Genomic DNA, 144,179 nt, shown 5'->3' with positions numbered 1-144,179 from the left:
TGAGCAGTTTGTCAGCTTTTGGACACCTTTGAAGGTGTTTTCTATGTGTTTCTATGTGTTTTTGTTTGCCTGCCATTGGTTTTAACGGTGTTCGACGAACAGTTCCACGAACATCCCGGTGTTCGACGAACCGATCCCGAACACTACGGGGGTGGCTCAACACTAATAAGGACATCTTCCTTTCCAAGTGCCCCTTAAGAGAAACTTCATTATGTAGCAGATCCCACTGTAAAACCCTGGAATGGTATTGTGCTCACAGAACCCACGATATCAGGGTACCCAACAGGTACATTGCACCTCCAAGGGACATGACCGAATTTGCTATGGCTTTCTTCACCGGGCCCCTCATTTATCGTATTTTAGCTTCCGGGAGGTAGCATTCTTGAGATTCGCAATCCCCAAAAACTGCTGAACTGTTGAGTAATCTGGATCGTGTGCTCGCGATTCCGGACGAAATCCGTGACACAGTGACGGCAGGGTGAGATATTGCGTGATCTCCCCGGTGTCGTCTCTGAGGAATCCCTGACGCTGCGCATTAAAAAGAATATTGCACAGTGACAAGATCCTGCTGAGCAACTGAGAGTTAGAATTGACAACCGACACATGCGCAGAGTAGCAGGGACTAGCCCATCCCCTGAAACAGGCATCACTGATGACGCTTCATTCAGGGTGGGGAAAGAGGCAGCAGCAGGGACCGCAGCCTCTGCTCCTGATCACGTCCGTCTTCATATCCCAGGATGCACTGGGGATTTTCAAACTAAATGTTATCAAACAGGAAGTTGGTAAAAAAAACAAATGTATACACACATGCAAACACACCCCAGTTAGATAAATTTAGATTAACTTTTAATTAAAGTATATTAGAAAAGCAATTACCATATTTTTCGGACTATAAGACGCACCGGACCATAAGACGCACCTAGGTTTTAGAGGAGGAAAATAAAAAAAAAATTAAGCAAAAAATTGTTCATGATGCACTTTTAAGGGGGAGGGGGGTCTTCTGCTGACACTGGTATAGGAGTAATACCCAATTCTGATAAAATCCCCCATCCCGGTACTCACGGCACCCCTCATCCCCCATACCGGTACGCACGGCACCCCTCATCCCCCATCCCGGTACGCAAGGCACCCCTCATCCCCCATCCCCGTACGCACGGCACCCCTCATCCCCCATCCCCGTATGCACGGCACCCCCCATCCCCGGTATGCACGGCACCCCTCATCCCCCATCCCCGGTATGCACGGCACCCCTCATCCCCCATCCACGGTATGCACGGCACCCCTCATCCCCCATCCCGGTACGCACGGCACCCCTCATCCCCCATCCCCGTACGCACGGCACCCCTCATGCCCCCATCCCCGGTATGCACGGCACCCCTCATCCCCCATCCACGGTATGCACGGCACCCCTCATCCCCCATCCACGGTATGCACGGCACCCCTCATCCCCCATCCACTGTATGCACGGCACCCCTCATCCCCCATCCACGGTATGCACGGCACCCCTCATCCCCCATCCACGGTATGCACGGCACCCCTCATCCCCCATCCCGGTATGCACGGCACCCCTCATCCCCCATCCCGGTATGCACGGCACCCCTCATCCCCCATCCCGGTATGCACGGCACCCCTCATCCTCCATCCTAGTATGCATGCCACTCCTCATCCCCGTCCCGTTATGCAAGGCACCCCCCCTCATCCCCGTCCCGGTATGCATGGCACCCCTCATCCCTGTCCCGGTATGCATGGCACCCCTCATCCCCCATCCTGATATGCATGGCACCCCTCATCCCCCATCCTGGTATGCATGGCACCCCTCATCCCCCATCCTGGTATGCATGGCACCCCTCATCCCCCATCCTGGTATGCATAGCACCCCTCATCCCGTCCTGGTATGCATGGCACCCCTCATCCCCGTCCTGGTATGCATGGCACCCCTCATCCCCGTCCTGGTATGCATGACACCCCTCATCCCAGTCCTGGTATGCATGGCACCCCTAATCCCTATCCTGGAATGCATGGCACCCCTAATCCCAGTCCTGGTATGCATGGCACCCCTAATCCCTATCCTAGTATGCATGGCACCCCTAATCCCTATCCTAGTATGCATGGCACCCCTAATCCCTATCCTAATATGCATGGCACCCCTAATCCCCATCCTAGTATGCATGGCACCCCTAATCCCCATCCTAGTATGCATGGCACCCCTAATCCCTATCCTAGTATGCATGGCCCCCCTAATCCCTATCCTGTTATGTATGGCCCCCTTATCTTTATCCTGTTATGTAAGGCCCCCCTCAGCCTTACCCTGGTATGTATGGTCCCCTCATCCTTACCCTGGTATCTATGGCCCCCTCATCCTTACCCTGGTATGCATGGCCCCCCTAATCCCCATCAAGCTGCACATAAAAAAAAATAAACACTCATACTCACCTTTCTTCTCTCTCCTCCAGCGCTGCATCCTGTCTGCCCGCACTAATCTCTAAATTGTGAGCCGCGCATGACGTCACTGCCATGCGCGGCTCACATGGAGAGATCAGCTGCCGGAAGTCACTGCTCCCCATGCCGGGTCTGTGTGCGCAGGGAGCAGTGACTTCACTCTCCTTCATAGCCGGCACACAGCTTAGCCGCGCTGCGGCTCCTGCTGCTGTCGGGCTATAGCGTGTGCCCGCTTATTAAAGGGCATGAATATTCACCCCCTCCCCACGCCCATGGGCGTGGAGAGAGGTTGAATATTCATGCCCTTTAACAGCGGGCACAGGCGATTCCGGCAGCAGCAGGAGTCGCAGCGCAGTGAATATTCATTTTCTTTAGCAGCGGGGACAGTGTCGGCTGCAGCGGGCGGCCGCTGCCTCCTGTGCCCCGCTACCCCACACATATATATATATACACCCCCCCCCAACATTCGGACTATAAGACGCACCCCCCATTTTCCTCCAAAATTTTGTAAGAAAAAAGTGCGTCTTATAGTCCGAAAAATACGGTAGATTATTAAATTAAATAGAGATTTAGGATTAAATCAGTGTAGGGTACGGACAACCCCTTTAAATTGTTAATTGAAATCAAAACAGTTCCCCGTTGTATTAATAAGGCAGTGAATCCAACTGTATTACCACTGGGAGACCCCCAACTCACACTCCTATTTCCCGAGAGCCTTCCATGCCAAGCTTGGTTATGGAGGCTTTAGATTACCATCCATACTGTTCAGCACAGATCATGCTTCTTATGTCTTCATCGATCCCCCAGAACACAGCCCTGCATTACAGCGTCCTTCAGGCTTTGTCCAATTATTTTCTCCAAATTTGTTTGCCGATCAGTGGCAAGAGGCTGTTGAGCTACTCAATCTCCTTGTTCCTTTGGAAAATTGGCACACTCTTGCATATAACAGTAGAGAATGGCCAAATCTTACGGAGACACTGGTAGATCGCAACGAAACATGGAGAGAGCAGATGTTCAGCAGTGAACTTGGAGTCTCCCTCCTCTATGAAGCTTTGCCGTACACATCTGACTTACTCCTGAGGACTTCTCGTAATTCACATGTGCAAAAATAGTTCAATCCACAACTAAAATGCTTGAACCAACTCGTGGAAAACTGCATAAAGATAGATAAAAGGCACATTACCTGTGGGTAGCCCAAGTGTGAAGTAATGGTCGGGTCCAGGATTGAACTGGGCGATGCGATTACTTATGTATTTTGCTGCCCATTCGCTGGCCAGGGCATAGTCATCAAGAATCACCAGCCGCATGATTGTGCCCACAAGCTCTCGCCTGGCAGCATGTGGCTAACAAACTGAAAAGAGAAGCGATACACAAGATAAGAGGTGACACAATAATATACAAAAGAGGTAACACAATAATACACAGTCGTCAAGTTTGGAGACTGAAACACATTCTGGCTTTCATAAAGTTTGCTGCTTCAGTTTTTATAGCGTCAATTTGCATTAACTGTAGATTGTTATGAAGAATGATCAGATGAATTGTTAAAAAAAAAATGCATATTAATTTTTTCCCAAAGAAATTGCTTAACAACAAAACCCCCATTTCCACAGTCATACTTACTGAATTCCAAGAGCAGGCTGGTGCTTCAAATCATTGTCTTCTGATTACCTTCAAGAAAACATGTGCAGTCATCATTGCTTTGCAGGCAAGGCCATTGCTGCTTGTAAGATTGCCCCTAGATCAATCATTTATCGGATCATTAAGAATTTAGTCTGCGGTGCATCATATACGTGCTGTGACGGATCAGCTCTTGGGTAGGCGCAGGTTCACACAGGAATGCAGTCCGCAGGTTCCAAAACAAACTGGTGGTTTATTAAATGTCCATAAACCAAGCAGGAAAACAAGACATAACAGCTCTTTCAGCTGCTCATAAAACTCGGCCCTTTAATAAGGGCCCACTAACTCCCTACACTATGTGTGCTGGAGCCTGCTTCTCCGGGTCCTACATCACCAAAGCTTGGCACTTCGGGGACACATACCTCCCGTCCACGACCTGTCCGGCAGCAACCTTACATACCCCCCCCCCTCTGCCCAAAGCAGGGGGGGCTTGGCACCTTTTGCCACCATACAACAGATACACAAAAGGTATAACGCAGTGTTTCCCAAACCCCATCCTCACAGACCCCACAGGTCATATTTTCAGGATCTCCTTAGTATTACACAGGTGATTGAAGTATCATCAAGGCATCAGGAATTCTCCCACCTGTGCAATACTAAGGAGATTCTGAAAACATGGCCTGTGGGGTCCCCCGCTTCCCCAATCCCACTAACAGGAGCTCTATGGAACGCTCTCTCCGTCTGCAACAAACTTTCCTACATCCATGACCTTTTCATTACTAACAAACTTTCCTTCCTTGGCATCAATGGTACCTGACTCACCCCCTCTGACATGGCGTCTCCAGCTGCACTTTCATACGTTGGATTCCACCTTTCCCACACCCCTCGCCTCATCGGCAAGCATGGCAAAGGAGTTTGTTTTCTCCTGTCAGATAACTGTACTCTGCTGCCCGACTAATCCAGCTGTCCCCCCCGCTATTCCCTGGCCTCTCCCCTCTGTCAATCCCTTCACTGGCTCCCCATTATCCAGAGACTCCAGTTGAAAACCCTAACCATGACACACCAAGCCATCCAGAACCTGTCTCCTCCATATACAGTTATATGAAAAAGTTTGGGCACCCCTATTAATCTTAAGCTTATTGTTTTATAAAAATTGGTGTTTTTGCAACAGCTATTTCAGTTTGATATATGTAATAACTGTTGGACACAGTAATGTTTCTGCCTTGAAATGAGGTTTATTGTACTAACAGAAAATGTGCAATCTGCATTCAAACAAAATTTGACAGGTGCATAAGTATGGGCACCTCACCAGAAAAGTGACATTAATATTTAGTAGATCCTCCTTTTGCAAAAATAACAGCCTCTAGTGACGTCCTGTAGCTTTTAATGAGTTCCTGGATCCTGGATGAAGGTATTTTTGACCATTCCTCTTTACAAAACAATTCCAGTTCAGTTAAGTTTGATGGTCGCCGAGCATGGACAGCCCTCTTCAAATGATCCCACAGATGTTCAATGATATTCAGGTCTGGGGACTGGGATGGCCATTCCAGAACATTGTAATTGTTCCTCTGCATGAATGCCTGAGTAGATTTGGAGCGGTGTTTAGGATCATTGTCTTGCTGAAAGATCCATCCCCTGCGTAACTTCAACTTTATCACTGATTCTTGAACATTATTGTCAAGAATCTGCTGATACTGAGTGGAATCCATGCGTCCCTCAACTTTAACAAGATTCCCGGTGCTGGCATTGGCCACACAGCCCCAAAGCATGATGGAACCTCCACCAAATTTTACTGTGGGTAGCAAGTGTTTTTCTTGGAATGCTGTGTTTTTTTGCCGCCATGCATAACGCCTTTTTGTATGACCAAACAACTCAATCTTGGTTTCATCAGTCCACAGGACCTTCTTCTAAAAAGAAATTGACTTCTCCAAATGTGCTTTTGCATACCTCAGCCGACTCTGTTTGTGGCGTGCTTCTTTCGCATCACTCTCCCATACAGCTTCTCCTTGTGCAAAGTGCGTTGTATAGTTGACCGATGCACAGTGACACCATCTGCAGCAAGTTGATGCTGCAGCTCTCTGGAGGTGGTCTGAGGATTGTCCTTGACTGATCTCACCATTCTTCTTCTCTGCCTTTCTGATGTTTTTCTTGGCCTGCCACTTCTGGCCTTAACAAGAACTGTCCCTGTGTTCTTCCATTTCCTTACTATGTTCCTCACAGTGGAAACTGACAGGTTAAATCTCTGAGACAGCTTTTTGTATCCTTCCCCTGAACAACTATGTTGAATAATCTTTGTTTTCAGATCATTTGACAGTTGTTTTGAGGAGCCCATGATGCCACTCTTCAGAGGAGATTCAAACAGGAGAACAACTTGCAAGTGGCCACTTTAAGTAGCTTTTCTCATGATTGCATATACCTGGCTATGAAGTTCAAAGCTCAATGAGGTTACAAAACCAAAAAACTCAGTAAAAAGTAGGTAGGAGTGTTTAAAACAAGAAAATGATAAGGGTGCCCATACTTATGCACCTGTCAAATTTTGTTTGAATGCAGATTGCACATTTTCTGTTAGTACAATAAACCTCATTTCAAGGCAGAAACATTACTGTGTCCAACAGTTATTACATATATCAAACTGAAATAGCTGTTGCAAAAACACCAATTTTTATAAAACATTAAGCTTAAGATTAATAGGGGTGCCCAAACTTTTTCATATAACTGTAACTGTGACTTAGTGTCCCGGTACTTACCTGCACGCAACCTCCAATCCTCACAAGATCTCCTTCTCTACTCCCCTCTTATCTCCTCTTCCCACAATCGCACGCAAGATTTCTCCAATGCATCCCCCTACTCTAGAACTCGCTACGCCAATATATCAGACTGTTGCCAACCGTGGAAACCTTCAAAAGGAAGCTGAAGATCCACCTCTTCTGACAAGCCTACAATCTGCAGTAACCATCGCTCCATCAAACCACTGCACGACCAGCTCTACCCTCACTTACTGTATCCTCACCCATTCATTGTAGACTGTAAGCCCTCGCGGGCAGGGTCCTCGCTCCTCCTGTACCAGTCGGTGATTCGTTTTTGTTCAAGATTATTGTACTTGTTTTTTGCTATGTATATCCCTTTTCACATGTAAAGCTCCATGTAATAAATGGCACTATAAAAAATAATAACTTAATAGGGGGAGGTTAATTTGCTGTGAAGACTTCAGGACTCCGAAGAAAGTCCAGCAAGTTCCTGTATCACTTCCTACATAGGATTCAGCTATGGAATTGGTTCAACATCAGTGCAGAGCTTGCTCAAGAATGGCAGCAGGCAGGCGTCAGTGCATCTGTACACACCGTGAGGAGAAGGATTTTGGAGGCTGTGCTGGTGTCAAGTAGGGCAGCAAAGAAACCACTTTTCTCCATGAAAAAGATTAAGAACAGGATTATAAAATGCAGTAAACTACAGTGATTGGATTACAGAGGACTGGGGTAAAGTTATTTCCCTGATGAAGGCCCCCTTCAAACTGTTAGGGACATATGGAAGAATGAATGTCCGGAGAAGAAAAGCTGAGCGCTACTTTGAGTCCTGTGTTATGCCAACAGTAAAGCACCCCGAGACGAGTCATGTGTGGAGTTATCCATCATCAAAAGGGAGTGGGCTCACTCACAATTATACCTAAGAACACTGCAGGAGCATTTTTGGTGATTAACAATGCATATATGAGCATGACGGAGAATATGTCACAAGGCAAAAGTGACAACTAAGTGTCTGGGTAACATTAACATTTTGGGTTCATGGCCAGTAAACTCTCCAGATCTCAATTAGATTGTGGTCATTCCTCAAAAAGCGGGTGGACAAACAGAAATGTATGTAGTGAGCTCCTAGCACTGATTAGACAAAAATTGTCCATCGTCAGTCAGGATTTGGCCCAGCAGCCGATATCCAGCTGCCAAGGCGAAGGGAACGAGTCTTGAAAAATAAGGGTCAACACTGAATATTGAATCTTTCCATAAACTTGATGTATTTGTCAATAAAAGTGTAAAACTTATAAAATGCTGATAATTGTACTACAGTAACCACAGAAACATCTGACTAAAAGATCTAAAAACACTGAAGTGAACACCAAAATTTCTATCAGTCACAAGACTTTGGCCAGAACTGTACATAAAGTGACACAAAACAAGATACAAGACATAGGTCAAAAAAAATTCTCCATCTTCTCCGTTACGTCAATCCGTGAAAAATGGGACTGCACTCAGATGCGCGCGTGTGATTGATGATGATGATGACGACGAGCGTGCGTGATGATGATGCACGCGTGTGGGGGCTCTGGGAGCTCTGTGGGAATGCTGCGGACTGGTGGTGGCTCTGGAGGGATGCTGGGGGCATGCTGCGGGCTGTGGTGGCATGTCTATTGCTCTGGTGGGGGCTGTGTGGGCATGCTGCGGGCTGGTGATGGCTCTGGAGGGATGCTGCGGGCTTGTGGGGACGCTTGGGGCATGCTGCGGGCTGTTGGGGGCTATGTGGGGGGGTGATGCATGCGTGTGGGGGGGGCTGATGATGCACGCGTGTGGGGCTCTGGGGATACTGCAGGCTGTGGTGGCATGTCTATGCCTCTGGTGGGGGCTTTGTGGGCATGCTACGGGCTGGTGGTGGCTCTGGAGGGATGCTGCGGGCTTGTGGGGGCTTCATGGGGATGCTGGTGGGGGCTCTGGAGGGATGCTGCGGGTCTGTGGGGGCATGCTGCGGGCTCGTGGTGGCTCTGGGGGGCTGGTGCGGGTTGTGTGGGAGCATGCTGCTGGCTCTGGAGGTAATATGGGGGGGGGTGATGCACCCGTGTGGGGGCTCTGGTGGGGGGGGTCGGATGATGCACGCGTGTGGGGGCTCTGTGGGGATGCTGCTGGCTGTGGTGGTATGTCTATGGCTCTGGTGGGGGCATGCTGCAGGCTGGTGGTTGCTCTGGAGGGATGCTGCAGGCTTGTGGGGGCTCTGGGTGCATGCTGCGGGCTCTGGGTGCTCTGTGGGGATGCTGGGGGCATGCTGCGGGCTCTGGAAGTATTCTGGGGGGGATGCTGCGGGCTTGTGGGGGCTCTGGGGGGGATGCTGCGGGCTTGATGATGCACGCTTGTGGGGGGGCAGATGATGCACGCTTGTGGTGGGGGGGGGCGGATGATGCACGCTTGTGGTGGGGGGGCGGCGGATGATGCACGCTTGTGGTGGGGGGGCGGCGGATGATGCACGCTTGTGGTGGGGGGGGCGGCGGATGATGCACGCTTGTGGTGGGGGGCGGCGGATGATGCACGCTTGTGGTGGGGGGGCGGCGGATGATGCACGCTTGTGGTGGGGGGGGCGGCGGATGATGCACGCTTGTGGTGGGGGGGCGGCGGATGATGCACGCTTGTGGTGGGGGGGCGGCGGATGATGCACGCTTGTGGTGGGGGGGCGGCGAAGGATGCACGCTTGTGGTGGGGGGGTGGCGGAGGATGCACGCTTGTGGTGGGGGCGCGTCCCAGCAGACGGCCCCCTGCAAACATTATATCCCCCCAGAGACCCCATAAGGAGAGTGTTCCCGCCCCCCTGCAGCCACCTATTCAGCCCTGGCAGCCGGCAACATCACCATCCCCATGGCCTCATAGCTGAAATCATGGAACGTAGATTCAGCTTCCAAAAAGTCCACCAGCCTCACCTTCCAGGGCTCCCGCCTTTTCGAAGAGCTAGATAAGATGATCTCGAATGCCATGGCGGGTAAGAGTATTTTGCTTCCACAACAGAGAGCCAAATGCCCTCCTCCCAATAGACGCACAGTCCAGTTATGGTCCTTTCGGAAATTTTCAGTGTAGAAAAGCAACCAAAAGGACAACTCTCCAGCCCACCAGGAAAAGAAGAGACCTTCCTTTAAGCTAGCCCCCTCCTGGCATCAACGAACCCACCAGCGCTGGTCTGCCAGGCCCGGATCTAGAAGATTCCCACCTGGGATGTTTCTCGGGGTGGGCGGCCGTCTCCTTTGGTTCCAGGATGAGTGGCTCTCGGTAGTCAACAACTCTTGGGTCTGAGACGTCGCCTACAGCCACAAAATAGATTTTTCCATGCTGCCTTGTTTTCGAGACCAATTTCCCTAAAGACCCCCTTCCCTTATTCCTGGGTTTTCCAAGGCTATTGATTTGCTATCCAAAGCAGGCATCATGATCTCAGTTCCAGGACGCTGAGACATCAGACACCGGAGGCAGGCCGGGGGGTCGGGGCAAAGCCAAAGACCTTACCCACAATCCTCCCATAAATGCACTTTTATAAAATTAGAATTATTTCTATACATAATGGTAAAATGTTATTTCTATAATATTTCTACAATTAAACGTTTGAGATTTCTGTGGTAATGGTTATTTTGTTTCTTTTAAACTTGTTCTGAATGTAAATAAAACATTTCTCTGATTAAGTTTCCACATTGTATTTTAGCCTTTCATTTTACTCATAGGGCAGGAAAAGCCCATGATGCACCTGTGTAAACCATATAAAAGGTACTATAATAACATGGCTTAGACAGGTAACCCACTTTTCAAACAATGAAGTTCACTTGTACAAGCTGCATAGATGAAAACCTGCTTTAGGCTGTGTGCCCACGATGCAGAAATGCTCAGGATTTTTTCCTGAGCGTTTCTGCAACTCCCTGGCAGAAAAAAACGCATGCGGATTGTGCATGCGGATTATACATGCGTTTTCCTGCTAGGGACTTGCTGATGTAAGGCTATGTGCCCACGATGCAGAAATGAAGCAGAAAATTTCTGCAGCATTTCTGCATCTCCCTGGCAGATTGTGCATGCGTTTTTCCTGCAGAATACATGCGGATTCACATGCGTTTCCGCATGCAGATTGACAAGCGCTTTCCAGGCGATAGCATCACTTGGAAAGTGCTCGACAACTAGGTCACACTATATAAATCCATGCAAACAGCATGGATTTATACAGTGTGAACCGTAGAAATGAAAACAAATAAAGCTATACTCACCCCCGATGCCCGGCGTGGCTGCAACGCTGCTTCCTGGCTGGTTCCCGGCTGCCGGCATATCGCGAGACAGAGCGGTGAAGGGCCTGCGGTCACATGACTGTGACGTCACCGCAGGTCCTTCAGCGATGTCGGCATTCAGAGAGAAGCCGCCGGACAGGTGAATATAACTTTATTTGTTATTTTATTCTTTTTTTCACAGGTACAATGGTACCCAGGTCTGGATGAGAGTCTCCTCTCCTCCAGAACTGGGTACCATCCGCACATAGAGACGCATAGAAGCCGCTTGTACAAATGTACAGTCACGGTTTCTATGCGTCTCAATGCAAGTCAATGGCGGGAGTTCCGCTGCGCTTCCGCAAAATTAAATGACATGCTGCGGATTTTTTTACGCAGCATAAACGCTGTGGAAAAATCCGCAGCATGTGCATAGAACATGCGGAATCCCCTTGGGGACCATGGGGTGCGGATTACCTAGAGTTTCACAAGCGTTTCCGCTGCGGAAATTCCGCAGCATAAACGCTTGAAAAACGCTACGTGGGCACACAGCCTTAAGCATTCTTCACTTGCATTTCTGCATGTGGGTTGTCAAGCGCTTTCCAAGCGATTTTAGCATCACTTGGAAAGTGCTTGTCAACTTGGTCACACTATATAAATCCATGCAAACGGCATGGATTTATATACTGTGACCCTAGAGAATGTCAAAAAATAAATATATACTTACCCTCTGATGGCCCCCGGTGTCCTGCTTTCCCTCCGTTCTCCCTTGCCAGCAGCGATACACTGAAGGACCTGCCGACGTCAGCGTCGCGTGACCTGTCACATGACTATGACGTCAGCGCAGGTCCTTCAGTACATGGCGAACTGCCGGCATGAGAGGAGGAGTGCAGCGGGGGCCGCCAGAAGGTAAATATATATTTATTTTTTATTTTATTCTTTTTTTTTTTTACAGTTTTCTATGGTACCCTGGTCCGGAGGACGGTCTCCTCTCCTCTCCTCTATACCTGGGAACCATCCACACACTAGAACGCATGGAATGCGCATCTACATATACAGTGATGCGTAATCCATGCGATCTAATGCAAGTCAATGGCGGCGAAAATGCAGCACTTCCGCAAAATAATTGGTAGTGCTATGGTTTTTTCCGCAATGATAATCCGCAGCGGAAATTTCCGCAGCATGTGCACAGCACATGCGGATTATCATTGGGGAACATGGCAGGCCTTCTACCATGCATTTTTTAAGCGTTTCTGCAGCGTTTTTGCTTAAAAAATGCATCGTGGGCACACAGCCTTAAGGGAACCTGTCACCTGTTTTTCCCCATATAAAGTACGACCACCACCTGTATGCCCTAGAGTGCTGTAAAGAAGTCGGACGGTACTAGATAGTGCCTGCCGTGCCTCAGACCACACGGGAGGACGGTACTAGATTGTGCCTGCCGTGCCTCAGACCACACGAGAGGACGGTACTAGATTGTGCCTGCCGTGCCTCAGACCACACGAGAGGACGGTACTAGATAGTGCCTGCCGTGCTTCAGACCACACGGGAGGACTGTACTAGATAGTGCCTGCCGTGCCTCAGAGCACACGGGAGGACGGTACTAGATAGTGTCTGCCGCTCTTCAGACCACACGGGAGGACGGTACTAGATTGTGCCTGCCGCTCTTCAGACCGCACGGGAGGACTGTACTAGATAGTGCCTGCCGTGCCTCAGACCGCACGGGAGGACGGTACTAGATAGTGCCTGCCGTGCCTCAGACCACACGAGAGGACGGTACTAGATAGTGCCTGCCGTGCCTCAGAGCACACGGGAGGACGGTACTAGATAGTGTCTGCCGTGCTTCAGACCACACGGGAGGACGGTACTAGATAGTGCCTGCCGTGCCTCAGACCACACGAGAGGACGGTACTAGATAGTGCCTGCCGTGCCTCAGAGCACACGGAAGGACGGTACTAGATAGTGCCTCAGACCGCACGGGAGGACGGTACTAGATAGTGCCTGCCGTGCCTCAGACCACACGGGAGGACGGTACTAGATAGTGCCTGCCGTGCTTCAGACCGCACGGGAGGACGGTACTAGATTGTGCCTGCCGTGCCTCAGACCACACGAGAGGACGGTACTAGATAGTGCCTGCCGTGCCTCAGACCGCACGGGAGGACGGTACTAGATAGTGCCTGCCATGCCTCAGACCACACGAGAGGACGGTACTAGATAGTGCCTGCCGTGCCTCAGACCACACGAGAGGACGGTACTAGATAGTGCCTGCCGTGCTTCAGACCACACGGGAGGACGGTACTAGATAGTGCCTGCCGTGCCTCAGACCGCACGAGAGGACGGTACTAGATTGTGCCTGCTGTGCCTCAGACCACACGGGAGGACGGTACTAGATAGAGCCTGCCGTGCCTCAGACCACACGGGAGGACGGTACTAGATTGTGCCTGCCGCTCTTCAGACCACACGGGAGGACGGTACTAGATAGTGCCTGCCGCTCTTCTGACCACATGCTGCAGATAAAAAAAATAAATCAAAATATGACTGAAAGAGCACCACAGCAACAAAATATAGTACATTGATAAACAGTGTTATAATTATATCTATAATATAATCAGCTAAGCGTCCCTCTGTCTGAAGCCTCGATAGACTGCGCATGTGTGACGCGCAGTCTGGCTCTAGACAGAAGAACGCATGGAGCTGTTACAGGTAAGAGGAGTGTATGGCGCCGGAGATCGCGGTATGCCGAGACACTGAACACATACCGCGTTCTCCGGCGCCATACTTATATACTTACTTGACCGGGAGGAGCGTTGCAGCGGCGCTTCTCTTCTCGCCGGAGACCGGGGCAGGAGTGAGGCGTCGGATCAGTTCATGTGCATAGCGCTATCCGGCGCCATTTTACTGAAGACACATTTGCAGTGTGTCTTCAGCAAAGTGGCACCGGACAGCGCAGTATGAGCACGCACGTACTCCGGCGCCGCACTCCTCCCCCGGCAGAACAGGACACAGCAGCGCTGGAGCACAGGGAAGAAAGGTGAGTATAAGTGTTTATTTTTTTGTATGTGTGTGCAGCGTGAAAGGGATGAGGGGGACACACATACCAGGATTGGGGGGTGAGGGACGCCATGCATACCAGGATTGGGGGGTGAGGGACGCCATGCATACCAGGATTGGGGGGTGAGGGACGCCATGCATACCAGGATTGGGGGGTGAGGGACGCCATGCATACCAGGATTGGGGGGTGAGGGACGCCATGCATACCAGGATTGGGGGGTGAGGGACGCCATGCATACCAGGATTGGGGGGTGAGGGGCACCATGCATACAAGGATTGGAGGGTGAGGGGCCCTATGCATACCAGGATTGGGGGGTGAGGGACGCCATGCATACCAGGATTGGGTGGTGAGGAACGCCATGCATACCAGGATTGGGGGGTGAGGGACGCCATGCATACCAGAATTGGGGGGGTGAGGGGCGCCATGCATACCAGGATTGGGTGGTGAGGAACGCCATGCATACCAGGATTGGGGGGTGAGGGACGCCATGCATACCAGAATTGGGGGGGTGAGGGGCGCCATGCATACCAGGATTGGGGGGGTGAGGGACGCCATGCATACCAGGATTGGGGGGTGAGGGGCCCCATGCATACCAGGATTGGGGGGTGAGGGGCCCAATGCATACCAGGATTGGGGGGTGAGGGGCCCCATGCATACCAGGATTGGTGGGTGAGGGGCCCCATGCATACCAGGATTGGGGGGTGAGGGACGCCATGCATACCAGGATTGGGGGGTGAGGGACGCCATACATACCAGGATTGGGGGATACGGGGCCCCTACATACCAGGATTGGGGGATGAGGGGCCCCATGCATACCAGGATTGGGGGATGAGGGGCCCCATGCATACCAGGATTGGGGGATGAGGGGCCCCATGCATACCAGGATTGGGGGATGAGGGACGCCATGCATACCAGGATTGGGCGATGAGGGGGGCCACGCATACCAGCATTGGGCGATGAGGGGGGCCACGCATACCAGGATTGGGGAATGAGGGGTACCACGCATACCAGGATTGGGGGATGAGGGGTACCACGCATACCAGGATTGCGGGGTGAGGGGCCTATACATACCAGGATTGGGGGATGAGGGGCCCCATGCATACCAGGATTGGGGGATGAGGGGGCCCCATGCATACCAGGATTGGGGGATGAGGGACGCCATACATACCAGGATTGGGGGATGAGGGGCTCCATACATACCAGAATAGGGATGAGGGGTGCCACGCATACTAGGATTGGAGGGAGAGGGGTGCCAAGCATACCAGCAATGGGGATGAGGGGTGCCACGCATACCAGGATTGGGGAATGAGGGGGGCCACGCATACCAGGATTGGGGAATGAGGGGTACCACGCATACCAGGATTGGGGGATGAGGGGTACCACGCATACCAGGATTGCGGGGTGAGGGGCCTATACATACCAGGATTGGGGGATGAGGGGCCCCATGCATACCAGGATTGGGGGATGAGGGGGCCCCATGCATACCAGGATTGGGGGATGAGGGACGCCATACATACCAGGATTGGGGGATGAGGGGCTCCATACATACCAGAATAGGGATGAGGGGTGCCACGCATACTAGGATTGGAGGGTGAGGGGTGCCAAGCATACCAGCAATGGGGATGAGGGGGGCCACGCATACCAGCAATGGGGATGAGGGGTGCCATGCATCCCAGTATAGGATGATGGGGGCAGCACAAATACCAGGAGGGGGGCAGCACATACCAGCATGGGAGACCATATACCAATAAAGATGCTCGCCACCCGGGTGTAGAACGGATTCAGTAGTGTGAGAGAAAAGAATCCATCTTGTTTGTCTGTGGTATCCATTTTGTTTTCACTCTTATGTAATGGTCATCAGGTAACACTGATGGGCAGTGAGGTTTCACATTACTATTCACTCCCTTAAGGTTACTATTGGTTCATAGGTCAGAGGGAACTCTTCCTTTGTCTCTGACCCTATTTAAAGTGCCACATGTGCTAATAAAGCAGAAGTCTTTTCTAGTACACCATACAAGGCTGTGCTGTATTGATTTCCCGAGCGCTCGTAAAACAAATCTTATTAATTTGGAGTTCGGAAGGCGTAGAAGAGAGCGTATTTCGCTCACAGTAGCTAGTTTATTTATACGGGGCTGTTCACCGTATCCGGGACAGTTGGAACTAGAGCTGAGAGGATCAATTCTTGGGACGCTGGACAGGAGGCCACGAATCTCTTACCTATAGTGTTGCACGAGCATGCTCGGTTTACCCTTTCACCGAGCACGCTCAGGTGCTGCCCGAGTATTTTCGGCGTGCTCGGTATCTATGCTCGGGCCGCTGGGGCTGTTAGACAGCTGTGACACATGCAGGGATTGCCTAACAAACATGCAATCCCTGCATGTGTCACAGCTGTCTAACAGCCGCGACACATGCAGCCGCGGCGGCTCAAGCATAGATGCCGAAAATACTCAGGCAGCACCTGAGCGTGCTCTGTGAGAGGGTTAAGAGAACACGCTCATGCGTCACTACTAACCTTACCTCATCCGGCGTGACTTTTGATGAGGCTGGCATGGTGTCATCTGTGCGTCGTGCTTCTTTCACTTGGGATCTATGGATTTATTTTCTGTCCATTCCACTTTCTCATCTTTTTGTAGCTTCACTATTTGACATTGGCTTTTTTGTGTCTGCAAGGCCGTGTTCACATGTTGAATAAATACTGTATTTTTTTTTGTTTTCTGCAGATGTCCACACCAAACTACACAATAACAATCTTCTCTGATTATTGCGTACTTGCTGCATTTTTTTATGCCTTTTCCCCCTTATTTGATGTTTTTTGGTGCAGATGTGAAGCCGCATTGTTCATTTTTTGTTATAATACAGAATGGCTTTGATTCTGCACTTAAGGTAACTGCAGTCTTTTTACCTGCGTTTTCTCTCTTTTTAGGCTCCACATAGAAGCCTCTAGACGTAAAATAAACCATAACCGTACAGATCAGCAGCGTCTTTAGACCACAGAGCCGTTTTCATGAAATCACATTCACTTTTCTTGGCCATTTAAATGCTGCAAAATGACTGTTCCAAAAAAGCAGCTGAAAAAACACAGCACTTATGCTACATCTGAACACGGCCTAAATGTGCAAGTGCAGTGGATGTGATTTAATGAAATCTACGCCTGCAGTGAGTCTAAAGACGCTGCTGAATTGTGCGGATTTCATGCATTTTTTTATATATATATATATAAGCCTCTGTGGAGCCTGTAAAAAAAAACAACATTTTTAAGCTCAAAAATCTAAGTTTTTCTGTAGTATTAAAAATGTAGATTCACAGCTTCACCAAAACACATTTTAAGGGGGAAAACTCAAAAGAAACTCAGCAAACACACAATAATAAGATTGTTATTTTGTAGTATGGTGCGGACACCTGCATAAAAAAATGCAGTCTTCATGTTGTGTGAACTTGGCTTTAGTGTTACATTTTATTCAACTTTTTATTTAATTTTTATGGCTTTAATAGAGACTAGCACACCTTTTCATTTTGTGGGATTGAAATTCAGCTGTTATACAGAGCTGAGTGCAGAACACAAAAATATATTTTTATAATTTGCCAGTGTGATAGCGCAAGCTATAGTAGCCCACCTTATCAGTTTTTGGGGGTGAAATTGATTTGTATGCACAGTAAAAAAAATATAATTTTTTTTCTGTTGCTAGCCAGAGTCCACCTAGTCCTTTTGTGGTGGTAAAATTCAGCTGTATGCAGAGACACCTCGTACACGTGCGGCTCTGCTCCACACACCTCGAACACGCGCGGCTCCGCTCTGCACACCTCGTACACGCACTGCTCCGCTCCATACACTTTTTACACGCGCAGCTCCGCTCTGCACACCTCGTACACGCACGGCTCCACTCTGTACAGCTCGTACGCGCACGGCTCCGCTCCATACACTTTGTACACGCGCAGCTCCGCTCTGCACACCTCGTACACGCACGGCTCCGCTCCGTACAGCTCTTACACGCAGGCTCCATTCCGTACAACTCGTACACGCGCGGCTCCGTTCCGTACAGCTTGTACACGCACGGCTCCGCTCCGTACACCTTGTACACGCATGGATCCGCTCCGCACACCTCATACACGCGTGTCTCTGCTCCATACACCTCGTACACGTGCGGCTACGCTCCGTACATGAGCGGCTCCACTCCGCACACTTGTACACGTGCGGCTCTGCTCCGCACAGCTCATACACGCGTGGCTCCGCTCCGCACACTCGTACATGCGCAGCTCTGCTCCGCACACCTCGTACACGTACGGTTCCGCTCCATACACTTTGTACACGCGCAGCTCCGCTCTGCATACCTCGTACATGCACGGCTCTGCTCCGTACAGCTTGTACACGCGCGGCTCCACTCCATACAGCTCGTACACGCGCGGCTCCGCTCTGTACTGCTCGTACACGCGCGGCTCCGCTCCGTACACTTTGTACACATGCGGATCCACTCCGCACACCTCGTACACGCGCAGCTCCGCTCCGTACACCTCGTACACGCGTGTTTCCGCTCCACATGCCTCGTAACGCACAACTACGCTCTGCACACCTCGTATACGCGCGGCTCTGCTCCGTACACCTCGTCCACGCGTGGCTCCGCTCCGCACACCTCATACACGCGCGGCTCCGCTCCGTACACCTTGTACACGCGTGGATCCGCTCCGCACACCTCGTACACGCATGGCTCCGTTCCATACACCTCGTACACGCGCGGCTTCGCTCCTTACACGTCGTACACGCACGGCTCCGCTCCTCACACCTCGTACACACGCGGCTCTGCACACTCGTACTCGCGCGGCTCTGCTCCGTACACTTCGTACGCGCGTGGCTCCGCACACCTTGTACACGCGCGGTTCCCCTCCTTATACCTCGTACACGTGCAACTCCGCTCTGCACACTCGTACACGCGCTGCTCTGCTCTGTACACCTCGTACACATGCGGCTCTCCTCCGCACACCTTGTACACGCGTGGCTCCGCTCCGTACATCTCGTACACGCGCGGCTCCGCTCCAGCTCCGCACACTCGTACACGCGCTGCTCTGCTCAGTACACTTCGTACACCCGCGGCTCCGCTCTGCACATCTTGTACACGCGTGGCTCTGCTCTGCACACATTGTACACGCGCGACTCAGCTCCATACAACTCGTACATGTGCGGCTCCACTCTGTACACCTAGTACACATGCGGCTGCGCTCCGTACACCTCGTACACGCGTGGCTCAGCTCCGTACACCTCGTACACGTGCGACTCCGCTCCGCACACTTGTACATGCACTGCTCTGCTTTGTACACCTCGTACACGCGCAGCTTCGCTCCGCAGACTCGTAATTGCGCGGCTCTGCTCCATACACCTCGTACACGCGCGACTCCGCTCCGCACACATCATTCATGCGCGACTCCGCTCCGTACAACTCGTGCAAACTACTCTGTACACCTCGTACACACGCGGCTCCGCTTCGCACACTCGTACACGCGCGACTCCGCTCCATACACCTCGTACACGCTCGGCTCCGCTCCGTACAGCTCGTACACGTGCGGCTCCTCTCCTTACAGCTCGTACACGGGGGCTCCTCTCCTTACAGCTCGTCCACGCGCGGCTCCGCTCCGTACACCTTGTACACGTGCGGATCCGCTCCGCACACTCGTACACGCGCTGCTCTGCTCTGTACACCTCGTACACGCGCGGCTCCGCTCCGAACACCTCGTACACGCTCGGCTCTGCTCCGTACACCTCGTACACATGTGGCTCCGCTCTGTACAACTCATACACGCGTGCCTTCGCTCCGTACATCTTGTACACGCTCGGCTCCGCTCCAGCTCCGCACACATCGTACAAGCGCTGCTCTGCTCCGCACACATCGTACACGCGTGACGCCGCTCCGTACACCTTGTACACATGATGATCCGCTCCGCACACTCGTACATTCGCGGCTCTGCTCCGTACACCTCGTACACGCGTGGCTTCGCTCCGTACACCTTGTACACATGCGAATCCGCTTCGTACTCCTTGTACACAAGCGGATCCGCTCCGCACACTCGTACACCCGCGGCTCTGCTCCGTACACCTCGTACACATGTGGCTTCACTCTGTACATTTCGTACACGCCGCGCTCCACTCCAGCTCTGCACACTTGTACACGCTCTGCTCTGTACACCTCGAACACGGGCGGCTCCGCACACCTCGTACTTGTGCGGTCTCGCTCCGTACACCTTGTACACGTGCGGCTCCTCTCCAGCTCGGCACACTCGTACACGTGCTGCTCTGCTCTGTACACCTCGAACACGCGCGGCTCCGCTCTGCACATCTCGTACACGGGCGGCTCTGCTCCGCACACATCGTACACGTACGACGCCGCTCCGCACGCCTTGTACACGCGCGGCTCAGCTCCGTACAATTCGTACATGTGTGGCTCCGCTCCGTACACCTTGTAAACGTGCGGCTCCGCTCGACACACTCGTACACGCGCGGCTCTGCTTCGTACACCTCGTACACGTGCAGCTCTGCTTTGTACACGCGTGACTCTGCTCCGTACACCTCGTACACGCGCGGCTCTGCTCTTACATCTCGTACACACGCGGCTCCGCTCCGCACACTCGTACACGCGCGGCTCCGCTCTGTACACCTCGAACACGCGCGGCTCTGCTCCGTAAACGCGTGGCTACGGTCCGTACTCCTCATACAAGCGTGGCTCCGCTCCGTACACCTCGTACATGCGCGGCTCCGCTCCACTCTGAACACTCGTACACGCGCTGCTCTGCTCCGCACACCTTGTACACGCGCGTCTACGCTCCGTACACCTCGTACTTGCGCAGTTTTGCTCCGTACACCTCGTACTTGGCGGCGTCTCTCCGTACACCTGCGGCTCCACTCCGCTCCGCACACATCGTACACGTGCGGTTCCGCTCCGTACACCTCGTACACGCGCTGCTCTGCTCTGCACACCTTGTAAATGCGCGACTCTGCTCCGCACACCTCATACACGCACGGTTTCGCTCCATCTCGTACACGCGTGGCTCCGCTCCTTACACGTCGTACATGCGCTGCTCTGCTCTGTACACCTCGTACACGTATGGCTCTGCCCTGCACACCTCGTACATGCGCGGCTCCGCTCTGCACACCTCGTACACGTGCGGCTCCGCTCCATACACCTCGTACACGCGTGGCTCCGCTCCTTACACGTCGTACACTCGCTGGTCTGCTCTGTACACCTCGTACACGTGCGGCTCTGCTCTGTACACCTCGTACACGCGCGGCTCCGCTCCGCACACGGGCGGCTCCGCTTCGCACACTCGTACACGCGCAGCTCTGCTCCGTACACCTCGTACACGCGCGGCTCTGCACCGTACACCTCATACACGCGTGACTGCTCCGAACACCTCGTACACTCGCGGCTCCGCTCCGCACACTCATACACGCGCAGCTCTGCACCTTACATCTCGTACACACGCGGCTCCGCTCCGCACACTCGTACACGCGCGGCTCTACTCTGTACACTTCGTACACCCGCGGCTCCGCACACTCGTACACGCGCGGCTCCGCTCCGCACACTCGTATACGCGCGGTTCTGCTCCGTACACCTCGTACACTCGCAGATCCGCTCCGCACACTCGTACACGCGTGGCTCCGCTCCGCACACTCGTACATGCGCGGCTCTGCTCCGTACACCTCGTACATACGCAGCTCTGCTCCGTACCCCTCATACACGCGTGACTCTGCTCTGTACACCTCGTACACTCGCGGCTCCGCTCCGCACACTCGTACATGCGCGGCTCTGCTCTTTACATCTCATACACACGCAGCTCCGCTCCGCACACTCGTACACTGGAGACTCTGCTCCATACACCTCCTACACGCGTGGCTCCGCTTTGTACACCTCGTACACACGCGGCTCCGCTCCGCAGACTCGTACACTGGAGACTCTGCTCCATACACCTCCTACACGCGTGGCTCCGCTTTGTACACCTCGAACACGCGCGGCTCCGCTCCGTACACCTCGTACAAGCGTGGCTCCGCTCCGTACACCTCGTACACGCGCGGCTCTGCTCCTTGCACGTCGTTCACGTGCGGCTCCACTCCGCACACCTCGTAAACGCGTGGCTTTGCTCCGTACACCTTGTACACGCGCAGATCCGCTCCGCACACTGTTACTAGCGCGGCTCTTCTCCGTACACTTCATACACGCGTGGCTCCGCTCTGCACATATCGTACACGCGCGACTCTGCTTCGTACACCTCGTACATGCGCGGCTCCGCTCGGCACACCTCATACACGCGTGGCTCAGCTCCACGCACATCGTACACGCTCGACTCCGCTCCACACACCTCGTACACGTGCGGCTCTGCTCCACACACCTCGTACACGTGCGGCTCCGCTCTGCACACCTCGTACATGCACGGTTCCGCTCCGTACAGCTCGTACACGCGCGGCTCCTCTCCGTACAGCTCGTACACGCGCGGCTCCGCTTCGTACACCTTGTACACGTGCGGATCCGCTTCGTACACCTTGTACACGTGCGGATCCGCTCCGCTCCGCGCACCTCATGCATGCGCGGCTGTGCTCCACACACCTCGTACACGCGTGTCTCCGCTCCACACACCTCGTACACGCGCTGCTCTGCTCTGCACATTTCGTACACGTGCGTCTCCGCTGCGCACACTCGTACACGTGCGGATCCGCTCCGCACACTCATACACGCAGTGCTCTGCTCTGTACACCTCGAACACGCACGGCTCCGCTCCACACACCTCGTACACACGTGGCTCCGCTCCGCACACCTTGTACACGCACGGCTCCGCTCCACACACCCCGTACACGCGTGTCTCCGCTCCACACACCACGTACATGCGCGGCTCCGCTCCGCACACCTCATACACGTGCGGCTCTGCTTTGCACACCTTGTACACGTGCGGCTCCGCACACTCGTACACGCGCAGCTCTGCTCCGCACACCTCGTACACGCACGGTTCCGCTCCATACACTTTGTACACGCGCAGCTCCGCTCTGCACACGTCGTATACACACGGCTCCGCTCCGTACAGTTCGTACATGCGCGGCTCTGCTCCTTACAGCTCCTACACGTGCGGCTCCACTCCGTACACCTTGTACACGCATGGATCCGCTCCGCACACCTCATACACGCGTGTCTCCGCTCCATACACCTCGTACATGGGTGGCTCCGCTCCGTACACCTCGTACACGAGCGGCTAAGCTCCACACACTCGTACACGTGCGGCTCTGCTCCGCACACCTCGTACACGCGTGACTCCGCTCAGCACACCTCGTACACGCGCGGCTCCGCTCTGTACAGCTTGTACACGTGCGGCTCTGGTCCGTACAGCTCGTACACGCGCGGCTCCGCTCCGTACAGCTCGTACACGAGCAGCTCCTCTCCGTACACTTTGTAGACGCGCGGATCCGCTCCACTCTGCACACCTCGTACACGCGCGGCTCTGCTCCGTACACTTCGTACACGATTGTCTCTGCTCCGTACACCTCGTACACGATTGGCTCTGCTCCACAGACCTCGTACACGTGTGGCCCCGCTTCGCACCCCTTGTACACGCGTGTCTCCGCTCCACACACCTCGTACAAGCGTGTCTCCGCTCCACACACCTCGTACACGCGCGGCTCCACTCCGCACACCTCGTAGACGCACAGCTCCACTCCGCACACTCGTACACGCGCGGCTCCGCTCTGCACACCTCATACACGCTGGCCTCCACACACTCGTACATGTGCGGCTCCGCTCCGCACACCTCGTACACGCACAGCTCCGCTCCATACACCTCATACACGCGTGCCTCCGCTCTGCACACCTCGTACACGCACGGCTCTGCTCCGTACAGCTCATACACTCGCGGCTCCGCTCCATACACCTTGTACACGCGCGGATCCACTCCGCACACCTCATACACGCGTGTCTCCGCTCCATATATCTCGTACACGCGAGGTTCCGCTCCAGCTCCGCACACTCGTACACGCGTTGCTCTGCTCTGTACACTTCGTACACGCGCGGCTCCGCTCTGCACATCTCGTACACGTGCGGCTCCGCTCTGCACATCTCGTACACGGGCGGCTCCGCTCCGCATACTCGTACACGCGCGTCTCTGCTCCGCACACATCGTACACGCACGACGCTGCTCCGTACGTCTTGTACACGCGCGGCTCAGCTTCGTACAACTCGTACATGCGCGGCACCACTCTGTACACCTAGTACACACGCGGCTCCGCTCCGTACACCTCATACACGCGTGGCTCCGCTCCGTACACCTCGTACACGTCCGACTCTGCTCCGCACACTCGGACACGCGCTGCTCTGCTCTGTACACTTCGTACACGCGCAGCTCCTCTCCGCAGACTCGTAATTACGCAGCTCTGCTCCATACACCTCGTACACACGTGGCTCCGCTCCGCACACATCATACAAGCACGACTCCGCTCCGTACACCTTGTACACACTCGGCTCCACTCTGCACACTCGTACACGCGCAACTCAGCTCCGTACACGCTCGGCTCCGCTCCGTGCAGGTCGTACACGCGCGGCTCCGCTCTGTACACCTCGTACACGCGTGGCTCCTCTCCGTACACCTCGTAAACGCGTGGCTTCGCTCCGTACATCTCGTACACGTGCAGCTCCGCTCCAGCTCTGCACACTCGTACACGCGCTGCTCTGTACACCTCGCACACGCGCGGCTATGCTCTGCACACATCATACAAGCGCGACTCTGCTCCGTACACCTCGTACACACTCGGCTCCACTCTGTACACCTCGTACACACGCAGCTCCGTTTCGCACACTCGTACACGCGCGAGTCTGCTCCATACACTTCGTACACGCGCGGCTCTGCTCCGCACACATCATACAAGCGCTACTCAGCTCCGTACACCTCGTACACACTCGGCTCCACTGTGTACACCTCTTACACACGCAGCTCCGCTTCAAACACTCGTACATGCGCGACTCCGCTCCGTACAACTCGTACACGCTCGGCTCCGCTCCGTGAAGCTCGTACACTTGCGGATCCGCTCTGTACACCTCGTACATGCGCGGCTCCGCTCTGCACACTTCTTACACGCGTGACTATGCTCCTTACACGTAGTACACGTGCGGCTCCGCTCCGTACACCTCATACACGTGTGGCTCCGCTCCGTACACCTCGCACACGCACGGCTCCGCTCCGTACACCTCGCACACGCACGGCTCCGCTCCGCACACCTCGTACACGTGTGTTTCTGCTCCACAACCTCATACACGCTGGGCTCCGCTCTGCACACCTCGTACACGCACGTCTCCTCTCCGTACAGCTCGTACACGCACGGCTCCACTCCTTAAATGTCGTACACGTGCGGCTCCGCACACCTCGTACACACGCGGCTCCGCTCTGTAAACCTCGTAAATGCGTGGCTCCGCTCCGTACACCTCGTAAACTCGCGGCTCCGCTCCATACACCTCATACACGTGCGGCTCCGCTCCGCACACTCGTACACACGCAGCTCTGATCCGTACACCTCTTACACGCGCGGCTCCGCTCTGTACAGCTCGTACACGCGCGGCTCCGCTCCGTACAGCTTGTACATGCGCGGCTCCGCTCCGTACACCTTGTACACGTGCGGATCTGCTCCGCAAACTCGTACACACGCTGCTCTGTACACCTCGTACATGCGCGGCTCCGCTCTGCACACTCGTACACGTGCGGCTCTGCTCCGTACACCTCGTACATGCACAGCTATGCTCCGTATAGCTAGTACACGTGCGGCTCCGCGCCGTACACCTAGTACAAGCGCGGATCTGCTCCGCACACTCGTACACTCATTGCTCTGCTCTGTACACCTCGTACACATGCGGCTCCGCTCCGCACACCTTGTACATGCGCGGCTCTGCTCCGTACACCTAGTACACATGTGGCTCCGCTCCGTACACCTCGTAAATGCGTTGCTTCGCTCCGTACATCTCGTACACGCGCGGCTCCTCTCCAGCTCTGCACACTCGTACACATGCTGCTCTGCTCTGTACACCCCGTACATGGGTGGCTCTGCTCCGCACACATCGTACACACGCGACGCTGCTCCGTACGCCTTGTACATGTGCGGCTCAACTCCGTACAACTCGTAGAAGCGCGGCTCCGCTCTATACACCTCGTACACGCGCGGCTCTGCTCCGTACACCTCATAGACGCGCAATACCCCTCCGTACACCGCGTACACGCGTGGCTCTGCTCCGTACACCTCATACACGCGCGACTCCGCTCCGCACACTCGTACACGCGCTGCTCTGATCTGTACACCTCGTACACGCGTGGCTCCGCTCCGCACACCTCGTACAAGCGCAGCTCTGCTCCGCACACCTCGTACATGCAAGGTTCCGCTCCGTACAGCTCGTACAAGCGCAGCTCTGCTCCGCACACCTCGTACATGCAAGGTTCCGCTCCGTACAACTCGTACACGCGCGGCTCCGCTCCGCACACCTCGTACACGCGCGGCTCAGCTCCACACACCTCGTACACGCGTGTCTCCGCTCCACACACCTCTTACATGCGCGGCTCCGCTCTGCACATTTCGTACACGCGCGGTTCCGCTGCGCACACTCGTACATGCGCGGATCCGTTCCACACACTCGTACACGCGCTGCTCTGCTGTGTACACCTCATACACACACGGCTCCGCTCCACACACCTCGTACATGCGCGGCTCCGCTCCGCACACCTTGTACATGCGCGGCTCCAGTCCGCACACCACGTACACGCGCAACTCCGCTTTGCACACCTCGTACACGCGTGACTCCGCACACTCGTACATGCGCAGCTCTGCTCCGCATATCTCGTACACGCACGGTTCCGCTCCATACACTTTGTACACGCGCAGCTCCGTTCTGCACATCGTACACGCACGGCTCCGCTCCGTACAGCTCGTACACGCGCGGCTCCGCTCCGTACAGCTCGTACACGCGCGGCTCTGCTCCGTACAGCTCGTACACGCGCGGCTCCGCTCCATACAGCTCCTACACGCGCGGCTCCACTCCGTACACCTTGTACACACACAGATCCGCTCCACACACCTCATACACGCGTGTCTCCGCTCTATACACCTCGTACACGCGCGGCTCCGCTCCGTACAGCTCCTACACGCGCGGCTCCACTCCGTACACCTTGTACACACACGGATCCGCTCCACACACCTCATACACGCGTGTCTCCGATCTATACACCTCGTACACGCGCGGCTCCGCTCCGTACACCTTGTACACTAGCGGCTAAGCTCCGTACACTCGTACACTTGCGGCTCTGCTCCGCACACCTCGTACACGCGTGGGTCCGCTCCGCACACCTCGTACACGCATGTCTGCGCTCTGCACACCTCGTACATGCACGGCTCCGCTCCGTACAGCTCATACACGCGCGGCTTCGCTCCATACACTTTGTACACGCGCGGATCCGCTCCGCACACCTAGTACACGATTGGCTCCGCTCCGCACACTCGTACATGTGCGGCTCTGCTCTGCACACCTCGTACACGCGCGACTCCGCTCCGCACACTTCGTACACGCGCGGCTGTACTCCACACACCTCGTACACGCGTTTCTCCTCTCCACACCTCGTACTTGCGCGGCTCTGCTCCACATACCCCGTACACGCACGGCTCCGCTCTGCACACCTCGTACACGCTAAGCTCCGCTCTGTACACCCTGTACACGCGTGGATCTGCTCCGCACACTTGTACACGCGCTGCTCTGCTCCGTACACCTCGTACACGTGCGGCCCGCTCCGTACAGCTCGTACACGCGCGGCTTTTCTCTGTACACTTTGTACACGCGCGGATCCGCTCCGCACACCTCGTATACATGCGGCTCCGCTCCGTACAACTCATACACGATTGGCTCTGCTCCGTACACCTTGTACACGCATGGTTCCGCTCCATACAATTTGTACACGTGCAGCTCCGCTCTGCACACCTCGTACATGCACGGCTCCTCTCTGTACAGCTCATACACGCGCGGCTCTGCTCCGCACACCTTGTACACGATTGGCTCCGCTCCGCACACTCGTACATGTGCAGCTCTGCTCCGCACACCTTGTACACGCGCGGCTCTGCTCCGCACACCTCTTACACGTGCGGCTCTGCTCCACACACCTCGTACACGCGCGGCTCTGTTCCACACACCTCGTACACGTACGGCTCTGCTCTGCACACCTCGTACACGCGCGGCTCCACTCCGCACACCTTGTACACGCGTGTCTCCGCTCCACACACCTCGTACACGCGCGGCTCTGCTCCGCACAACTCGTACACGCACAGTTCCGCTCTATACACCTCATACACGCGCGCCTCCGCTCTGCACACCTCGTACACGCACAGCTCCGCTCAGTATACCTTGTACAAGCGCGGATCCGCTCCGCACACTCGTAAATGCGCAGCTCTGCTCCATACACCTCGTACACGCGCGGCTCCGTTTCGCACACATCAGACGCGCTCGTCTCCGCTCCGTACAACTCGTACACGCGCGTCTCCATTCCGTAAAACTCGTACACGCGCGGCCCCTCTCCGCACACCTCGTTCTTGCGCAGTTTCGCTCCGTACACCTCGTACTTGCGCGGCCTCGGTCCGTACACATTGTACATTCGCGGCTCTGCTCTGCACACCTCGTACACGCGCGTCTCCGCTCCTTACACGTCGTACATGCGCTGCTCTGCTCTGCACACCTCGTAAACGCGCGACTCTGCTCCGCACACCTCGTACACGCGCGTCTCCGCTCCTTACACGTCGTACATGCGCTGCTCTGCTCTGCACACCTCGTACACGCGCGACTCCGCTCCGCACACCTCGTACACGTGTGGCTCTGCTCCGCACACCTCGTATACGCGTGGTTCCGCACACCTCGTACACGGTCGACTCTGCTCCGCACACCTCATAAATGCGCGGCTCTGCTCTGTACACCTCGTACACCCGCGGCTCCGCTCCGCACACCTAGTACACGCGCGGCTCCGCTCCGTACACCTCGTACACGCGGGGCTCCACTCCGCACACCTTGTACACGCGCGGCTCCGCTCCACACACCTCGTACACGCGCGGCTCCGCTCCGCACACCTTGTCCACGCACGGCTCCGCTTCATACACCTCGTACACGCGTGGCTCCGCTCTGCACACCTTGTCCACGCGCGGCTCCGCTTCATAAACCTCGTACATTGTTGAGTTGGTGTTTTCACGTCAGTTTTGCGCAGCTTCACCAAAATGGGCAGAGTTGGGGCAGGATGGAAGTGTGGCACCACAGCTTGTCTAATTCATAGCGAACTGTGGCTTCCCTTACACCAGAAATCTTACTCCAGTCCGTGACTGGAGTAAGATTTGTGGCAAGGTGCACACACCACTTGTCAGAAGCGCATAATTCATGCGCCACTTAATGAATCTGTACCGTGTGACTCCAGCACGCTCCCTCATCAAGAGCAGCTTGAATATGGCCAGTCTTAATGAATCCATGTCCTAAGTGCTTTATTAGTTAAAGAATAACCGTTGTTTTAATTTTTGTTTTGTAAATTAATATTACACATGAAAATAAGTAATTTTATAATCTTATCAGAGAAGTCTTCTTTTTCCTGCTGGATTGATCTTTCAGTCTCAATTCGCGGTAACATCTGTAAAATCTGTATTCAGTGAAGACAAACTTTCCTATTAGTGAGATAGATGACAGTTAGTGCTATTAATACTCTTTACAGAAGGAAGGGGAGGAGCTAGCGGAAGGGGGAGGAGCTAGCGGAAGGCACAGACCTTCTGCTGCAAGTTCTCCTGAAACCACAGTTACTTCTCCATGGAAGATTGCAGCTGGTGTTTATACATAGAATCCTAGAGCATTAGAATTGGAGGAACCTCCAGGGTCCTAGTGTCCAACCCCTGCTCAATGCAGGATTCACTAAACCATCTCAGACAAATGTCTGTCCAGCCTCTGTTTGAAGACTTCCATTGAAGGAGAATTCACCACCTCTCGTGGCAGCCTGTTCCATTGAAAAACGCACCAAATCTGCAGCGTGTGCACACAGCCTTGTTGTTCTTTTGGTCACAGGCAGGTCTTTGCACAGTCCTGAATGATAAGTACAGCACATACACGCTAAGGCTATGTGCCCACGTAGCAGATTTACATGCAGATTTCCATGCATTTTTTCTGCCAGACAGAAGTGTTTTTTCAGCGTTTTTTCAAGCACTTTTCCAAGTGATTTTGAGCATCACCTGGAAAGTGCTTGACAAGTTGGTCACACAATATAAATCCATGCAACCGGCAACCGGCATGGATTTATATTGTGTGACCAACTTAGATGCTTTAAATGCTGCATCTATAGTAAAAAAAAAAGAATTAAAAAGTTAAAAATAAAATACTCACCTCTCCAGTCTCCTCCCGGCGGCGTTCTCTCTCTTCAGCGTCCCGCGGTGTACTGGCAGGACCTGTGGTGACGTCATCTAGTCAGCTGATGGTCACGCGACCATCACCTGACCTCTGACGTCAGCGGTCGCGTGACCATCAGCTGACTAGATGACGTCACCTCAGGTCCTGCCAGTACACCGCTGGACGCCGAGGAGAGAGGATCGCCGCCGGGAGCAGACCGGAGAGGGGAGTATACAGGTTTTTTTATTTTTAACTTATTTATTTCTTTTTTTCACCGCTTGGTAGCCGGGATGAAGAGGAGTTGTAGTCTCTTCTTCATCCTGGGTACCACACACACCCCGATTACGCTGCAAATTCTCGGCCATTGAATTTAATTGAAACGCAGTAAATCCACATATACCTGCGGGTTTGCTGCTTTTCAATGGCCGCGTAATCGCGGTAGAAATGGTCATGCTGCGTGTTGCAATGCGAATTCGGCGCGCTAATTAGCGCATCATGTGCACAGCACATCCCAATTCACATTGCTTTGCATGGCAGATGGTTTTACATGGGCACATAGCCTAAGAGCGGGGAGCGGCTCTAGTGCCACCTGCTGGGATGGCACAATCACGGTCAGCAGGATACAGGGGACATTATCAGAAAGGAGGAGATGACGTCTCTTCCCTCTCGCCTATCAGAGAATAGATGGCTGTATACGGGGGGCCTTATCCTCCTCTATTACACAGCACTCAGCTCCTAAAGGGAATGATTTGACCATAATACAATATATTTGAGTGGGGTCAGTGCTCCAGTTTTACGTTCATAATGTTGAATGGAGATTGATCAGTTCCAGTGTGTCTGAACAGGGTCCGAGCCCACATCTCCTGAGCTCAGGCTTTACACTGAGCATCACTGTCACGGAGGTCAGATTAGAAGGGCATGGAGCACGATGTGGATGGTTGCCTCCGTATCCGCCATTACCTGGACTGCTAGCTTTACCTGGACACTCTGGATCAGCTCCTCCGTCTTGTCGAGACCTCTAAGGGCCTGTTCACACAAGCAGATAAAATATCATTCAGAGTTTCATCCAGAAAAGTGGGAGAATTCTTTTCTCACTTGTCGTCCATGTGCAGTCCAGATCTAATCTGGCTTTTTAACCATTTACAGTTTCCAGGGCTACAGGATTGCAATGTATCTGTATAAAGCAGATTTTTTTCTGTACCCATAGACTTGAATGGGTGAATCTTGTCTGACGGATGAAACGAGGACATGCTGCCATTTTCTTTCTTTATTTTTTGCTCACACACAGATTCGATCAGTGACAAAAAAGAAAAATGACTCCTCTGCACTTTCCCATTGAATCCCATTGGTCTGAGTGCCGTCCATTTGTTCCACAGACAACTTTCCTACTGAAAATACATTCGTGTGAACGAGTCCTAAGAAAGACATTGTAATTGGTTATTAGATGTTCACTGAAGTTTGGCTCTGAAAATGCCGGGCTCTTAAAGACGTTCTCTAATACTTTAATGCAGATGATTTATGCATAAAATAGGTGGTCTATATCAGATCGTTGTAGGTCCGACTCTTGGCTCCCCACCAATAAGCTGTTTATAGCTCTGGCAATGGCCGGATGTAACTTGTGAACAGAGCGCACCCCAGTGGCCACTGCCTGGTGCTGCAGATCACCTCCGGTACTCCTCAATAGCTGGTCTGCACCCGGCAGCGGCCGCAGTGTACGGAGAGGTTTTGTTCCACTTTGAACATTGCCTGCATCTTGCCAGAGGTGATGACAGCTGATCATCGGGGGGCCGATGGTTGGACCCCCACCTATCTTATATTAATGACCTATCCAGTGGAGTATAAAAGTGTTTGATAACTCCTTTTAAAATCTTGTTTCCATCCCATTGTCTTATACAGCGTGTATCTGTGTTCTTTCTGTAACCAGATGGGCCTGACCTCTGATGGTTCTTCTAGGCTTCTATTACAGCTCTTACAGCCCCAGCATGCATCATTTGTGCTGGAGAGGAATATGAAGACGCAGGAGCAAATAGAAGAACAATTAGGAAAGCTTGGATTATTAGAAGAGCAAAAAATGCTCATAGTGGAGGTGAGACTATTATTATTTTTAACCTTTTTTTAACTTTCATTTTTATATTTTTTTATTTTTAGGACATTTGTTTCCTCTCTTCAGAAAATAACAGTAGATAAGATTGATTAAAGCTTCTGGAAAGGTGTTCAATAACGTCTGATCAGGTGGCTGGTTTGTAATGGTTGTCCAATCTTACCAATCCCTCTCTTCTACCATGAATGTGACATTGTGGGATGAATATATATATATGTATATGTGTATGTGTGAAAAGTTGTTTGCCCCTTCCTGATTTCTCATTCTTTTGCATGTTTGTCATACTTAAATATTTCAGATCTCAAAACAAATTTTAATATTAGACAAAGATAACACAAGTAACCACAAAATGCAGTTTTTAAATGAAGATCCTAATTATTAAGGGAAAAAGAAATCCAAACCTACAGGGCCCTGTGTGAAAAAGTGATTGCCCTCTAAACCTAATAACTGGTTGAAGCACCCTCAGCAACAACAACTACAATCAAGTGTTTGGGATAATTGACAATGAGTCTTTTACAACACTCTGGAGGAATTTTTGCTCACTCATCTTTGCAAAATTATTGTAATTTAGCCACATTGGAGGGTTTCCGAGCATGAACCGCTTTCTTAAGGTCAGGACTTTGACTAAGCCACTGCAAAGTCTTAATTTTGTTTTCCTTAAGCCATTCAGAGGTGGACTTAACGGTGTGTCTTGGATCATTGTCCTGCTGCATAACCCAAGTGCACTTCAGCTTGAGGTCATGAACAGATGGCCGGACATTCTCTTTCAGGATTTTTTGGTTAACCAGCAGAATTCATGGTTCCATTTACCACAGCAAGTCTTCCAGGTCCTGAAGCAGCATAACAGTCCCAGACCATCACGCTACCGCCACCATATTTTACTGTTGGTATGATGTTCCTTTTTTGAAATGCAGTGTTACTTCTACGCCAGATGTAATGGGACATACACCTTCCAAAAAGTTCAACTTTTGTCTTGTCAGTCCACAGAGTATTCTCCCAAAAGTCTTGGCGATCATCAAGATGTTTTCTGCCAAAACTGAGATGAGCCTTTGTTCTTATTGCTCAGCAGTGGTTTTTGTCTTGGAACTCTGCTATGCGTGTCATTTTTGCCCAGTCTCTTTCTTATGGTGGAGTCATGAACACTGTCCTTAACTGAGGCAAGTGAGACCTGCAGTTCTCTGGATGTTGTTGTGGGGTCTTTTGTGACCTCTTGGATGAGTCGTTGCTGCGCTCTTGGGGTAATTTTGATCAGCCGGCCACGCCTAGGAAAGTTCACCATTGTTCCATATTTTCGCCTATTGTGGATAATAACTCCCACTGTGGTTCGCTGGAGTCCCAAATCTTTAGAAACGGCTTTAGAACTTTTTCCAGACTGATAGATCTCAATTACTTTGCTTCTCATTTGGTCCTGAATTTCTTTGGATCGCAGCATGATGTCTAGCTTTAGAGGATCTTTTGTTCTAGGGTTAAGATAATTGTGTAAATTCGCGCTAATGGTAGTGGGTTTGGAGAAAGAAAACCAGAGGTGGATAACTTAATTTGCTTGAAGCTTTTATTAAGATATAAAATATAAAATATATGGGGGTGGGAAAAAAAATAAGTTTTAAAAGGGTGATATGTATCACCAGGATTAGTGTACAAATTTCTTTAAAAATGCTCCAGGCTAATATGATAAAAACATAAAACATAGAAAGAAATTTGATGATTGAAATTAATCTTCCTTCTCAGGTGCGACGGGTAGGTTAGATCGGCTGGGCCTGTTGTTGAGTACTTGTAGAATGTGGATAGGGACTCTCGTAGGAGAGGATTAGATACACAGCTCAGCAGACAATATCACACAGGAGAGGATTAGATACACAGCTCAGCAGAGAGTATCACACAGGAGAGGATTAGATACACAGTTCATCAGACAGTATCACATAGGAGAGGATTAGATACACGGCTCAGCAGACAGTATCACACAGCATAGGATTAGATACACAGCTCAGCAGACAGCATCACACAGCATAGGATTAGATACACAGCTCAGCAGACAGTATCACACAGCATAGGATTAGATACACAGCTCAGCAGACAGTAGAACACAGGAGAGGATTAGATACACAGTTCATCAGACAGTATCACATAGGAGAGGATTAGATACACGGCTCAGCAGACAGTATCACACAGCATAGAATTAGATACACAGCTCAGCAGACAGTATCACACAGCATAGGATTAGATACACAGCTCATCAGACAGTATCACACAGGATGGGATTAGATACACAGCTCAGCAGATGGTATCACACAGGATAGGATTAGATACACAGCTCAATAGACAGTATCACACAGGATAGTGTTATAGCAGAAGATGGAGTCCCTCAAGTTTAAAGGCCCAATCTATGCTATATAAGTCTGACAGTTATTTTAGGTGAAAACAACAGCTATGAATGTTCCTTCTTGTATCATTGGGAGAAGATAAAGTATACTCCCTGGCCAGATGTTTCTTCTTGTAGCAATAATGTGTTCTTGCAGAAAGATGAAATGACCTTGCTAACTAGATAAGTCTAATTAAATATTTTAAAGCATACAGAAACTAGCTTTTTTTCGCTTGTTCAGCTAAACTGTATAATCGAACCATATATGGCAAATCCGTTTCCTGCCTTTTAGGGTGTATATTAGCCCTGTGTTTTGTAATAAAGTTTTTAGAGTATGTTTAGACACAAACATCCTGTCCTGTGTCTTCATTCTCTCCGAGCTCGTAATCCAAAGGATAGAAGACCCAAAATTCAGTGACGACAGCTGGCGCCCGAACAGGGACCTTGAGTTAATCTACCCAAGGGTGCTCGACCGGTCAAAGACGTGGGACGAGTGAAGCTCTCTGTTGGTGATATATACAGCGCTGAGGTAAGAATAACTGTTATATTCTACCTAATTATATCACTGCATAGAAGAGACTCCCTCACCCCCGAGCGGTCGGCTCCCCAGGTAATTCAACAGATTGTTGTCTGGCTCAGGTCCCTTTGAACCAGTAGAATCCCTCAGATAAATTGACAGTCCTGCCTTCTATCCTTTAGAGAATTTAAGAATGAAAGTATGGATCCGATGATTGTGTTGTGGATGTGTCCCGGGATTGATGTTTTTGGTCTGTTTTTCTGGTTGGCGTATAAGTCCTAGAGAGGCTAGTAGTGGAATGGTTCAGAAACCTTTGTGGCCCATTGTCTAAGTGACCATTGTCTAAGTGACTGAGGAGTCTCTTCTAGGTGAGGAGAACCGAAAAAAATGGGGAACCAAAATGCCAAGGAAGGCATTATAGCCAAAGACTTAGTGGTACGCAGAGAAGGGAAACAGGCACTGATTGGAATTGACAAAATATTGTGTAAAGCGGGAATGAATGAGAATGGAGAGATGAATGGAGAGAAATGGAAATCCTTCTTTAACTCCTATCATGGATGGTTGAAAGATAAGGGTCTGTTGAAGACAGAGGATGTATGGATGAATGCATGCGCTTATTTTGAAGGAAAGATTGAAGAATTAGGAGACGGACGTTACAGACTGACAAAAACTGGAATGACAGATTTTCCTCCCTGTCCGCTCCCGACGTCACCCCCACCCCAGTACCAGAATTCTCAAGAACCTAAATGTTGGGTTTGCCCCAGATGTGGACAGCAGAACCCCTTGACAGTAGACATCTGTGTGGCATGTGGAGGACCGAGACCCCACCCAACTAGTCTATTCCCAATGAGGACGGTAGTTATGCCAGGAGCACCGGGAGCAGTAGCAGCAGCAGCAGGGGGGGATGCAGTGGTTCCAGGTCAGGAAGCTCGTACAATGTTAATGTATAGACCATGGAGTCCTTCAGAGCAGTTGGCACTGATCTCCCAGCTGCCAGACCCATCCCAGTCCCCTATGGGTTTCGCTAGAATGATCACCACCATACAGGATACGTACCATGCCACTAGAATAGATCTGCAGGGGGTAATTAAGGGAAAATTGGCAGATGAAGCCCGCTATGATAGGTTGATAGATGAGACAAAAAAACAGTATGCCAATAGGACCGGACCCGTAGATGCAGAATCTAATGATGCAGCAGCTGGAGTCCTATTCGCAGCAGCGTTGGTAAAAGCATGTCAAGACAGGCAAGCAGAAAAGCAAGTTACACTAGAAGATAGAGTGCAGGGAAAGGAGGAAGATCCTAAGGATTATTTCTATGCACTAAAGAAAACCTGGTCAGAAATGGGGTTCAACCCCAGGAATAAGACTAGTGAGAGGGTATTAGCAAGTGCTTTCATGAATGGACTAAAGAAAGAGATTGCAGAGAAGGTAAAAGCAAGTAGACCGGACTGGAGATCAGTGAAGGCAGAAGATTTAGCTAGAATCGCTCAGGGGGCACAGCATGACATAGCGCAGGCAAAAAGAGCTGCCAGAATACATGTAGTAGAGACGACCCCCAGAAACAACAGAGGCAGAGGACGGACTGAAGGAGGAGGACAGAAACTGTGTTACGAATGTAAAAAGCCAGGACATTTTAGAAAGAACTGTAGGACCAACCAGTATCCAAATGCTCAGAGTACGGGTCCTCCAGCCGACCAAACAACGCCCCCATAGGATGAGGGTAGCTTGCACATGAACCCACTCATCTCCTTACCCCCAACTCCCAGTTGTATAGTGCAGGTGAACCTACCAGGGGGACATGAAATCGATTTCCAAGTAGATACGGGGGCCGACAATTCAGTAATTACGCAAGGTGATTGGTCATATACTGACACTGATTTTTCACATCATGTCATTGCCACCCCCTTCAATTCCCCGTCTGTCCTGCTTCCTGTCACTAAAAGAATTCCCCTGCAAATTCAAGGAGCTACTGTACATAGCCAGCTCATGGTATCGCCCCAAGGCCAATGTAACCTTTTGGGAAATGATGTGTTGTCCCAATTACAAGCACATATTGACTATCATCATGATGGCACTGTCACCATGACCCCAGGTTTAAAACCAAGTACCCTTTGCAAAATTATGTCACTAGATATTGCCAGCATAGAAGAGACAAATGAGTTTCCCCCGATATTGGAGCAGGCTGTACCACATGATTTTTGGGCCTCAGACAAAACAGATGTTGGTAGGTTAAGAGTTCAACCAGTAATGGTGAAATTAAAACCAGGAGCCATCTTGCCTCAACAGAGGCAGTATCCCCTTAGCTCGGCTCAGGAGAATGCCATAGCCCAGCAAGTCCAAAAATTACTACACAGGGGAGTCCTAGTCAAAACCCAGTCCCCTTGCAACACTCCCCTGTTCCCAGTAAAGAAAAAGAGCGTGCCAGGACAACCAGCCGCATATAGAATGGTCCATGACCTCCGGTTGGTTAACAAAGCCACAGAACTTCTAACACCAGTTGTGCCCAACCCGCATACTCTTCTGTCACAGATACCTTCTAACTCTCTTTGCTTTTCAGTGGTTGATTTGGCAAATGCATTTTTCAGTGTACCATTACATCCTGACTGCCAGTACCTGTTTGCTTTCACGTTCCAGGGCAGTCAATATACATGGACAGTGTTGCCACAGGGTGCCCAGAATTCACCCACAATGTACACTGCAAGTCTGCAGGAAATACTGGAGGGATGGTCTGAACCACATATCGTTGTTTTGCAATATGTCGATGACCTGCTCATTTGTGCCCCCTCCAGGAAACAATGTCATAGTGAAACTATATCGCTTATGCTGTTTCTCTATCGCGCTGGCTGCAAGGCATCGAAAGATAAGCTTCAGATTTGTAAATCTTCAGTCAGCTTTTTGGGACATTGCATTACACCAGGAGCTCGTCATTTAACAAATGCACGTAAACAAGCAGTACAGGCATTCACCGTCCCCATTAATGTTGCAGCCCTCAGAACTTTTCTTGGACTTGTTTCCTATTGCAGACAGTGGATTCATGCCGTCTCTGTTTTAATGCAGCCCCTCTATGACTGTCTTACCCCAACACCTTTTGTACTAACATCAGAGGCAATAGACTGTTTTTATTCTCTCAAGAACAGTATTTTGGCCGCTCCAGCTTTGGGTACCCCTAATTATGAGCTCCCATTTACTCTGTACCTTCATGAACAAGCTGGACATGCAGCAGGAGTTTTTACTCAAACACACGGTGATAATCAGAGACCTGTTGCCTACTTTAGTGGCAGATTGGATGCGGTAGCCAGAGGTGCACCATCCTGCGTACGTGCTCTGTATGCTGTTGGACTATTACTCCATAAATCCGCAGACATTGTTCTTGACCACCCGCTCACCGTGCTAACACCTCATGATGTCTACACTATATTGAATCAAGTGCAACCCGCTCACCTCTCAGCAGCACATAGTAACATAGTTTGTAAAGCCGAATAAAGACTTGCGTCCATCAAGTTCGACCTGTTAGTTCTGTAATTGCTAAAGTTGATCCAGAGGAGGGCAAAAACCCCAAATGATTTGGCCAATCTTCACCTGAGGAAAAATTCCCTCCCGACTCTGAAACCAGCAGTCAGAATAAATCCCTGTATCAACCTACTATTTTATTTTATTTTTAAGTATATGCTGAAATCTGCCTGGTATCTAGAAATGCATCCAGTCCCCGCTTGAACTGGTTTAGTGAATCCGACATTACCGTCTCCTCACTGAGTGAATTCCATATTCTCACTGCTCTTACCGTAAAGAACCCCTTCCTATGCTGGTGCTGAAACCTTTTCTCTTCCAGTCTTAGTGAATGCCCTCTTGTTACCGTAATATCCCTCCTTTTGAACAAATCTCTGGCAAGATCTCTATACTGTCCCCTAACATATTTGTACACATTTATTATGTCCCCCCTCAACCTTCTCTTTTCCAGGCTGAATAGTCCTAGTTTTGCCAACCTCTCTGGGTATTGCAGTCCCTCCATTCCCCTTATTAATTTTGTTGCCCTCCTTTGTACCTTTTCAAGCTCATTTATATCCTTTCTATATATTGGGGCCCATAACTGAGCACAGTATTCCAAGTGTGGTCTGACCAGTGCTTTGTACAGTGGAAAAACAATGTTCTCATCCTTTGCAGCTATACCTCTTCTGATACATCCCATTACCCTGTTTGCCCTTACAGCAGCGGCCTGACTTTGGGCACTTCAATTTAGTTTGCTATCAATCAAGATGCCCAAGTCCTTCTCCATCTCTGAATTCCCCAATGATTTCCCATTCAGTGAGTACTGGTGACTTCCATTTTTCCTTCCCATATGTATGACCTTACATTTCTCCTCGTTAAACCTCGTTTGCCATTTAATGCTCCACCTACCCAGCTTATCCAAATTCCTCTGTAGGTCTGCACTGTCCTCTTTTGTATTAATTGTTTTACATAACTTTGTGTCATCTGCAAATATTGATATTTTACTATTTATCCCGTTGACTATGTCGTTAATAAAGATATTAAATAACATTGGGCCTAGTACAGACCCCTGTGGTACCCCACTAGTGACGCTTACCCAATCTGAGTATATTCCATTTATAACCACCCTCTGCCTTCTATCCTTTAGCCAGTTAGCTACCCACTTGCAGACATTTTCCCCCAGCCCCATCATTCTCATTTTGTATACCAACCTATTATGTGGCACGCTATCGAACGCTTTTGAGAAGTCGAGATACACGACATCCACTGGTTCCCCCTGATCTACTCGAGAGCTAACCTCCTCGTAGAAGTCAATCAGGTTTGTTTGGCAGGAGCGATTCCTCATGAATCCATGTTGGTTCGGGATTAAAAGATTATTAGCATCAAGATGCTCCGTAATTGCCTCTTTAATGAAGCTTTCAAAAATTTTGCCCACAACAGACGTCAGACTCACCGGCCGATAGTTTCCGGCATCACTTTTCGCTCCCTTTTTGAATATTGGCACTACATTCGCCTGTCGCCAATCAAGTGGCACAGACCCAGTCTCAAGTGGCACAGACCAGTATTGTTAACATTTACACAGATTCTAGGTACGCATTCGGTATATCGCATGATTTTGGTCCAATATGGAAGTCAAGAGGTTTCCTGACGGCAGCAGGACACCCCATTAAGAATGCTGATGCGGTCCAGCAGTTAATTGATGCGCTACAACTACCTAAACAAGTAGCTGTCATAAAGGTAAGAGCACATACCAGACGCACCGACCAGGTAAGCAGAGGAAATGCGATGGCAGATGCAGCGGCAAAAACAGCAGCCTGTAAGCTGCAACAAGGGTCAACAGTACGTCAGTTAAGTGCCCCTAAAAACCCCTTTGTGTCGGAGGACATCTTATCCCAAATGCAGGCTCAGGCTCAAAAGGAGGAGGTTGATAAGTGGTTAAAGGAAGGTGCATGCCTGAATGAAGCAAATGGGGTATGGGGGAAAGGGACACGACGATGCCTTCCAAGGGCACTGTACCCAGCAGCTGCCCAGATACTACATGGGCCGACACACCAATCTAAAACGGGTGTGATGAGTGTGATGCAGAAACATTGGGTGGCACCAGGATTCTCCACCTGTATTGAAAACCTGGTACAAGGGTGCATGATATGTGCTACACATAATCAGGGTAGAGTAGTTAAAACACCACGCAAACACACCCCCCGGCCCCTCTATCCATTCCAGAGACTGCAAATTGATTATATTCAGCTGCCAAAGTCAGGATCATGGGAATATGTGTTGGTCTGTATTGATTTGTTCTCAGGATGGCCAGAGGCTTTCCCGATTGCCAAAGCCACGGCTGTGGCAACCGCAAAGAAACTGCTTGCGGAGGTGGTCTGCAGGTATGGGGTACCAGAGGTAATTGAGAGTGACAGAGGTACACACTTCACGGGTGAAATAATGAATGAAGTCATGTCAGCTCTAGGAATTCAACAAGCATTCCACACCCCATATCACCCACAAAGTAGTGGTAAAGTGGAAAGACTGAATGGGACATTGAAATTAAAAATTCAGAAAGCCATGGCTGAGACAGGAAAACCATGGCCGGACTGTTTACCACTTGCTCTGTTTTCAGTAAGATACACGCCTAATAGAAAGACTGGACTCTCTCCATATGAGATATTGTTTGGCAACGTACCCAGCCTAGGGTGTTTCTATCCGCAAGCATTAGAAATGAACAACCATGTGCTAAGTTCCTATGTAAGGGCTTTACACAAAAAGATTAAGCAAGTACATGATAATGTCTTCAGTTCTCTTCCAGATCCAGATCAAGACTCTAGCAGCCATACGCTGCAACCTGGAGACTGGGTGGTTATAAAAAGACACGTGAGGAAAAGCCTAGATCCACGGTTTGACGGACCCTTTCAAGTTCTGCTGACCACAAGTACAGCCGTTAAGCTAGAGGGAAAAGAGACCTGGATCCACGCGTCCCATTGCAAAAAGATACTAGGAGAACCAGCGGACAAAGAATGATGACATTTATACTTACCTGCATACTTACAACCACAGGTGCATGGACTACGTTAGGCACCATGGATGGAGATGACAATAGATTCATTAGACACCATCTTGCTCTAATCGATGGACTAAAGGAGCAAAACCAGATCATTGCTAATTGTTGGATATGTACACATGCCCCTGTGACGTCCACTAGCATACCCTTTCTCGCTGTCCCGGTCTCATGGGAAGAGATAAACTTTTGGGTGAACTGTTCAGATACTTGGGCCAATAATTCCACACAGAGATTTTCCTTTCTAAATCCCACAAATTGGTTTAAAGGTATTGGTGGGTGGTTGGCTGGTATAGTACAAGTGATTTTACAGGTTTTGCTAATGTGTCTTGCGGTTTATTTGGTTTTTAAGCTTTTTTTAATGTGTATTCAGCGTTGTACTAAAAGAAAACATAGAAATTCGTATTGATAAATGAAGGAACAAAAGGATGGAATGTTATAGCAGAAGATGGAGTCCCTCAAGTTTAATGGCCCTATCTATGCTATATAAGTCTGACAGTTATTTTAGGTGAAAACAACAGCTATGAATGTTCCTTCTTGTATCAATAGCGTGTCCTTGGGAGAACATAAAGTATACTCCCTGGCCAGATGTTTCTTGTAGCAATAATGTGTTCTTGCAGAAAGATGAAATGACCTTGCTAACTAGATAAGCCTAATTAAATATTTTAAAGCATACAGAAACTAGCTTTTTTTCACTTGTTCAGCTAAACTGTATAATCGAACCATATATGGCAAATCCGTTTCCTGCCTTTTAGGGTGTATATTAGCCCTGTGTTTTGTAATAAAGTTTTTAGAGTATGTTTAGACACAAACATCCTGTCCTGTGTCTTCATTCTCTCCGAGCTCGTAATCCAAAGGATAGAAGACCCAAAATTCAGTGACGACAATAGGATTAGATACACAGCTCAGCAGACAGTATCACACAGGAGAGGATTAGATACACAGCTCAGCAGACAGTATCACACAGGAGGAGATTAGATACACAGCTCAGGAGACAGTATCACACAGTATAAGATTAGATACACTGCTCAGCAGACAGTATCACACAGGGGAGGATTAGATACATGGCTCAGCAGACATTATCACACAGGAGAGGATTAGATACACAGCATAGGATTAGATACATAGCTCAGCAGACAGTATCACACAGCATAGGGTTAGATACACGGCTCAGCGGACAGTATCACACAGCAGGGGATTAGAGACACTGCTCAGCAGACAGTATCACACAGGAGGGGATTAGATACATGGCTCAGCAGACAGTATCACACAGCATAGGGTTAGATACACGGCTCAGCAGACAGTATCACACAGGAGGGGATTAGATACACAGCTCAGCAGATAGCATCACACAGGAGTGGATTAGATGCATAGCTCAGCAGACAGTATCACACAGGAGAGGATTAGATACACTGCTCAGCAGACGGTATCGCACAGGAGAGGATTAGATACATGGCTCCGCAGACAGTATCACACAGGGTAGGATTAGAGATACAGCTCAGCAGACAGTATCACACAGGAAAGGATTAGATACATAGCTCAGCAGACGGTATCACACAGGACAGGATTAGATGCATAGCTCAGCAGACAGTAACACACATGATAGGATTAGATACACAGCTCAGCTGACAGTATCACACAGGAGGGGATTAGATACATAGCTCAGCAGACAGTATCACACAGGAGAGGATTAGATACACAGCTCAGCTGACAGTATCTCACAGGAGAGGATTAGATACACAGCTCAGCAGACAGTATCACACAGGAGAGGATTAGATACACAGCTCAGCAGACAGTATCGCACAGGAGAGGATTAGATACACGGCTCAGCTGACAGTATCACACAGGAGAGGATTAGATACACAGCTCAGCAGACAGTATCACACAGGAGTGGATTAGATACACGGCTCAGCAGACAGTATCGCACAGGGCGGGATTAGATACACGACTCAGCAGACAGTATCACGCAAGATAGGATTAGAAACACAGTTCATCAGACAGTATCACACAGGATGGGATTAGATACACAGCTCAGCACACAGTTTCACACAGGAGAGGATTAGATACACGGCTCAGCAGACAGTATCACACAGGAGAGGATTAGATACACAGCTCAAAAGACAGTATCGCACAGGAGAGGATTAGATACACAGCTCAGCAGAAGGTATCACACAGCTTAGATACACTGCTCAGCAGATGGTATCACACAGGAGAGGATTAGATACACGGCTCAGCAGACAGTATCACACAGGAGAGGATTAGATACACTGCTCAGCAGACGGTATCACACAGGACAGGATTAGAGATACAGCTCAGCAGATGGTATCACACAGGGTAGGATTAGAGATACAGCTCAGCAGACAGTATCACACAGGAGAGGATTAGATACACAGCTCAGCAGACAGTATCACACAGGAGAGGATTAGATACACAGCTCAGCAGACAGTATCACACAGGAGAGAATTAGATACATGGCTCAGCAGAAAGTATCACACAGGAGAGGATTAGATACACAGCTCAGCACACCAGTATCACACAGGAGAGGATTAGATACACGGCTCAGCAGACAGTATCACACAGGAGAGGATTAGATACACAGCTCAGCAGACAGTATCACACAGGATAGGATTAGATACACTGCTCAGCAGATGGTATCACACAGGATAGGATTAGATACACGGCTCCGCAGACAGTATCACACAGGAGAGGATTAGATACATGGCTCAGCAGACATTATCACACAGGAGAGGATTAGATACACAGCATAGGATTAGATACATAGCTCAGCAGACAGTATCACACAGCATAGGGTTAGATACACGGCTCAGCGGACAGTATCACACAGCAGGGGATTAGAGACACTGCTCAGCAGACAGTATCACACAGGAGGGGATTAGATACATGGCTCAGCAGACAGTATCACACAGGAGAGGATTAGATACACGGCTCAGCAGACAGTATCACACAGGAGGGGATTAGAAACACAGCTCAGCAGATAGTATCACACAGGAGTGGATTAGATGCATAGCTCAGCAGACAGTATCACACAGGAGAGGATTAGATACACAGCTCAGCAGACAGTATCACACAGGAGAGGATTAGATACACAGGAGAGGATTAGATACACAGCTCAGCAGACGGTATCACACAGCATAGGATTAGATACATGACTCAGCAGACAGAATCACACAGGAGAGGATTAGATACACAGCTCAGCAAACAGTATCACACAGGAGAGGATTAGATACACTGCTCAGCAGACAGCATCACACAGGAGAGTATTAGATACACAGCTCAGCAGACAGTATCACACAGGAGAGTATTAGATACACAGCTCAGCACACAGTATCACACAGGAGAGGATTAGATACACAGGAGAGGATTAGATACACAGGAGAGGATTAGATACACAGCTCAGCAGACGGTATCACACAGCATAGGATTAGATACATGACTCAGCAGACAGAATCACACAGGAGAGGATTAGATACACAGCTCAGCAAACAGTATCACACAGGAGAGGATTAGATACACTGCTCAGCAGACAGTATCACACAGGAGAGTATTAGATACACAGCTCAGCACACAGTATCACACAGGAGAGGATTAGATACACAGCTCAACTCACAGTATTACACCGGAGAGGATTAGATACACGGCTCAGCAGACAGTATTACACAGGAGAGGATTAGATACACACCTCAGCAGACAATATCCCACAGGAGAGGATTAGATACACTGCTCAGCAGACGGTATCACACAGGAGAGGATTAGATAGACACCTCAGCAGACAGTATCACACAGGAGAGGATTAGATACACGGCTCAGCAGACAGTATCACACAGGGTAGGATTAGAGATACAGCTCAGCAGACAGTATCACACAGGAGAGGATTAGATACACAGCTCAGTAGACAGTATCACACAGGAGAGAATTAGATACACGGCTCAGCAGACAGTATCACACAGGGTAGGATTAGATACACGGCTCAGCAGACAGTATCACACAGGAGAGGATTAGATACACAGCTCAGCAGACAGTATCATACAGGAGGGGATTAGATACTCAGCTCAGCAGACAGTATCACACAGGATAAGATTAGATACACTGCTCAGCAGACAGTATCACACAGGAGAGTATTAGATACACAGCTCAGCAGACAGTATCACACAGGAGAGGATTAGATACATGGCTCAGCAGATAGTATCACACAGGATAGGATTAGATACACTGCTCAGCAGACAGTATCACACAGGGTAGGATTAGATACACTGCTCAGCAGATAGTATCACACAGAAGAGGATTAGAGATACAGCTCAGCAGACAGTATCGCACAGGGCGTGATTAGATACACGGCTCAGCAGACAGTATCACACAGGATAGGATTAGATACACAATTCACCATCACTGAGTCATAATAGCACAGCGGTATGTGGTGAGGGACTACTACTCCCAGCAAGTGACAGCGCAGGCACCGATCATTTAACTAAACCATCACTGCGTCATAATAGCACTGCAGTATGTGGTGAGGGACTACAACTCCCAGCAAGTGACAGCACAGGCACCGATCATGTAACTAAACCATCACTGCATCATAATAGCACTGCAGTATGTGGTGAGGGACTACAACTCCCAGCAAGTGACAGCGCAGGCACCGATCATGTAACTAAACCATCACTGCATCATAATAGCACTGCAGTATGTGGTGAGGGACTACAACTCCCAGCAAGTGACAGCGCAGGCACCGATCATGTAACTAAACCATCACTGCGTCATAATAGCACTGCAGTATGTGGTGAGGGACTACAACTCCCAGCAAGTGACAGCGCAGGTACCGGTCATGTAACTAAACCATCACTGCGTCATAATAGCACTGCAGTATGTGGTGAGGGACTACAACTCCCAGTAAGTGACAGCGCAGGCACCGATCATGTAACTAAACCATCACTGCATCATAATAGCACTGCAGTATGTGGTGAGGGACTACAACTACCAGCAAGTGACAGCACAGGCACCGATCATGTAACTAAATCATCACTGCATCATAATAGCATTGCAGTGTGTGGTGAGGGACTACAACTCCCAGCAAGTGACAGCGCAGGCACCGATCATGTAACTAAACCATCACTGCATCATAATAGCACTGCAGTATGTGGTGAGGGACTACAACTCCCAGCAAGTGACAGTGCAGGCACCGATCATGTAACTAAACCATCACTGCATCATAATAGCACTGCAGTATGTGGTGAGGGACTACAACTCCCAGCAAGTGACAGAGCAGGCACCGGTCATGTAACTAAACCATCACTGCATCATAATAGCACTGCAGTATGTGGTGAGGGACTACAACTCCCAGCAAGTGACAGCTCAGGCTCCGATCATGTAACTAAACCATCACTGCATCATAATAGCACTGCAGTATGTGCTGAGGGACTACAACTCCCAGCAAGTGACAGCGCAGGCACCGATCATGTAACTAAACCATCACTGCATCATAATAGCACTGCAGTATGTGGTGAGGGACTACAACTCCCAGCAAGTGACAGCGCAGGCACCGGTCATGTAACTAAACCATCACTGCATCATAATAGCACTGCAGTATGTGGTGAGGGACTACAACTCCCAGCAAGTGACAGTGCAGGCACCGGTCATGTAACTAAACCATCACTGCGTCATAATAGCACTGCAGTATGTGGTGAGGGACTACAACTCCCAGCAAGTGACAGCGCAGGCACCGGTCATGTAACTAAACCATCACTGCGTCATGATAACACTGCAGTATGTGGTGAGGGACTACAACTTCCAGCAAGTTTATTTCTTTTTATTTTACACGCTGCTGTTTTCCACAGTGAATTACCAGAAAGATCTGCACCATAATCATGCAGTGCAAATTTGCTGTTGTGGATTTTCTTGCGGATTCTTGCTAATTTGCTCTGATTTTCTATGGAAATCCTCCAGGAACAATCTGCCACATTTGAACAGATCTTCAGGCCTCATTCAGACATCTGTAGTTTTCTGGTACATTAAAAAAAAGGAAAAAAAACAAAACTGATTTTCATCAAAGGGATCGATCCGAATTGTATCAATGTTTGTTACTATATGCAAATAAAAAAATATATATATATGGATATGTGAGCTGCCCCATAGATGATAAAGGTGCGTATTATGTCTGTCAATAACATGGATGTAAAAAAACAGACGTCTGAATGAGACGTTCACCCACAAGATCATCTAGCAATAGTGCAGCTCTGACCTGACACATCGCATTCACAGAAAGGCTCCTGATCAGCACATATGATGTCTGTGATCTATAAAGAGTCCTCCACATTGTACCCACTACATATACATTCACAATAAAGCTGCCCCCGTAACAGCAACTGCCCCACACCTACCACATAGAGCCAGGTCCCGGCTCCCCCACACACAGTATATAGCCAGGCCCCCGCTCCCCCACACACAGTATATAGCCAGGTCCCCGCTCCCCCACACACAATATATAGCCAGGTCCCCGCTCCCCCACACAAAGTATATAGCCAAGGTCCCCGCTCCCCCACACAAAGTATATAGACAAGGTCCCCGCTCCCCCACACAAAGTATATAGACAAGGTCCCCGCTCCCCCACACAAAGTATATAGCCAGGTCCCCGCTCCCCCACACACAGTATATAGCCAGGTCCCCGCTCCCCCACACACAGTATATAGCCAAGATCCCCGCTCCCCCACACAAAGTATATAGCCAGGCCCCCGCTCCCCCACACAAAGTATATAGCCAGGTCCCCGCTCCCCCACACAAAGTATATAGCCAAGATCCCCGCTCCCCCACACAAAGTATATAGCCAGGTCCCCGCTCCCCCACACAAAGTATATAGCCAGGTCCCCGCTCCCCCACACACAGTATATAGCCAAGGTCCCCGCTCCCCCACACAAAGTATATAGCCAGGTCCCCGCTCCCCCACACACAGTATATAGCCAGGTCCCCGCTCCCCCACACACAGTATATAGCCAGGTCCCCGCTCCCCCACACAAAGTATATAGCCAGGTCCCCGCTCCCCCACACAAAGTATATAGCCAGGTCCCCTCCTCCATGTATAGCATATTTATCCAGGTCCCCGCTCCCCCACACAAAGTATATAGCCAGGTCCCCTCCTCCATGTATAGCATATTTATCCAGGGCTCCCTCCCCCACATATAGCAAAGAGAACCAAGTCCAGAACCCCCTCCCCCACCACACAGCATACGGTATATAGACAAGACCCCCACACACAGCATACGGTATATAGACAAGTCCCCCCGACACAGCATACGGTATATAGACAAGCCCCCACACACAGCATACGGTATATAGACAAGTCCCCCACACAGCATACGGTATATAGACAAGTCCCCCACACACAGCATACGGTATATAGACAAGTCCCCCACACAGCATACGGTATATAGACAAGACCCCCACACACAGCATACGGTATATAGACAAGTCCCCCCGACACAGCATACGGTATATAGACAAGTCCCCCCGACACAGCATACGGTATATAGACAAGTCCCCCACACAGCATACGGTATATAGACAAGTCCCCCACACACAGCATACAGTATATAGACAAGTCACCCACACACAGCATACAGTATATAGACAAGTCCCCCACACACAGCATACGGTATATAGACAAGTCCCCCACACACAGCATACGGTATATAGACAAGTCCCCCACACACAGCATACAGTATATAGACAAGTCACCCACACAGCATACAGTATATAGACAAGTCCCCTACACACAGCATACAGTATATAGACAAGTCACCCACACAGCATACAGTATATAGACAAGTCCCTCACACACAGCATACGGTATATAGACAAGTCCCCCACACACAGCATACGGTATATAGACAAGTCCCCCACACAGCATACGGTATATAGACAAGTCCCCCACACAGCATACGGTATATAGACAAGTCCCCCACACAGCATACGGTATATAGACAAGTCCCTCCCACACAGCATACGGTATATAGACAAGTCCCCCACACAGCATACAGTATATAGACAAGTCCCCCACACACAGCATACACTATATAGACAAGTCCCCCACACACAGCATACGGTATATAGACAAGTCCCCCACACACAGCATACAGTCTATAGACAAGTCCCCCCCACACAGCATACGGTATATAGACAAGTCCCCCCCACACAGCATACGGTATATAGACAAGTCCCCCACACACAGCATACGGTATATAGACAAGTCCAGCACACACGGCATACGGTATATAGACAAGTCCCCCCCACACAGCATACGGTATATAGACAAGTCCCCCCCACACAGCATACGGTATATAGACAAGTCCCCCCCACACAGCATACGGTATATAGACAAGTCCCCCACACACAGCATACGGTATATAGACAAGTCCCCCATACACAGCATACAGTATATAGACAAGTCACCCACACAGCATACAGTATATAAACAAGTCCCCTACACACAGCATACAGTATATAGACAAGTCACCCACACAGCATACAGTATATAGACAAGTCCCCCACACACAGCATACGGTATATAGACAAGTCCCCCACACACAGCATACGGTATATAGACAAGTCCCCCACACAGCATACGGTATATAGACAAGTCCCCCACACACAGCATAAGGTATATAGACAAGTCCCCCACACACAGCATACAGTATATAGACAAGTCCCCCACACACAGCATACAGTATATAGACAAGTCCCCCACACACAGCATACGGTATATAGACAAGTCCCCCCCACACACAGCATACGGTATATAGACAAGTCCCCCCCACACACAGCATACAGTATATAGACAAGTCCCCCACACACAGCATACAGTATATAGACAAGTCCCCCACACACAGCATACGGTATATAGACAAGTCCCCCACACACAGCATACGGTATATAGACAAGTCCCCCACACACAGCATACGGTATATAGACAAGTCCCCCACACACAGCATACAGTATATAGACAAGTCCCCCACACACAGCATACGGTATATAGACAAGTCCCCCACACACAGTATACAGTATATAGGCAAGTCCCCCACACACAGCATACGGTATATAGACCAGTCCCCCACCTGCCACACACGGTATACAGACAAGTCCCCTCCACACACACACAGCATACAGTATATAGACAAGTCCCCCACACACAGCATACGGTATATAGACAAGTCCCCCACCTCCCACACACGGTATACAGACAAGTCCCCCACACACACACACAGCATACGGTATATAGACAAGTCCCCCATACACAGCATATGGTATATAGACAAGTCCCCCACACACAGCATACAGTATATAGACAAGTCCCCCACACACAGCATACAGTGTATAGACAAGTCCCCCACACACAGCATACGGTATATAGACAAGTCCCCCACCTCCCACACACGGTATACAGACAAGTCCCCCACACACACACACAGCATACGGTATATAGACAAGTCCCCCATACACAGCATACGGTATATAGACAAGTCCCCCACACACAGCATACAGTATATAGACAAGTCCCCCACACACAGCATACAGTGTATAGACAAGTCCCCCACACACAGCATACGGTATATAGACAAGTCCCCCACACAGCATACAGTATATAGACAAGTCCCCCACACACAGCATACAGTATATAGACAAGTCCCCCACCTCCCACACACGGTATACAGACAAGTCCCCCCCACACACACACAGCATACAGTATATAGACAAGTCAAACCACACACCCCCACACACACAGCATAAGATGTATAGACAAGTGCATAGCTGTGCTAGGGTAGGAGTGGGAGGAGCCTTCCTTCTCTTGTCAGTGCTGGCCCTGCAGTGGGACCCACCGGGTAATTCCCCAGCAGGCCAGTCCGAGCCTGGTCACATGCTGACTAGAGTCTCAGACACCTCTCTGAGTAGCCCACTGATAGAAGTGGATGAGAATCTAGTCGGCATTTGACCTCAACTATTACATCATAACACCGGCTTTATCTTTTTAAAGCTTTGTAACCTTTACTCACTTTATGAATCAGCCACAGATAAAACTCAATAAGGATGGGTTGCTACTGTGTGCAATTTGCCAGCCAGCCCAGAACAGCGGTGACCTGAGCCGACAGCAGCATTTATATTGCGCTATCGCCAGGAAATGGATGACAATGGCAGTCAGGGGAATGGTGAAGGCCTGCATGGCGGCCATCTTGGTACTCCTGTGAAGTTCATCCACAGTCTGGACTTAATCTTATAAACTGTATACTGCATTACTAGAGGATTACTGTATATAGAATAAGCAGTCAAGAGATTGCAGGTTCAAGTGCCCTAAGGGGACATAAAAAAATAAAGTAAAAATGGAAAAAAAAGAAAAAAGTTTTACAAAGGAAAAAAAATAAACAAAGATGTTAAATCACCCCTATTTTCCAAGGTAAAAAAAAAGAAATTAAAAAAGAAACATTTTATATTGTCGTGTCTGTAAAAGTCCGACCTATCAAAGCCCAAATTATTTAAATCGCACGTTAAATAGCGGAAAAATAAATTAAGAAGCCAGAATTGCCGTATTATGGTGTCACCAAACAGTACTAAATAACCCGGTATTGTGTCACCATTTTGTGAGACCCTGCATCTGTTCCATGTTTCTGCTGATGAATCTGGGCGAGGTTCGCTTTCTGCTCGCCGACCTGCGGGGGTTATTGATGCCATTCTCTGCTGTCTACAAACTTTTCATCTCTTTTTGATGCATTTTTTGGGAGGTAAAATTACCCAAAAAGAAAAAAAAATTGGGTGTTTAGATTATCTTTGCTGTTGGGCATTTGCTGTAGGGGTTAATATATTTATGATTTGATAGATCGGACTTTTTGTCAGTTTGTCAATACTAAATAAATATATATATATATATAATCTTTTAGTCTTGTTTTGTATTGACAAATGGAGGTAGGAAATTTAAAAGGATTTTTTTTATATATATAAATTTCAATTTTAATCCTTTTCTATCACATTATTTTTTGGTCCCGTTGGGCAACTTGAACCAAAAATCCACAACTCATTGGAATTGCGACACTTAAATTCTGCGGATGTCGGGAAGGGGATAAAGAGAATAAAGTAACTTTGCAGAATGCTTCCGTTTTGTGTACACAGCTCCTGTGCTGACTTAGTGTTCTCTTTGGTTACACCACACACCCATTCTGTGTCCGGCCCCCACAGATCGCCATCTCCATATATATGGGGGGATTTCCTCATGTGACGACCCCTCTGCCGATGTATACAGATCACATGTGGCTTCACCTTCAGCTTTGATCTCCGTAGTCTTCAGTTCCGGATCCTCCAGGATGAGGGATAAATCTTTCTTGCTCTTCATTCCCCTCCGTGGCAGATACAGCAGCTCCACCGCGCCGACGTTCCCCTCATAGGGAGGAATCGCTCCGCAAAGACTGTTCTCAGCCACAGGACGATCCGCCGGATACAGGAGGAAAGTTCTCGTCTCTGCAATGAAGGATTATTCCACTTTTCTGCCATTTGTAAGATCTCTGCTTGTTGTCTGAGAATAAAATCATTCTTGTTAATATCCAGAACCTGAAAAAAATCTAATCCTGACAGCAGCGGAGCATTTATTACAATGGTATTCAGTCTAGACGATCCCCCTCCTGTCCTGACCGTTTGCTACAATGTATCAGTGCAGGAAAAATCTATCAGTTCGGACTTGGTTTCCATTACAGAGGATTGTCCAGGCCAGACACCATTGTACCCAGTGGCGTCCCGCCATTGGCGGCAGGCCACGCGACTGCTATGGGGCCCGTGAGCTGGGGGGGCCCCATAGCAGTCGCCTGCACTGTGTACCCCCGCATCGGGTCCCTCTCCTGCACCCAGGCAAGAGGCGGGGCCCTGAGCAGGCAGGGGGCTTACTCACCATCGGGCATCCCGGCGCACTATGGGCCCCCCCCCGCCTGCTCAGGGCCCCGGCCGGCACAATACTTACCTCTTCCCGTGCCCTAGACGCTAGAATGTATGGGATCCTTCCAGGTGTGATGTCATTTCCGGGGGCGTGTTCTAGTTCAGCACCAGACGCCAGAGTCTCATGCAGAGACAGAGCTGCCGGTGAAGCTGCAGGAGGAGGTCAGTATCCTAAGCTGAGAAACAGGAGATTGTTCTATTAATTGCTGGTCTGATGTCTTTTCTTCTTGTTGTTTTTGGGGTGAGGGGGCTTGATACTTGCGAGTGAGGGATTTGGGGGGGGTTAATGCTGGAGGGCAGTCTGGTGGGGTTAATTAATGCTTGTGGAGATCTTAGGGGGCTCTGGGGAATAATGCAGGGATAATGCGTGCTTGTGGGGGCCCTAAGGGAATGCTGCGGGCTTATGAGGGCTCTGGGGGGGATGCTGCGGGCTTGTGGGGGCCCTGGGGGGGGGATGCTGCGAGCTTGTGGGGCCCTGGGGTGGGGGGATGCTGCGGGCTTGTGGGGGCTCTGGGGGCGGAATGCTGTGGGCTTGTGAGGCCCTGGGGGGGATGCTGTGGGCTTGTGGGGCCCTGGGGGGGATGCTGTGGGTTTGCGGGTGCTCTGAGGGGGATGGTGTGGGCTTGTGGGGCCCTGGGGGGGATGCTGTGGGCTTGTGGGGGCCCTAGGGGGGATGCTGTTGGCTTGTGGGGCCCTGGGGGGATGCTGTGGGCTTGTGGGGGCCCTTGGTGGGATACTGCAGGCTTGTGGGTGCTCTGGGGGGGATGCAGTGGACTTGTGGGACCCTGGGGGGGATGCTGCGGGCTTGTGGGGCCCTGGGAGGGATGCTGTGGGCTTGTGGGTGCTCTGGGGGGGGATGCTGCGGGCTTGTGGGTGCTCTGGGAGGATGCTGCGGGCTTGTGGGGGCTCTGGGGGGGATGCTGCAGGCTTGTGGGAGCTCTGGGGGGGATGCTGCAGGCTTGTGGGAGCTCTGGGGGGGGTGCTGCAGGCTTGTGGGGGCTCCAGGGGGATGCAGCAGGCTTGTGGGGGCCCCGGGGGGGATGCAGCGGGCTTGTGGGGCCTCTGTATGGGGTCCAGCCTGCATATGGCATTACATGGGGACCAGGCAGTATTCTCTATGGTGAATTATATGGGATCCAGTATTTTGTATGGATCATTATATGGGGCTCATAATACTGTATGGAGGACTATGTGGTGCCCATAATATTGTATGGAGGACTTAGTGGTGTCATAACACTGTATGGAGGACTATACTGTCCGGTCTGCACTGTGCGCTGTGAGGATTCACCGGTTTCTGAGCTATTGTAGAATTTACAGTAGATATCACTCATGAAATGTAAGAAGTCAGTGACATTTTTGGCATTGTACTATATCTATATCTATAATTTCTCTGCTGTATCTGTGCATCATGAATGGTTGGATGTGTTAAAGGGGCCACTGAGACTCTTTCGCCCGGGGCCCACGAAAACCTGGAGGAGGAAGCATCATGTGACACTCCCTCTCCCATCATTCCTCCTCTGCGTCTGACGCAGCGGCATGATGACGCGCCACGCTGTGTCAGACAGTGGAGCTGGCAGCTGCTGAGGTGATCAGCTGCAGAGACTGAAGCAGCGGGGAACGAGGAGCGGTAAGTATGTATTTATTTTTAAATCAGTGAGTACTGATAATACTGGAGGACTGGGGCTGCATTTTACCCTATGGGGGGCTGCATTATACTGCGTACAGGACCATGGGGGAATGCATTATACTGAGTGAGGAGCCATGGCGAGTGTCTTATACTGTGTGGAGGACCATGGGGGAGTGCATTGTACTGTGTGGAGGACCATGGGGGAGTGCATTGTACTGTGTGGAGGACCATGGGGGAGTGCATTGTACTGTGTGGAGGACCATGGGGGAGTGCACTATACTGTGTGGAGGACCACGGGGAGTGCATTGTACTGTGTGGAGGACCACGTGGGAGTGCATTATACTGCGTGGAGGACCACGAGGGAGTGCATTATTCTGCGTGGAGGACCATGGGGAGTGTATTATACTGCGTGGAGGTCCATGGCGAGTGCCTTATACTGTGTGGAGGACCATGGCGAGAGTCTTATACTGTGTGGAGGACCATGGCGAGTGCATTATACTCTATGGAGTATGGAGAGGTGTGGGACAGTTGGGGGATCATACTGTGTTGGTGTCATCATACTTTACCCTGGGAGTTGAGGTGGGGTACAGTAGGGTCATTATACTGCGCATATGGAGGAATTCACCATGGGGGTATCATACCATGTTTGGGGGGCACTTTTGTTGGCACCACACTTTATGGGCAATGAAAAAGGGATCTAGGACTTCAGCAGGAGGAAAATTACTATGTAAAGGTTGGAAGGTTGTGAGATCTGCTCTTCTGTGACCCCGACAATTATTTACATTTTTACAATTTTTTGTTGGGGGGGGGCCCAATTAGAACTTCTGCTATGGGGCCCCATGATTCCTATGTACGCCCCTGATTATACCAAATCCTCAGCTGTGCTGGTACTAAGGATATGGACACTCAGACATTTTGGGCTAAATATATACATACAAATATTTTTTCAATAACGTTTCATAAACAATTTGGCTTTTTTATTTCCTTTGCATTGCTAGTTGCAGAATGAGCTCACTGAGAATTTATCAGTGAGCTCATTCTGACCTTCTCTGTGCTGATTATGTTCACAGACCAGCATGAAAGTTGGGCTGATCTCTGATGCAGTCATAAATCATCGCAGAAATAAAAGCGCTGGAAACTCCACATCATAAGGAGCTCACTGACTGAATCTCAAGTTAACTCATTCTGCAGCCATCAATGTGCTGCTGGGAAACAAAAAGCTGGTAAAGGCCGAACAGAGCAAATGTTACATGAAGAGAAATAGTAAAAAGTCTTTTTAGAGCAATATACATGTATTTAAAGGGATTGTCCGGTGTGAAGCTGAAGGCTGCAGTCATCTGTGTGACTCTCTGTGACTGCAGACTTGTAATCCTCACATCATGTAGACTGCGCGCTGCCAGCATTATTCTCAGCCCAGAGATGGCAGAAGCCCCTGTATCATGTGTACAGGAATTGTGCCCCCTCTCCCCGAGGAGCAGCAGTGCCTCGTCCTCCAGATACATGAGGGTCCCATCGGGGAGATCCGCATGTACCGGCCATGATGTCATCTCCATGGATACGGCATCAATGTGCAGAGCAGAAGACCCCTGTAAGGGAGAGCTCAGACGTGGGGGGATTGATGTGGATGTGAGGAGCAGATCCCCCCATATTCACAGATTATCGCACAATACATGTGGCCTTGCACAGGAAAAACTGTGAGGAAAGAAGAAATCAGATTTCTTACAATATAGAATAATGTCCTCCTGCCCTCGCTCATGTCCAGTATTATTTATCCCCTGACCTTTAGGGTGGGGAACCCCTCCTGAGCCCCCTCCATTATATAGGAGCCATATATCTGCTCCATTACTGGCAGAAGGTAAGGAGCCAATCACACTGCACGGCTTCTACTTCCTGCTCTAAGCCCCGCCCACCTGCCTTCCCTTGAGATCTCCATGACAACCCTTGTGTGACTACAGTGACAGGCCACGCCCCCGAGGATTCTGATCAGTGCGGATGTCTCCATATTGCTGAGGACTGTGAGCGGCTGATGGGCGGAGCCAGCAGCGATGTGAGGGGCGGAGCCAGCAGCGATATGAGGGGCGGAGCCAGCAGCGATGTGAGGGGCAGAGCCAGTAGCGATATGAGGGGCGGAGCCAGGAGCGACATGAGGGGCGGAGCCAGCAGCGATATGAGGGGCGGAGCCAGCAGCGATGTGAGGGGCAGAGCCAGTAGCGATATGAGGGGCGGAGCCAGCAGCGACATGAGGGGCGGAGCCAGCAGTGATATGAGAGGCGGAGCCAGCAGCGATGTGAGGGGCGGAGCCAGCAGCGACATGAGGGGCGGAGCCAGCAGCGATATGAGGGGCTGAGCCAGCAGCGATATGAGGGGCTGAGCCAACAGCGACATGAGGGGCGGAGCTAGCAGCGATATGAGGGGCGGAGCCAGCAGCGACAAGAGGGGCGGAGCCAGCAGCGATATGAGGGGCGGAGCCAGCAGTGATATGAGAGGCGGAGCCAGCAGCGATATGAGGGGCGGAGCCAGCAGCGATATGAGGGGCGGAGCCAGCAGCGATATGAGGGGCGGAGCCAGCAGTGATATGAGGGGCGGAGCCAGCAGCGATATGAGGGGCGGAGCCAGCAGCGATATGAGGGGCGGAGCCAGCAGCGATATGAGGGCCGCTCACAGCACTGACAGGAGCAGGTGTGTGTGCAGCCAGTTCCTCTGCTGTGGGTGTTGTGGTGTGTGAGCTTCGCCGTGTATATAATATACACACATATATATATATATATACAGAGCTGAAATCAGAAGTTTCCATACACTGTATAAATAGACACATCTGCAGGTTTTTCTCAATATCTGACATGAAATCATAATAAATCCTTCCCATTTTAGGACAATTAGGATTACCATCATTTGTAATATTTGCCAAATGCCAGAATAATGAGAGAGAGAGAATGTTTTAGGACATTTTTATTACTTACTGCTAAGTCAAAAGTTTCCCTCTTTCCCTCTCCTCATTCATTGGGAGTGGGGCGCGGAGGATGCTGGGTGGGACGCGCGGGGTAACCCCCGCCCACAGCCCAGCATCCACCGCGGGGTCCGCGACACTAATGTCACCCCTCATTTGACGTGACATCAGCGGAAGAAAGAGCCGGCTGCAGCCGGGGGGTCACGTGATGCCTGTGAGTGGCGCTATCGCCAGTCCCTCCTACAGGAAATCAACCCCACATGATGCTGCCTCCTCCGTGTTTCACAGTTGGGATGGTGTTCTTAGGCTTCCAAGCTTTTCCTTTTTTCTTCCAAAAGTAACGATGGTCACTATGCCCAAAAAGTTCAGTTTTAGTTTCATCAGACCACGGGACATGTCTCCAAAAATTAAGGTCTTTGTTCCTGTGTGCATTTGCAAACATTAATCTGGCTTTTTTAGCTTTCTTTTGGAGTAATGGCTTCATCCTGGCACAGTGGCCTTTCAGCCTATATTGATACAGTACTCATTTCACTGTGGATATAGACACAATCTTATCAGCTTCCCCTATCATCTTCACAAGATCTTTTGCTTTTGTCCTTGATATGCACATATCGGACCAAAGCACGTTCATCTCTGGGACACAGAACCCGTCTCCTTCCTGAGCGGTATGATGGCTGGACATTCCCATCTTGTTTGTACTTGCATATAATTGTTTGTACAGATTAACGAGACACCTTCAGGTATCTTGAAATTGTACCCAAGGATGAGCCAGACTTGTGCAAGTCCACAATTCTCTTCCTGATATCTTGGTTGATTTCTTTAGACTTTCCCATGATGCTACACAAAGAAGCAGTGTGTTTCAGGTGTGCATTAAAATACATCCACAGGTGTGTCTCTAATTAACTGAGATGTTGCCAAAAAAACTATCAGAAGTTTCCAAACACATGACATCATCATATGGGCAGTCCAGAATTTTTTAAAGGTATAGCAATATTAGTGTATGTAAACTTATGACTTTGCAGTAAGTAATAAAAATGCTTTAAAACATTCTCTCTCTCTCTTATTATTCTGGCATTTGGCAAATCTTAAAAATGATGGTAATCCTAATTGACCTAAAACGAGAAGGTTTATTCTGATTTCATGTCAGATATTGAGAAAAACATGCAGATGTGTCTTTTTATTGTTATGATCTGCAACAAGTACTAAGGAAAGAAAGGAGAAAGCTATCCCTACAGTAAGACTAAGCTGAATCCCTACGATGTAGCGGGCTGCCTGTTCCTAGCGAACAGACCCGCCTTAGTCCTCGGCTAGTCTGAACGAAGACCTATAGCATAAAGGAGAGGGGTCCCTAAAAGAACTAAGGACTGGAACAAAAATGGGACATCTCCTAAACAGAGAAGTTGTTACAGAACACAAAAAGATAAACTGACAAAAAGGTACTAGAGGTCCCAGAAGGACCAAGCGAACTGACAGAGAAAGGCACAGAAGCACCTGGCTAGCAAAGCAGTCAAACAACACTGAAGTCCAACACAGCCAAAAGGGCGGAGCTGGAATATAAAGGCAGATGGTCTTGTGACCGCAAAACACAAGATGGAAAAAACAAACAGGAGGGTTCTAACATTTATATAGTGTATGTAAATTTCTGGTTTCAACTGTGTATACAGGTGACAGGAGCAGGTGTGTGTGCAGCCAGGTCCGCTCTTTTTGTGGCGCCGCAGCGGAGCGTGTTGTGGTGTGTGAGCTCTGCCGTGCATATAGTACAGAGGAGTATATATATATGTGTATGTATATATATATATATACATACACACACACACGGGGCATGCAGGAGTTTTTAGTTTACCAGTTTGGGTCCATGCGGAGCCGCTATAGGATTCACTGGTAACATTTTGGGGAACAGACAAAGTTTTTATAATTTTTATTCCATTTTTCTTTTGCGTGAGATTAATAAAAAACAATTCTGCTGATGTTTTTTTATTTTTTCCAGCATTCAATGGCAAAACCCCAGGAATGGTTCTTATATTTTTTCTTTCCAGCATTTATCGTGCAGTATAGAGACAAAATGAACAAAAGCTACAATTTTGCCATTAATTCTTACTATTTTATTCTTGATGCTGTTTTTCGTGCCGGATAAATCATGTGATCGTTGTACAGTTTGGGTTGTTGTTCTTTGCGATGTTAATCAGGTTTAGTTTTTTTGTTCTTGTTTTTTGGGGGTTTATTTTAATAAAATCTAGTTTTAATGTAAGAAAAAAAATTATATTTGAGTTTTTACTTTGTATATTTCCAAATATTTTATTGAAACGGAGTAAAGGAAAGAAGGATGAACTAGTGGGAGAGCAACTGTAAAGGACCCCTGCCAGTCCCTAAAACTAAAGGGGCCTGTGACGACACAGCATTTAATCGTAATTATCCAGATGTAAATTCCATAGGCCCAGAATGATAGACTATTGCCTGAATTATTAACTATTGAATTTATGTGTTTCTTTCTTCGGTTGGTCAACGCACATGATCTTTTGTCATGAGTCTGAATGTTGACTCATCTTGTAGGTTGAGGTGATATTTGTTAATTGATAAATGGTTATTTACCTCTTATATCAACTCTTCTGGTTTATTGTACTGTTATCTTTGCAATACAGGGACGCAGGCTCTTTGAACAATGGATGTTTGCTAAATATGTTGATTACCATTTTAGAAGTCCATGCAATTTGTTGCCTTGCATTGTTTCGGAATTTATAGTTTATCCTTCAATGTTTGCAATGTTTGCAAGTCAACATTTGGGGGATGAACTGTGGATGCTCCAGTAATGGGAATTAGTAACACCACCCCTTTCTCTTGACCTGTGGATGAAGTCATGAAGAAGGACAGTTGTGAACTACATAAAGGAGTCTTTTTACAAAACCACTGCCAGGAACACTCTATGGGACAGCTCTACAGAACACCATGAATCCATTAAGAGGGACACAGATTTGGTTTCTACAGGATGCCAGCTTAAGGGACCACAGCCCTGGCTGGAGGAATACAGATCTGCTCCATTGACTACTATAGAACCCATGGATACATCTGGGAAAACCAGGTTGGGACCCACCAGTCACCTGGTCCCATGGAGATGTTTGGAGTAGCCAGGTTGGGACACTCCGGCCACCTGGAACTCGTGAATATGCTCGGAAAAAGCCAAGTCGGGACCTTCCGGTCACCTAGTTCCATGGATATGTTCGGAGAAGCCAGGTTGGAACTTTCTGGTCTCCTGGCCACGTACCTCAATGGACTGTCAGCTTTCTAAGCTTGTTGTTACCTCCTCTTTGTGGGTGTTCTTTGGTGGGGGTGCCATTGGTGGGGGTAGTCAGCCCCATAAGCCCCTCGGATTGGCAGCTGCTTTAATCCCAGCGAGTCAGCGGAAGGGTGAGACTCTGTAATTTGCACCATATTAGGTATTTGCTGGGACTGTTCGATATGTTTATTGTGTGTTTGGTGGCTCAATAAAATATTACCTCACTGTTTTACAATCATCCTGTGTTGTTGTTTATGTATCTTCTATCAGTGATGGATTATAATGAGTGTGATCCGCTCCACCATGAGGGGCCCGATCCTCCCGGGGGCCCACGTTCAAAGATCCCAGCACGGCTCAGGACGGATTCTTGTAGTGCTGATGTTTGATAAATAGGATAATAGAGCGCCCATAGAAAATAAATGTCTGACCTCTTCTTTCTGATGGGCATTTTAGAGCGAGGAGCTGCGCTCTGGACTCACCGCTGCACTCCCCATGCCATTGCGGTGGCCATCTTAATATCGATCTGTGCGGAGGAGACTGTGGGAGTCAGACGGAGGTGTCAAATGTACGGACCCTTTTAATCACAGGATGGAGGGTCACTGTGAATATTAATTCATGAACCACTGTGCATAGTGACTCGCCCCCAGGGCCGTGGGGCACTCGGCAGCCGGGCCTCTGGTTGCCGGGGGATATCACGGTGGCTGGCCCAGTCCGTGGCCCAGGGCGGTCACTCAAAGGGGGGGGGGATGCTTATAGGGGAAATTGTCGTGACGCCACCTGTGGATTCTGGTAAGAGGTTACCAGCGCTGCGACAGTCCACTGAGGCTGATGTTAGGGGCAGCTATGATGGGACGGCTCCCCACAGGTAGAGCAGGCCTCAGGGCAGTGTAGAGGTGTAGAAAGATGGTGGAAGCAGGAGGGAGACGGCAGGACGGTCCCAGAGGAAGAAAAGGCACACACACAAGGGTAAACTTCAATACCTTTACTGGTGGTGATGCAGGTACGGTCCAGGGCTTGTGGGGGCCCCGGGGGGATGCTGCGGGCTTGTGGGGGCCCTAAGGGGATGCTGCGGGCTTGTGGGGCCCTGGGGGGGATTCTGCGGGCTTGTGGGGCCCTGGAGGGGATGCTGTGGGCTTGTGGGTGCTCTGGGGGGGATGCTGCAGGCTTGTGGGGTCTATGGGGGGGATGCTGCAGGCATGTGGGGGCTCTGGGGGGAGTGATGCAGGCTTGAGGGGGGCCCTGGGGGGATGCAGCCGGCTTGTGGGGGCCCCGGGGAGGATGCAGCGGGTTTGTGGGGCCTCTGTATGGGGTCCAGCCTGCATATGGCATTACATGGGGACCAGGCAGTATTCTCTATGGTGAATTATATGGGATCCAGTATTTTGTATGGAGCATTATATAGGGCTCATAATACTGTATGGAGGACATAGTGGTGCCATAACACTGTATGGAGGACTATACTGTCCGGTCTGCACTGTGCGCTGTGAGGATTCACGGTTTCTGAGCTATTGTAGAATTTACAGAAGATATCACTCATGAAATGTAAGAAGTCAGTGACATTTTTGGCATTGTACTATATCTATATCTATAATTTATCTGCTGTATCTGTGCATCATGAATGGTTGGATGTGTTAAAGGGGCCACTGAGACTCTTTCGCCCGGGGCCCACGAAAACCTGAAGGAGGGAGCATCATGTGACACTCCCTCTCCCATCATTCCTCCTCTGCGTCTGACGCAGCGGCATGATGACGCGCCACGCTGTGTCAGACAGTGGAGCTGGCAGCTGCTGAGGTGATCAGCTGCAGAGACTGAAGCAGCGGGGAACGAGGAGCAGTAAGTATGTATTTATTTTTTAAATCATTGTGTACTGATAATACTGGAGGACTGGGGCTGCATTTTACCCTACGGGTGGGGGGGGGGCTGCATTTTACCCTATGGGGGGCTGCATTATACTGCGTACAGGACCATGGGGGAATGCATTATACTGAGTGGAGAACCATGGCGAGTGTCTTAAGGCCCCGTCACACTAAGCGATGCAGCAGCGATCCCGACAACGATACGACCTGTCAGGGATCGTTGCTGCATCGCTAATACATCGCTGGTGAGCTGTCAAACAGGCAGGCTCACCAGCGATCAGGGAGCAGCGATATCGTGGAAAGAATCGTTCCACGATGTCCTGCTCCTGTTACCAGCCTGCTGCTTAAGCAGGAGCAGGCTGGTAACTATGGTAAACATCGGGTTACTAAGTGCGCGTGTGCCCCTAGTAACCCGCTGTTTATCATGGATACCACTCTGCTAAGGTGAACGGTAGCCTCCGCGCACCGTAGCAGAGTGGTATCCATGGTAAACAGCGGGTTACTAAGTGCGCGCGTGCCCCTAGTAACCCGATGTTTACCATGGTTACCAGCCAGATCGTTGGTCCCGCTGGTCACACACAGCGATGTGTGCTGGCCAGCGGGAGGCCAACGACCAAAAAATGGTCCAGGACACTTTGCAGCGATCAGCAACCTCACAGCAGGGGCCTGATCGTTGCAAAGTGTCACACATAGCGACATCGCTGGTGAGGTCGCTGGTGAGTCACCAAAACCGTGACACAGCAGCGATCTCGCTAGCGATATTGCTATGTGAGACGGGGGCTTTATACTGTGTGGAGGACCATGGGGGAGTACATTGTACAGTGTGGAGGACCATGTGGGAGTGCATTGTACTGTGTGGAGGACCATGGGGGAGTGCATGGTACTGTGTGGAGGACCATGGGGGAGTCCATTATACTGTGTGGAGGACCACGGGGAGTGCATTGTACTGTGTGGAGGACCACGTGGGAGTGCATTATACTGCGTGGAGGACCACAAGGGAGTGCATTATACTGCGTGGAGGACCATGGCGAGTGCCTTATACTGTGTGGAGAACCATGGCGAGAGTCTTATACTGAGTGCATTATACTTTATGGAGTGTGGAGAGGTGTGGGGCAGTTGGGGGATCATACTTTACCCTGGGAGTTGAGGTCGGGTACAGTAGGGTCATTGTACTGCGCATATGGAGGAATTCACCATGGGGGTATCATACCGTGTTTGGGGGGCACTTTTGTTGGCACCACACTTTATGGGCAATGAAAAAGGGATCTAGGACTTCAGCAGGAGGAAAATTACTATGTAAAGGCTGGAAGGTTGTGAGATCTGATCTTCTGCGACCCCGACAATTATTTACATTTTTATTGCTGGGGGGGGGCCCAATTAGAATTTCTGCGTCCTATGTACGCCCCTGATTATACCAAATCCTAAGGATATGGACACTCAGACATTTTGGGCTAAATATATACATACAAATATTTTTTCAATAACGTTTCATAAACAATTTGTCTTTTTTATTTCCTTTGCATTGCTAGTTGCAGAATGAGCTCACTGAGAATTTATCAGTGAGCTCATTCTGACCTTCTCTGTGCTGATTATGTTCACAGACCAGCATGAAAGTTGGGCTGATCTCTGATGCAGTCATAAATCATCGCAGAAATAAAAGCGCTGGAAACTCCACATCATAAGGAGCTCACTGACTGAATCTCAAGTTAACTCATTCTGCAGCCATCAATGTGCTGCTGGGAAACAAAAAGCTGGTAAAGGCAGAACAGAGCAAATGTTACATGAAGCAAAATAGTAAAAAGTATTTTTAGACCAATATACATGTATTTAAAGGGATTGTCTGGTGTGAAGCTGAAGGCTGCAGTCATCTGTGTGACTCTCTGTGACTGCAGACTTGTAATCCTCACATCATGTAGACTGCGCGCTGCCAGCATTATTCTCAGCCCAGAGATGGCAGAAGCTCCTGTATCATGTGTACAGGAATTGTGCCCCCTCTCCCCGAGGAGCAGCAGTGCCTCGTCCTCCAGATACATGAGGGTCCCATCGGGGAGATCCGCATGTACCGGCCATGATGTCATCTCCATGGATACGGCATCAATGTGCAGAGCAGAAGACCCCTGTAAGGGAGAGCTCAGACGTGGGGGGATTGATGTGGATGTGAGGAGCAGATCCCCCCATATTCACAGATTATCGCACAATACATGTGGCCTTGCACAGGAAAAACTGTGAGGAAAGAAGAAATCAGATTTCTTACAATATAGAATAATGTCCTCCTGCCCTCGCTCATGTCCAGTATTATTTATCCCCTGACCTTTAGGGTGGGGAACCCCTCCTGAGCCCCCTCCATTATATAGGAGCCATATATCTGCTCCATTACTGGCAGAAGGTAAAGAGCCAATCACACTGCACGGCTTCTACTTCCTGCTCTAAGCCCCGCCCACCTGCCTTCCCTTGAGATCTCCATGACAACCTTTGTGTGACTACAGTGACAGGCCACGCCCCCCGAGGATTCTGATCAGTGCGGATGTCTCCATATTGCTGAGGACTGTGAGCGGCTGATGGGCGGAGCCAGCAGCGATATGAGGGGCGGAGCCAGCAGCGACATGAGGGGCGGAGCCAGCAGTGATATGAGATGCGGAGCCAGCAGCGATGTGAGGGGCAGAGCCAGCAGCGATATGAGGGGCGGAGCCAGCAGCGATATGAGAGGCGGAGCCAGCAGCGATGTGAGGGGCGGAGCCAACAGCGATGTGAGGGGCGGAGCCAACAGCGATATGAGGGCCGCTCACAGCACTGACAGGAGCAGGTGTGTGTGCAGCCAGTTCCTCTGCTGTGGGTGTTGTGTTGTGTGAGCTTCGCTGTGTATATATTATACACATATATATATATATATATATATATATATATATATACAGAGTTGAAATCAGAAGTTTCCATACACTGTATAAATAGACACATCTGCAGGTTTTTCTCAATATCTGACATGAAATCAGAATAAACCTTTCCCATTTTAGGTCAATTAGGATTACCATCATTTTTAATATTTGCCAAATGCCAGAATAATGAGCGTCTCTTGTAAGGGGCATTAAAAGAGTCTTGTTATACCACTCTGACCTCCACGTGTCTTGTAAGGGGCATTAAAACCGTCTTGTTATACCACTCTGACCTCCACGTCTCTTCAGAGGGGCATTAAAACCGTCTTGTTATACCACTCTGACCTCCACGTCTCTTCTGAGGGGCATTAAAACCATCTTGTTATACCACTCTGACCTCCACGTCTCTTGTAAGGGGCATTAAAACCGTCTTGTTATACCACTCTGACCTCCACGTCTCTTCTGAGGGGCATTAAAAGCGTCTTGTTAAGCTACTGGGACCTCCACGACTCTTCGAACGGGCATTGCATTTCCTCATAATTTTTGGAAGCTTTTGCTTGGAAGGCATAAGCAAATACTATGGGAGACCCACTCCCCAATAATGGGAATAATGTTTTTAAGATGCTGTACTGTATGGCTATTGTAAGGGGCATTAAAACCGTCTTGTTAAGCTACTGTGACCTCCACGTCTCTTCAAAGGGCATTAAAAGCGTCTTCTTAAGCCACTCTGAACTCCACAGCTCTTCCAAGGGGCATTGAAATGTTGTTTTTAATTACCTTACCTCTAATCTCCATGACTCTTCCAACGGGCATTGCATTTCCTCCTAATTTTAGTCAGCTTTTGCTTTTCAATGCAAAGGTGAAAACTAAGGGAGACACACTCCCCAATAATGGGTAGAAGGTTTTTAGTACGCTGTAATCCACATCTGTTTCCAGGGGCATTGCAGTTCCTTATAATTTTTGGAAAGCCTTCCATTCACTGCTTAGGCCAACAGTGCACAGGAGACCCAGTTGCCATAAATGGAAAAAAAGGTTTAGTTAAGGCCCTCTGACCTCCATGTCATTTCCAAGGGGCATTGGAGTGCCTCAAAAGGTTTGGTAGGCATTGCACTCACTGTATGCCCTATAACTGTGTAGCCAAACCGCTCCTTTTGTTACAGAAACATATCCTACAAGACATATGTGGTTGACTGGCCTGATATTGATGTGAATGGTCCCTGTTCCTCCTGCTCTTTCTCCTTTGCCACTACCTCATCCATCATTTATCACTTGAAGCTTTGTTTTAACGAGAGTCATAGAACTTGGATAGTAGCAGGAAAACATCCAGCAATCCTCGGAGGAGCTAGGATATGCGCCAAAACGCTGACCACCTCAGGCCTAGCCGCTACTACATACATGCACTTGCATTCCTTGAAAACAAAGCAGATGCTAACTTCTATCATCCTCATCATGCTCCTCACCTTGGCACTCTCAACTCCCCTGATAAAGAAGCCAGGGCCCACCGGAGAAGTCGGGTTCTTTGGTGGGCTCGTCCAATGCTGCCCTAAAGCAGGCCAGTCTAAGAAAAGTGTGTGGGGATGTTCCGCGGAGAAATCGGGGCGGCTTGGAACCGTTTATGGACACCTGGCCGCGGGGCGGCTGGGGACCGAGTGTGGACACCCGGCCGCCCCCTGGTGGCTGGGGACCGAGCATGGACACCCGGCCGCCGGGCGGCTGGGGACTGAGTATCGATACCTCGCTGCCGAAGTACCCATGAGGTAGTGGCCAGCTCTGGCCTCCACATGCCTAAAAGGCCCAATTTCAAGTGCACGCATGTTAGCAGTATGGTATTGCAGCCTCGGGGTGGGTTGGTGGCAGGTTGCACACTTATGCTTGCATTCCAACAAAACAAAGCAGATGCTAACTTCTATCATCATCATGCTCCTCACCTTGGCATTCTCACCTCCCCTGATGGAGTCGGTTTCTCTAGTGGGCTTGTCCAATGCTGCCCTAAAGCAGGCCGGTCTAAGAAAAGTGTGTGGGGATGATCCGCGGAGAAATCGGGGTGGCTGGGGACCGTCTATGGACACCCCGCCGCCCCCAGGTGGCTGGGGACCAGGTGTGGACACCCGGCCGCCGGGCGGCTGGGGACTGAGTATGGATACCTCGCTGCCGAAGCAGCCATGAGGTAGTGGCCAGCTTCGGCCTCCTCAAAACTAAAAGGCCCAATTTCAAGTGCAAGCTAGCAGTATGGTATTGCAGCCTGGGGGTGGGTGGGTGGTTGGCTGCATATTTGCGCTTGCATTGCAAGGAATGGGGGAGGTATAATTGAACACTGCCCTGGGACAAGGACTTGCACGGGGATAGTTGCAAGTCTGCATCTTCTGATGCGGCAAGGATCACTTCTGATGGGCACACTTTTAGGCAGTGACCTGGGAGTCAGAGATCCTTCCAGGGGTCTTCCCCATGCTGTTCCCATGTCTTTTCAGCACTATATGCATGTGTCACACAGCACATGGCCAGATAAGGTTGTAAAATGTTAAAATGACATTTCCCGGTGAATGCATTTGTCACAGTTGAAAGCAATACAAAAGTGCAAAAACGCATAAAAAATGCTACTTGTGAACATAGCCCAAGGTGTGGAGGAGTATTTTTGTTTTTGGTTATTTATTTTACCTTATACACAAGTCTTTACCCTGGAAAAGAAATTCCTTAACATATTTCACAGGAAAAAAGTTTCACTTTCGTTTTTGAACATTTTCTTATGAGCCTGTAAAAGTGGCTTAATACCTCTGACCACGTTGTTGACAACAGTGACCTTGGGGGTCAGAAATGCTTCCTGGGGCGATCCCCATGCTGTCCCCATGTCATCTGAGCACTGTCACTATCATTTTGGGCACTTTTTAGGCTTTCTACAGACTGCCGGGGGTGCCTCCGCAAAAATGCTCGGGTCTCCCATAGACTAACATGGGCTCGTTGCTCGGGTCGAGCACCCGAGTATCACGGCGAGCTTGGGCCGAGCTTCGAGCACCCGAGCATTTTAGTGCTCGCTCAACACTATTTATAACGGGGGCACAAGCTAGTGACTGATTTATATTCTCAGTGGAGCAGACTTCATTGCGGTGAATGATATACTCATGGGCACAGTGTGGCACATATTTGCATTTGGTGGCACAGTGGGCAGCATTATTTATTTAAGTCACTTATATTTGTAACATTTTTGTTTTTCAGGAGTGCGGTGATCTGCTGAAAAGTGCGGAGCAGCCGAAACCTGGACAGCAAACTGCAAAGACGAATCATGGCGGGAAGTCGTCACGAAAGACTGGACTAGGTAAAGAAGAGAAGAAAGAGAGCGACTGCAGTGTATAAACTGGAGGGTTAGGTGGGGCCCATTATATTATAATAAATCTATGTGGGGCCCATTATATTATAATAAATCTATGTGGGGTCCATAATATTATAATAAATCTATGTGGGACCCATTATATTATAATAAATCTATGTGGGGCCCATTATATTATAATAAATCTATGTGGGACCCATTATATTATAATAAATCTATGTGGGGCCAATTATATTATAATAAATCTATGTGGGGCCCATAATATTAAAGGGACGGATATGTGGGGCCCATTATATTATAATAAATCTATGTGGGGCCCATTATATTATAACAAATCTATGTGGGGCCCATTATATTATAACAAATCTATGTGGGGTCCATAATATTATAATAAATCTATGTGGGGTCCATAATATTAAAGGGACGGATATGTGGGGCCCATTATATTATAATAAATCTATGTGGTGCCCATTATATTAAAGGGAAAGCTATGTGGGGCCAATTATATTAAAGGGAAAGCTATGTGGGGCCAATTATATTAAGGGGAAAGCTATGTGGGGCCCGTTATATTAAAGGGAAAGCTATGTGGGGCCCATTATATTAAAGAGAAAGCTATGTGGGGCCCATTATATTAAAGAGAAAGCTATGTGGGGCCCATTATATTAAAGAGAAAGCTATGTGGGGCCCATTATATTAAAGAGAAAGCTATGTGGGGCCCATTATGTTAAAGAGAAAGCTATGTGGGGCCCATTATATTAAAGGGAAAGCTATGTGGGGCCCATTATGTTAAAGAGAAAGCTATGTGGGGCCCATTATATTAAAGAGAAAGCTATGTGGGGCCCATTATATTAAAGAGAAAGCTGTGTGGGGCCCATTATATTAAAGAGAAAGCTGTGTGGGGCCCATTATATTAAAGAGAAAGCTATATGGGGCCCATTATATTAAAGAGAAAGCTATATGGGGCCCATTATATTAAAGAGAAAGCTATGTGGGGCCCATTATATTAAAGAGAAAGCTATGTGGGGCCCATTATATTAAAGAGAAAGCTATGTGCGGCCCATTATATTAAAGAGAAAGCTATGTGGGGCCCATTATATTAAAGAGAAAGCTATGTGGGGCCCATTATATTAAAGAAAAAGCTATGTGGGGCCCATTATATTAAAGAAAAAGTTATGTGGGACCCATTATATTAAAGGGGAAGCTATGTGGGGCCCATTAAAGGGAAAGCTATGTGGGGCCCATTATATTAAAGGGAAAGCTATGTGCGGCCCATTATATTAAAGAGAAAGCTATGTGGGGCCCATTTTATTAAAGGGAAAGCTATGTGGGGCCCATTATATTAAAGGGAAAGCTATGTGGGGCCCATTATATTAAAGGGAAAGGTATGTGGGGCCCATTATATTAAAGAGAAAGCTATCTGGGGCCCATTATATTAAAGGGAAAGCTATGTGGGGCCCATTATATTAAAGGGAAAGCTATGTGCGGCCCATTATATTAAAGAGAAAGCTATGTGGGGCCCATTTTATTAAAGGGAAAGCTATGTGGGGCCCATTATATTAAAGGAAAAGCTATGTGCGGCCCATTATATTAAAGAGAAAGCTATGTGGGGCCCATTTTATTAAAGGGAAAGCTATGTGGGGCCCATTATATTAAAGGGAAAGCTATGTGGGGCCCATTATATTAAAGGGAAAGCTATGTGGGGCCCATTATATTAAAGAGAAAGCTATGTGGGGCCCATTATATTAAAGGGAAAGCTATGTGGGGCCCATTTTATTAAAGGGAAAGCTATGTGGGGCCCATTATATAATAATAAAATCTATGTGGTGCCCATTATATTAAAGGGAAAGCTATGTGGGGCCCATTATATTAAAGAGAAAGCTATGTGGGGCCCATTATATTAAAGGGAAAGCTATGTGGGGCGCATTATATTAAAGGGAAAGCTATGTGGGGCCCGTTATCTTAAAGGGACATCTACGTAGGGCCCATTATATTAAATGGATGTCTATGTGGGGCCCATTATATTAAAGAGAGAGCTATGTGGGGCCCATTATATTAAAGAGAAAGCTATGTGGGGCCCATTATATTAAAGAGAAAGCTATGTGGGGCCCATTATATTAAAGAGAAAGCTATGTGGGGCCCATTATATTAAAGAGAAAGCTATGTGGGGCCCATTATATTAAAGGGAAAGCTATGTGGGGCCCATTATATTAAAGAGAAAGCTATGTGGGGCCCATTATATTAAAGAGAAAGCTATGTGGGGCCCATTATATTAAAGGGAAAGCTATGTGGGGCCCATTATATTAAAGAGAAAGCTATGTGGGGCCCATTATATTAAAGGGAAAGCTATGTGGGGCCCATTATATAATAATAAAATCTATGTGGGGCCCATTATATTAAAGGGAAAGCTATGTGGGGCCCGTTATCTTAAAGGGACATCTACGTATATGATAAATTCTATATGGGGCCCATGATATTTAATGGAAGGCTATGTGAGGCCCATTATATTAAATAGAGGGCTATGTGGGGACCAATACATTAAAAAGAAAGCTATATTGGGGCCCACTATGTTATCTGGAAGGTTTTGTGGGGCCCTCTGTATTAAATTGAGGGCTATGTGAGGCCTATTAAATTAAATGGAAAGCGTTGCGGGGCCCATAATATTATATGGAGGGCTATGTGAGGCGCATTTATCAAATAAAGGGCTATGTAGCGCCAATTATATTAAATGGAAGCCTGTGTTTTGTCCATTATATTAAATAGAGATGTATCTTGGCTCCATTATAATAAATGGAAGGCAATGTGGGGACCATTATATTAAATGGAGGGTTATGTGGGGCCCATTATATTAAATGGAAGCCTATATGGAGCCCAGTAAATTAAATGTAAAGCTATGTGGGGCCCAATATTTTAAATGGAAGGTTAAGTGGGGCCAATTGTATTAAATAGAGGGCTATGTGGTGCCCAATATAAAACATGGAAGGCTTTTTGGTGCCCATTATATTAAATAGAGGGATATTTTGGCCCCATTTTATTAAATGGAAGGCTATGTCAGGTCCAATATATTAAATGGAGTCCAGTGCGGCCTATTATATTAAATTGACGGTTATGTGGGGTTCAATAAATTAAATGAAAAGCTATGTGGAGCCCAATAACTTAAATTATAGTACATGGAAGGCAATGTGCGGCTCATTATACTATATAGAGGGCTATGTGGGGGCCATTATACTTTATAGAATTCTATGTGGGGGTCCATTATACTTTTGCCAATGGCAAATTGTGTGTTCCGGTGGCACTCCAAAGGTAAAGGGTGTGCTCCGGTGGCACTCCAACGTCATAGGGTGTGCTCTGGTGGCACACCAATGGCAAAAAGGCCAAAGAGTAGACTCTGGTGGCAGACTGAGCAGCCCTAGAGTGCGCCCCAGTGATAAGCAATAAGGCCAAAGAATGTACCCTGGTGGTAGGCTAAAAAGCCCTAGAGTGCGCCCCAGTGGTAAGCAATAAGGCCAAAAAGTGCACCCCGGTGGCAGGCTAAAAAAGCCTAAAATGAGTGCCCCGGTGGTAAGCAAAATGGTCAGAGTGTACCCCGGTCGCAGTTAAAAAGCCCAAGTTGGGTGCCCCGGTGGTAAGCTAAAAGGCCAAAGAGTGCACCCCGGTGGAAGCTAAAAAGCCCAAGATGGGTGCCCCGGTGGTAAGCAAAAAAGGTCACATATTGGGCCCCTCTGGTAGGCCTACGGGAAATAGAGTTCTCCGATGGCACACCAACGGTAAAGGGTGTGCCCGATGGTACTCCAATGGTAAAGGGTGTGCTTCAGTGGCATGCCAGTGGCAAAAAGTGTACTCCGGTGGCATGCTAATGGTGAAAGGTGTGCTCTTTTGGCACCCCAACTGTAAAGAGTGTGTTCCAGTGGCACCCCAGCAGCCAATGGTGTACTTCGGTGGCAGACCATCGGGAAATGGTGTGATATGTAAGGCTCATCATAACAAAAGGGAGGGCTATGTGGGACCCATTATTTTATATGGAAAGCAAGGTGGGGCCCATTATATGAATTAGGGGCTTATGTGGGGCTCTTTATATTAAATAAAAACATATGTGGGCCCCATTAAATAAAATGGAAGGCTATGTGGACCCCATTAAATTAAATGGAAGGCTATGTGGACCCCATTAAATTAAATGGAAGGCTATGTGGGGCCCATTATATTAAATGGAAGCCTATATGGGGCCCAATAAATTAAATGAAAAGCTACAGTATGTACAGCAATAATAAAAATGGTAATAATACAGGGTGGGCTATTTATATGGATACACCTAAATTAAATGGAATGGTTGGTGATGTCAACTTCCTGTTTATGGCACATTAGTATATGGGAGGGGGAAACTTTTCCAGATGGGTGGTGACTATGGCGGCCATTTTGAAGTCGGCCATTTTGGATCTAACTTTATTTTTTTAAATGGGAAGAGGGTGATGTGACACATCAAACTCATTGAGAATTTCATAAGAAAATACAATGGTGTGCTTGGTTTTAACATAACTTTATTCTTTCATGAATTTTTTACAAGTTTATGACCACTTATAAAATGTGTTTAAAGTGCTGCCCATTGTGTTGGATTGTCAATGCAACCCTCTTCTCCCACTCTTGACACACTGATAGCAACACCGCAGAAGAAATGCTAGCATAGGCTTTCAGTATCCGTTGTTTCAGATGCTGAAAGGTTATATGGGGCCTATTAAAATAAATGGAAGACTATGCAGGACCTCTTGTAATAACTAGAAGGCAATTTGTGGCCCATTATATTAAACTAGATGGTGGCCCGATTCTAACTCATCGGGTATTCTAGAATATGTATGCGGCCGGCCGCGACCAATCAGCGAACCGTGTTAGTGAGGACCGGAGAGCATGTTTAAATTTGGAGCCAAAACCGGTGATTGGTCACGGCTGGCAGCCGCGACCAATCAGCGAATCGTATTAGTGAGAACCGGAGAGAGGGTACTTCCACTGTGAGCAGCCGGGAGATGACCGGCTGCTCGCAGCAGAAGTATCCCAACCGGCGGCGCCGCTCCCCAGTCCTCCCTTCACACTTGCCGTCGGGAGATCAGCGGCCCTAGCCGCCTATCTAGCGAAGGTAGCCGCATGAAGGTCAGCGGCGCCGCAGGTCGGGGTACTTCTGCTGCGAGCAGCCGGGAGATGACCGGCTGCATCGCCACTGACCTCTGTGCAGAGCGGTGTTTAAATTTGGAGCCAATATCGCTGATTGGTCGTGGCCGCCGAATCGTATTAGTGAGGACAGGGGAGCGGCGCTGCCTGTGCGGGTACTTCCACTGCGAGCAGCCGGGAAATGACCGGCTGCTCGCAGCAGAAGTATCCCGACCGGTGGCGCCGCTCCCCGGTCCTCCCTTCACACTTTCCGTCGGAAGATCAGCGGCCCTAACCGCTGATCTCCCAACGGTAGCCGCATGGAGGTCAGCGGCGCCGCTGGTCGGGGTACTTCTGCTGCTAGCGCCGGTCATCTCCCGGCTACATCGCCACTGACCTCCGTGCGGCAGATGAGCTGCTAATGGCCGCCATCTTTTTCTGAAATCCCACGTCGCTGATTGACCACGGTCGGACCAATCAGTGACGCAGGACTTCCTGGACAGAAGGACAGACAGACATGATAAGACGATTATATATATTAAATGTAAGGTTATGTAGGGCCCAATATATTCAATGAAAAACTATATGGACCCATTATATAAAAGAAAAAGCTAAGTGTGGCCCATTTTATTAAATGGATGATGGCGTGCTCCCTTAGCAAGCCAGCGGGAAAGTGGCGTGCTTCCGGTGGCAAGCCAGCGGGAAAGTGGCGTGCTTCCGGTGGCAAGCCAGCGGGAAAGTGGCGTGCTCCGGTGGCAAGCCAGCGGGAAAGTGGCGTGCTCCGGTGGCAAGCCAGCGGGAAAGTGGCGAGCTCCGGTGGCAAGCCAGCGGGAAAGTGGCGTGCTCCGGTGGCAAGCCAGCGGGACAGTGGCGTGCTCCGGTGGCAAGCCAGCGGGAAAGTGGCGTGCTCCGGTGGCAAGCCAACGGGAAAGTGGCGTGCTCCGGTGGCAAGCCAACGGGAAAGTGGCGTGCTCCGGTGGCAAGCCAACGGGAAAGTGGCGTGCTCCGGTGGCAAGCCAACGGGAAAGTGGCGTGCTCCGGTGGCAAGCCAACGGGAAAGTGGCGTGCTCCGGTGGCAAGCCAACGGGAAAGTGGCATGCTCCGGTGGCAAGCCAACGGGAAAGTGGCGTGCTCCGGTGGCAAGCCAACGGGAAAGTGGCGTGCTCCGGTGGCAAGCCAGCGGGAAAGTGGCGTGCTCCGGTGGCAAGCCAACGGGAAAGTGGCGTGCTCCGGTGGCAAGCCAACGGGAAAGTGGCGTGCTCCGGTGGCAAGCCAACGGGACTGTGGCGTGCTCCGGTGGCAAGCCAACGGGAAAGTGGCGTGCTCCGGTGGCAAGCCAACGGGAAAGTGGCGTGCTCCGGTGGCAAGCCAACGGGAAAGTGGCGTGCTCCGGTGGCAAGCCAACGGGACTGTGGCGTGCTCCGGTGGCAAGCCAACGGGAAAGTGGCGTGCTCCGGTGGCAAGCCAACGGGAAAGTGGCGTGCTCCGGTGGCAAGCCAACGGTAAAGTGGCGTGCTCCGGTGGCAAGCCAACGGGAAAGTGGCGTGCTCCGGTGGCAAGCCAACGGGACTGTGGCGTGCTCCGGTGGCAAGCCAACGGGACTGTGGCGTGCTCCGGTGGCAAGCCAACGGGAAAGTGGCATGCTCCGGTGGCAAGCCAACGGGAAAGTGGCGTGCTCCGGTGGCAAGCCAACGGGAAAGTGGCGTGCTCCGGTGGCAAGCCAACGGGAAAGTGGCGTGCTCCGGTGGCAAGCCAACGGGAAAGTGGCGTGCTCCGGTGGCAAGCCAACGGGACTGTGGCGTGCTCCGGTGGCAAGCCAACGGGAAAGTGGCGTGCTCCGGTGGCAAGCCAACGGGAAAGTGGCGTGCTCCGGTGGCAAGCCAACGGGAAAGTGGCGTGCTCCGGTGGCAAGCCAACGGGACAGTGGCGTGCTCCGGTGGCAAGCCAACGGGACAGTGGCGTGCTCCGGTGGCAAGCCAACGGGACAGTGACGTGCTCCGGTGGCAAGCCAACGGGACAGTGGCGTGCTCCGGTGGCAAGCCAACGGGACAGTGGCGTGCTCCGGTGGCAAGCCAATGGGACAGTGGCGTGCTCCGGTGGCAAACCAACGGGAAAGTGGCGTGCTCCGGTGGCAAGCCAACGGGAAAGTGGCATGCTCCGGTGGCAAGCCAACGGGACTGTGGCGTGCTCCGGTGGCAAGCCAACGGGACTGTGGCGTGCTCCGGTGGCAAGCCAACGGGAAAGTGGCGTGCTCCGGTGGCAAGCCAACGGGAATGTGGCGTGCTCCGGTGGCAAGCCAACGGGAAAGTGGCGTGCTCCGGTGGCAAGCCAACGGGAAAGTGGCGTGCTCCGGTGGCAAGCCAACGGGAAAGTGGCGTGCTCCGGTGGCAAGCCAACGGGAAAGTGGCGTGCTCCGGTGGCAAGCCAACGGGAAAGTGGCGTGCTCCGGTGGCAAGCCAACGGGAAAGTGGCGTGCTCCGGTGGCAAGCCAACGGGAAAATTGGCGTGCTCCGGTGGCAAGCCAACGGGAAAGTGGCGTGCTCCGGTGGCAAGCCAACGGGAAAGTGGCGTGCTCCGGTGGCAAGCCAACGGGAAAGTGGCGTGCTCCGGTGGCAAGCCAACGGGAAAGTGGCGTGCTCCGGTGGCAAGCCAACGGGAAAGTGGCGTGCTCCGGTGGCAAGCCAACGGGAAAGTGGCGTGCTCCGGTGGCAAGCCAACGGGAAAGTGGCGTGCTCCGGTGGCAAGCCAACGGGACTGTGGCGTGCTCCGGTGGCAAGCCAACGGGACTGTGGCGTGCTCCGGTGGCAAGCCAACGGGAAAGTGGCGTGCTCCGGTGGCAAGCCAACGGGAAAGTGGCGTGCTCCGGTGGCAAGCCAACGGGAAAGTGGCGTGCTCCGGTGGCAAGCCAACGGGACAGTGGCGTGCTCCGGTGGCAAGCCAACGGGACAGTGGCGTGCTCCGGTGGCAAGCCAACGGGACAGTGGCGTGCTCCGGTGGCAAGCCAACGGGAAAGTGGCGTGCTCCGGTGGCAAGCCAAAGGGACTGTGGCGTGCTCCGGTGGCAAGCCAACGGGAAAGTGGCGTGCTCCGGTGGCAAGCCAACGGGAAAGTGGCGTGCTCCGGTGGCAAGCCAACGGGAAAGTGGCGTGCTCCGGTGGCAAGCCAACGGGAAAGTGGCGTGCTCCGGTGGCAAGCCAACGGGAAAGTGGCGTGCTCCGGTGGCAAGCCAACGGGAAAGTGGCGTGCTCCGGTGGCAAGCCAACGGGACTGTGTCGTGCTCCGGTGGCAAGCCAACGGGAAAGTGGCGTGCTCCGGTGGCAAGCCAACGGGAAAGTGGCGTGCTCCGGTGGCAAGCCAACGGGAAAGTGGCGTGCTCCGGTGGCAAGCCAACGGGAAAGTGGCGTGCTCCGGTGGCAAGCCAACGGGAAAGTGGCGTGCTCCGGTGGCAAGCCAACGGGACTGTGGCGTGCTCCGGTGGCAAGCCAACTGGAAAGTGGTGTGCTCCGGTGGCAAGCCAACGGGAAAGTGGCGTGCTCCGGTGGCAAGCCAACGGGAAAGTGGCGTGCTCCGGTGGCAAGCCAACGGGAAAGTGGCGTGCTCCGGTGGCAAGCCAACGGGAAAGTGGCGTGCTCCGGTGGCAAGCCAACGGGAAAGTGGCATGCTCCGGTGGCAAGCCAACGGGACTGTGGCGTGCTCCGGTGGCAAGCCAACGGGAAAGTGGCGTGCTCCGGTGGCAAGCCAACGGGAAAGTGGCGTGCTCCGGTGGCAAGCCAACGGGACAGTGGCGTGCTCCGGTGGCAAGCCAACGGGAAAGTGGCGTGCTCCGGTGGCAAGCCAACGGGAAAGTGGCGTGCTCCGGTGGCAAGCCAACGGGAAAGTGGCGTGCTCCGGTGGCAAGCCAGCGGGAAAGTGGCGTGCTCCGGTGGCAAGCCAACGGGAAAGTGGCGTGCTCCGATCGCAAGCCAACGGGACTGTGGCGTGCTCCGGTGGCAAGCCAACGGGAAAGTGGCGTGCTCCGGTGGCAAGCCAACGGGAAAGTGGCGTGCTCCGGTGGCAAGCCAACGGGACAGTGGCGTGCTCCGGTGGCAAGCCAACGGGACAGTGGCGTGCTCCGGTGGCAAGCCAACGGGACAGTGGCGTGCTCCGGTGGCAAGCCAACGGGACAGTGGCGTGCTCCGGTGGCAAGCCAACGGGAAAGTGGCGTGCTCCGGTGGCAAGCCAACGGGAAAGTGGCGTGCTCCGGTGGCAAGCCAACGGGAAAGTGGCGTGCTCCGGTCGCAAGCCAACGGGACTGTGGCGTGCTCCGGTGGCAAGCCAACGGAAAAGTGGCGTGCTCTGGTGGCAAGCCAACGGGAAAGTGGCGTGCTCCGGTGGCAAGCCAACGGGAAAGTGGCGTGCTCCGGTGGCAAGCCAACGGGAAAGTGGCGTGCTCCGTTGGCAAGCCAACGGGACTGTGTCGTGCTCCGGTGGCAAGCCAACGGGAAAGTGGCGTGCTCCGGTGGCAAGCCAACGGGAAAGTGGCGTGCTCCGGTGGCAAGCCAACGGGAAAGTGGCGTGCTCCGGTGGCAAGCCAACGGGAAAGTGGCGTGCTCCGGTGGCAAGCCAACGGGACAGTGGCGTGCTCCGGTGGCAAGCCAACGGGACAGTGGCGTGCTCCGGTGGCAAGCCAACGGGACAGTGGCGTGCTCCGGTGGCAAGCCAACGGGACAGTGGCGTGCTCCGGTGGCAAGCCAACGGGAAAGTGGCGTGCTCCGGTGGCAAGCCAACGGGACAGTGGCGTGCTCCGGTGGCAAGCCAACGGGAAAGTGGCGTGCTCCAGTGGCAAGCCAACGGGACTGTGGCGTGCTCCGGTGGCAAGCCAACGGGACTGTGGCGTGCTCCGGTGGCAAGCCAACGGGGAAAGTGGCGTGCTCCGGTGGCAAGCCAACGGGAAAGTGGCGTGCTCCGGTGGCAAGCCAACGGGAAAGTGGCGTGCTCCGGTGGCAAGTCAACGGGAAAGTGGCGTGCTCCGGTGGCAAGCCAACGGGAAAGTGGCGTGCTCCGGTGGCAAGCCAACGGGAAAGTGGCGTGCTCCGGTGGCAAGCCAACGTGAAAGTGGCGTGCTCCGGTGGCAAGCCAACGGGAAAAGTGGCGTGCTCCGGTGGCAAGCCAACGGGAAAGTGGCGTGCTTCGGTGGCAAGCCAACGGGAAAGTGGCGTGCTCCGGTGGCAAGCCAACGGGAAAGTGGCGTGCTCCGGTGGCAAGCCAACGGGAAAGTGGCGTGCTCCGGTGTCAAGCCAACGGGAAAGTGGCGTGCTCCGGTGGCAAGCCAACGGGAAAGTGGCGTGCTCCGGTGGCAAGCCAACGGGAAAGTGGCGTGCTCCGGTGGCAAGCCAACGGGAAAGTGGCGTGCTCCGGTGGCAAGCCAACGGGAAAGTGGCGTGCTCCGGTGGCAAGCCAACGGGAAAGTGGCGTGCTCCGGTGGCAAGCCAACGGGAAAGTGGCGTGCTCCGGTGGCAAGCCATCGGGACTGTGGCGTGCTCCGGTGGCAAGCCAACGGGAAAAGGTGTGCTCCGGTGGCATGCTAATGGTAAAGGTGTGCTCCAGTGGCATTCTAACGGTAAAGGTGTGCTGCGGTCACATGCTAATGGTAAAGGTGTGCTCCGGTGGCATGCTAACGGGAATAGGTGTGCTCCGATGGCATGCTAACGGGAATAGGTGTGCCCGGTGGCATACTAACGGGAAAAGGTGTGCTACGGTGGCATGCTAGCGGGAAATGGTGTGCTTCGGTGGCATGATAACGAGAAAAGGGGTACTCCATTGGCACCACAATGGTCAAGGGACTTGGAAATGTCACATGTGAAGTCATACTCGCATAGTGTCTGTTGTTGCAGGGATCAAAAGAGCGACCCGGTGGAACAAGATGTGGACACTGTGCGGCAGATGGTGGTTTAAGGACAGCAAACAGCAAAATAAGACCAAGCAACAGCAAGAAAACAATCCAAGAATTACCGCAGCAGACAAGTAAGTGATTGTGATTCTTTTAAACGGTGATGTATGATCAGATGAAGTGGAATGCAGTAAGTTTGGAAATATGATTAACATGTTAATAAAGTGTCTGAAATGTATGAGCGAGAAAGAGAAAAAGGTGGATTGTTACAGGGGGACAGCTGAGAGTAGGGAGTTGCAGAGAAAGTCCTTGTGACAGGTTTAGGATGTATACGGCTGTTTATTGCCTCCTCCACATACAAAGGCAGGAGATGAGACTATCAAACTATTGAACTTGGAGTTGTCAGTAATGTTGGAGGTGAAATTAATAAAGCAAGTAAAATGGGAAAGAAAAAAAGGGGTTGTATGTTTGCCTGGTCAGAGGGATGTTTGCCTGGTCATGGGGATGTTTGTCTGGTCAGAGGGATGTTTGCCTGGTCAGAGGGATGTTTGCCTGGTCAGGGGGATGTTTGCCTGGTCAGGGGGATGTTTGCCTGGTCAGGGGGATGTTTGTCTGGTCAGAGGGATGTTTGCTTCACGTTGGGGAAGAGGGAAAGGACTGAATGATCCGGCACCTGTCCTATCCACAGGATGGTCAGCTAGTGCCGCCATTGGGAAAGAGCTGACCTAGTGTCACTATCAATCATCAGAGTCTGCAGTACAACTGATTAGGGGTCCAGCAGGGGGGCGCTGATGACACAGGTGGACCTTGGGGCGGTTTTCCGGTTGCGGACGCTGCACCTAGAGGGTTTTCTTCATGTAATTATCCTCCTCACATTGCAGACTTGTGAACTTTATAAATTTTCTTCATTTGCTTATTTTCTTCCTTCTCTCCCAAACACGTTGCTGAAGTGCTGTCTCACCCCCACTGCCCCCATCCAGAAGCTTCTTGTGGCTGCTGTTCAGCGAGATTTGTCCTCTATATACCAGCAGTCTGTGTATGGGCCTGTCCCTGTCTGATCCTCTCTGCTCTCCACCCCTGCACTCAGACATGGGAAACCCTGTACTCGGATTACTTCACATCTTGGTGAACAACAGCTGAAAGGACCCTATAAAGGAGCCTGTACCAGGCAGGGGACAGCGGAGCAGCATTGTGCTTGTGGGGGCAATCGGGCGGTGGAGTCAGAAATTGGGGAATACTTGGGTGCTCTCTGGACGGACAATATTAGCGCTGCAGTAATTTCCCACAAGTTTTTCCACAGAGCGGCCACTAATATAGAATAAAGTAAAACAATTGTGCTCTGTAAATAATGGCTGTGCTTTGCTACAAATGCTTCATGTTTGCAGGAGGTTTTTTTTTCTTTAATAAATTTTATTTAGTTTATAATTGATTTTTTCTCTTTCTGCTAGATATCAGGACATGATAGAGGCCGTACGGGACTGGTATAAGAAGTTCTTGGCTGAGAAGGAAAGAAGCTTCATTCCTCCATGAGCTGCAGTTCTTTGTGTCCAGTCGGGAACTCTATTAGTAAGTAGATTTTATCACCGGCGCAGACATTTCCGGGAAGGTTCCAATTGGCCGAATACAAGACGTTCATTAAACTCTTCAGTTGAAATAAACGTCTGGTTATCATCCACAATACTTAATACCGGTCACTTGTCACAAATTTGTATATTTTTACCTGTTATAAAATGCTGCTGATCCCTTGAATCTTTTCTTTTTTTTTGTCATTTTAGACAAAACATTACATATTTCTGACAAGTCCCAGGTCTTTTCACACCACTCATTTTGCAGATTCTTTAATACTACAGCACTTACGTTATTGGGGTCATTTTTGTGCAGTTTGCAGTTACATGATTTTTTATACATGTTTTTTTTTTAAGGTTTGTCTTGTTATTACATCACATTCATCTTTTTCCTCTCTTGCTTTCCTGGACTGAAGGAAACATATCTCCAAGTCACTCTGAGCTGCCGGCAGGAGAGATGGACCCTCAGGAGCCTCCTAGTCTTCAGAATCCACATGAAGGAGAAGTCCAAGAACAAGAAAGGCCTCCGACAGCAGAGCAACCTGTCCGCCAAAAAGTCCCAGAAGAAGAAGCGATGGTCCCGCAGCTCATCTGTGTTTTTCCTAAATGTAGATTATACTTTTACTGATTGTAATTTTCTTGGTCGATACCAGATAAAGTTTTGGATGACAACTGTCTGAACTTGTGTCTTATTTTACATTTCTCCTTTTTTCTTCTTGCTTCCCCTCCAGTGAGATCTGGCTTAGGTGATAAAAGCCTTTCTCTAGCCGGTATTTTTGCAGCAGGCTGGAGAATGACTTTCTGGATGATAACTTGCCTTAGTCTCAGATGCCCATACACTAGTTAGCTTTAGACCGGACGCTTGTCCACACAACACATCCCGACTCCCCCATATACATGAATGTGGTTATATGTGTGGGGGAGATGGCCCCATACACAGCACATGGTCGGCTGCTCCAGCAAAAATCCTTGGGTTTGACCTACCTTCCTGTAATATATATGGGGGGCCATTAGTTGGATGTTTGCAGGACCCCTCTTTGTCCGACAGCTTCCCTCCCCCACACATAGCAAGCAGTGTACAGACAAGCTCCCTTCCCGCACATACAGCATATATATCATATAAAGAAAAAACCTAGAAGTCTGAACTGAAACATAAATTGATGTGCATGCAAAATGTAAATGCATGTTCACACACGGCCACTAGACAAAGAAAAACCAAAGACAAGCAAAATACCCAAGTAACTGGAAGTAAATGGGTAAATCGCACAGTGCAAAAATAATAAATAATGAAGGGTATTTAGTTAACATAATTTTGATCAAAATAATGTAAAAGCTATCCCGCCACGTCATAGCAACCCTTATGGGACAGTCCTAACTCTAATATTAAAACCTTACCATTTGTCAAGTGACGTACATATGGATAAGGGCAGAGAGACTAACCCCCTAGTAGAAGCATAGACCTGAGGCAGAATAAACATTTCAGCTCAGACAAAGGGTGGCCACACCCTAATACAGGGGTCGACAAAGTTGTTCAGACTCTAGGAGCCAGCCAAAAAATTTAGGAGCCAGAATTTTTTTTGTTGACAAACTGTACATATAGACCCTCTCACACACGGCGTCTCCCCGGGGAGCACGGCCTTTGTATGTACTTACACAGGTAGCGGGAGTTGAGAACGGGCCCCCGGCCACAGCGATCCTTCCCCCCAGGGCCGGCTCCAGGTTTTTCTGGGCCCCGGGCGAAAGAGTCTCAGTGGGCCCTTTTAACACATACACGATTCATGATGCACAGATACGGCGGAGAAATAAATATATATAAATAAATATATATATTTATTACACATGGCCCAGCCTGCCCCCTCATCCTTCACATACGCAGACATATGCACACGCACACACGGTACGCAGACATATGCACACACACACACGGTACGCAGACATATGCGTGCGCACACACGGTACGCAGACATATGCGCGCGCACACACGGTACGCAGACATATGCACGCACACACACGGTACGCAGACATATGCGCGCGCGCACACGGTACGCAGACATATGCGTGCGCACACACGGTATGCAGACACATGCGCGCGCACACACGGTACGCAGACATATGCACGCACACACGGTACGCAGACATATGCGTGCGCACACACGGTACGCAGACATATGCGTGCGCACACACGGTACGCAGACATATGCGTGCGCACACACGGTACGCAGACATATGTACACATACAGACATACACATAGATAAAACACAAATATATATACACAGTCATATACACTGACATTCACATACATGCACTCACACAGACCCATTACTAATATTTTTAATATGGGGATTGGGGAAGCCTCACTCACCTGTCCCCGGTCCAGTGTCCTGTCCAGCAGCTCCTCGGGTATGGGGCAGTGCAGGGCCCCCGGCGTGTCACAGACTTCATGGCCCTGGAACATCAGAGGGGCCCACTTGCGGTCGGGTCCGGGCCCCTCCCGCCCATCTGTGCAGGACCTCCGCTCCGACGGTGTTTGATTGCCGGCACTCCCCCAGACATGGCCGCACGCTGTGCGGCTGTGTCTGCTAGTAATGACGCGGCACAATTCAAGGTGCAGTGCCGTCGACCCTGCCGTGTCATTACTAGCAGACACAGCCGGACAGCGCGCGGCCATGTCTGGGGGAAGTGCCGGCAATCAAGCAGCGCCTGCGTCCCTGAACAGGTGCCGAGGAAGCGGCCAGGGCCCCGACAGTGAGCACCAGGCAACATTTTCTAGGCGCCAGACAACATTTTCTAGGCGACACTGGCGACCAGGCGCCTGGGTTTGTCGAGCCCTGCCCTAATATGTACTAAAGCACACTGAACTACAAAGAAAAAACCTAGAAGTCTGAACTGAAACATAAATTGATGTGCATGCAAAATGTAAATGCATGTTCACACAAGGACACTAGACAAAGAAAAACCAAAGGCAAGCAAAATACCCAAGTAACTAGAAGTAAATGGGTAAATCGCAAAGTGCAAAAATAATAAATAATGAAGGGTATTTAGTAGTGAAGAGCGAGCACTAAAATGCTCGGATGCTCAAAGCTCGGGCCGAGCTCGCCATGATACTCGGTTGCTCGACCTGAGCCACGAGCCCAATGTTAGTCTATGGGAGACCCGAGCATTTTCGCGGAGGCATCCCCGGCTGTCTTTTAAAAGCCTAACAAGTGCCCAAAACGATAGTGACAGTGCTCAAATGACATGGGGACAGCATGGGGATCGCCCCAGGAAGCATTTCTCACCCCCAGGTCACTTCTGTCAACAACGTGGTCAGAGGTATTAAGCCACTTTTAAGGGCTCACAATAAAACGTTCAAAAACTAAACTGAAACTGCTTTCCTGTGAAATATGTTAAGGAAGTTCCTTTCCAGGGTAAAGACTTGTGTATACGGAAAAATAAATAACAAAAAAAAAAAAAAATACTCCTCCACACCTTGGGCTATGTTCACAAGTAGCATTTTTAATGTGTTTTTGCACTTTTGTATTGCTTCAACCGTGACAAATGCATTCACCGGGAAATGTCATTTTAACATTTTACAACCTTATCTGGCCATGTGCTGTGTGACACATGCATACAGTGCTGAAAAGACATGGGGACAGCATGGGGAAGACCCCTGGAAGCATCTCTGACTCCCCGGTCACTGCCTAAAAGTGTGCCCATCAGAAGTCATCATTGCAGCATCAGAAGATGCAGACTTGCAACTATCCCCGTGCAAGTTCTTGTCCCAGGGCAGGGTTCAATTGTACCTCCCCCATTCCTTGCAATGCAAGCGCAAATATGCAGCCAACCACCCACCCACCCCCAGGCTGCAATACCATACTGCTTGCTTGCACTTGAAATTGGGCCTTTTAGGCATGTGGAGGTGGAATCTGGCCACCATGTCATGGCAGCGTTGGCGGCCTGGTATCCATACTCAGTCCCCAGCCGCCCGGCGGCAGGGTGTCCACACTCGGTCCCCAACCGCCAGGGGGCGGCCGGGTGTCCATACTCGGTCGCCAGCCGCCTGGGGGCAGCCGGGTGTCCATAAACGGTCCCCAGCCGCCCCTATTTCTCCTTGGAACATCCACCCACACACTTTTCTTAGCCTGGCCTGCTTTAGGGTAGCATTGGACGAGCCCACCAGAGAACCAGACTCCTCCGGTGGGCCCTGGCTTCTCCATCAGGGGAGTTGAGAGTGCCAAGGTGAGGACCATGATGATGATACAAGTTAGCATCTGCTTTGTTTTGTTGGAATGCAAGCGCATGTATGTAGTAGCGGCAAGGCCTGAGGTGGTCAGCGTTTTGGCGCATATCCTACCTCCTCCGAGGATTGCTGGATGTTTTCCTGCTACTATCCCAGTTCTATGACTCCCGTTAAAACAAAGCTTCAGGTGATGAATGATGGATGAGGTGGTGGCAAAGGAGAGCAGGAGGAACATGGACCATTCACATCAATATCAGGCCAGTCAACCACATATGTCTTGTAGGATATGTTTCTGTAACAAAAGGAGCGGTTTGGCTACACAGTTATAGGGCATACAGTGAGTGCAATGCCTACCAAAAATTTCGAGGCACTCCAATGTACCTTGGAAATGACATGGAGGTCAGAGGGCCTTAACTAAACAGTTTTTTCCATTTATAGCAACTGGGTCTCCTGTACACTGTTGGCCTAAACAGTGAATGGAAGGCTTTCCAAAAATTATGAGGAACTGCAATGCCCCTTGAAACAGACGTGGATTATAGCGTACTAAAAACCTTCTACCCACTATTGGGGAGTGGGTCTCCCTTAGTATTCGCCTTTGCATTGAAAAGCAAAAGCTGACTAAAATTAGGAGGAAATGCAATGTCCGTTGGAAGAGTTGTGGAGGTTAGAGGTAATTAAAAACAACATTTCAATGCCCCTAGGAAGAGCTGTGGAGCTCAGAGTGGCTTAAGAAGACTGTTTTAATGTCCCTTTGAAGAGACATGGAGGTCACAGTAGCTTAACAAGATGGTTTTAATGCCCCTCGGAAAAGACGTGGAGGTCCCAGTAGCTTAACCAGACGGTTTGAATGCCCCTCGGAAGAGGGGCTTTTAATGCCCCTTCCAAGAGCCATACAGTACAGCATAGTACAAACATTATTCCCATTATTGGGGAGTGTGTATCCCATAGTCATTGCTTATGCCTTCCAAGCAAAAGCTGCCAAAAATTGGGACGGAGGAACTTGCAATGCCTCTTACAAGAGCCATGCAGTACAGCATATTCCAAACATTATTCCCATTATTGGGGAGTGGGTCTCCCATAGTCTTTGCTTATGCCTTCCAAGCAAAAGCTGCCAAAAATTAGGACGAAGGAGCTTGCAATGCCCCTTACAAGAGCCATGCAGTACAGCATATTACAAACATTATTCCCATTATTGGGGAGTGGGTCTCCCATAGTATTTGCTTATGCCTTCCAAGAAAAAGCTGCCAAAAATTAAGAGGAACTGCAATGCCCGTTCGAAGAGTCGTGGAGGTTAGAGTTAATTAAAAACAACATATCAATGCCCCTTGGAAGAGCAGTGGAGTTCAGAGTGGTTTAACAAGACGCTATTAATGCCCCTCAAAAGAGATGTGGAGGTCCCATTAGCTTAACAAGACGGTTTTAATACCCCTTGGAAAAGTGGTGGAGGTCCCAGTAGCTTAACAAGACGGTTTTAATACCCCTCGGAAAAGTGGTGGAGGTCACAGTAGCTTAAGAAGACGCTTTTAATGCCCCTCAGAAGAAACGTGGAGATCCCAGTAGCTTAACAAGACGGTTTTAATGCCCCTTGGAAAAGTGGTGGAGGTCGCAGTAGCTTAACAAGACGCTATTAATGCCCCTCAGAAGAGACGTGGAGGTCCCAGCAGCTTAACAAGACGGTTTGAATGCCCCTTGGAAGAGACGTGGAGGTCACAGTAGCTTAACAAGACGCTATTAATGCCCCTCAGAAGAAACGTGGAGGTTCCAGCAGCTTAACATGACGGTTTTAATGCTCCTCAGAAAAGTGGTGGAGGTCCCAGTAGCTTAACAAGATGGTTTTAATGCCCCTCAGAAACGTAGTGGAGGTCCCAGTAGCTTAACAAGACTGTTTGAATGCCCCTTGGAAGAGACGTGGAGGTCCCAGTAGCTTAACTGGCCGGTTTAAATGCCCCTTGGAAAAGTGGTGGAGGTCACAGTAGCTTAACAAAACGCTATTAATGCCCCTCAGAAGAGACGTGGAGGTCTCAGTAGCTTAACAAGACGGTTTTCATGCTCCTCAGAAAAGTGGTGGAGGTCCCAGTAGCTTAACAAGACGGTTTTAATGCCCCTTGGAAAAGTGGTGGAGGTCGCAGTAGCTTAACAAGACGGTTTGAATGCCCCTTGGAAGAGACGTGGAGGTCCCAGTAGCTTAACAAGACGGTTTTAATGCTCCTCAGAAAAGTGGTGGAGGTCCCAGTAGCTTAACAAGACGGTTTTAATGCCCCTTGGAAAAGTGGTGGAGGTCGCAGTAGCTTAACAAGACGGTTTGAATGCCCCTTGGAAGAGACGTGGAGGTCCCTGTAGCTTAACAAGACGGTTTGAATGCCCCTTGGAAGAGACGTGGAGGTCCCAGTAGCTTAACAAGACTGTTTTAATGCCCCTCGGAAAAGTGGTGGAGGTCACAGTAGCTTAACAAAACGCTTTTAATGCCCCTCGGAAGAGACGTGGAGGTCCAAGTAGCTTAACAAGACGGTTTGAATGCCCCTTGGAAGAGACGTGGAGGTCCCAGTAGCTTAACAAGACGGTTTGAATGCCCCTTGGAAGAGACGTGGAGGTCCCAGTAGCTTAACAAGACAGTTTTAATGCCCCTCGGAAAAGTTGTGGAGGTCACAGTAGCTTAACAAGATGCTTTTAATGCCTCTCAGAAGAGACGTGGAGGTCCCAGTAGCTTAACAAGATGGTTTGAATGCCCCTTGGAAGAGAAGTGGAGGTCCCAGTAGCTTAACAAGACGGTTTTAATGCTTCTCGGAAAAGTGGTGGAGGTCCAAGTAGCTTAAAAAGACGCTTTTACTGCCCCTCGAAAAAGTGGTGGAGGTCGCAGTAGCTTAACAAGACGATTTGAATGTCCCTTGGTAGAGACGTGGAGGTCCCAGTAGCTTAACAAGACAGTTTGAATGCCCCTTGGAAGAGACGTGGAGGTCCCAGTAGCTTAACAAGACGGTTTTAATGCCCCTCGGAAAAGTGGTGGAGGTCACAGTAGCTTAACAAGTCGCTTTTAATGCCCCTCAGAAGAGAAGTGGAGATCCCAGTAGCTTAACAAGACGGTTTGAATGCCCCTTGGAAGAGACGTGGAGGTCACAGTAGCTTAACAAGACGGTTAGAATGCCCCTTGGAAGAGACGTGGAGGTCACAGTAGCTTAACAAGATGGTTTTAATGCTCCTCGGAAAAGTGGTGGAGGTCCCAGTAACTTAACAAGATGCTTTTAATGCCCCTCGGAAAAGTGGTGGAGGTCCCAGTAGCTTAACAAGACGCTTTGAATGCCCCTTGGAAGAGACGTGGAGGTCACAGTAGCTTAACAAGATGGTTTTAATGCTCCTCGGAAAAGTGGTGGAGGTCCCAGTAGCTTAACAAGATGCTTTTAATGCCCCTCGGAAAAGTGGAGGTCCCAGTAGCTTAACAAGACGGTTTTAATGCCCCTTGGAAAAGTGGTGGAGGTCGTAGTAGCTTAACAAGACTGTTTGAATGCCCCTTGGAAAAGTGGTGCAAGTCCCAGTAGCTTAACAAGATGGTTTGAATGCCCCTTGGAAGAGACGTGGAGGTACCAGTAGCTTAAAAAGACGGTTTTAATGCCCCTCGGAAAAGTGGTGGAGGTCCCAGTAGCTTAACAAGACGGTTTTAATGCCCCTCGGAAAAGTGGTGGAGGTCCCAGTAGCTTAACAATACGCTTTTAATGCCTCTCAGAAGAGACGTGGAGGTCCCAGTAGCTTAACAAGACGGTTTGAATGCCCCTTGGAAGAGACGTGGAGGTCCCAGTAGCTTAACAAGACGGTTTTAATGCTTCTCGGAAAAGTGGTGGAGGTCCCAGTAGCTTAATAAGACGCTTTTAATGCCCCTCGAAAAAGTGGTGGAGGTCGCAGTAGCTTACCAAGACGGTTTGAATGCCCCTTGGAAGAGACGTGGAGGTCCCAGTAGCTTAACAAGACAGTTTGAATGCCCCTTGGAAGAGACGTGGAGGTCCCACTAGCTTAACAAGACGGTTTTAATGCCCCTCGGAAAAGTGGTGGAGGTCACAGTAGCTTAACAAGTCGCTTTTAATGCCCCTCAGAAGAGAAGTGGAGATCCCAGTAGCTTAACAAGACGGTTTGAATGCCCCTTGGAAGAGACGTGGAGGTCACAGTAGCTTAACAAGACGGTTAGAATGCCCCTTGGAAGAGACGTGGAGGTCACAGTAGCTTAACAAGATGGTTTTAATGCTCCTCGGAAAAGTGGTGGAGGTCCCAGTAACTTAACAAGATGCTTTTAATGCCCCTCGGAAAAGTGGTGGAGGTCCCAGTAGCTTAACAAGACGCTTTGAATGCCCCTTGGAAGAGACGTGGAGGTCACAGTAGCTTAACAAGATGGTTTTAATGCTCCTCGGAAAAGTGGTGGAGGTCCCAGTAGCTTAACAAGATGCTTTTAATGCCCCTCGGAAAAGTGGAGGTCCCAGTAGCTTAACAAGACGGTTTTAATGCCCCTTGGAAAAGTGGTGGAGGTCGTAGTAGCTTAACAAGACTGTTTGAATGCCCCTTGGAAAAGTGGTGCAGGTCCCAGTAGCTTAACAAGATGGTTTGAATGCCCCTTGGAAGAGACGTGGAGGTACCAGTAGCTTAAAAAGACGGTTTTAATGCCCCTCGGAAAAGTGGTGGAGGTCCCAGTAGCTTAACAAGACGGTTTTAATGCCCCTCGGAAAAGTGGTGGAGGTCCCAGTAGCTTAACAATACGCTTTTAATGCCTCTCAGAAGAGACGTGGAGGTCCCAGTAGCTTAACAAGATGGTTTGAATGCCCCTTGGAAGAGACGTGGAGGTCCCAGTAGCTTAACAAGACGGTTTTAATGCTTCTCGGAAAAGTGGTGGAGGTCCCAGTAGCTTAATAAGACGCTTTTAATGCCCCTCGAAAAAGTGGTGGAGGTCGCAGTAGCTTACCAAGACGGTTTGAATGCCCCTTGGAAGAGACGTGGAGGTCCCAGTAGCTTAACAAGACAGTTTGAATGCCCCTTGGAAGAGACGTGGAGGTCCCACTAGCTTAACAAGACGTTTTTAATGCCCCTCGGAAAAGTGGTGGACGTACCAGTAGCTTAATAAGACGCTTTTAATGCCCCTCAGAAAAGTGGTGGAGGTCCCAGTAGCTTAACAAGACGGTTTGAATGCCCCTTGGAAGAGATGTGGAAGTCCCAGTAGATTAACAAGACGGTTTTAATGCTCCTCGGAAAAGTGGTGGAGGTCGCAGTAGCTTAACAAGACGCTTTTAATGCCCCTTACAAGAGCCATACAGTACAGCATTTTAAAAATATTATTCCCATTATTGGGGAGTGGGTCTCCCACAGTCTTTGCTTATGCCTTCCAAGCAAAAGCTGACAAAAATAAGGACGGAGGAACTTTCAATAATGGCAACACGGACCACGGTCACCCTAGTGGTATAGTGGTGGTGGAGGCTGAGGATAAGGAGAAGAACATAAAACAGCCGAAATGAGGAAGCGTATACCCATGTGTGGGTGTGAAGCAGTGCATGTGAATACACCTTCCGAAATAACACAGTGGATTTGACTTTATGTTACTCTGCTGTCATTTGGTGGTGATGAGAAGTCTGGCCCAATCCAGCTACTGTTCATTTTGATAAGGGTCAGCTTGTCAGCATTGTCAGTTGACAGGCGAGTGCGCTTATCAGTTATAATTACCCCAGCAGCACTAAAAACACGCTCTAATAACACGCTAGCGGCAGGGCAGGCCAGGACCTCCAAGGCGTACAGAGCGATTTCATTCCAAGTGTCCAGCTTGGATACCCAATAATTAAAAGGCACAGAGGAATCACGGAGGACGCTGGTACGGTCGGCAAGGTACTCCCTCACCATCTTTTGAAACTTTCCACTGCTTGTGAGAGTACCCCGCGCCTCAGGGCCTGTAAGCTGGGCAGGTCTCAGAAAACTGTCCCAGAATGTTGACAGTGTTCCCCTGCCTCTGCTGGATTGGAGTTGCCTCTCTCTCGCTTGTACGCCTTGGTTGGTCAACGAACTGTGACCTCTGCCGCTAGCGTGTTCAGATGGGAATTTTTTTTTAACAGTTCTGCAGCAAGGGCCTTCTGGTACTGCCCCATTTTCGTAGACCTCTCCACCTCAGGAATAAGAGAGTGAAAGTTCTCCTTGTAGCGGGGGTCTAAAAGTGTCACCAACCAGTAATGACTGTCACCCAACATTTTGACAACGCGAGGGTCACGGTTAAGGCAGAGTAACATAAAGTCAGCCATGCGTGCCAGACTGGTAACGGGCAAGACTTCCGTGTCCTCACCAAGATGACGACTGACCATGCTCTCCTCCTCCTCCTCCTCCCCCCCCCTGTCCTCAGGCCACCCACGCTGAACTGACAGTATGACAGTTGTACAGGTACTACCGTCTACAGCGCATGATACAAGCTCCTGTTCTTCCTCCTCCTCCTCTCCCTCATTGTCCCCCAATGCACGTTGGGATGAGATGAGGCTGGGCTGTGTGTAATCGACCGCTACGGCTTCTTGATCCATTTCATCATACTCTGGCTGCAATGCCTCCTCTTTAATTCTCTGCAGAGAGCATTGCAAAAGAAAGACAAGTGGAATGCTGACGCTAATGATGGCGTCATCGCCACTCACCATCTTGGTGGACTCCTCAAAGTTTGTCAAGATGGTACATACAGTACAGACCAAAAGTTTGGACACACCTTCTCATTTAAAGATTTTTCTGTATTTTCATGACTATGAAAATTGTACATTCACACTGAAGGCATCAAAACTATGAATTAACACATGTGGAATTATATACTTAACAAAAAAGTGTGAAACAACTGAAAATATGTCTTATATTCTAGGTTCTTCAAAGTAGCCACCTTTTGCTTTGATGACTGCTTTGCACACTCTTGAGAGACTGCCATAAAGACTGAGAGGAGGGGGCATCTTTGCATGCAGTATGGACAGGGGATTGCCATGCACACACAACAGGTGACACCCGCTGACACTGGTCATGGACCCTGGGGTTCGCCCCACAAAGTCGGGTGCTTTGCTGCCATGTGCTTGATCATGCTGGTGGTGGTCAGGCTGGTAGTTTTGTCACCCCTGCTGATGCTGGCATGGCAGGTGGTACAAATGGCCTTTTTGGGGATATCAGCAGAGTCTTTAAAAAAATTCCAGACTCTGGAAGACCTACAGGTTGTACTGGCAACGTCCCTCGTGTTGGTGTTACGGGGAACTGTTGCCGGCCTTCTGTGTGCGGCCACCACACTGCTTTTTTCTGCCTGTTGGGGTACTCTGCCTCCCTCACCCTGTCTGCTGCTGGCCTCGCTCTGCATGTCCTCCTGCCACATTGGGTCAGTTACTAGATCATCCACCACCTCCTCCTCTTCCACTTGCGCACCACGATCCTCCTCCTCACTTCCTGGCAATTGTGTCTCGTCATCGTCAACCTCTTGTGACAAATTGCCAGCGTTGACTTCCTCTGGCCGTGGCTGTTCAAATATTTGGGCATCTCTACATGGGATCTCCTCTTCCACCACTTCAAGCGGAGCAGGCGAGGGGCACAAATCTGGAAATGGACCAGTGAACAGCTCTTCAGAGTGTCCAAGTGTGGGATCAGTTGCTGTCTGACGACACTCGGCATGGTGGGAGGGAGGAGCATCAGGGTGAGGAGGAGTATGCGGTCGAGACTCATGGCTACTAAGAGTTGACCGTGTGGAAGACAGACCGGAGGTGGTGGTGCCCAGGTAACTGGAAGTATTATCTGCTATCCAATTAATAACCTGTTCACACTGATCTGGTGTTGTTCTGTGCTTCCCTAGTAATTCGGTCAAGAAGTGGGAGCGAGAAGATATGGCTGTTGGTTGTGGCACATTTTCACCTTGGCCACGGCCCCGTCCTCTGCATGCACCATCACCAGAACGTCCACTTCCATGTCCCTTGCCACGCGCCTTGCCCATTGTAAAGTAAGTAAAATAGCTTACACTCGCACCATCAATGGAAAAAGGGTAATAAAGTAGATTAGAACCGTGGAAGAGGAAAACCACAGTTCTATTTCTCTGGCCTACACCCGACTCTTTTAAACAATCTGAACAATCAGGGAGAAACTATTACTGTTTTTCTTTACGGAAAAAATACCAAAAGGTGAATAATAGAGATTTTTTACCGTGGAATGGCAAAACCACAGTTATTGTTTACTGGGGTATACCAGAAAATTTTAAATAGATATATTTGTGTCTGAACAATCAGGAGACAGTACTGTTTTTCTTTACAGCAAAAAATGCAAAAAAGCAGGATAATACAGAGATTTGACCCGTGGAACTGCAAAACCACACTTGTATTTCTCGGGCCTACACCAGACTATTTTCAACAGATATATTTGTGTCTGAACAATCAGGAGACACTACTACTGTTTTTCTTTGCGGCAAAAAATGCCAAAAGCAGGATAATAGAGATTTTTTACCGTGGAACAGCAAAACCACAGTTATAATTTACTGGTGTATACCAGACTATTTTCAACAGATATATTTGTGTCTGAACAATCAGGAGATACTATTAGTTTTTTTTTTTACGGTGACACATATTACGATAACTTGCACCCATAGTGCAAAAAAACCAAAAACCCTAAAAAAACACAATGGGTTCAACCGTACTCAAATTGTTAACTAGGAGCAATGATTAGTGTGAATAATATAATATTTTGATTGGAGATGATCCAACCTCTGGTTCCACCACTGATCCTGAGAATGAAGGAATGGGGAACCTATCAGCTTTTTTTTTTCCTGCACAGCTGTGCTCCCAACCACCCACAGTGCAAAAAAAAAAACCTAAAAAAACAATAGGTATAACCGTACTCAAATTGATAATTGGGAGCAGCGATTAGTGTGAAGGATATAATATTGTGATAGGCGATGTTCCATCCACTGATTCTGAGAAAGAAGGAATGGGGAACCTATCAGCTTTTTTTCCTGCACAGCTGTGCTCCCACCCATTGCGCAAAAATACCCTAAAAAAATGCACGTACTCAAATTGTTAATTGGGAGCAATGATGAGTGTGAAGGGATATAATATCTTGATTGGCGATGGTCCGACCTGTGGTTCCGCCACCGATCCCAAGAATGAAGGAATTGAGAACCTGTAAGCTTTTTTTTTCCTGCACAGCTGTGCTCCCAACCACCCACCCATAGTGCAAAAAATAAAAAAAACAATAGATCCAACTGTACTCAAATTGTTAAATTGGGAATGTGAAAAAAATAATGCATCCACTTCTTTCTAAATTAGGCTGTCAGACCCCCAAGAATGACATCCTAGTAATATGCCATGACTTATACCTCTTTAAATGTATGCAAAGGATAAACCTGGATATGCAGGTATACGTTCTATTGATTGATTTCTATAAGGGCCTATTTACACATGTAAATGTGTATCTGCTACGGACATGAATGATCGGCTGCAGCCCTTCCACTTGGCCAGTCAATGGATCCGCAAATCACAACAAGTAATTCAAGGAAATGGAAAAGTAACAAAAAAAAATTCTAGTAACATTGCATAGCGTACCGGTGATTGCGCTATTTAACTTGCCATCAGTGATTGACGGCATATAAATGGTTAAACAGCAGTGATTGACACTCCGCTCTGGCCGCTGCTGTTACAGCAAGATGTCAGCTGTGTAGGATGGGGGCTCTGCTCCTGAGCCCACCCGAAACAGCAATCCAATGGACGGTTTCACACACCACATTATCCAGTGGTGTTTAATTTGCTTTTCTATTTAGGAAACAAAACCGTTTTAATAACGTTTTCCTTCTCTGGTATCTAGGAGCCATTTCAGCTATTTTTAAAGGGAATCTGTCAGCAGGTTTTTCTTGGCTATTCTGAGAGCAGCATGATGGGGTGAGCGCCACACTAGGAGTAGGACCACCGAGCCCAGAGCTATTGCAAGACGTGCAGACAATATATACCAGGTATGAATGAATCCAATACAACATTATTGTTACTTGGGAATTAACCTACTTGGATATAATACATCCCTTGATATGTATATACCAAAAGGTCATTATCTTGGGAATGCCTATATTGGCTTTTATTATTTGGGATTATATCCTTTTACTATGTGACCTAGGATATACTATCAGTATGCATTAGCACAATTGGAGCTACTACTATTTAGCCCTGGTGTCTCTGCAATTCAAATATTTACATTATACCTCCTCACTATTATATGGTATTACTATATATATGTGTGTGTGTGCTCTTTTCTTTGCCGCCATGTACCCAAATTATTATAATAAAGGTCTTTTTTAACACATTGACCCCTTGTCGGATGTACTATATATTGGTTGTTGTTGAGAGCAGCATGATGTAGAGACAAAGACCCCTTACAGGTCTTTTATTAGCAGAAGATTATCACTAGAGGACTAGTAAACCTGCAGCCAGGTAGTCCAACCACGCCCCCCACCACTGATTGGCAGTTTATATACAGTGTACACAGAAAGCGGCCAATCAGAGGTGTGGGTGGGGTTATTATACAGAGCTCAGCATTCAGAGATCTGCATGAGAAAAAAAAACCTGCAATTTTATCAAAATAACACCAAGCAGCCCAGTAAGTGATACATCGTTGGAATCAGGGCCTCGGATTATGCTGCTCTCAAATGAGATAGCAAAAACCTGCTGACATATTCCATTTAAAGGGGCAGCTGCTACTAAATCCAGACATGGTGCAAAATGTAAATTCTGCTGCAGATTTACTGCTGTAGATTTTTAATTCCTAAAAATCCCTGTAGATTCAGAGGATCTCAACCTTTTCAATGCAAATTATTTTCAAGACTTATTCACAGATATTATGAAATATTACAGTAGAAATAAAAAAAAAAAAAGCACAATACCTAAACCCCTTCCTTGGGAAAAATATACGGCAAGTATAAGAAAGACAAAAATTTATTCTGGAGTCATATTGAAGTGTAAATAGAATTGTAACCATACAATGTAAACAGCAGCGAATGTAAGTAGGATCCACTGGATCTATATAAGAGGAACGCTTTCCAAAGCTGATCTTCTGAGCCCACCGCTATGCTGGCTGGACCGGCATTGTGATCGTCAGCACCTGGAATATACGTCACGTTTTACTGCAGCTCATAGAACCAAATGATAAGACGCAGAGCAGTGCGAGGCTTGTGACTCGCTATACACAAAATATACGACATGTTTGATGAATGGCATAAAGGAAAGCCGATGCATTCAGATGTCTCTGGGCAACTATATGTTGTGATAGATAAGTTCCTGTCAGGGTGAGGGGCAGCATCCTATCTGCTCACTCATCATGACAGGTTTACAACATGTTGACTCATGGACGTGATCAGTCAGTCAATCAATGACAGATGCACGTTCTTGATTCCGACAGGTAGGTCAGAGATGTCCGTCTCAATCAGTTTACCTTCACCCATCTAGGATGGATGGCTGCTGACATCGTTGGCCATTATGTCCATATGCAATTATTATCCCCTAATTGTGATGTACAGTACAAATTTATATTGTGGTACCGTGTTAGCCAGAAAATTTGATGGAAATAATTTTATGCCCAAAAATGGCAAAAGTATTCTCGGAGTGATACCTTTATTGGCTAACCAGAAAAAAAATATATATATGCAAACTTACAGAGCACACAGGCTCCTTCTTCAGGCAGGATTACAAATGTTAAGAATTCATTTGTAATATTGCCTGAAGAAGGAGCCTCTGTGCTCTGAAAGCTTGCATATATTTTTTTTTCTGGTTAGCCAATAAAGGTATCACTCCAAGAATACTTTTGCCATTTTTGGGCATAAAAGTATTCACATAGAATTATCCACTAATTAAAAGAATTTATTTTTGCTAAATAAATGTATACATTTTTTAAAATTTTATTTTATACATTTTCACAGAGAACCTCTTTAAGAAGGAGATTTTAGAATGGGCTATAAGACATGTCCAGCTTTGCTTAATTGTCTCACCTTACTGTCCTTGTTGAACTGAGCTCCACTTTGTTCTTGGATGATATTGTAAGGAATGAAGACGTCTAGATGATACAAATCGGGACGTCTGACTATTCTGTCTTCACCCAAGTCCAACACAAGAGATCTAGCAGAAGACTGTAAAGAGAAGACCAGCGTGGTAACAACGCTTATGTCGCTGAATGCTTCTGTACGGGAAAGAAAGTTGTAATCAACAAGTGCACAAAAATCTAAACTTTTATCTTGATACGTGGCCAACTAGAAGTTACTGTGTAGCTCCACACGTCTCATACATTAAATCTGACACGTGGAGGAACTGCTCACAGAAAATGCTGAAAAATATTTTTTAGGATTCACACTGCATTAAAAGGGGTTGTCCACCACTTTAATACTAATGGAATATCCTTAGGATAAGTCATCAATATTAAAGTGCCAGACAACCCCTTTAAGTGAGGCATAATGAATGGTACCAGAATTTCAGATAATGTAGCCTTCATTAGGCAGAAGGCCCACTCGGTTATATGAAGAAATCTGGGGTCCCCAAAAGCAAACCCAGTAATCACCAGATTCCCGTGTGGTGACTACTTAATCTGCTTTTTGGGAAGACCAGAACTGACCCCTATATTTAACCAAGTGGGTCCCCTCAAGCTACATTATCCTGTCTGATGAAGGCTACATTAGCTGAAACATTCTTAATCTTCATTATGCCTCATTTAACGCAAAGTGAATCATGGACATGAGAAAAATCAAATTAAAAAATAAATACATTTAAAGCATTTTCTGTGCAATTCCTCCAAATGTCGCATTAATATAGAAAAAATAAAGAGCGGCGTGTTCTACACTATTGCAACAAGCCTCTTTCATCATTTATATCATCATTATAACATCATTTATATGCACCAGCACCATGGAATCAATGGCACTATATAATTAAATAATAATAATAATATATACATCTTCCCACCAGCTTGTTTTCCCTCTATCTCCTCTCTGGATCTATGAAGCCAGAACTGTCAAAGAAGAGGTGATGGTGGAGATGGAGGGGAAACAAGCAGGGGGGGAGGCTTATATAAATGACTGGTCCCGCCGTGAAGCACTGGGCGTCTGTGCTTGGTTTGAACAGTCATTCTCCGCTGACAGAGTCGTTTACAGAGATCTTCTTTCCCATTCCAACAGCTTGCAAACAACCCACCATGGTGTGAAAAAAAAAATTATATCATCATCATCCAGTAAATGTGTCACAGCTGCCAGCAATTGGCTACTGTGGACACATCAAAGCTGTGATGATAAAAGTTGGCAGAGGAGGACTGGTAGCACGAGGTTGGCACAGACTTTTAATAAGGGAAGACTATTGGAGATCACATGAAATGCAAAAAGGTCACAATCCTAAACCACATCTGAGGGTCTCACCACTTTAGGTAAAGAGATTTCAGCCACCAGAAAACTTGGGTGTCCTACAGGAGGTTCCGCCACAATCATGTAATCTGGTTTCACGGGTGAACTGATAAAAAAAAGGAAGGAAGCAGTATATTGCAAGGGTACACCATCAATTTATGATCTGTTGGGGTCGATCTCTAATATAATAAAGGGGCACTGATGCTGATAATGAGGAACAGCCCCTTTCACAGTCATTCCCTGCACATTGGCATCATGGCCTCCACTGTGCAGCGGAACGACAGCATAGATCCAGCAAAGTGAATGGGATTAGCTGCAGTTCTCCTGCACAGTGAATATCGGAGTAGCTGCCCCACACCAGCATATTCTTTAAAAAGGGCAGCGGTGTTACTTCCAGGCTGCAGCCCCCTTATTCTTGGAGTCCAAGAAGTTGGATATCCTATATCTTTTGTAAGATGGGATTCTAAAAAAAGTAAATGCATGCATTAAACCTCAAAGTAACCCAAACCTTTCAACTTCTGAGATGAGGGACTTGCTTGGAGTTAGCTGGGAGGGTCTGTAGGAAAAAAATAAAGAACATAAAGGCATAATAGTTAAAACAAAAAAACAAAACAATGTCCACATTGTTCTTGCACCATAACAAGCCATTCTGCAACTTCCCCCATCTGTTGGGTATAACCCATCACCACGAGGAGTGGTGCTCCCCCATCTGTTGGGTATAACCCATCACCACGAGGAGTGGCGCTCCCCCATCTGTTGGGTATAACCCATCACCATGAGGAGTGACGCTCCCCCATCTGTTGGGTATAACCTATCACCTCAAGGAGTGGCGCTCCCCCATATGTTGGGTATAACCCATCACCATGAGTAGTGGCACTCCCCCATCTGTTGGGTGTAACCCATCACCACGAGGAGTGGAGCTCCCCTATCTGTTGGGTGTAACCCATCACCACGAGGAGTGGCACTGCCCCATCTGTTGGGTATAACCTATCACCAGGAGGAGTGGCGCTCCCCCATCTGTTGTGTGTAACCCATCACCACGAGGAGTGGCGCTGCCCCATCTGTTGGGTATAACCTATCACCAGGAGGAGTGGCGCTCTTCATACTTTGTGTACCTAGAGGAAATGTGGTATTATAAGACATCCAATCAATTGAATGGCGGACCATGTACTGCATGGATGAGCGAGGAACATCAGAGAAGAAGCCGCCGATGCTCAACAGCAGCCTACTCTGTCGTCTTTTACAGACTGTATGCCATAGACTTGTACCTTAGAGTTGGGACTTACCCCATTATGTCCATTTCCTGAATCATCGGTTTTGATTTGGTTCTGATATTCTGTTCAAAAATGGATCCCAGGAACTTCCGATTTTTCAGCATTTTCCACTCTGAAGGGAAACCATAGATGATTAACAGGGTCGGACTGGAACTGAAACTCAGGCCTGGCATGTGAGAGCACGCAGGCCCGCCCGACGCGCGTTGAATGTGAAATATTTTCGAGAATGATTTGGGTATATGTCACAATAAAAATTGCAGCAAACTGCACTTTATCATCGATAGACAAAAACTGACATAATGTAAAATATAAACTTCCCTCCAGGAAAATGTTAATTTCTTTCAACTGGAGGGACGGACATATTTGTAATATAGAGCTCCAAGTTCCCAAAAATGCTATGTTTGATAGTACCAGGAAAAGCAGGAAAAGTGAATCCTTGAAGATTTGAAGCAGTTTCATGTCTATTCTTTCAGTATTTTTGCAGCGTTTCTAAAGAACGGGAAAAAAAATCTCAAAAAACGCAATTTCAAGGGGATTTTCCTGCCGAGCGACAGGTTTTTTGTGCAGAAATGTTCTTCCCTTTCTTTTTTGTTTATATTTTGTGTTATACACTAGTGGCCAAAAACCTTCAGTTTTTCACCATCACCAATATTTAATGGAAGTTTTCACTGACCTACTTACTTGTACACACGCCCTCTTCTGCGATATGTATTCTATGTTGGTTTATAGTGACCTGGGTGTGATTTAAGACAGATATTGTGCGATTAAAATGCGGTTTTTATATTTTAATGCCAGTTTGTCATCAGAAGGTAAGCAATTACATGTTTTCGTTCTCAAAGTGTGTAAGCGGTTTCAAGAGACTGGTTCGATAAAGAATAAACCAGGTAGAGAAAGGAAGAAGGCTACAACTCCTCAGACTGATAGAAGAATTGTTAGAATCGCCCTAAATAACAGGAAATAAACGGCTGTTAACATCAACAAGGAGCTTGTCAACACCGGAGTGACAGTGTCTGATCGGACGGTTCGACGACGATTGGTAAACGCGGGGTTAAGAGCCAGAATACCAGGTAAAAAGCCATTTCTGAATGCCTCACAGCGTCAGAAACGTCTACAGGGGCCAAAGAACATTGTAAATGGACCATTGAACAATGGAGAAATGTTATATGGAGCGATGAGACACGCATATCCATCTTTGGCAGCGACGGTGTAAGCTACGTTCGACGACGACCTGGAGAGGACTGGTTGCCAGAGGGTACAGTACCCACCATGAAGCCTCCTCTGAGTGTTATGGTAGGGGGCTGCGTGTCCAGAGATGCAGGTGGTCGGCTGCAGGTAATTGAAGGAACAGTTAATGCTGAAAAGTACATCAAGGAAGTCCTTCAGCCTAAACTCATTCCTTCGGCACATGATGTATTTGGTGAAGGGACACCGTTCATTTTAAGATGGAGCCCCATGCCATACAGCTAAAAAATGGCTCTCTTGGTTCAAGGACAAAAATGTCCAGCTATTGAATTGGCCAGGAAACAGCCCAGATCTCAATCCTATTGAGAATCTCTGGGCTCGGCTCAAAAGAGCGGTGTCAAAACAGCGGGCTTCACACAAGCAGGAACTCATTGCAGCCATCATCAAATCATGGCTTCATATCATCACACCATCTGATTTACACAAACTGGTAGATAGCATGCCAAGTAGATGCCAGGCAGTCATCAAGGCCGAGGGCTGTCCAACTGAGTATTAACATTTAGTGTTAGATATGAAAATAGGACAAATCAATGGCTTTTCTCCCACAGTCATCTGAGTGACAATAGTCTCCAATTTGTTGACAAATGAACAAATTTCCTGCTAATATTGTGTTTCTATATGAGATTTTATTTCTACTTAAAAACTTTACTGTGAAATCAAAAACATTCATGAAATTTGTATTTGTATTGGCAAAATGCTAAAAATTCATAAATCTTGGGGGTGTTGCCTCAATTTTGGCCACTAGTGTATAGAGTTCCTCAGTATATTTATATGTTATCCCCCATCACCTTTTTCATCTCTCCTTACAAGTATGCCTTGTATCTTAATTAAAACATGGTAGTAAGTAGCATATTAAACCCTTTTATAATGGATAGTGTAGAATCGCTGCATATTTCAGGGTTATGCGCTCCTGAGGACTCATTAGTGCTGCCCTCCTCAGGCGAAACCTGGTTGTGATATAATATGGGGCTAGCCGGTCTCACCTACCAGTTTGGGTCACAAACCCTTTTTCGTTTGCTTTGATGTTTTACTCATTGTTTATTACGTTTACACCCCAAATCTCTCCTAATCCTGGAGATCAAACCTATGAAAGCAATTTATGAATGATCGTAACACCTCTATGAAGGGTAATTATCATCTCCTTCATAAATATACATTTATATGTATAAATACATATGTGGTCAATGCATAGTACTGGCACATGACTTATCACTTTCCAGGACCTTACAAAGCACCAGGAACATTTATAACAAGCGGAGGTGAAGTGATTCTGGCAACTTAATAGGAAAGGATTCTTTACAGTTAGAGCAGTCAGACTGTGGAATGCCAACCACAAGATATAGTAATGGCAGATAGCATAACAGCATTTATAGAAGGGCTGGATACTTTTTTAACAAAACATGACATTGTGGGTTATAAATAATCTAGTAATAGAAAATGTATAACTTTGGAGATAGACCAAGGACATTAAAGTTCAAACTTTTTCAACCTATGTAACTATGCAAGTATGCAGAATGCACATTAGGAAAATGCTTGAAATGCAATTCCCTATAATATTATTTTACAAGTAATTTCCTCTTAATTTTCTGCTTTGTAAAGTGCTAGTTATAAGCCCAATCTATGGATCTAAAAAGTGCAAAACACTCCTGAAACACTTGTACGTATGTTCTATAATCTTTATTTCTTATGGTGCCTAAGGGAAGCCGTAATGATAAGACTCCTGCTTGGTAACAAGTGCAGTTATTTGCCTCCATAATGAAAGTGAATTACCAATGATGAAAGGGTTAATACTTGGACCCTGCATCAGTAATAGCCCTTGTAGTAACCATGACAACTATTGTGAGGGCATAAACAAGTGTCATAAAGAAGATTCCATAAAAGAATGCCGCGCTGCCATGATCAGCGCCATTACTGATGATGCGCCTGAGGACCTTGAGCTTGACCACCCCACGTAATGTGCCAATGTTGGTGTAATTTGGAGGTTCTAGCAGGGAAAGGGGTTGTCTTCTTAGACACCCCGGGGGGAAGGGAAGGTAACAGAGGGGGGGTCCCCAAAACAGGATCCCCTTCTGTTACTATGTACAAAGAGCTGCTCTTCTTTGGGAGTTCATGGATGGATCCTTGACTTTAATGGGTGATAAATTGGGAGGGGGAGGGGATACTCATCCTATTAGGGGTTATCCATAATGAGCAACCCCTGTAACCAAGTACCCAACATCTTGAGAGACGGAGCTGGATCTGTAAGGGAGAAGTGGTAGATCCACCTGGGAAATCAGATCAACTAAATTCGTTCCAGCAATAAATGTGGTGACAGATATCGCAGCCAGATCTCTCCCACATCCAGTTTATCACATTAATAGTCTATATTTGTTATGTCGTTCTCTGTAAATATGTAGAAATTCTAAAACTCCGTCATATATCGGCACTAACTCTCTAAGCCCAAGGGAAGGGCAGCCCTCCAGCCATGGTTCCCTAGAGGTTTCCTCCACAGGGGGTTTTCCTCTCCTGAGCGCTGGAGGGTGACTCTTCGTGAGTCGAGGGTTGTGCCATTTTCGGTGTCATGTAAATTTAAATAAAGTTGAGAACGTTTGACACCTAATTGCAATGATTTGTGTATTTATTTTGTATGTGTCTGATTCATTTTGTTTGGGAGTCGGGGTCCATCACACATCACTGAGTCATACGTCTGGACATCTGCCGCCAGAAGTTTTGCTCCAGGGGTTGCCCCTGCTCTGGGGAGTTTGATGGAGCAGAGAAGACAAGAATTACAGAACTCATCCTCAGAATAAGGACTTCTATTACAGTACTACAAGCAGCTTCCTCGCCTCATTCACACAGTGAGTATTTTGGGCACTAATTTACATCAGTATTTGTAAGCTGAAAACCAGAGGGGAACAAACACAGAGAAAAATAGTAACTGAAACACTTTCACCTTTTCTGTTTTGGATCCACTCCTGGCGTCTGCAAACAAATACTGATGCAAAATATCGCCATGGAAGTTCCCTAAATTCTTACTGACTGATTTGACTGTTTGAGTAGCAGTCAAGCAACAGAGGTTGCAAGCGTTAAAGGAGTTTTCTGGTATCAAAAACCCCTGTCCCCCTTGCCATTTTTCTCTATCCTGAACCTGTGCTTCCTGCCCTGATCTCAGACTGTCTGACCTAGTCCTTGTCTTCGCTCTCCTGAGTCTGGTACCCTGGTACCTCCGGAATGCTGCTGCAGTCCCGGGAACTGCACTGAAGTGGTACCTGGTGTCTACCGGCGGCCCAGTCTATCCTCACCACCAGAGGTTCTAGTGGAGACCCAGTAGACACCTAGTCACAACCCTCCCGTGGGGCAGTGGGTCCATATCCACCAGGGTTACACCCACATAGCAAATGTGGTACCAATATTCAAGAAGGGGATAACATCTGAGCCTGGAATTTATAGGTCGGTAAGTTTAACTTGTACTGTGGGCAACAACTTTGAGGGTTTTCTAAGAGATACTAACCTGGAGCACCTCAATAAGAATAACCTAAACATGATTATGAGGGATCTGTCCTGCAAACTAATCTGAAAAGATTCTATGGGGAGGTAAGTTCAGGTTGGACCAGGGAAACTTAGTGGATGTTGTCTATCTGGACTTTTCAAAGGCATTTGATACGGTGCCATACAACAGGTTGGTACATAAAAATGTTCAATATATTATATGGTAAACTTGCTCCACGAAAGAACAAGTCCTTGTGTGGTCGATGGAAAAATCAAGGAAAAGATCAGTGATGCGGTCGTTACCTCTTGACAGCTCCATTTCGTACTTGTTCTCTAGTCCCTCCATGGCCACGGTGATAAAAAATTCCCTGAAAAGCTCATTATTCTAATAAAAAAAATACAAAGTAAGGAGCTGACACAAAGGAGAGCAGACAGCTCGTATGTCGGAATAAGCAATTGCAGTTACCGTAATTTTCTCAAAGAAGGTGCCATTAATCACTATGTCGTACGCCGAGCAGCCGCCTCTACCTGTAGGACAAAGTGCACCAGGACTTAGATCCTTTGCGGTGCCGACTCAATCCATTGACCTTAGTAGGGCTGCTATGAATAAGTGGTATAAGTTCTTAAAGGGGAATCCAAGTAGTGGACAATCCCTCTAAGTCCCAAATCTAAACCAAAAAAGTTCAAAAGTCAACAACAAGATGTCAAACTTTATTCCGCAGACTGGAAGTGGACCTACCAGAACCTGTGGAGATGGCACCTTTGACCATTGAGGATTAGTAAGTTGTAATACTTGCTATTTTAACCCCTTTAAGGATATCTCTGGACTATCCCTTTAAAAAGAGAAGCGCTGTATTAAAAAAAAACGTACTATTATCAACTTCAACGTGGAGCTCTCCAAGGCTCATGGGGACTCGATAGCCGGAGGGATCATCAGATTCCAGGATGCTGACTAACTCCTGCTCCGTCAGGTCCAGGGCCGCTGGGATCTGGTTCGACTTGCAGATGTTAATAAAGATTTTGGTATTTTTGGATGTGCGAGTTTTAATGCAGAAACCTAACACAGAAATAAAAACAAAAAGTGAACAAAAACACAATAAAATCGGCAAAAGCCAAGCAGCATTTACATGTAATCAACTGCATAAGAAATTATGTGACCCCCCACGTTGGTTGCATCATGTGACCGTTGCAGTCAATAAGACCCCACTGCCCCACTGTGGTATCTGTCACATAATATGCACAAAGTAATCTGGATAATAATCAGAGGACGCCCATCTCACCCGGCTGGGGTCTGATCTGTCTGCTTTCTGGTAAGTTCGGTATTCTGCTCTGCATCTCCTGTTTGGCCTGAAATGAGGCAACAAGTGAGAATCAGTGAGTAACATGAACAGGATGGTTCTGCAAACTGATTTTTCCTGCACCAAAATAGTACAACTGTGAGGGGTCTAAAGCCAACAATACACATTAGGTAAATGTTGGAGACTGCCGCGCCCCCGGCGGCTGACGGAGGAGACATTCACCCGGTGATTGCTGGCCTCTCCAATTCATCTTTCGTACCTTCATCAGCATCTGTTCATACAGCGCTTCCTCCATGTTTGTGTTCATTTCTGCAGACAGCAGCGACTTGTCAGACGCCATTTTTTCGGTCAAAGACAGAAGCTCATGAATCTTGTTTTATAAGAGAAAACCTGAAAAATGAAAATATGTATTAATTTTCTCCACAGACGACAAGGGGAGAGTGCGGGAGCCAGACAGCCCACGGCACGAGGGGGTGCGGGAGCCCGGCAGCCCACGACAAGAGGGGGTGCGGGAGCCTGGCAGCCCACGACAAGAGGGGGTGCGGGAGCCTGGCAGCCCACGACAAGAGGGGGTGCGGGAGCCTGGCAGCCCACGACAAGAGGGGGTGTGGGAGCCTGACAGCCCACGACACGAGGGGGTGCGGGAGCCTGACAGCCCACGACACGAGGAGGTGCGGGAGCCTGACAGCCCACGACAAGACGGGGGGCGGGAGCCTGACAGCCCTCGACGCGAGGGGGTGCGGGAGCCTGGCAGCCCACGACACGAGGGGGTGCGGGAGCATGGCAGCCCACGACACGAGGGGGTGCGGGAGCCTGACAGCCCACGACACGAGGGGGTGCGGGAGCCCGATAGCCCACGGCACGAGGGGGTGCGGGAGCCTGACAGCCGACGACATGAGGGGGTGCGGGAGCCCGACAGCCCACGACACGAGGGGGTGCGGGAGCCTGGCAGCCCACGACAAGACGGGGGGCGGGAGCCTGACAGCCCTCGACGCGAGGGGGAGCGGGAGCCTGGCAGCCCACGACACGAGGGGGTGCAGGAGCATGGCAGCCCACGACACGAGGGGGTGCGGGAGCCTGGCAGCCCACGACACGAGGGGGTGCGGGAGCCTGGCAGCCCACGACACGAGGGGGTGCGGGAGCCTGACGGCCCTCGACACGAGGGGGTGCGGGAGCCTGACAGCCCACGACACGAGGGGGTGCGGGAGCCTGGCAGCCCACGACACGAGGGGGTGCGGGAGCCTGACAGCCCACGACACGAGGGGATGCGGGAGCCTGGCAGCCCACGACACGAGGGGGTGTGGGAGCCTGGCAGCCCACGACACGAGGGGGTGCGGGAGCCCGATAGCCCACGGCACGAGGGGGTGCGGGAGCCTGACAGCCCACGATACGAGGGGGTGCGGGAGCCTGACAGCCCACGACAAGACGGGGGGCGGGAGCCTGACAGCCCTCGACGCGAGGGGTGCGGGAGCCTGGCAGCCCACGACACGAGGGGGTGCGGGAGCATGGCAGCCCACGACACGAGGGGGTGTGGGAGCCTGACAGCCCACGACACGAGGGGGTGCGGGAGCCCGATAGCCCACGGCACGAGGGGGTGCGGGAGCCTGACAGCCGACGACATGAGGGGGTGCGGGAGCCCGACAGCCCACGACACGAGGGGGTGTGGGAGCCTGGCAGACCACGACACGAGGGGGTGCGGGAGCCTGACAGCCCACGACAAGACGGGGGCGGGAGCCTGACAGCCCTCGACGCGAGGGGGTGCGGGAGCCTGGCAGCCCACGACACGAGGGGGTGCGGGAGCATGGCAGCCCACGACACGAGGGGGTGCGGGAGCCTGACAGCCCACGACACGAGGGGGTGCGGGAGCCCGATAGCCCACGGCACGAGGGGGTGCGGGAGCCTGACAGCCGACGACATGAGGGGGTGCGGGAGCCCGACAGCCCACGACACGAGGGGGTGCGGGAGCCTGGCAGCCCACGACAAGACGGGGGGCGGGAGCCTGACAGCCCTCGACGCGAGGGGGTGCGGGAGCCTGGCAGCCCACGACACGAGGGGGTGCGGGAGCCTGGCAGCCCACGTCAAGACGGGGGGCGGGAGCCTGACAGCCCTCGACGCGAGGGGGTGCGGGAGCCTGGCAGCCCACGACACGAGGGGGTGCGGGAGCATGGCAGCCCACGACACGAGGGGGTGTGGGAGCCTGACAGCCCACGACACGAGGGGGTGCGGGAGCCCGATAGCCCACGGCACGAGGGGGTGCGGGAGCCTGACAGCCGACGACATGAGGGGGTGCGGGAGCCCGACAGCCCACGACACGAGGGGGTGCGGGAGCCTGGCAGCCCACGACACGAGGGGGTGCGGGAGCCTGACAGCCCACGACAAGACGGGGGCGGGAGCCTGACAGCCCTCGACGCGAGGGGGTCCGGGAGCCTGGCAGCCCACGACACGAGGGGGTGCGGGAGCCTGGCAGCCCACGACAAGACGGGGGGCGGGAGCCTGACAGCCCTCGACGCGAGGGGGTGCGGGAGCCTGGCAGCCCACGACACGAGGGGGTGCGGGAGCCTGGCAGCCCACGACAAGACGGGGGGCGGGAGCCTGACAGCCCTCGACGCGAGGGGGTGCGGGAGCCTGGCAGCCCACGACACGAGGGGGTGCGGGAGCCTGGCAGCCCACGACAAGACGGGGGGCGGGAGCCTGACAGCCCTCGACGCGAGGGGGTGCGGGAGCCTGGCAGCCCACGACACGAGGGGGTGCAGGAGCATGGCAGCCCACGACACGAGGGGGTGCGGGAGCCTGGCAGCCCACGACACGAGGGGGTGCGGGAGCCTGGCAGCCCACGACACGAGGGGGTGCGGGAGCCTGACGGCCCTCGACACGAGGGGGTGCGGGAGCCTGACAGCCCACGACACGAGTGGGTGCGGGAGCCTGGCAGCCCACGACACGAAGGGGTGCGGGAGCCTGACAGCCCACGACACGAGGGGATGCGGGAGCCTGGCAGCCTACGACACGAGGGGGTGTGGGAGCCTGGCAGCCCACGACACGAGGGGATGCGGGAGCCTGACAGCCCACGACATGAAGGGGTGCGCGAGCCTGACAGCCCACGACACGAGGGGGTGCGAGACCCTGACAATATTGGGAGTGGGATTCTGCACACCTACAGCTAGCTACTTATTGTCCTGAATGTAGTAATCACCTTGGCACATTCCCATCTTCTTACCTGTAGTACAGACGCCAAACACCACTACTCTGCCTGCAATCACCCAGCTACAGCGTCACCACGCCTCAGCAACAGCGGAGCGTCTAGATTGGAGTTGATTTCTTGAGGGGGAGGAGTGATTTCATGGAATCATGATGTCACCAGAAGGGGCGGGGCCTTCTCAGTCCAGTGGACACTATTCCACCTGCAGCTGCAGCAGTGCGCACATTGTGCCGGGACAGGAGGATGGTGATGAGGAGCTCGTGTTCTGCGTTGTGCTGTGAGGACTGAGGCGGGGAGAACACAATATTAATTATAATAATTTTTTTTAGGCTGTGTGCCCACTATGCGTTTTTTAAGCGTTTCCGCGGTGGCAATTCCGCTGCAGAAACGCTTAAAAACGCTTGGTAGAAGGTCTGCCATGTTCCCCAATGATAATCCGCATGTGCTGTGCACATGCTGTGTAAATTTCCGCTGCGGATTATCATTGCAGAAAAATCTGCTGCACTACCAATTATTTTGCGGAAGCACGGCGCCATTGACTTGCATTAGAACACATGGAATCCGCATCACTGCATCTGTACATGCAGAATCCATGCGCTTCAATGTGCGGATGGTACCCGGGTTTGGAGAAGAGGAGACTGTCCTCCGGACCCGGGTACCATAGAACCTGTAAAAAAAGAATAAAATAAAAAATAAATATTATATTTACCTTCTGATGGCCCCCGGTGTCTTTATCCGATGCGTCCTGGCTTGCCAGCAGCTCGCGATGGTCTGAAAAGGACCTGCCGTGACGTCATTTAGTCATGTGACGGGTCACGCGACCGCTGACGTCGGCAGGCCATCAGAATGTAATTATATATTTATTTTTTATCATTCTTTTATGGTCACACTATATAAATCCATGCCGGTTGCATGTATTTATATAGTGTGACCAAGTTGTCAAGCACTTTCCAAGTGATGCTAAAATCGCTTGGAAAGCGCTTGTCAACCCGCATGCGGAAATGCAAGTGAAGAACGCTTCACGTCAGCAAGTCCCAGGCAGGAAAAAAGCATGTACAATCCGCATGCGTTTTTTCTGCCAGGTAGATGCGGAAACGGTCAAAAAAAATCCGGAGCATTTCTGCATCGTGGGCACATAGCCTTACATTAATTGTATGACTCAATATTGAGCACACGTAACCATCTATACACAGCAGGAGGCTGCACGTAGCCATCTATACACAGCAGGAGGCCGCACGTAGCCATCTATACACAGCAGGAGGCCGCACGTAGCCATCTATACACAGCGGGAGGCCGCACGTAGCCATCTATACACAGCGGGAGGCCGCACGTAGCCATCTATACACAGCGGGAGGCCGCACGTAGCCATCTATACACAGCGGGAGGCCGCACGGCGCCATCTATACACAGCGGGAGGCCGCACGGCGCCATCTATACACAGCGGGAGGCCACACGGCGCCACCTAAACACAGTGGGAGGCCCACAGCGCTACCCCCAGAGAGAGCAGGAGGCCGCACGGCGCAATCTATACACAGCGGGAGGCCGCACAGCGCCCTTCCCACAGAGACAGCAGGAGGCCGCACGGCGCCATCTATACTCAGCAGGAGGCCGCACGGCGCCCCCGACCCCAAAGACAGCAGGAGGCCGCACGGCGCCATCTATACTCAGCAGGAGGCCGTACGGCGTCACCTATACACAGCGGGAGGCCGCACGGCGCCACCTATACACAGCGGGAGGCCGCACGGCGCCACCTATACACAGCGGGAGGCCGAACGGCGCCACCTATACACAGCGGGAGGCAGCACGGCGCAACTTATACACAGCGGGAGGCCGCACGGCGCCACCTATACACAGCGGGAGGCGCCACCTATACACAGCGGGAGGCCGCACGGCGCCACCTATGCACAGCGGGCGGTGCCACCTATACACAGCGGGAGGCCCCACGGCGCCACCTATAAACAGCGGAAGGCCGCACGATGCCATCTATACACAGGGGGCCGCACAATGCCATCTATACACAGCGGGAGGCCGCACGGCGCCATCTATACACAGCGGGAGGCTGGACGGCGCCATATATACACAGCGGGAGGCTGCACGGCGCGCCCCCCCCCAGAGACAGCAGTAGGCCGCACGGCGCCATCTATACACAGCGGGAGGCCGCACGGCGCCCCCCCCCGAGACAGCAGGAGGCCGCACGGCGCCATCTATACACAGCGGGAGGCCGCACGGCGCCCCCCCAGAGACAGCAGGAGGCCGCACGGCGCCATATATACTCAGCAGGAAGCCGCACGCAGTCACGCATACACAAACATATACAGACATATACATACACGCATAAACACATTTGAAGCACAAAAATACATATAAACAGACATCACACAATGACATCTGCTTGCACACACACACACATACATACATACACACACACACACTCACCATCCCCCGACTCGGCTCCAGGTCTTTTCCGGTGCAGCACTGCAGGCCGGGTGCACACTGCGTGACGTCACAGCTAGGAGACACGGCCGCGCACAGGGCCGTGTCTCCTAGCAGAGACGCGGCCGGGCCAGCACAGGGAAGTTAACTGCTGCAGTGCTGGCCCGGCCGAAGAAGCAGCGGCTGTGTGCCGCTGCTGGGGGAGCGATCCTGCCCCCCCCCCCACTGCCTGCCGGTATGTGCCGTGGCGCCGCACATATAATGAGGACAATCTGACCATAGACACCCCGGAGCCCCGGGCCCCCTGGAGGTTCGGGGCCCCGGGCGGTAGCCCAGATCGTCCTCATTATAATCCGCCTATGCTTATATACATGTAACACTCACTACCCCCTATTCCTGTGTATTGCTGTAATATATAACCTATACTCGTTATCCATCATTATAAATTAAGAAGATTTTCCACTTTATCCGATATATCCACACTCAATCAGTAGATTAGATGTCTGCTGAAGAGGCAATACACATGAACGTCTCCACATCATCCTCCCCGACTGTATCTATATGTGCCCCGTGACCCCCGATCAAGTGTCTCCATCACGTGCTCGCAGCATCACAGGTCACATAGTTTCCTCGTAGCGTTGGTGCGCGTTGTGTATCGCGCCACGCCTCCTCAGCACCCATTGGTTGGTGGAGACATACCTCCATCCTGATTGGCTATAGTTGGCCGTTTAACTTTTAGCTCTTTCCGAATGATGCCACCCCCTGACGAAGACAAGAAGCCGAAACATACATCGGGTGGACGCCAATCAGGAGTGGGATCTGCATCTGCTATAGCGTGAGTACAATGCACATGTGGTCACCTTTTTTAAAAACGCTTAAAGTGGATACAAATATATATCTGTCAACAGCACATATGCCCAAGTCCAGGGCCGGCTCCAGGTTTTTCTGGGCCCCGGGCGAAAGAGTCTCAGTGGGCCCCTTTAACACATACCACGATTCATGATGCAGAGATACGGCGGAGAAATATATATATATAGTACAATGCAAAGATTTCACTTCATGAGTGATATCTATTGTAAATTCCACAATAGCTCAGAAACCGGTGAATCGCTCCACACAGAATAGTGGCCACCATATAAGGCTCCATACGGAATACTGGTCCCCATATAACGCTTCATACGGAATACTGGCCCCCATATAAGGCCCCATACGGAATACTTGCCCCCATATAAGGCCCCATACGGAATACTGGCCCCCATATAAGGCCCCATACGGAATACTGGCCCCCATATAAGGCCCCATACGGAATACTGGCCCCCATATAAGACCCCATACGGAATACTGGCCCCCATATAAGGCCCCATATGGAATACTGGCCCCCATATAAGACCCCATACGGAATACTGGCCCCCATATAAGACCCCATACGGAATACTGGCCCCCATATAAGACCCCATACGGAATACTGGCCCCCATATAAGACCCCATACGGAATACTGGCCCCCATATAAGGCCCCATACGGAATACTGGCCCCCATATAAGGCCCCATACGGAATACTGACCCCCATATAAGGCTCCATGCGGAATACTGACCCCCATATAAGGCTCCATGCGGAATACTGACCCCCATATAAGGCTCCATGCGGAATACTGACCCCCATATAAGGCTCCATGCGGAATACTGACCCCCATATAAGGCTCCATGCAGAATACTGGCCCCCATATAAGGCTCCATACGGAATACTGGCCCCCATATAAGGCTCCATACGGAATACTGGCCCCCATATAAGGCCCCATATGGAATACTGGCCCCTATATAAGGCTCCATATGGAATACTGGCCCCCATATAAGGCTCCATAAGGAATACTGGCCCCCATATAAGGCTCCATACGGAATACTGGCCCCCATATAAGGCTCCATACGGAATACTGGCCCCCATATAAGGCTCCATACGGAATACTGGCTTCCATATAAGGCTCCATACGGAATACTGGCCCCCATATAAGGCTCCATACAGAATACTGGCCCCCATATAACGCTCCATACAGGATAGTGGCCCCCATATAACGCTCCATACAGGATACCGGTCCCCATATAATGCTGCATGCAGGCTGTTACCCCCCACATAATGCCCCATACAGGCTGTCCCCCCCTTATAATGCTCCATGCAGGCTGTTACCCCCCACATAATGCCCCATACAGGCTGTCCCCCCCTTATAATGCTCCATGCAGGCTGTTACCCCCCACATAATGCCCCATACAGGCCCCTCCCTTTTAATGCTCCATGCAGGCTGTTACCCCCCACATAATGCCCCATACAGGCTGCCCCCCCCTTATAATGCTCCATGCAGGCTGTCCCCCCCCACATAATGCCCCATACAGGCCCCCCCTTTTAATGCTCCATGCAGGCTGTTACCCCCCACATAATGCCCCATACAGGCTGCCCCCCCCCTTATAATGCTCCATGCAGGCTGTCCCCCCCCACATAATGCCCCATACAGGCCCCCCCCTTTTACTGCTCCATGCAGGCTGTTACCCCCCACATAATGCCCCATACAGGCTGCCCCCCCTCTTTATAAAGCCCCATGCAGGCTGTCACCCCTCCTCTTTATAATGCTCCATGCAGGCTGTCACCCCTCCTCTTTATACTGCCCCATGCAGGCTGTCACCCCTCCTCTTTATAATGCCCCATGCAGGATGTCCCCCCCTCTCTTTATAATGCCCCGTGCAGGCTGTTCCCCACCTTATAATGCCCCATGCAGGCTGGTCCCCACCTTATAATGCCCCATGCAGGCTGTCACCCCTCCTCATTATAATGCCCCAAGCAGGAATCCCCCCCTCTTTATAATGCCCCATGCAGGCTGTTCCCCACCTTATAATGCCCCATGCAGGCTGTCACCCCTCCTCTTTATACTGCCCCATGCAGGCTGTCACCCCTCCTCTTTATAATGCCCCATGCAGGCTGTCACCCCTCCTCTTTATACTGCCCCATGCAGGCTGTCACCCCTCCTCTTTATAATGCCCCATGCAGGATGTCACCCCTCCTCTTTATAATGCTCCATGGAGGATGCCCCCCCTCCCCTCTTTATAATGCTCCATGCAGGCTGTTCCCCCCCACATAATGCCCCATACAGGCCCCCCCCTTTTAATGCTCCATGCAGGCTGTTACCCCCCACATAATGCCCCATACAGGCTGCCCCCCCTCTTTATAATGCCCCATGCAGGCTGTCACCCCTCCTCTTTATAATGCTCCATGCAGGCTGTCACCCCTCCTCTTTATACTGCCCCATGCAGGCTGTCACCCCTCCTCTTTATAATGCCCCATGCAGGATGTCCCCCCCTCTCTTTATAATGCCCCGTGCAGGCTGTTCCCCACCTTATAATGTCCCATGCAGGCTGGTCCCCACCTTATAATGCCCCATGCAGGCTGTCACCCCTCCTCATTATAATGCCCCAAGCAGGAATCCCCCCCTCTTTATAATGCCCCATGCAGGCTGTTCCCCACCTTATAATGCCCCATGCAGGCTGTCACCCCTCCTCTTTATAATGCTCCATGCAGGATGCCCCCCCTCCCCTCTTTATAATGCCCCATGCCTCCATACATTAAAAAAAAAAAAAAAAAATCAAATACTCACCTCCTTTCTCCTCACCTGCTACCTGCTGCCCGCTGCCTGCTGCCCGCCGCTCGCTGCTCGGCTCCGAACTCCAGCGTTGTCGGCGTCTTCCCGCTCAGCGCTCCCTGTGACGGCTCAGGGGAGGGCGCGGTGTAAAGACGTCACCGCGCCCTCTGACCTGAGACGTCACAGGGAGCGCAGAGCAGGAAGACAGCTGATCTGCGGAGGCACGGGGAGAGGTAAGTATCGGGCTGCCGGGGCCCTGAGCAAGCGGCGGAGAAGGGCGGGCGCTGACACCGCTCTCCTCCGCCCATAGCCCAGCGGGGTGCGCGACCGCCAGTGGGCCCCTCTGCCTGCTCAGGGCCCCGGCATTTGCCCGGGTGCGCTGGGTGCTGACGCCGGCCCTGCCCAAGTCAGTGCACTACTCTCTACAGGATTCACACCGACATCCAAATAATAAGGGACCAGCCCTTGTATATATACATACACAGGTGCATCTCACTAAATTAGAATATCATCAAAAAGTTAATTTATTTCAGTTCTTCAATACAAAAAAGTGAAACTCGTATAGCCATAATCATCAGCATTAACAGAAATAAACAATAACTGTTTGATGATATTCTAATTTAGTGAGAAACACCTGTATTTGTTCACATATGAGATATATAATTTATGTAGATTTATTCTTTGGAGGCACTTGCACTTTATGTAAAGTTTATGATAATTAAACAATCATATGTACAGATATATCTAACTAATGATATGTATATATATTTTTATATACTGGATTAATTTGTGGCTTGATTCTCTGTATTATCCCTTTGCTGTTCTAATCATGATCCATTCCCACTGGTGTTAATTGTAATTCCTGTCTCGACGTCCCCTTTGCGTATAGTTTTTAATTCCCCCCTTTTTCTGCATTTCCTCCTCTTCCACCTGGTTATCAATATAATAATTATGTGCATCACCCACATGCCTGGACTCTTCTGGTCTCCTTTCTGCTATACACTAGAGTGGTATACTATGTGCACAGATACATGGAGTGCCATATACTTCTCAGGAGGTGCGCAGCGTCCACCTCCTCACCGCACAGGCCCACAAGCTCCTCTCCGGCAGGAAGAAGATGCATTCAGGCGGCTCCTACCACTGCAGCAGACGGCAGTGCACAAGTATACAGGGTGCAGTGTGGATGTGTCTGCACCACTGGGATGTGGCCGACCTGCATGTATACATATGCCCCTCTGCAGGGGGGACTGGCCCACCGGAGGATCGGGAAAACCCCCGGGTCCCGATGGCCACTCCACAAGCCCCGCCCTTCTACACCTCCTGGGCCCTGTACAGAGAACAGAGGGCCCCCCCCCGGTTCGCAGCACTGCCGATATGATTAGTGATGGGCCCTCTGCCTCCTCTGCGCAGCGCGACACTGCCGGCGCGTGCGCAGGAGGTCAGTCTCAGGGTGATGACGTCATCGCCCTGGGACTGCTTCCTGTGCGCGCTGTGGAATACGGACCCGGCGTCGCTCCAGGCAGCGGCTGCAGCTCATCTCCACGCGTGAGTATGAAACGGGGAGGGGTGGGGGGAAGGGATAGGGGGGAGGGGGGACTGGGAGGACCCCTGGCCGAGGCTGGCAGTAAATACTACTGGACAATGGGCATGATTATCATCATGCCCATTGCCCAGCATGTCCTGCTGCCAGCCTCTGGTTACTGGTACTATGCCCAGCAGCATGTACTATCACCAGGGGCTGGCAGGACATAGTGGGTGGGCCTGATAGTACCAAGGAGGCTGGCAGGACATACTAGGCATGAATCATGCCCAGCATGTCCTGCCAGCCACTGGTGGTACCATCATGCATGCCCATTACCCAGCCACTGGTGGTGTGGTACTATCATGCTAGTACTAACACCAGTGGCAGGCTGGCAGGACATGCTATGTGAGCTTGAATGCTAATACCACAGAGGCTGGCAGTACATACTGGGCAATGGGCATGATAGTACCAGCAGTAGACTGACTAGGCGGTCTCCAGGGCTCCGTCTCCCCTTCTCGCTGCTGTTAGGCTGGGTTAACATTGCGTTTATGCTGTGCGTTACAACGGATCCGTTGTAAATCAGCGCAGACGCAATGTACCGTAGACTTGCATAGCAAAAATAGGCATGCGTTTGAAAGTATGCATTATTTGCAACGCACAGGAAAACATGGTCGGCGGCTGGAGGCCAGCTGAGCACTTCTCTGACAACTGTGCTCTAGTGTTATTCTGTGCCTGCTCATCTCTGTCAGCAGGCATATTTGTCTGATGGCAAAGATGTAGCAGAGCTGGAGACAGAAGATCCGTGGATTACGTCAGAGCAAGGGTTTTGTTTTTAATTAAAGATGGAGTCCCTACATGTGTTTTGTGTTTTATTTTTATTAAAAAAAAAATTCTGTGTTGTGTTTTTTTCTGTTTACTAGAGATTCATTGTGGCCATGTCTAGTTTGGCGTGACTCCATGAATTTCAGGCTTAGTGCCAGCTGATAATACAAAGCTGGTATTAACTGCATTATTACCCAGCGTGCCACCCCCCACCAGGGCCGTTGGAAGAGCCGGATAAAGTGCCTGGAAATGGCGCTACGATGAATGCGCCAATTCCAGGGGTGGCTGCAGGCTGCCATTTTCAGCGTGGGGGGCCCAGAATGCTTGGGCCTTACCATGCTGAGAATCCCAGCCCCCAGCCCCCCCGATCAAAATATGGCGGGAGCCCACGCATTTTTTTTTTTAAATTATTTTTTTAAATAATTTAAAAAAAACATTGGGCTTTCCTGACTTTTGATCGCCAGTCAAGGTAAAACCAGGCAGATAAAGCAGACAGCTACGGGCTGCCACCTCTATCTGCGCTGAGAATCAAAATTTCTGCAGAGTGCTATGTCATTTTTGTTTTATTATTTATTTATTTTCACACTTCTATATGTGTGACAGTCCCAACAGCTAATCACAGACGCTGACACAGAGAATGGGCATCTATGACTGGCTGCTTGAGTAACCTGAAAGCAGCCCATACATAGTACCATACTAGAATGTATGGGCTGATTGTACATTACTCAAACAGCCAATCACAGACGCCCATCCTCTTTGACCGCATCTGCGATTGACTGTTGGGTCTGTCACATATAGAAGTGTGAAAAGAAAATTTTAAAAATGAATTTTTGATTCTCACCGCAGATAAAGCAGACAGCTACGTACTGCCACCCCCAGCTGCCTGGCTTTACCTTGGCTGGCGATCAAAAGACAGAGAAGCCGAATATTTGTTTTAAACTTAACTTTTTTTTTTCCCGCCATATGTTAATCGCTAGCCAGATAAAACCAGGCAGCTGGGGGCTGGGATTCGCAGCATGGTAAGGCCCAAGCGTTCTTGGCCCTCCACGCTGAAAATCGCAGCCCACAGCCACCCCTGAAAATGGCGCATTCATCATGGCACCATTTCCAAGTGCTTTACCCGGCTCTTCCAGCGGCCCTGGTGGTGAGTGGCACCCTGGGTAATAATAGGGTTAGTACCAGGCCATCTTTGCCTTATCAGCTGGTACTAAGCCCGAAATTCATGGTTTCACGCCAAATTAGACATAGCCACCATCAATTTCTAGTAAACAGAAAAAAAAAAGACAGAATTTTTTTTTTTTATTATTATTAAAAATAAAACACATTTAGGGACTCCATCTTTAATAAAGAAAAATCCTCACTCCCAACGGAATCCATAGGTCTTCTGTCTTCATCTCTCTTAGATCTTTGCCATCAGACAAATATGTCTGCTGACAGATGAGCAGGCACAGAATGACACTGGAGCACTGTTACTGTGTAGTGCAGTGCTATGTTTCTTTTTTTGTCATTTCATGCAGTGTAGAAATCTTGGGAAAAGTGTGGATTGTGCTCTGGAAGTGATCAGTTATAGCTAACTATGTTATTTTCTGCAGAGATAAGTCCTGTATAGAAGATGTGATATATCGGTCTGCAGTTAAAGAACTTCACCTAGAGACATCACTGGTGAGTATGTGTATTACCTATACACACACACACTGACACTATATACAGAGCTCCTGTGCATAATGTCACTGGTGATCACTGTATTACCTGTACACTGACACTATATACAGAGCTCCTGTGTATAATGTCACTGGTGATCACTGTATTACCTGTACACTGACACTATATACAGAGCTCCTGTGTATAATGTCACTGGTGATCCCTGTATTTCCTATACACACACACACTGACACTATATACAAAGCTGTGCATAATGTCACTGGTGATCCCTGTATTACCTGTACACTGACACCATACACAGAGCTCCTGTGTATAATGTCACTGGTGATCACTATATTACCTGTACACTGACACTATATACAGAGCTCCTGTGTATAATGTCACTGGTGATCACTATATTACCTGTACACTCACACTATATACAGAGCTCCTGTGCATAATGTCACTGGTGATCACTATATTACCTGTACACTGACACTATATACAGAGCTCCTATGCATAATGTCACTGGTGATCACTATATTACCTGTACACTGACACTATATACAGAGCTCCTATGCATAATGTCACTGGTGATCCCTGTATTTCCTGTACACTGACACTATATACAGAGCTCCTATGTGTAATGTCACTGGTGATCACTGTATTACCTGTACACTGACACTATATACAGAGCTCCTGTGTATAATGTCACTGATGATCACTGTATTACCTCTACACTGACACTATACACAGAGCTCCTGTGTATAATGTCACTGATAATCTCTACATTATCTGTACGCTGACTCTATATACAGAGCTTTTTTACATTTTCATTATCAGTCACTATCTGGTGCCATTATGAGCCATGGTCATGGCGTGGCGGTATTTGTCCCTTGTATGTGGTATTATTCAGACAGTCACTATGTTGTGGTAATATGTGGTCTTCTCATGGTGTGGCAGTATATATACCTTGTACTTGGTAGTATTTGATCACTATGTGGTGGTATGTGTTCTGGTCATGGTGTGGCGGTATTTCTCTCTTCTATATGGTATTATTAGTCTAGGTATAGTGGATGGTTGTCAGTCATTTGTTTTTCGGATATTAAGAATGGGAACATTCTTTATTTGCAATACATATTAAATACTTGGATGTTTAACCTCTCCCTGTGTTGTGACTACTACACAGCAGCAGAGATTTATTGGTTAATAAAGTTGATTCATTTTGAAAGAGTTTGTGGACTTATGTTATTCCTATATACGGTAACTGCATGGTGCTGGTGGGCCCCAAGATTGATTTTTTCCTGGTGGGCCCCAGGTACTCCAGTCCGGCGCTGGTGCCAGACAGTTACCTCCTCATCTGTCCTGCTGCCGGCTGGGAGTCCTGTACAGTGCAGCATGTAGTGTGATGTGAATGCCACACTATGGAGATGCTGCTCCTACTACTGCCAAGTGAGGATCTCACCTCCGCAGTATGGTGCCCTCAGGAGCTCCCACAGGGCATCACAGGCCTTAGTATGAAGCAATTCCACAAGTCTTCTAGTATTGCTTCGTACTAAGGCCTGTGATGTCCTGTGAGACCTCCCTGAGGTCACCATACTGGGGAGGTGTGAGCCTCACCTCATGGGGCCCCATGATCTCTATGTACGATCCCTGACTGGGCCCCATGATCTCTATGTACGCCGCTGACTGGGCCCCATGATCTCTATGTACGCCGCTGACTGGGCCCCATGATCTCTATGTACACCTCTGACGGGGCCTCATGATCTCTATGTACGCCGATGACTGGGCCCCATGATCTCTATGTACACCTCTGACTGGGCCCCATGATCTCTATGTACGCCGCTGACTGGGCCCCATGATCTCTATGTACACCTCTGACTGGGCCCCATGATCTCTATGTACGCCGCTGACTGGGCCCCATGATCTTTATGTACGCCGCTGACTGGGCCCCATGATCTCTAGGTACACCGCTGACGGGGCCTCATGATCTCTAGGTACACCGCTGACGGGGCCTCATGTTCTCTATGTACGCCGCTGACTGGGCCCCATGATCTTTATGTACTCCGCTGACTGGGCCCCATGATCTCTATGTACGCCGCTGAGGAGGCCCCATGTTCTCTATGTACACCCCTAACCTGATTGGCCCCATGATCTCTATGTACGCCGCTGACTGGGCCCCATGATCTCTATGTACGACTTTGACTGGGCCCCATGATCTCTATGTACGCCGCTGACTCGGCCCCATGATCTCTATGTACGCCGCTGACTGGGCCCCATGATCTCTATGTACGATCCCTGACTGGGCCCCATGATCTCTATGTACGCCGCTGACTGGGCCCCATGATCTCTATGTACGCCGCTGACTGGGCCCCATGATCTCTTTGTACGCCGCTGACTGGGCCCCATGATCTCTATGTACACCGCTGACTGGGCCCCATGATCTCTATGTATGCCGCTGACTGGGCTCCATGATCTCTATGTACTCCGCTGACTGGGCCCCATGATCTCTATGTACGCCGCTGAGGGGGCCCCATGATCTCTATGTACACCCCTAACCTGATTGGCCCCATGATCTCTATGTACGCCGCTGACTGGGCCCCATGATCTCTATGTACGCCGCTGACTGGGCCCCATGATCTCTATGTACACCCCTAACCTGATTGGCCCCATGATCTCTATGTACGCCGCTGACTGGGCCCCATGATCCCTATGTACGATCCCTGACTGGGCCCCATGATCTCTATGTACGCCGCTGACTGGGCCCCATGATCTCTATGTACGCCGCTGACTGGGCCCCATGATCTCTTTGTACGCCGCTGACTGGGCCCCATGATCTCTATGTACACCGCTGACTGGGCCCCATGATCTCTATGTATGCCGCTGACTGGGCTCCATGATCTCTATGTACTCCGCTGACTGGGCCCCATGATCTCTATGTACGCCGCTGAGGGGGCCCCATGATCTCTATGTACACCCCTAACCTGATTGGCCCCATGATCTCTATGTACGCCGCTGACTGAGCCACATGATTTCTATGTACGATCCCTGACTGGGCCCCATAATCTCTGATCTCTCATGATGTTTTTTTTTTATTAAAGATGGAGTCCCTAAATGTATTTTGTGTTTTATTTTTACTGTGTAGTGCGGCACTATGTTGCATTTTGTCATTTCATGCAGTGTAGAAATCTTGGGAAAAGTGTGGCTTGTGCTCTGGAAGTGATCAGTTATAGCTAACTGTTATTTTCTGCAGAGATAAGTCCGCATAGAAGATGTGATATATCGGTCTGCAGATAAAGAATTTCACCTAGAGACATCACTGGTGAGTATGTGTATTACCTATACACACACACTGACACTATATACAGAGCTCCTGTGCATAATGTCACTGGTGATCACTGTATTACCTGTACACTGACACTATATACAGAGCTCCTGTGTATAATATCAATGGTGATCATTGCATTACCTGTACACTGACACTATATACAGAGCTTCTGTGTATAATGTCACTGGTGATGACTGTATAACCTGTACACTATATACAGAGCTCCTGTGCATAATGTCACTGGTGATCACTGTATAACCTGTACACTGACCCAATATACTGAGCTTTTTTACATTTTTATTATTTTAGCATTATTTGTCACTATGTGGTGGCATTATGTGCTTTGGTCATGACATGACGATATTTGTCCCTTCTATGTGGTATTATTCAGTCACTATGTGGTGGTAATATGTGGTCTCATGGTGTGTCAGTATTTATACCTTGTATCTGGTAGCATTTGATCACTATGTGGTGATATTATGTGCTTTGGTCATGGTGTGGCGGTATTTGTGCCTTGTATGTGGCATTATTTGGGCACTATGTGGTGGTAATATGTGATCTGGTCACGGTGTGGTGGTATTTCTGCCTTCTATCTGGTAATATTGGTCTTGGTAGAGTGGATTGTGGTTGGTCATTTGTTTTATCTGATATCAATAAGGGGAAACCTCTTTATTTCCAATAGATATTAAATACTTGGATGTTTAACCCCTCCCTGTCCTGTGACTATTACACAGCAGCAGAGATGCAGTTACAGAGGTTCACCAGAGAAAGCAAGTTGGCATTTGGTGAGATTTTCACCTCTGTATTTATAAGACAAAACCAGGAGTGGGTGAGAAATGCATAAAACATGACCTCGGATTGCTCCACTCCTGGTTTTGTCTTATAAATACTGAGGTAAAAATCTCACCAAATACTCAAAGTGCCACAATCTTCTGACAGTGCGGATTCCACCAATAAATAAGTGATCCCCTTCCCAACCTGTGCATCGCTGATAACTTGTTTTCACCAATAAAAACCCTTTAATGCAAACTACAGTAATTGTACATCGCAGTTCTGGTGAGCGCACAGTGATGGGCAGGAGCCCTGGAGTCAATGTCCCTGGTGGGCCCCAGACACCCCAGTCCGGCTCTGCCCCCGCCCCAGCCCGCCCCTGATTTGTCACGCACGGACCTGAAGCGACTGTGCCCTGCGATACACACATCCTGTTGAAATTTCTGCTGCCGTTTACAAGCCCCAACCCCCCCTGGGCCCGGTCGCAGTGACTGCCACTGCGACCGCGGACATTACGCCCCTGGCTACGTGAATCATATGTCCCATTTTGGTGCTCCTCACCATTTGCATGGCACAGTCATGCATGCTTCTCTATCACCATAGCATGCTGCAAACAATCAGGATGGCTTCTGCTACATCTCTATATAAAAAGATAGTACATCTGTATTTCTATGATACGTAGAGTGGATGGAAATCATACATCTTGCTAATATTTATTATATTACATTCATCTGATGCTCTGTAGTAACAATGTAAATTAAATTGGCGACTTAGTGCAGTTCTATTACTATTAGTAAATGTGGCACCTTGTGTTCCACAGAATATCTGAATATTACCTGAATATTTAATCTCAGCTAATGTTCATTTATCTCTTAAATATCATTGGTCAGATGCTGATCACATGACCAGTGGTGGTGCATGCATGATGATTCCATATGAAATGCACTGAGTGACAGTTGGAAGTGACAGTTGGAATTGACCAACAACAGTGGAGGAGATGTCGGCTAACTCTAAGCAAAGCAATAATATGGATATAAAAGAGGAGGAGATTGTGGTGAGCAGAGAAAGAGTGAAGACACGAAGACCTTCCCATGACACATCTGATGATGAGAAGAAGTCTTCAGTCAACAGGACAAAACCACCAGTCCAGAAGAAAGAAGAAGTAGAGGAGAACGTGGTGAGGAGAGAAGGAGCGAAGAGACTAAGACCTTCCCATGACACATCTGATGATGAGAGGAAGTCTTCAGTCAACAGGACAAAACCACCAGTCCAGAAGAAAGAAGAAGTGGAAGAAAAGGAGAAGGTAGAAAGTCAGAAGATGGGAGCCAAGAAGAGAGGAGCCATCTTCATCTCATCAGGGGACAAAAAGGAGAAGAAAAGAAGAAGGATTACATTAGGACAGAAACCCATGGATCTAAAGCAGAAGGCTGAAGAAGCTGAAGGAAGCAGCGGTGTTCGGCCAACCGGCTCCAAAAGCACAGTCTCTGATACCATCAAGAGGAGATTATTATTCCATCAAGTGCTTGGCCGGGGATGCTATGGAACGGTCCTGCTGGCGGAAGATTCATCTACCCGCAAACATTTTGCTGTTAAGATCATCTGCAAAAGAGCCCTGCTTGCTGACGGTGATGAGCGTGTGATGGTGGAGCGACGGGTTTTACAGCTGGCATCTGGGAGCCCCTTCCTTGTCCACGCAGACTTTGCATTCCAGACCAAGGTACAGTATTGATTGCTCGATATTAGGAAATGTCACACGTACCACACACTGCTCTGCCTCATGGACCCCACTGATATCATCTTACATTTCAATATAGCATGTCCCAAGGTAACCGCAGACAATAAGATGAATGTGATGACTATACACATGGGATATTGTGGCCCCTACTGTAATCAATAACATTTATGGCGGGGCTTGGTACATTGGGAATCATTTATTAAAACAGCCTTTTTACTTATCCCAGCCAATCACAGAACAGCTTTTACTTTTCCAGGTCAGTTAAAACAACCTTAGCTGAGCTCTAATTGGTTAGTATGGGCTACTAGTTTTCTAGTGAGCAGATTTATTAATGAGGCCCAATGTACCCCGCTCTATAAATGATTGAAAATATTAGATGTCATCATAGAGGTCAATGAACTGTAGAAAATCACTTGCCCGGACCTCATGTTTCTAATTGGGTGACTGGTAATATTTGTATCATTTGCAGCATTCGCTGGGCATTATCTTGTTCGTAGGCATCATCGCCATGTAGTAGTCTCTAGCTCATTTCTTTGACACTGTAGAATTTTACATATTATTATCTTGTATAGACATGGGATTTCAGAATAGATTAAATGTATTTGTTATTTTTTGTTATTTCCTGGATGACATTGTATTTTGTGTATACCATGTGGGGGACCCTGTGTACACTATATGTCAGGGCTATTGACTTTTGTGCACTTTATATACAATTTGAGAATGTGTTAATATTTTTGTATACAAGTATTATCTGTATCTTAAAGGCTTTTTTTAATTAATGTTGGGACATTTTTATGCACGTGCATCTACTTGTTTTTCATTGCCATGTTTTCTATGTATAAATATACTGGAATAAAGTACAAAATCCACTGTCTTGGAGTGAAATTTCTTCTAACCTCACCAGCTAATGAAAAAGATGGTATCATATTGACCAGGGGCGAGGTGGGCCAGAGGGGCACATGCACTCCAAGCCGGTGGCCAAGCAGCTGCTTCTTTACAGACTGCAGGGCGGCCCTGTATCTTTCATTGTGTACATGTGCCAGCTGGGCATCTGCAGCCCAGAACAGCCGGCACAGGCCACGTTCTTATGCCTGCCGGAGAGAAGCTTCAGCCGCTGAGCAGTACGAGAGGGCAGACATCTTTGATTCTTGTAAGGCCACGACCACACTATCAGTATTTGGTCAGTATTCGGTCAGTATTTTATCACAGGAGTGGGAGACAAAACCAGGAGTTGGTGATAAATGCAGAATTGGTGACTTGTTTCTATTATACCTTTTCTCTGATTGTTACTGACCTGGTTTTGGCTCCCACTCCTGAGAAAATATACTGACCAAATACTGATAGTGGGGCCGTGGCCTTAGCCTGAGCTCCGGATAGTGGTCAGGACAGGAGATTTATACTTTTTGTAGAGTGTGGAAGTGGCAAGATACTGCTCACCTCCTGACAAGTCCAGGGCCGGATCCTGAATGTTATCTATGGTCGCTCTGCTGAGGATCAGAAAGATTTATTGTAGCAGATGGACCCTTCAAGCAGGTTGGGGTCGTGCTGTCAGTGTGAGATCATCGGCTCTCGATCTGTATGAATGTTCAAATCACATCGGACCTGAGATCGAGACACTTCAGATCTTACTATACAGACCCCTGCCCCAGACTGATCCTGCACCAGCTACAGGTCCAGAGCCGGCATAACCACCCATTGCACCAGGGCAAGTGCCAGGGCCCCGGGCAAGAGGGGGGCCCCACTCACAGTTGGGGACACTGGAACGCTATTGGGCCTGTGAGTTGGGGGGGCCCGGTGTAACCCCCCCCCCCCCCGTGCTTTACGGTGTTTGAAATACTCACCTCTCGTCATACCCTGCTGGCCGCAGGAAAAATCCGCATCATGGGCACAGTACATGCGGATTTCAATTGGGGAACATTGCTTCCCTTCTACCATGCGTTTTTCATGCTTTTCCGCGGCGTTTACGCAACTGCAAAAACGCCGCGGAAACGCACGAAAAACGCATCGTGTGAACTCAGCCTAATAGTTTGAATTATTTTTGTCCAGAAGGGCTTAATCAATGTACAGTTCCACCACATGTGGAGCATAGTGCCCACATCAGAAGAGCATCTCCAGCAGTTAGGATCAAGTCCTTTGTAACATTTCTGAAGTTTTGATGGAGTCATATACCACCTGGAGAGAACTTTATAGCCATTCTCTTGTACTCTAACACATCTAGAGGAGACTTTAGGTGCTAGTAGTAATCTTTTAATTTCAGATGGGGTGAAAGGCCTATTCAGATCCTGTTCCCACTTCATTACATATGGCAGTTTCTTAGGGGTTCTGGCTAGGCATAATTGTTTTTGTAGAGCTGATAACGTTCTTTTTTAGGGGTTTTTTGCAGCTATAAGTTTTTCAAAATCAGTCATTTCCCTAATATAATTTGGAGTTTTAAAGACTAGTTTTAAGTTAGACATAAATTTCTGGTACATAAAGGGGTGAAAAGAGATAGTATCTAGCATTTGATTGAGTTCTGCCAAGCAGGGCATGACCCCATTATCTGTAATTTTTTGGAGTGGTGTTATCAAGTTGCGAATTGAGTTGTGTATTGTGGCATTATGGGCTGGAGAAAGGAGAGAACTAGGTCTCTAACTTGTAGGAGAGGGGAGGGAAACGGGGAGCATATTTGTCTTATATGGGGATTGGACCAGATTTTAAAAGTAGTGGCGGTGAAAGGGTTTTTAATTGATGTATACCTAGTACTACTTGAGGGCGTGAGGATGAGCTGTCTAAGGGGGAATTTAAGGATTGTTTCTTCTACTTTAATCCATTGCTTCTGTGGTGGGAGCCTGATCCATCCACGACTCTTTGGAGATGAGTGGCTTGTTGGAGTATCTTTAGATCTGGCAGATCTATACCTCCTTCAGAGTGTGGGAGGGATAATATTTGTAAGGGAAGTCTGGGTTTTTGGTTGTGCCACAAAAAACAGCTGAGGAGTTTTTGTATGTCAATGAAAAAAGAATTAGGTAGGTGGATTGGAAGGGCTTGCACTAGATAAGTTATTTTTGGCCATATCATACATTTAAGGAGATTTTTCCTACCCAACCAGGAGATGTATGAGATATTCCAGTTGGGGGTAAGTTTCTGGATTTTCTGCAATAGCGGTGGGAAGTTTAACTTATAAAGTTCTTGTAGGTTTGGAGAAATCTCAACTCCCAAGAAACGTATTGATGGGGGGGACCAGGTAAAGGGGGACCCGATTGCCATTTGTGTTTTTTGTGGTTCTGGGATATTTATATTTAAGACTTGAGATTTGCTAAGATTCACCTTAAAATTTGATAGTGCACCGTATTCCTTGAGTAATGTCAGGATAACTAGGACAGATATTCTCGGGTTAGAGGTCATGATCAGTAGATCGTCTGCGTATGCTGCGATTTTATGTTCAGAACCAGCTGATTTGATGCCAACGATCCTCCCCTCCTCTCTGAGCTTTTGTAGTAAAGGTTCTAGTGTAAGAATAAAAAGGAGAGGGGAAAGCGGACATCCCTGCCTGGTGCCGTTAGAAATATTAAAAGATGAAGACATAACATGAGAGAGGATTAGATACACGGCTCAGCAGACAGTATCACACAGGATAGGATTAGATACACAGCTCAGCAGACAGTATCACACAGGATAGGATTAGATACACAGCTCAGCAGACAGTATCACACAGGAGAAGATTAGATACACAGCTCAGCAGACAGTATCACACCGGATAGGATTAGATACACAGCTCAGCAGACAGTATCACACAGGAGAAGATTAGATACACAGCTCAGCAGACAGTATCACACCGGATAGGATTAGATACACAGCTCAGCAGACAGTATCACACAGGAGAAGATTAGATACACAGCTCAGCAGACAGTATCACACAGGAAAGATTAGATACACAGCTCAGCAGACAGTATCACACAGGAGAGGATTAGATACACAGCTCAGCAGACAGTATCACACCGGATAGGATTAGATACACAGCTCAGCAGACAGTATCACACCGGATAGGATTAGATACACAGCTCAGCAGACAGTATCACACCGGATAGGATTAGATACACAGCTCAGCAGAGAGTATCACACCGGATAGGATTAGATACACGGCTCAGCAGACAGCATCACACCGGATAGGATTAGATACACAGCTCAGCAGACAGTATCACACCGGATAGGATTAGATACACAGCTCAGCAGACAGTATCACACCGGATAGGATTAGATACACAGCTCAGCAGACAGTATCACACAGGAGAAGATTAGATACACGGCTCAGCAGACAGTATCACACAGGAGTGGATTAGATACACTGCTCAGCAGACAGTATCACACAGGAGAGGATTAGATACACAGCTCAGCAGACAGTATCACACAGGAGAGGATTAGATACACAGCTCAGCAGACAGTATCACACCGGATAGGATTAGATACACAGCTCAGCAGACAGTATCACACCGGATAGGATTAGATACACAGCTCAGCAGACAGTATCACACCGGATAGGATTAGATACACAGCTCAGCAGACAGTATCACACCGGATAGGATTAGATACACAGCTCAGCTGACAGTATCACACAGGAGAAGATTAGATACACGGCTCAGCAGACAGTATCACACAGGAGTGGATTAGATACACAGCTCAGCAGACAGTATCACACAGGAGAGGATTAGATACACAGCTCAGCAGACAGTATCACACAGGAGAAGATTAGATACACAGCTCAGCAGACAGTATCACACAGGAGAAGATTAGGTACACTGCTCAGCAGACAGTATCACACCGGATAGGATTAGATACACAGCTCAGCAGACAGTATCACACAGGAGAAGATTAGATACACAGCTCAGCAGACAGTATCACACAGGAGAAGATTAGATACACAGCTCAGCAGACAGTATCACACAGGAGAGGATTAGATGCACAGCTCAGCAGACAGTATCACACAGGAGTGGAATAGATACAAGGCTCAGCAGACAGTATCGCACATGGCGGTATTAGATACATGGCTCAACAGACAGTATCACACAGGAGAGGATTAGATACACAGCTCAGCAGACAGTATCACACAGGAGAAGATTAGATACACTGCTCAGCAGACAGTATCACACCGGATAGGATTAGATACACAGCTCAGCAGACAGTATCACACAGGAGAAGATTAGATACACAGCTCAGCAGACAGTATCACACAGGAGAAGATTAGATACACAGCTCAGCAGACAGTATCACACAGGAGAAGATTAGATACACAGCTCAGCTGACAGTATCACACAGGAGAGGATTAGATACACAGCTCAGCAGACAGTATCACACAGGAGAGGATTAGATACACAGCTCAGCAGACAGTATCACACAGGAGAAGATTAGATACACTGCTCAGCAGACAGTATCACACAGGAGAAGATTAGATACACAGCTCAGCTGACAGTATCACACAGGAGAGGATTAGATACACAGCTCAGCAGACAGTATCACACAGGAGAAGATTAGATACACTGCTCAGCAGACAGTATCACACCGGATAGGATTAGATACACAGCTCAGCAGACAGTATCACACAGGAGAAGATTAGATACACAGCTCAGCAGACAGTATCACACAGGAGAGGATTAGATACACGGCTCAGCAGACGGTATCACACAGGAGAGGATTAGATACACGGCTCAGCAGACAGTATCACACAGGAGAGGATTAGATACACGGCTCAGCAGACAGTATCACACAGGAGAGGATTAGACACACGGCTCAGCAGACAGTATCATACAGGAGAGGATTAGATACACAGCTCAGCAGACAGTATGACACAGGAGAGGATTAGATACACGGCTCAGCCGACAGTATCACACCGGATAGGATTAGATACAAAGCTCAGCAGACAGTATCACACAGGAGAGGATTAGATACACGGCTCAGCAGATAGTATCACTCAAGATAGGATTAGATGCACGGCTCAGCAGACAGTATCACACATGACAGGATTAGATACATAGCTCAGCAGACAATATCACACAGGGTAGGATTAGATACACAGCTCAGCAGACGGTATCACACAGGAGAGGATTAGATACACAGCTCAGCAGACATTATCACACAGGAGAGGATTAGATACACAGCTCAGCAGACATTATCACACAGGAGGGGATTAGATACATACACAGCTCAGCAAACAGTATCACACAGGACAGGATTAGATACATAGCTCAGCAGACGGTATCACACAGGAGAGGATTAGATACACGGCTCAGCAGACAGTATCACACAGGAGGGGATGAGATACACAGCTCAGCAGACAGTACCACACAGTATAAGATTAGATACACTGCTCAGCAGACAGTATCACACAGGAGAGGATTAGATACACAGCTCAGCAGACAGTATCACACAGTATAAGATTAGATACACTGCTCAGCAGATTATCACAGCATAGGATTAGATACACGGCTCAGCAGACAGTATCACACAGGAGAGGATTAGATACACAGCTCAGCAGACAGTATCACACAGGAGAGGATTAGATACACGGCTCAGCAGACAGTATCACACAGGAGTGGATTAGATACACTGCTCAGCAGACAGTATCACACAGGAGAGGATTAGATACACAGCTCAGCAGACAGTATCACACAGGAGAGGATTAGATACACAGCTCAGCAGACAGTATCACACCGGATAGGATTAGATACACAGCTCAGCAGACAGTATCACACCGGATAGGATTAGATACACAGCTCAGCAGACAGTATCACACAGGAGAAGATTAGATACACGGCTCAGCAGACAGTATCACACAGGAGTGGATTAGATACACTGCTCAGCAGACAGTATCACACAGGAGAGGATTAGATACACAGCTCAGCAGACAGTATCACACAGGAGAGGATTAGATACACAGCTCAGCAGACAGTATCACACCGGATAGGATTAGATACACAGCTCAGCAGACAGTATCACACCGGATAGGATTAGATACACAGCTCAGCAGACAGTATCACACCGGATAGGATTAGATACACAGCTCAGCAGACAGTATCACACCGGATAGGATTAGATACACAGCTCAGCTGACAGTATCACACAGGAGAAGATTAGATACACGGCTCAGCAGACAGTATCACACAGGAGTGGATTAGATACACAGCTCAGCAGACAGTATCACACAGGAGAGGATTAGATACACAGCTCAGCAGACAGTATCACACAGGAGAAGATTAGATACACAGCTCAGCAGACAGTATCACACAGGAGAGGATTAGATGCACAGCTCAGCAGACAGTATCACACAGGAGTGGAATAGATACAAGGCTCAGCAGACAGTATCGCACATGGCGGTATTAGATACATGGCTCAACAGACAGTATCACACAGGAGAGGATTAGATACACAGCTCAGCAGACAGTATCACACAGGAGAAGATTAGATACACTGCTCAGCAGACAGTATCACACCGGATAGGATTAGATACACAGCTCAGCAGACAGTATCACACAGGAGAAGATTAGATACACAGCTCAGCAGACAGTATCACACAGGAGAAGATTAGATACACAGCTCAGCAGACAGTATCACACAGGAGAAGATTAGATACACAGCTCAGCTGACAGTATCACACAGGAGAGGATTAGATACACAGCTCAGCAGACAGTATCACACAGGAGAGGATTAGATACACAGCTCAGCAGACAGTATCACACAGGAGAAGATTAGATACACTGCTCAGCAGACAGTATCACACAGGAGAAGATTAGATACACAGCTCAGCTGACAGTATCACACAGGAGAGGATTAGATACACAGCTCAGCAGACAGTATCACACAGGAGAAGATTAGATACACTGCTCAGCAGACAGTATCACACCGGATAGGATTAGATACACAGCTCAGCAGACAGTATCACACAGGAGAAGATTAGATACACAGCTCAGCAGACAGTATCACACAGGAGAGGATTAGATACACGGCTCAGCAGACGGTATCACACAGGAGAGGATTAGATACACGGCTCAGCAGACAGTATCACACAGGAGAGGATTAGATACACGGCTCAGCAGACAGTATCACACAGGAGAGGATTAGACACACGGCTCAGCAGACAGTATCATACAGGAGAGGATTAGATACACAGCTCAGCAGACAGTATGACACAGGAGAGGATTAGATACACGGCTCAGCCGACAGTATCACACCGGATAGGATTAGATACAAAGCTCAGCAGACAGTATCACACAGGATAGGATTAGATACACGGCTCAGCAGATAGTATCACTCAAGATAGGATTAGATGCACGGCTCAGCAGACAGTATCACACATGACAGGATTAGATACATAGCTCAGCAGACAATATCACACAGGGTAGGATTAGATACACAGCTCAGCAGACGGTATCACACAGGAGAGGATTAGATACACAGCTCAGCAGACATTATCACACAGGAGAGGATTAGATACACAGCTCAGCAGACATTATCACACAGGAGGGGATTAGATACATACACAGCTCAGCAAACAGTATCACACAGGACAGGATTAGATACATAGCTCAGCAGACGGTATCACACAGGAGAGGATTAGATACACGGCTCAGCAGACAGTATCACACAGGAGGGGATGAGATACACAGCTCAGCAGACAGTACCACACAGTATAAGCTTAGATACACTGCTCAGCAGACAGTATCACATAGGAGAGGATTAGATACACAGCTCAGCAGACAGTATCACACAGTATAAGATTAGATACACTGCTCAGCAGATTATCACAGCATAGGATTAGATACACGGCTCAGCAGACAGTATCACACAGGAGAGGATTAGATACACAGCTCAGCAGACAGTATCACACAGGAGAGGATTAGATACACAGCTCAGCAGACAGTATCACACAGGAGAGGATTAGATACACAGCTCAGCAGACAGTATCACACAGTATAAGATTAGATACACTGCTCAGCAGACAGTATCACACAGGAGAGGATTAGATACACAGCTCAGCAGACAGTATTGCACAGGAGAGGATTAGATACACAGCTCAGCAGACGGTATCGCACAGGAGAGGATTAGATACACAGCTCAGCAGACAGTATCACACAGGAAAGGATTAGATACATAGCTCAGCAGACGGTATCACACAGGACAGGATTAGATGCACAGCTCAGCAGACAGTATCACACAGCAGAGGATTAGATACACAGCTCAGCTGACAGTATCACATAGGACAGGATTAGATACACAGTTCATCAGACAGTATCACACAGGAGTGGATTAGATACACGGCTCAGCAGACAGTATCACGAAAGATAGGATTAGATACACAGTTCATCAGACAGTATCACACAGGAGACGATTAGATACACAGCTCAGCAGACAGTATCACACATTACATGATTAGATACACAGCTCAGCAGACAGTATCACACAGGATGGGATTAGATACACGGCTCAGCAGACAGTATCTCACAGGAGAGGATTAGATACACGGCTCAGCAGACAGTATCACACAGGAGAGGATTAGATACACAGCTCAGCAGACAGTATCACACAGGAGAGGATTAGATACACAGCTCAGCAGACAGTATCACACAGGAGAGGATTAGATACACAGCTCAGCACACAGTATCACACAGGAGAGGATTAGATACACGGCTCAGCAGACCGTATCACACAGGAGAGGATTAGATACACAGCTCAGCAGACAGTATCACACAGGATAGGATTAGATACACTGCTCAGCAGATGGTATTACACAGTATAGGATTAGATACACAGCTCAGCAGACAGTATCACACAGGATAGGATTAGATACACGGCTCAGCAGACATTATCACACAGGAGATGATTAGATACACAGCATAGGATTAGATACACAGCTCAGCAGACAGTATCACACAGGACAGGATTAGATACACAGCTCACCAGACAGTATCACACAGCATAGGATTAGATACACAGGTCAGCAAACAGTATCACACAGGATAGGATTAGATACACGGCTCAGCAGACAGTATCACACAGGAGAGGATTAGATACACGGCTCAGTAGACAGTATCACACAGGAGAGGATTAGATACACAGCATAGGATAAGATACACATCTCAGCAGACAGTATCACACAGCATAGGATTAGGTACACGGCGCAGCAGACAGTATCACACAGGAGAGGATTAGATACACAGCTCAGCACACAGTATCACACAGGAGAGGATTAGAGACACAGCTCATCTGACAGTATCACACAGGAGGGGATTAGATACACAGCTCAGCAGACAGTATCACACAGGATAAGATTAGATACACTGCTCAGCAGACAGTATCACACAGGAGAGTATTAGATACACAGCTCAGCAGACAGTATCACACAGGAGAGGATTAGATACACGGCTCAACACACAGTATTACACAGAGGATTAGATACACGGCTCAGCAGACAGTATCACACAGGAGAGGATTAGATACATGGCTCAGAAGACAACATCACACAGTAGAGGATTAGATACACTGCTCTGCAGATAGTATCACACAGGAGAGGATTAGATACATGGCTCAGCAGACAGTATCACACAGGAGAGGATTAGAAACACAGCTCAGCAGACAGTATCACACAGGAGAGGATTAGATACACAGCTCAGCAGACAGTATCACACAGGAGAGGATTAGATACACAGCTCAGCAGACAGTATCACACAGGAGGGGATTAGATACACAGCTCAGCAGACAGTATCACACAGTATAAGATTAGATACACTGCTCAGCAGACTATCACACAGCATAGGATTAGATACACGGCTCAGCAGACAGTATCACACAGGAGATGATTAGATACACAGCTCAGCAGACAGTGTCACACAGGAGGGGATTAGATACACAGCTCAGGAGACAGTATCACAGAGTATAAGATTAGATACACTGCTCAGCAGACAGTATCACACAGGAGAGGATTAGATACACAGCTCAGCAGACAGTATCGCACAGGAAAGGATTAGACACACTGCTCAGCAGACAGTATCACACAGGAGAGGATTAGATACATAGTTCAGCCGACGGTATCACACAGGACAGTATTAGATGCACAGCTCAGCAGACAGTATCACACAGGAGAGGATTAGATACACAGCTCAGCTGACAGTATCACATAGGACAGGATTAGATACACAGTTCATCAGACAGTATCACACAGGAGAGGATTAGATACACAGCTCAGTAGACAGTATCATACAGGGTAGGATTAGATACACAGCTCAGCAGACAGTATCACACAGGAGAGGATTAGATACACAGCTCAGCAGACGGTATCACACAGGAGAGTATTAGATACACTGCTCAGCAGACAGTATCACATAGGATAGGATTAGATACACAGCTCAGCACACAGTATCACACAGGAGAGGATTAGATACACAGCTCAGCAGTCAGTATCACACAAGATAGGATTAGATACACTGCTCAGCAGATGGTATTACACAGGATAGGATTAGATACACAGCTCAGCAGACAGTATCACACAGGATAGGATTAGATACACGGCTCAGCAGACATTATCACACAGGAGATGATTAGATACACAGCATAGGATTAGATACACAGCTCAGCAGACAGTATCACACAGCATAGGATTAGATACACGGCTCAGCAGACAGAATCACACAGGAGGGGATTAGATACACAGCTCAGCAGACAGTATCACAGGATAAGATTAGATACACTGCTCAGCAGACAGTATCACAAAAGAGAGGATTAGATAAACAGCTCAGCAGACAGCATCACACAGGAGAGGATTAGATACACAGTTCATCAGACAGTATCACACAGGAGTGGATTAGATACACGGCTCAGCAGACAGTATCGCACAGGGCGGGATTAGATACACGACTCAGCAGACGGTATCACACAAGATAGGATTAGATACACAGTTCATCAGACAGTATCACACAGGAGAGGATTAGATACACAGCTCAGCAGAGTGTATCACATGGGTGGATTAGATACACGGCTCAGCAGACAGTATCGCACAGGGCGGGATTAGATACACGGCTCAGCAGACAGTATCACACAGGATAGGATTAGATACACAGTTCATCAGACAGTATCACACAGGAGATAATTAGATACACAGCTCAGCAGACAGTATCACACAGGAGAGGATTAGATACATAGCTCAGTAGACAGTGTCACACAGGAGAGGATAAGATACACAGCTCAGCACACAGTATCACACAGGATAGAATTAGATACACAGCTCAGTAGACAGTATCACACAGGACAGGATTAGATACACATCTCAGCACACAGTATCACACAGGAGAGGATTAGATACACGGCTCAGCACACAGTATCACACAGGAGAGGATTAGATACACTGCTCAGCAGACGGTATCACACAGCATAGGATTAGATACACGGCTCAGCAGACAGAGTCACACAGGAGAGGATTAGATACACAGCTCATCAGACAGTATCACACAGGAGAGGATTAGATACACAGCTCAGCTGACAGTATCACACATGAGAGGATTAGATACACAGCTCAGCTGACAGTATCACACAGGAGAGGATTAGATACACAGCTCAGCAGACAGTATCACACAGGAGAGGATTAGATACACAGCTCAGCTGACAGTATCACACAGGACAGGATTAGATACACAGCTCATCAGACAGTATCACACAGAGGATTACATACACAGCTCAGCACACAGTATCACACAGGAAAGGATTAGATACACAGCTCAGCAGACAGTATCACACAGGAGAGGATTAGATACACTGCTCAGCAGACGGTATCACACAGGAGAGGATTAGATACACTGCTCAGCAGACGGTATCACACAGGAGAGGATTAGATACACGGTTGAGCAGACAGTATCACACAGGGTAGGATTAGAGATACAGCTCAGCAGACATTATCACACAGCATAGGATTAGATACACAGCTCAGCAGACAGTATCACACAGCATAGGATTAGATACACGGCTCAGCAGACAGTATCACACAGGATAGGCTTAGATACACAGCTCAGCAGGCAGTATCACACAGGAGAGGATTAGATACATAGCTCAGCAGACAGTATCACACAGGAGAGGATTAGATACACAGCTCAGCAGATGGTATCACACAGGATAGGATTAGATACACAACTCAGCTGACAGTATCACACAGCACAGGATTAGATACAAAGCTCAGCAGATAGTATCACACAGGAGTGGATTAGATACACGGCTCAGCAGACAGTATCGCACAGGGCGGGATTAGATACACGGCTCAGCAGACAGTATCACACAGGAGAGGATTAGATACACGGCTCAGCAGACAGTATCACACAGGAGAGGATTAGATACACGGCTCAGCAGACAGTATCGCACAGGGCGGGATTAGATACACAGCTCAGCAGACAGTATCACACAGGAGTGGATTAGATACACGGCTCAGCAGACAGTATCACACAGGAGAGGATTAGATACACGGCTCAGCAGACAGTATCACACAGCACAGGATTAGATACAAAGCTCAGCAGATAGTATCACACAGGAGTGGATTAGATACACGGCTCAGCAGACAGTATCGCACAGGGCGGGATTAGATACACAGCTCAGCAGACAGTATCACACAGGAGGGGATTAGATACACAGCTCAGCAGACAGTATCACACAGGAGAGGATTAGATACACGGCTCAGCAGACAGTATCGCACAGGGCGGGATTAGATACACGGCTCAGCAGACAGTATCACACAGGATAGGATTAGATACACTGCTCAGCAGATAGTATCACACAGGATAGGATTAGATGCACAGCTCAGCAGACAGTATCACACAGGAGAGGATTAGATACACAGCTCAGCAGACAGTATCACACAGGACAGGATTAGATACACAGCTCAGCAGACAGTATCACACAGGACAGGATTAGATACACAGCTCAGCAGATAGTATCACACAGTAGAGGATTAGATACACAGCTCAGCAGACAGTATCACACAGGAGAGGATTAGATACACTGCTCAGCAGATAGTATCACACAGGAGAGGATTAGATACACAGCTCAGCAGACAGTATCACAAAGGATAGGATTAGATACACAGCTCAGCAGCTGGTATCACACAGGATAGGTTTAGATACACGGCTCAGAAGATGGTATCACACAGGATATGATTAGATACAGGGCTCAGCAGACAGTATCACACAGGAGAGGATTAGTTACACGGCTCAGCAGATGGTATCACACAGGATAGGATTAGATACACATCTCAGTAGACAGTTTAGCACAGCATAGAATTAGATACAAAGCTCAGCAGACAGTATCACACAGGAGAGGATTAGATACACATCTCAGCAGATGGTATCACACAGGATAGGATTAGATACACGGCTCAGCAAACAGTATCACACAGGATAGGATTAGATACACGGCTCAGCAGACAGTATCACACAGGGCAGGATTAGATACACGGTTCAGCAGACAGTATCGCACAGGGTAGGATTAGATACACGGCTCAGCAGACAGTATCACACAGGAGAGGATTAGATACACAGCTCAGCAGACAGTATCACACAGGAGAGGATTAGATACACGGCTCAGCAGACAGTATCACACAGGAGAGGATTAGATACACTGCTCAGCAGATAGTATAACACAGGATAGGATTAGATGCACAGCTCAGCAGATAGTATCACACAGGATAGGATTAGATACATGGCTCAGCAGACAGTATCACACAGGAGAGGATTAGATACACAGCTCAGCAGACAGTATCACACAGGAGAGGATTAGATACACGGCTCAGCAGACAGTATCACACAGGAGAGGATTAGATACACTGCTCAGCAGATAGTGTCACACAGGATAGGATTAGATGCACAGCTCAGCAGATAGTATCACACAGGATAGGATTAGATACACGGCTCAGCAGACAGTATCACACAGGAGAGGATTAGATACACAGCTCAGCAGATAGTATCACACAGGATAGGATTAGATACACAGCTCAGCAGATAGTATCACACAGGATAGGATTAGATACACAGCTCAGCAGACAGTATCACACAGGAGAGGATTAGATACACGGCTCATCAGACAGTATCGCACAGGAGAGGATTAGATACACAGCTCATCAGACAGTATCACACAGGACAGGATTAGATACACAGCTCAGTAGACAGTATCACACAGCATAGGATTAGATACACGGCTCAGCAGACAGTATATAGACAAGTCCCCCACACACAGCATACGGTATATAGACAAGTCCCCCACACAGCATACAGTATATAGACAAGTCCCCCACACACAGCATACAGTAGAATCATAGAATCATAGAATGGTAGAGTTGGAAGGGACCTCCTGGGTCATCTGGTCCAACCCCCTGCTCAAAGCAGGATCATCTCAGACAGATGTCTGTCCAGCCTCTGTTTGAAGACGTCCATTGAAGGGGAACTCACCACCTCTCGTGGCAGCCTGTTCCACTCATTAATCACCCTAACTGTCAAAAAGTTTTTTCTAATATCTAATCTGTGTCTCCTCCCATTTAGTTTCATCCCATTGCTTCTAGTCTTTCCTTGTGCAAATGAGAATAAAGATGATCCTTCTACAATGTGACAGCCCTTGACATATTTGTAGACAGCTATTAAGTCTCCTCTCAGTCTTCTTTTTTGCAAGCTAAACATTCCCAAATCCTGCAACCGTTCCTCATAGGACATAGTTTGCAGACCAGTCACCATTCTGGTCGCTCTTCTCTGAACTTGCTCCAGTTTGTCTATGTCTTTTTTAAAATGTGGTGCCCAAAACTGTACACAGTATTCCAGATGAGGTCTGACCAAAGAGGAGTAAAGACCGATAATGACTTCACGTGATCTAGACTGTATGCTTCTGTTAATACATCCCAGAATTGTATTTGCCTTTTTTGCTGCTGCATCACACTGTTGACTCATGTTCAGTCTATGATCTATTAGTATACCTAAGTCTTTTTCACATGTACTGTTGCTTAGCTCTATTCCTCCCATTCTGTATATGCTTTTTTCATTTTTATTGCCCAGATGTAGTACTTTGCATTTTTCCCTGTTAAAAACCATTCTGTTGGTTGCTGCCCAATGCTCCAGTTTATTTAGGTCTTTTTGAATCCTCTCTCTCTCTTCTCTAGTATTAGCTATCCCTCCTAGCTTTGTGTCATCAGCAAATTTAATCAGCTTACCCTCAATTCCTTCATCTAAATCATTGATAAAGATGTTGAACAATACAGGTCCCAGGACGGAGCCCTGTGGTACCCCACTTGAGACATTCATCCAGCTGGATGTGAAGCCATTTACAACCACCCTTTGAGTCCGATCACTAAGCCAGTTATGAATCCACCTAACAGTTGCCTGGTCCATTGCATACTTGGTCATTTTTTCAATAAGGATGGTGTGAGATACTTTGTCAAATGCTTTGCTGAAGTCAAGATATACTATATCTACAGCATTTCCCTGATCCACCCAGTCAGTGATTCTGTCATAGAAGGAAATTAAGTTAGTCTGACATGACTTGTTAGTTACAAACCCATGCTGACTCTGGTTAATCACTTCATTCTTATCCATGTACTTACATACATGTTGTTTAATAATTTGTTCAAAGATCTTTCCTGGTATAGAAGTCAGACTCACCGGCCTATAGTTCCCTGGGTCCACCTTCTTCCCCTTTTTGAAGATAGGAACAACATTTGCTCTTCTCCAGTCTTCTGGGACTTCTCCTGTTCTCCAAGAATTTTCAAAGATTATGGAGAGTGGTTCTAAAATTTCTTCTACGATCTCCTTCAGTACTCTGGGGTGTAATTCATCTGGACCTGGAGACTTGAACTCATTTATGTTAGCTAAATATTCCCTCACAATCTTTCGGTTTACAGATAACTTGGATTCCTCTATTCCTTTAAAAGGACAGTGAAGATCAGTTGATGTTACATTTTCTTTCTGAGAGAAAACAGATGCAAAATAGGAATTAAAAAGTTCGGCCTTCTCAACATCCTCTCTTACCATTTCTCCATTTTCATCCTGTAAAAATCCTATAGCATCTTTGACTTTTCTTTTACTTTTGACATACCCCCAAAATCCTTTTTTATTGCTTTTGACATCTCTTGCAAGCCTTAATTCATTGTCAGCTTTAGCTAACCTGATACGTGCCCTACAGGATCTGCAGACTGCATTATAATCTTCTTTAGATATGCCTCCCTCTTTCCATTTAATAAACATTTCTTTCTTTCTTTTTAGCATGTGTTTAAGTTCTGTGTTCATCCATCCTGGTTTCCTTAAATGCTTCCCATTCTTCCTACTTTTCGGGATTGTTAACGATTGTGCTTTGAGAATCTCATTTTTAAAAATTTCCCATCCTTCCTGGACATTTTTGTCCTTAAGGACATCCAGCCATTGGATCCCTCCTATTCTCTTTCTGAGTCTCTTAAAATCTGCCTTTCTAAAATCTAACCTTGAAGTTTGAGTCTTCACATGTCTTCCTCCTCTAGTTATCCAAAATTCTATAATAGCATGATCGCTGCCTCCTAGGGTCCCAGCCACCTTTACCTCCTCAACCATTTCCTCCCTGTTTATAAGGATTAGATCCAAAGTAGCAGATCCCCTTGTTTTCTCCCCTACCTTTTGGAAGATAAAGTTGTCAGCAAGAGAGGATAAGAATTTGCTTGACCTGTTAGTTTTACTTGAGAGAGATTCCCAACAAATGTCTGGATAGTTGAAATCTCCCATGACCACTACGTCATATTTTTTGGAGAACTTGGTCATTTGATACATAAAGAGTTCATCCATATCTTCAGCTTGTCCAGG

This window comes from Phyllobates terribilis, unplaced genomic scaffold, assembly GCF_046119375.1.
Source record: "Phyllobates terribilis strain yellow unplaced genomic scaffold, ASM4611937v1 Scaffold_152__1_contigs__length_4461920, whole genome shotgun sequence".
Taxonomy (NCBI): domain Eukaryota; kingdom Metazoa; phylum Chordata; class Amphibia; order Anura; family Dendrobatidae; genus Phyllobates; species Phyllobates terribilis.
Note: the sequence above shows the minus strand (reverse complement) of the source record.